The 144,179-nt window shown below is 37.6% G+C and overlaps 4 protein-coding genes across 6 annotated transcripts; 3 read left to right on the top strand and 1 right to left on the bottom strand.

The window, feature by feature from the left end:
- Positions 1 to 38,553: 38,553 nt before the first annotated feature.
- Positions 38,554 to 44,035, top strand: galcb (galactosylceramidase b). The gene is made up of 17 exons (XM_039670984.2): positions 38,554 to 38,759; positions 38,862 to 38,930; positions 39,024 to 39,087; positions 39,185 to 39,298; positions 39,427 to 39,566; positions 39,660 to 39,698; positions 40,426 to 40,556; positions 40,716 to 40,871; positions 40,979 to 41,103; positions 41,230 to 41,357; positions 41,879 to 41,968; positions 42,061 to 42,150; positions 42,321 to 42,465; positions 42,573 to 42,756; positions 43,039 to 43,202; positions 43,294 to 43,370; positions 43,530 to 44,035. The coding sequence occupies exons 1-17, from the start codon at positions 38,619 to 38,621 to the stop codon at positions 43,674 to 43,676; spliced, it is 2,004 nt and encodes a 667-aa protein (XP_039526918.2). The 5' UTR covers positions 38,554 to 38,618; the 3' UTR covers positions 43,677 to 44,035.
- A 551-nt stretch (positions 44,036 to 44,586) lies between these two features.
- Positions 44,587 to 54,378, top strand: ak7b (adenylate kinase 7b). Of its 3 annotated transcripts, none has more exons than XM_039670963.2 (18): positions 44,597 to 44,729; positions 44,897 to 45,088; positions 45,203 to 45,311; positions 45,400 to 45,494; positions 45,596 to 45,706; positions 45,868 to 45,951; positions 46,037 to 46,125; positions 46,216 to 46,306; positions 46,399 to 46,476; positions 46,582 to 46,731; positions 46,843 to 46,971; positions 47,133 to 47,226; positions 47,301 to 47,429; positions 47,537 to 47,590; positions 48,247 to 48,444; positions 50,478 to 50,698; positions 53,068 to 53,226; positions 53,338 to 54,376. In XM_039670963.2, the coding sequence occupies exons 1-18, from the start codon at positions 44,640 to 44,642 to the stop codon at positions 53,371 to 53,373; spliced, it is 2,109 nt and encodes a 702-aa protein (XP_039526897.2). In that variant the 5' UTR covers positions 44,597 to 44,639; the 3' UTR covers positions 53,374 to 54,376. The 3 variants fall into 3 exon arrangements, with proteins under 3 accessions (XP_039526888.2, XP_039526897.2, XP_039526905.2); XM_039670971.2 differs by having other exon boundaries at positions 44,598 to 44,729; positions 44,897 to 45,073; positions 53,338 to 54,375; XM_039670954.2 differs by having other exon boundaries at positions 44,587 to 44,729; positions 44,897 to 45,311; positions 53,338 to 54,378.
- A 3,490-nt stretch (positions 54,379 to 57,868) lies between these two features.
- Positions 57,869 to 95,927, bottom strand: LOC120478837 (protein phosphatase 1 regulatory subunit 37). Its single transcript, XM_089120274.1, has 11 exons — positions 95,676 to 95,927; positions 94,791 to 94,888; positions 91,548 to 91,593; positions 89,380 to 89,480; positions 88,260 to 88,379; positions 87,103 to 87,250; positions 84,248 to 84,403; positions 84,013 to 84,125; positions 81,339 to 81,480; positions 81,043 to 81,209; positions 57,869 to 58,741 (listed from the first exon to the last, which is right to left on the bottom strand). The coding sequence occupies exons 1-11, from the start codon at positions 95,803 to 95,805 to the stop codon at positions 58,589 to 58,591; spliced, it is 1,374 nt and encodes a 457-aa protein (XP_088976400.1). The 5' UTR covers positions 95,806 to 95,927; the 3' UTR covers positions 57,869 to 58,588.
- An 865-nt stretch (positions 95,928 to 96,792) lies between these two features.
- vrk1 (VRK serine/threonine kinase 1) lies at positions 96,793 to 109,818 on the top strand. The gene is made up of 13 exons (XM_039671007.2): positions 96,793 to 96,896; positions 98,513 to 98,682; positions 98,769 to 98,824; positions 99,304 to 99,373; positions 99,938 to 100,025; positions 100,194 to 100,302; positions 100,733 to 100,825; positions 103,868 to 104,000; positions 104,883 to 105,003; positions 105,246 to 105,304; positions 107,400 to 107,572; positions 109,330 to 109,423; positions 109,541 to 109,818. Exons 2-13 carry the CDS (start codon positions 98,517 to 98,519, stop codon positions 109,657 to 109,659), a joined length of 1,281 nt encoding a protein of 426 aa, XP_039526941.2. The 5' UTR covers positions 96,793 to 96,896; positions 98,513 to 98,516; the 3' UTR covers positions 109,660 to 109,818.
- Positions 109,819 to 144,179: the final 34,361 nt, after the last annotated feature.

The raw sequence follows: 144,179 nt of genomic DNA, 5'->3' as shown, positions 1-144,179 counted from the left end.
CTTGCACACTGCCCCTGAAATTTTCGCCCGTCATAAAAAAAATTCAATCGGGTTCGATTTTCTACGTTTTTCGCATCCGTAGCAAGCAGTTTGAATGGTGTTTATATATACAGTCAGAGACTGCAACTGCTAGTGATGGGAAACCAAGGCTTTCTCAAACATTTGAGACTTTCATCAAGTTGTGTCGAGGGTAAATACTCGAAGCTTTTAACACAATGCACATTAGTGACATCTTTTGGTCAGACTCTCCACCATATCTAACAAATCACAACAGAACAGAAAAAGCATGTAACCAAACAAAGCTTTGGAAATCCATGAAATACAAGTGTGGAATCAATAATGTTATATCTAATCTAAATTAATTTTACCAGTCTGGCATCTCTCACGGAGGAGCGGAAGCATGAAACAAGGAGCGAAGACGGCAGATCGAGAAAGAAACAGGCCTGATTTTATGTTGTGTTTTGTTTCTGTTGTCAATGATGGGCTGCTGGCTTATACTTTTGTATTTGTTCATTTAACTATTAAAATGTTTAAATGTTCACCAGTTCCACCTCCTCCTTCCCAAAACAACGAACTCTGTTAACATTACATTGACAAACTCATTAGTGAATTACTCCTCATTTGTATTTCTTTCTATATGGTGTATTACTGCATGATACCGGGATGTTCAGTCAGGCGAAACTAGGATGGTTCACATCACAACACAAATGTCTGTGTGCTCGTCTGATTCAGAGATTTCGTCCTGGGGAAATTGCCATCGTTGAAATTATCTGCAGCAGACGAACTCTATCTGTGTTCGTAGTTCACAGCGAGAGCACATGCACCAGCAGTCCGCCCAGCTCAAGCCAGTCCAGGCTCCTCGACCGCGACAGGCAGCCGCCTCCTGTTCCTCCATCAGCCTCAGCTGCTCTTCACTATACTGCGGCTTGTAAAAATAGACACGTACATCAGATTCGAGCAGTAGAATTTCAAAATCCTCTCCCTCCATATCATGTTTAGTTTCTTCCATCATTGTTAGCTTAGCTTCCAAACAAGATGGCTGATATTGATTTCAGTTTCTGCAAGTGAAGTCCCACCCACTGATCTGTAATAGTTCTGTAGCGTGAGTGGGTCCCACACCCTTGCATAATGACGAGCTAAGTTTGTAGTCTCTACACTTTCCAATGAAATGTGACTTCATGCTTATTATGACGGAAAATTATGATTTTTACATCATAATAAGCAGGAAGTAAAAAACTTAAATCCTTATTTCTCCCATCTCAGGGGAAAATAATGGAATAAACCATGACCATTCAAAAATATAACTGGGTTTCTAAAAATACAAAGCTTAATGCAAATGGGTGAAGTGTCCCTTAAAACAAATCAGACACACCCCAAAATAAAGAGAAAAAAAAATCTACCAAATACACTAAAAAAAATCTATGCTGTAGATAGCTCCACGTTTGTATTTCAAATTATCGATTACTATATTACAATTAATTATACTATTATCATCAAAATCAGTGGTAAATTGATGTGTTTGGTATGAAAGGGTCTTAAGATATTTTTCATTATTGTCTAAAAGTTAAATATACGCTCTGGTTTTACTTGAGATAACCAAGGCTATGGCGATGAATATAAGATGATCAATAACTAAATGAGTTCAAGCTCTGGAGAAACCCAAGAGACCCGGACATCCTTCAAGAGGCAATAAGAAATCTTAGCTCCTCATCTCTCCCTTCTACCCTAATAAAATGAGCTCTGACATACATTCGAGTTGTTTTCGCTTTTTTTTTTTAAGGAACAAATGACTTCTATGCCTATTCAAGCATGCAAGTTCAATTATATGCCCATGCTCTATTAAAAATGTGATTTGCTCTTGTAATTGCCAAAAAGATTGAAAACCATGAGCAGTGTCTATAAAATATGTTACAAAGCAGTACATTTGATGACATATACAAGAGCTCAATTCAAGGCATGCTCTATGAAATAATTTTGAACCCTCTTAATGTTTTTTCATATTTCGTGAGGTCTCGGAGGATGAGGAGGCTTTCTCACACAAAGCAAGAAGAAACTACTGTTTCACCTTCACCCACACACTTGTTTGTATGCACAGACAAACACACTGCAGAAGGAAAGCTGAGTGGTAGGATTAGGCAGATTAAATCCAGTGCCCATGCCTCAGGTCTCACTTTTTTTAGGAATACGAAATCTGAATAGAAAGATGGTTGCATGTTAAGCCTGTTATGATTCAGTGCCACATGTCTGCAAAAATGCAAAACATATATATCCCAAGGGACTCCTCTGGAAACCCCCCCCCCCCCCCCAAAAAAAAAAACAATAAAAAAAACATAGTCCTGAGTCCTGAGGGAGGTTGTCATGAGTTAAATAAAATTAAAATACTATAGAGTAGGGACATCGGACATCATAAAAAAAAATCAACAATACATGCATACAAACAAAACCATTTGTGTGTTTTTGTTTTTACATGAGCCTTGTTATGAAAGGTTCAATTTATATATTTTTGGAAGTTCCATTAAAATACACTTAGCTTGAATTTATATACACATACACACATACAGTAGTGTGCAAAAACAAAATAACACCAAACGTACACGGTTACTAACGTAAACTCGGTTCCCTCTAGAAGAGGGAAAATGCATTGCGGCAGCATGCAGACATATGCAAGACGGCTCGCGTGCCTATTGGCTGTCCTGCGGCAACTGCAGCAGCCTATCGAGAGAGGCCCTTTGGGCCAACTGCGTCACCTTCCCGCTGAAGTGGGCGTGGCCTAGCCCTATAAATATAGCTCAATGGGCTGATATCACTGGTTTTTCATCACCGAAGCGAAACAGAGCGTGTTGCAGGCACGGTAAGATATGTAGTACTCGTTCCCTCTTCAAGAGAGAACCGAGGTTACGTTAGTAACCGAGTGTTCTCTTATGAGAGGTTCTCTCGTACTGTGTAATATCTTACGCTAAAGAGGAACATAGTGTAAAACGCCATGCGTGCTGGGATCCAACACCAAATTCCCAAGGGCAGGTTCCCGGGGCTCATATAGTGCACAATCACCAAGGACTTACAGAGAATCTGAGAAGAGAGACTAGAAAAGGCATTCCCAATAAGTCAGAATCCCAAATGTGCTTATCACTGTCACAGTGTTTCACACAGTCAGGGTGAAAACATTGGGCCTGAACTGTGTAACAGTATGGGTCTTACTTTTGTCGAGGGTCAGTGGCGATGGCTGTCGTGTCGAGGAGGCCGGCACTCAAGGATGAGTCGGGATGGGTCCAGGCGCAGGTCCACCGGGATAAAGGGGTCCCTCGGAATAAACAGGTAAACTAATATTAGCGTAGACGCCATCCTTCTTATGATGTACTAAGTACATCAGGATTTATGGGACGTGTTCCTGGTTCCGGCTGATCTAAACTATGCAGCCTTAATTTTGAATTAAGGAAGTCTATAGTGTGTTATGTGTATGCTAGGCCAAAGAGATGTGTTTTTAGTCTAGATTTTAACTGACAGAGTGTGTTCCAGAGTTTTGGTGCTAAATAGGAAAAGGATCTCCCGCCTGCAGTTGATTTCAATATTCTAGGTATTATCAACTGGCCGAAATTCCGAGATTGCAATAGACGTGAAGGACTATAATGTGTTAAAAGCTCGCTCAAGTACTGTGGAGTTAAACTATTTAATGCTTTGTAAGTAATCAGCAATATTTTAAAAAATGTATACAATGTTTAATAGGCAGCCAATGCAGGGTTGACAGAACTAGGCTAATATGGTGTTACTTCCTGGCTCTGGTTAGAACTCGAGCTACTGCGTTTTGAACAAGCTGAAGTTTTTTGTTTCTTAAGCGTGCAGGGCACCCACCCAGTAGAGCATTACAATAATATAGCCTTGATGTCATGAACGCATTAACTAATTGTTCCGCATTTTTCAATGAGAGCATATGGCATAATTTAGATATATTTTTAAGATGGAAAAATGTGGTTTTACAGATACTAGACACATGACTTTCAAATGAGAGATTGGTATCAAAGAGCACACCCAGGTTCCTATCCGACAACGAAGACTTAATCAATCAATCAATCAATCAACTTTTATTTATAAAGCACAATAAAAACAACAGTAGTTGAACATTGTGCTGTACAAAAGAAATAAAATATCGTAAAAAAAAGCAAGACTGACCGCAAAACTAATGTGAAAAGGAGGGGGGGGGGGTGTTTACATCGAAACCACCAATTTGACCATTCAACATTCAATCAAGGACACTTGTAGGCCAGTGAAAACAGGTAGGTTTTTAACTTAGATTTAAAAACAGACTCAGTGGATATTAATCTTAAAGATACAGGAAGACTATTCCATAGTTTTGGACCAACAACAGAAAAAGCACGGTCCCCTCTCGTCTTCAGCCTTGATCTTGGAACCATCAACAATCTTTGTTGAGATGACCTCAGTGATCTAGTACAGTCATTTAGTTTCAAGAGATCAGACAGATAGCTTGGAGCTAAATTGTTCATGGCTTTAAAAACAAAAAGCAAAATTTTAAATTCTATTCTATGACAAACTGGTAGCCAGTGCAACGAACGCAGTATTGGGGTGACATGATCAAACTTCCTTGTGCCAGTCAAAAGTCTGGCTGCTGCATTTTGGACCATCTGAAGACGACTAATATTGGACTGGCTCATTCCAATATAAAGAGAATTACAATAGTCAAGTCTAGATGAAATGAACAAATGAATCACTCTCTCAAACTCTGCAAATGTCAAAAAGCTCTTTGCCTTAGATAATAGTCTTAGTTGAAAGAAACTAGATTTAACTACGGCACTTATCTGTTTGTCAAATTTAAGAGCAGAATCAAAAATAAGACCCAAGTTTGTCACTGAGGGTTTAACATAGGGGACCAAAACTCCCAGGTCAGCATTTGGACCAATAGAGACTCCTGGGGTACTAAAAATGATAGCTTCAGTTTTGCTTTCGTTCAAGTGCAAAAAATTTGAGGAAAACCAGGATTTCACATCAGACACACACGCTGATAATAAGCTTAATCCCTTTTTATCGTTTTTCTTTAGAGGCAGATAAATCTGGGTGTCATCAGCATAAAAATGAAATGACACCCCATGTTTAGAGAAGATAGTCCCCAAAGGAAGCAGATACAACGAGAACAAAGCTGGAGACAGAATGGAGCCCTGAGGGACTCCATATTTCAAAACAGAAACAGAAGAAGAAAACCCATCCAAACTAACAGAAAAAGTTCTGGCATCTAAATAGGACTTGAACCAATCCAGGGTGCTGCCTTCAATCCCCACACATTGTTCAAGCCGTGAGATAAGAATTGTGTGGTCCACAGTATCAAAGGCAGCACTTAGATCGAATAGTAGGAGAATCACTGAATCCCCTGAGTCAACAGACAATAAAATATCATTAAAAACTTTTAATAAAGCGGACTCAGTACTGTGGTATTTTCTAAACCCAGATTGAAATTTTTCAAAAACACTATTTAACTCCAAATGACTCTGTAGTTGTTCCAAAACAACTTTCTCTAAGATTTTTGAAATGAAGGATAGATTTGAAATTGATTAATTTTGTGAATTGGTTGGTTTGTTTGGTTTTGAATAAATATACAGCTGAGTAGCATTAGTATAACAGTGAAAGCTAATTCCATGTTTCCTAATGAAATCTCCTAATGGTAGCATGTACAGAGTGAATAGCAGCGGTCCTAGTACTGAGCCTTGTGGTACGCCATACTGAACTTGTGATCGATAAGACATCTCTTCATTTACTGCTACAAACTGATAACGGTCAGATAAGTATGATTTAAACCATGCTAATGCAATTCCACAAATGCCAACATAGTTTTCTGGTCTATATTTAAATGAATGTTGTGGTCAGTCGTGTCAAATGCAGCACTAAGATCGAGTAACACTAATAGAGAGATGCAACCACGATCGGATGATAAGAGCAAATCATTTGTGACTCTAATGAGAGCTGTCTCGGTATTATGATGTGGTCTAAATCCTGACTTAAAATCCTTGCAGATATAATGTCTTTCAAGAAAGGAACACAGTTTTGAGGATAGTGCTTTTTCCAGTATCTATGCACGTAATTATCACATATTAACAGATAGGCTATATATGTCTGTGGTGAGCAGGACGGCCGAGGGACGTGAGAGAAAGTCGTGAGGCCGGTGGTGTGATTGCAAATGAGCAGCACCTGTGAAGCACACCGGTCTCGCATCTCTCACGAAGGAGCGGAGCAAAGGGGGAGCGACGGAGTGGATGATCGAGAGAGGAACAGGCCTGCTTTTATTTGTATTTTATATTTTATTTGGTAAGCCAGCAGTCGTCCGTGAGGGGCTGCTGGCCGGTATTTATGTTTTATTTTGGGTAGCCAGCAGTCGTCCACGAGGGGCTGCTGGCAGGTAATTTGTTTTTTTTTTTTTATTTAAATAAAGTTTTATTTTATTATTATTATCCGGTTCCTGCCTCCTTCTTCCCTGAACTTTGTTACAATGTCCATTCAACATAACTCAAGATAATAACTACTAAAAGTTTCTTATTTAGATATTCTTTTGACGGTGAGAGAGACATGTCGCGGTTTATGAATTGGCTTCTCCTTTCTCGTTTTGTGTGTGTGCGTGTGTGGTTGCTGATCATTGCCGCATCAGCGAACCTTTTTTTTGTGTCACTGTTGTCGCCTAGTCTTTGTCAGAGACCGTTGTGGATGTTTCCTGCGAGTTTGTTCCCTGCCTGTATCCTTTTTTCCGTGTGTCATCCATCCGTTTTCAGCACTCCATGGTTTTACACGCAGCGTCCCTGTGCTGTCAAGGGCTTTCCCGGACATTGCACACCTTAACTCTCCCAGCATCTGAGCTCTCAATAAACATATCTGTCATTTTGCAATTGAATCTTCTGATTGTTTTCTAGCAGACAAAGGTCAACCACGGGAAATGTAAAGAATACCGCAAAATTCAGTGCAGTCATTATGACCGTCTATGGTCGAAATAGGTATGTTAATATATATTTTTTATTTATTTATTTATTTATTTTTTTTGCTTTATGTGTAATTTATATATAAAAAATGTTTGAATAAAAGGAAAAGTCAGGTACCAGCAGGATTTTATTTATTTTTTCAAAAAAGTTATTGCAGATATAAAATTCAAAACGGTCAAAATGACTGCCATGGCCACTATAGTGATAAAACGTGAAGGGTGGTCAGATTTAGTCTATTTATGACATTATTTTTGAAAGCATGGGGATGGGGGGGGGGGGGGGTGGGTCATTGGGAGTTGCTTTCAAAATCCACTTAGCTAAAAAAAAACTCAAATCTTTTGCTAATGAGAGAACATAAACACTCCACACATGCAATTAATGATGAATGATGAGTAAGTGGTCAATGTAATGGACAAGAATGGCTAATAAGACATTTAATTGGGTAAAGTCAGGAAAAATGTTGCTGCCATTTTGCAGAATTATATAATCATTACGGCCCAAACATTCACCCACAAAGTTTCCTTCACAGTTCATCAAATATCTGAAAAGCAATTTCCAACCTCTCATTTCTCAAGGTGATTTGTGAACAACAGGAACTGGCATCTCTCTTCGACAAGGGTTTGCTGCTAACTATTTTTATCTCTCTCTCTCTCTCTCTCTCTCTCTCTCTCTCTCTCTCTCTCTCTTCATAAGTGACTCATCTATGACGGGCTCCAGCGTCGTCTTTCCCCTGGCATCATTCTTGTGGCCTGCTCTCCCTCTGCTTTCCACATTGAGAGAAGTGTTTTATGGTTGGGAAGGTGAGACATGGCTCTGCCTGTGCAGGAACATCAGAGCTATTTTATTGCAGCAAGGTTTTGCTTATTTATCTGCTGCAAATTCCCCATCTTAACCTCTGTCATATCGCCAAGCCAAACAGAACTTCCTGTATGGCACCAGCTGTGACAACGCATTCTCACCCCAAGGCGTCACCTTTGACCATGCTTCAATATTTGCAGCCCATTCTCACTCCCAAGGCATCACCTAACTGACACCTTGGGAAGCATTTGGACATGCTTCAATATCTGACGCTTTAGGCGCCCTTTAGCGTCAGTTAGATGACGCCGTAGGATCGCGTGTACCCTACCCCCACCCCACACCTAAACCTAACCGCGTCCTCTAACAGACGCTTTCCTTTAGCGTCAGTTAGATGACGCCGTAGGATGGCGTCATGTAAGTGACGCTAAAGGGCGCCTAAAACGTCAAATATTGAAGCATGGTCAAAGGTGACGCCTTGGGGTGAGAATGCGTTGATATTTGACGTTTTAGGCGCCCTTTAGCGTCACTTACATGACGCGATCCTACGGCGTCATCTAACTGACGCTAAAGGAAAGCGTCAGTTAGAGGACAAGGTTAGGTTTAGGTGTGGGGTGGGGGTAGGGTACACGCGATCCTAGGGCGTCATCTACCTGACGCTAAAGGGCGCCTAAAGCGTCAGATATTGAAGCATGTCCAAATGTCAGTTAAGTGACGCCTTGGGGGTGAGAATGGGCTGGCTGTGATGCAGAGTCAGTTTATTATAGACCGTTCTCTCCCAAACACAACCTATATAATGTTAATCTCATATATACACACAAAGTAAATGTAATATTACAACTCACATCTGCCAAAAGCGCAAGCACAAGTGATCTCAATTTGTGTGCTAATCAGAACATGTACAGTAAATCACACACTCACAACACAATAAAACAGACAGTGAATAAATATAAATAATTCACAATATGTCATGAGAATATACATTTAATCCAATGTTATTTTAGAAGATTTTTTTTTCAAATTTATTTTTCGAAGGTTTTCACATTAAAAATATAAAAACAATAATATGTCAAAATATATAAATATTCTGAAATTAGATTATTTCTTGTAAAATAAAATGTTATATTGGCCAGGTCAATATAATTTGATGCCATGGTAGTCAGTGTAAAAGTGACTAAAGTTGATCACTATGACATAACAAAAATACAGATTTTTGTGTAAAACAAGTCAAATATATATATAAACGAGCGGTTTGTGTGAGAAAACGAAGAGTATCGTTTTTACCTCTTGTTACCATTGCCACAAATCTATATAAATACTAAAAACTATATAAATACTGTTCGTTTTCTCACACAAACCGCTAGTTTCATGTCTTAGGCCATCAATGTGTACTTACATTTACAAGTCATTAAATCATGTTTAATTTGGACTTCTATGTGCATGCTCTTTGCGGTGGTGACCATAGACCTCCATTAAATGACTAATGTGGTGACAAAGACACCTACATCTTGGATGTCCTTGAGGTAAGCTAAAACATACCAAAAATTAATTTCAAAGTGAACTATCCTATCCCTTTAACGTACAAGCCACTTGATAAGAAATGTTTTATGTGTCTGTTTGGTTTTATGAAGAGAAGTGAGCCGTTGCCTTTGAGGACATAGCAAAGTTTTGTCAGTAAATTCAGCAAACCTTTTTATTTTTGTTTCTTTTTCTGTCGAGATGCAGTTGTTTCCAGCTTCAGTTTCAGTTGAAGTTTTAGACTAATTCCACTTGTGACTTAATTACACATATGCACAAAGTTTAAAGTTTTCAATCCTGAAGAACTGCGGCACAAAACAAAGAAGTTTTAGGGTGAAGTGTCTTGAAACAATACCTAGCAGTTCTGTGGTTCATCTGTATGTCCAACTACTTTCTCAACATCAATATCCCCTGGTTTGGGTCATTACACTGGCTCACTGTCGGCTTAAAGCCATCCCCAAAATGAATAATGGCTTCAAATGTGCAAACATCCAATCGCCCTGGAGAATCAAACAAAGAGAGGAGACTTCATGGAAATAATGCATACTGCTGGCATTTCCTGTAAACACCAGTTGTGATGCTACAATATTGTAACCTCTTACTTTTAAATAGAAAATAAATAATCAAAGCAACCTTCATGCTTATAGCCTATTTCAGAAAGGAATCCACATATAGAAGGACATAATTAATATGGTTGTTGACTTGTTGGCACTAGCACATGAGTCAAATCAAATAAAGTAACTTTAATAAATTAAGTTAGATTGCTAACTTATTTGACTGATTCATTAAAAAGAATGGACTCAATAGGGCAATTCATTCGTAGTCTCATCCCAAGACATCATATAACAACATATAACTTTTGACCATACGTCAACATCCGCCTTTTTAGGGTACCCTAAAACGTTGGTTGGTCAACTTCAAATTGGGAACACAATGTGGTTAGACATATGGCTTTTTCAAAATAATTGTGTAAAATATATATTTTTTTATAAAATACAATCCGTTCAGTAGGTTTGTTTTTATAGTAAATGTAAACTTCTATCCCATTTTTTCACTTTCATTTTTTTTAAGTGCACTTCAGCAATAATATGCTGAGTGTCTTCTTGGGTCTGTATTCTAAAGCATACATGAGATAAGTTCAGATCTCTGCTCAAAGGGTGACAGTTAACAGGAATCAAAATACTCTGTGTTGGCAGTTTTAATTAACCAATTGTGTGATATCTGATGGATAGAATGGAAAGGTAGACGTTCCTTCACTAAATTCAGCTTCATCTTGCTGGAAAATATAACAACATGTAAAGCAAAAGCTATGAGCAAAAGAGAATTGACTTCCTCAGAACCTCACTTTGCTAACCGTCTATGAGATGTTTCTTGCATTATTACTTATTATCTTGCATATGTACTCTAAGTTGTATCAGATTCATTCTGCTTTACATTGTTGTGATTCTAATACATCTGATGATATGAAGTCAGTCAGCAAATGGGACATTAACTCTACATTCACGTTGAGTGAATGGAAAACAGCCAGCGAATAACTTCGGTATTTGAGCATCAACCCATGCATAGCAGCAGTGCTAAACCTCTCTAGCTCTTTCCCCGCCAGCGTTTTAAAAAAAAGTTGCCAGCCACCGCCAGGGTTTTTGACGATTTTCGCTAAATTTGAATGCCCCCGCTGAATATTTTCTTCCATGAATATATGAAGATGATATATATAAAAATAAAGATCTGAGCCTCTGCTTTTAGGCAAAAAAAACGTTTTTATTTTATCTTCATCTGTTCTTTTTTTATTGCCTCTTGAACAGAGGTAGGTTTTGTCAAAAATACAACATTTTGGACAAAAAACTGAGAAAAAGGTGTTTTTATCAAACAAGTGCATTTAAAAGCAGAATACATTCAGATGTTGTTTCCTTCATATATAAAACTTTCCAAAATAAATTAAAAACATAAAATAAATGTAAAATATATCAAATTTCCCAGGATGTAAGGGAAATGTAACTTTTGCAATAAAACTTCTGGCTCTGCCTCTCTGTGTTCTACCTGTGAATAATGAATAATTGGAATTACAATAAACAGGCCTAGACACACACACACACACACACACACACACACACACACAAATACATATTACAATTTGGTAAATGTGCACAAAGAGAGAAATAATTTGACAATTACACCTTCCTATTTAGACAGCCACACATAAATGCCTGCACACACACATACATATTATAGTGTCATAATATTATACGATCTATCTGCGGCACGTCCATGGCTAGCATAAACATGTGCATCTCTCTCACTGACTACTTCGTCCCGATCAGATTCAGAATGATCAAATAAAGAGTGATCGGACTCCGAGTCCATTAACCTCCAGTACTTCAGCCATATACCTCTGCATTGTCTGTCTGATACATTCTCACTACTCCACTGTTTGAGACGATTGCAATCTGTTTCTCTAAACAAAGAGTTGCGCAATCATTCAGGACATGCGCGCGGGTCTTCCTTACCGTATACCACCTAAAACACGGATACCCGGAAAATTCCGTGTTTGGCGCAGATGCGTTTTTTCATTAAACACGGAAAATTCCGTGTTTGGCGGGGAAAGAGCTAGAGAGTGACATTTTTTTACAGCAACATCTCATCGTTGTAAAGCCTCTGGTGCATTATGTTTTCAGCTTGTCAATAACGCACTAACTCACTTATTCATGTGGATTGCACATGGTGAAGATCCAAAACATCAAACCATATATATGGAGATGTTAGTAATTCTGTTGATAACGGTATATCTGATTCCCTTGCTTTGGACTGCATCACATTAAACTTTCACCCAGGGATTCGCCTGAAGCCCTGAGCCTCAAATGTAAAACTCCCACAATCTCAAACATGATATTAAAATTAATATCTATAAATAAGTTTGGAATCATGATGCAACATACATTTCTTTGATGTGCACTGAGGGAGATACACTGTGGCTGGCAAAATAGTGGCTCAGTAAAGGGCAGAGGAAATGTCAGGAAAAAAAAGAAAATAATTAATGTGCATGAGGCAATATGAGATCCTACCAGCACAATATTGCATCCAAACATTCATAAAATTGACTATTCATTTAAAAACAGCAAACATAGCTCAATACGAGTTCTCGAAACATCTGTAAGCTTTCTCATTCTGACTGAAGTTAGTCAAATCATATTTCCCACAACATCTTGTTATTTATCCTAGAGGCTCTGTTTATGGTCAACTATAGCAATAATATTGCTAGCAATTTTGCAGATTGAATGTAATACTTTACAAGCTCAACCAGAACACAATCTTCATGAGAAATATAGATCATAATGCTACAATTGGCTATTTATTATATTATGGACAATGTCGATTTAGCCTAAATGCTGTTGCGTTGTCCCTCAAGGCCAGCATGTTAAAGCTGCAGTCCAGCATTTTTCCTATTTGTCGCCATCTCTGTTCAAAATCTGCAATTGCAGTCATTCGCGGAATTATCAACTTTACGTGAGTTTACTTCGGCACCCTGGAGACGGCACAGCGCGGATGAACACAATGTTTGAGGAGACTGTGAGGCTTTTGGAAATATGACCAACAAGAATTTTCACGGGAAAATGTCATCTGAACTACTATTGACTATACAAATAGTCATTTATAATATATATATATTACATTTTTTATTTCAAAATATTTGTTTTAATGGGAACTCTAACTTTTACTCTTTTGAGGATCATGGGCAATTCTTTGAAGGAAATTCATCTATTAAAATTAGTTAAAAATGTAACTGAAATAACACCTTTCCATAAGAACATAAAAGCCTATTCACACTGCATCAATAGACACCGACAGATGGCAACAAGCACATAGAGGGGTTTTGTCGGACCATTGTGTTACACTGTTGGTGTCCATCGGAGCTGAACATTCTCAATCGCCGCGTGTCAGGTCAGTTGTCAGAGTCTGTCAGTTGAGAGTGAATTAGCCTTAAAGGGGTCCTATTATAATTTTTCACTTTTTCAACTTTAGTTGTGTTATGTTGCTACTCAAACATAAAATGATCTGCAAGGTTACAAAGCTCAAATCCCCTTTCCAAGAACTACAGGGATCAGCTTGTTTGGCCAACAATGTGTTTTTTTTTTTTTTTTTTTTTTCGAGGCTTTGTAAAGTCATAATTTTACTCATTTAAATAATCCCCACCCAAGGCATATGTAAAAAAAAAAAAAGGTCCAAGGAGCTGCATTAAAGACTGTTGTCACTATGTCAAAGAGATGCTGTCCACCCCATTTCCAAAATTCATTTGTCTGACCTTCCTAAGGCTGACGAGAGTGATTAAAATTGATTTTATCCACTGTTGCTGAACATTATAACCCCAATGTTTATCTCTGTGCTGCATATTTTATGGAGGAAAGCTTCCAGAAATGAAGAGAATACAATGCATGCTACGCACAAAAGCTTATCCTGAAATGGAGCAGTTCCCACTTTGTTGGGACAATCTGTTGTTAGTGGATCACAACTTGTACTTGGAACTGTTAATAAAAACAAAACTAGAAATAATAAGACATACTTAAAAGTTTTATGTAGTTGCCAGTGTTGAGCAAGCTACTTGGAAAATGTAGCGAGCTAAACTAGCAGATACTCTACATTAAATGTAGTGTCACTACACTGAAGCTATCACCCTGGGAAAACTATATACAACTATATAGTGTCAAGAGAGTGTGTGCATCTTTTTCCACTTGTTTCCATCATTTCTCACGTGTCAGCCCAAGGATTGAGATTGGTACATCATCTCACCATCCGGAACAGAAGGTGGTGCACCAAAAAGATGGTTTTTGATCCCTATTTTATTTACTTTTCATCCTAGATCTGACAAATTCCATGAAATTCCACATTATAACCTACAGTCTAAATTCCATCTTTGTTGTCAAACTGCAACAGAGTTTCACCTCTTTGGATGCGTTCGAGGCAGATATGGGAGAGAGGTGCGGTAATAATGTAAAATATGTGAAAAATAATAGTGTTTTTTGAACAATCAAGCATGAAAGCATATTCTAGTACACCCCAAAAATAAATAAAAAAACAAGACTTTGTAAAAGGGCATTTTAGGACCACAATGTGACCCCAACTGTTGCTTTCTACAGACACTTTGAGAGACTCAAAACATGCAAGAGCAAGTGTGAAACTGGAACCAATGATTGATACACATCAGAAGCAGTGAATTTTAAGAAAGCTATAAATCAACAGTTCAATACCATTTAACTTGATCACAATTCATTGTTTGCAAAGGTAATTACAAGGTTTCTTAACATAAGTCTTTGCCATAACCTTGTCTTGTCTGATGGACTGTGGCACTTGGCCAGTTATTGAACTCGATCTCATGCAAATGGCAATGATGATGATACTCTTGTTTGCTCTTTCTCTCTCGAACACCATTATGACTTTACGGAAATTAGACTTTTTTAGAGTCAGTGACCGTGGCATATTGTGTTTGTGTATTGAGGCAATTTTGTTAAAATTGATTTGAAGGTAATATGTGCATTCAGATGGCTTACAAAGGCAAATGAGAAGAACAGACAGAAATCATAAAATCAACAATGTTTCTTGAGACCTACAAAGGGTTAATATAATTTAACAATACGATATTTCAGATTTAAGGCCTTTTTGATAGAAATCAATAGTTTTTATTCTGCAAGGATACATTAAATTGATCAAAAAAGAAAGTAAATGCATAACGTGACAAATGATTTCTATTAAATTGAATAGGTAATATGTTACTATTCTCATTTCTTGGGAAAAAAAAATGGCACAATATCCCTAAACACTGCAGAAAAACAAACCTTACAATAACACACCAAGAACTCGGAGTTTCAACAAGAAAAGGTCAAAGGTGATAAAAACAGCAGGGGGAACTGATGCGAGTCACAACTCTTAACTTGTAACAGTCATGCAAAAGTCCCCACCTGTCCAGTTACACTCTTCAGCATGGCCTTCCAGAGGTGAACACGGAAGGGAAGATAGACACAGGCCTGTACATTTTATAAGGGCTTAGAGGAGAGATGATATCTTTTAATTAAAGTTTCGGGTGGAAATAAATAAACAGGTTAAGGCTCACCCAAATTCATAGTATTTTATCTTGAAGAATTTCACGGCCAGGAAAACCAACTGCATATAAACCGCCTTGCACTTCAACTTGCACTAAATCCGCGAAGACTGTGGTGCAGTTGGGCTACATAATGGTTACTAATGGTGCGTACTGCAGATCAGATATACTTCTTGATAGTGCAAGTTTGTTCAGCTGTAGGAGATCATTCAGGAGACTCCAGGAAGTGTGGTTTGGAATCACCGTGCAGTGAGATGCACACTATAGGGTTTATTCTTTCACATAATAAAACAACAAAAGCTTGACTGACATGAGGCTTTCAGGCACAGACAGAAGGGCTGGAGGAGGGCTGTTGCGTTTAGCTCCCATTGGCAGCTCCCAGCCTTTGGAGTAACCTCAGTTTTTTCTGAACAACAAGACAGGCCTTGTCAAAGCCAGCTATATTCATAGATGATTAGGAGGAAGTGCTGAAACACTTGCATCATCTAGCCAACAATCATCTGGACTTGCTTTACTATAACACAACATAATGTAGTGTTACAAATTTAGCAAAATGTTTAATTTGGATTTCCAATCCTATAGTATATAAACTGAGGAAGTTTATTAGTGTGAATTTTGTAACTACGGTAAATGTCACAAACCTGCCTGTTCCTGTGTGTCCTGATTTTTCTATTGCAAGTTAAATTGACACCAACACCTGTTGTTTGTGAGTTCCCGTCTCAGCACGAGAAGTCCTGCCTGTTCTGTTCTCGTGTCTCATCGTTTGAAGAGTCATGCTCAGCAAGTTCCAAAACCTGTCAGAGTGTCTCCCCACTTGATGTAAATCCCTCCCCCTAAAATGTGTATAACATTGTAATGTAAAGTTCCCTTAGTCAGACTTCACAATGACTGCAGCTTCCCACCACAGCTTGTGTTTCTCAATAAAGAATCCTGCTGAAGATACAACCAAGTGTCATGGTCTTCGCTTCTGAGTTCCTGAACTTTAGAAGAAATAAGTTCACAATAATGTAATGTCATACACTACATTTCTGCAAAACTACAAAAACTTACCAATACAGTAAATTTCACTGCTCTAGGCAAATTATTGATTAAAAAACAGACTTATTTTCACATAGTTATTTTACAATATATATTATGACCTCAATAGTCATTATTTACAAACGAAAACATTTTGATGTTTGCATCACATAACCAGCTCAGTATATATGGCATTTCTGATGTAGTAAACTTGTGCAATTGCTCACCTAGTGCATTGCAATAGAAAGGGCTTAGTAACGAGTTCTGTGAAACACAAGTCATAATAAAACTGATCAAAGACTTTGCTCACATTGCATGTAAAACCTAGCAGATGTCTAACAAATGATAGAAAATGAGCCACGACTGAGGAAACACTCATGACTCAATGAGGCTGTCTGATGGAAATGCAGGTGGTAATTTCTGACCTGAACCACCAATCTTTTCTCAGGACAGAGTTTCAATCTGCAGAGCCACACAACATTATTTTTCTTTAGCTTCTTATGCATTTCACATTTAAATCCTAGAGTTCTGACACAGTCGTCCAAGCACTTTAGGGCTTGACTGTACTGCGGAGACTGAGCAACTCAACTTTACCTTTCGAATGCTGCCTTCCCGTTGATGTATTTTAACACTTTTTCCTCACCGAATTTCACATGGTCTATGTTAAGGCTCAGAGGGAACATTTTTTAGACATGTGTTTGAGAGAGATATCAGAGGAGAGAAAGATGGAGGTGTGTAGGCGCAACCATAGCTTGTTCTGCTGGCCTTCATTGCAAAACTCAACAGGTTTACAAACATGATAGGTAAAACTTCTGATAAAACATGCTGATAAAGAGCTGCTACAGTATGTCCAGGCACTTATTGCAGTGGCATGCATAGAATTTTTCAATTAGGATATATATATATAATATAATATAATAATATAATGTTTTAAATGAAGTCTCTTCTGCTCACCAAGGCTGATTTATTTGATGAAAAAAAAAATACAGACAGTAATATTGTGAAATATTATGACAATTTAAAATGACTGTTTTCTATTTTAATATATATCAAAATGTAATTTGAAAGCTGAATTTTCAACATCATTACTGTTGCTGATTACACATCAGTTTTCAGTGTCACATGATCCTTCAGAATTCATTCTAATATGTTGATTTTAAGCTCAAAAAACATAAATTGTTATTTACAATGTTGAAAACAGTCGCGTACCATCCCCCCCCCCCCCCCCACACAAATTCTATGATGAATAGAAAGTTCAAAAGAACAGCATTTATTTAAAATATAATCTTTTCTAACATTATAAATGTCTTTACTGTAACTTTTGATCAATTTAACTCATCATTGATGAATATTGATGAATAATAGCCATCTTATCGAGTGAACTGTCTTTACAACGTATCTTCTTATTAAACGGTCTGTACACTTACAAAGTTCTCAATGCTTCGTTTTGCATGTACGGACCCTCATTACAGTATGTCACCATGTCAGTGTGTTGCTATTTTAAGCCATGTTAGTGGTGTTAACTACTGATTTCTTTTTCTTTAGTAAATGCCCCCATAATAGCATTGTACACTAAACAGTTTTTAGAGATAAAACACTTTACATTTGACTATCATGGAGACAAATCTCAGAGAACGGTTGACTACCAATGTTTTATTAGACCAAAGGTTCATTTTGCGCCAGAGTTCTCCTTTAAGTAAGATTAAAGATTAAAGTTGCTGTATATGTACCATGCAGGGTTTTTTTTTTTTTTTTTTTTTTTTTCATGTGGGACAGGCTTAGTATCGGGCAACAAATGCAATACAGATTAAGAGCAAACAGCCTTTTGTCTAGAATTGTCTGCCTTCTGTCCCTAAAAGATGACTGTCTGTGGGAAATTTGTGATGACCTATGAAAGTCTTTGGTGCATTTATATCGCTTTGTCTGCTGTAAATGGATACTGTTGTCATTACCAAAACAATACAAATTATTCACAAATGTATCCTCAGTAAGAATTGCGCTGTTGTTAGAAACAGTATCTCTGAATTGCAGGGTTGCATATTAGAGTTTCAATGCAAATGCACACACATCATTCTTATGCAAGTAAAAATAACCTTTCATTGGTGTGGGGAGGGGCTCTTCATTGATGATTCATCATGGTATAACGAGGTGCCCTTTTTCTGCCATCTTAAAAATGGGGCCATATGCCAAATCATGCAAAACATATGGAATTTTCATTAATACAGCTAACCTTTTCAGCTACAGCCCTCAAGATATTCATCAAAGAAAGGCACAAAGAAGGCTCTTAAACTAGTTTGGTTTGTGATGTGAGGCCAACACAGTAGTTGGGGACAGTGTTTCAGTGTACAGACCAAGGTCAACTTATAGTGCATCAGAACTCCAGAAGGCCAGAACTCTAGATACCAATCTTCCCATGGGAGACTGACAAAAACCACTAATACTGACTGAATGGTTGCTTCTAACTTGAGAGCACATGTTTACCCCTTTGTCCTTCACATCCTATATGTGGCCAATTTACTAATCACAGTCAGACAAATGAGAATCAATGCACTCTAAACAAACAAACAAATAAAATACCCCACTTCTATAATAATACTAAATATAATATTAATAAAAAGGACAGGATGCATGCTATTGGTCTGTGACCTCATCTGAAATATACTGTAATTAAACATGCTCTTCAAACAGAGGTAAGTCAATGGATAATGCATTACAATTAAAATGCAAGGCGTGAAATGCTCTGGCACAAAAGGACCTTTGAGAAACAGCCTCACTGTAATTTTCGCTTAATTAGTCGAACATGTCCCGGAGTCAGAAACCAAGACGACAAAACATTGAAAAGTGCCTCTTGATGAAGTTTTTCTGGTATGCAAAAATCTGCCATGTTAATTCTTTCCACCCTAGGGACATAAACGGGGTCATGCCCAGTATCGGTTATTAGCAGTCATGATGCAGATGCTCAAAGACATCTCAAGACTGGATGCTCAAAAACGAAAAGAAAGATGCGCACATGCACACACACACACACGCAAATGTGTGGCTAAATTTCTCATTAACAGATTAATTACAGAAGTTAAAGCCTTTGGCTCTGTTGTCAGGCTGTTATAAAACAGGAGAAGACTGAGGAACTTTTGCAAGATGAAGAGCTGGTGACTGCGAAATATCCACAGGAGGTGATATTACGCATCTTGGCAGCGGATCAATACGCCCCTGCCTGGTAGACCCTGGCCATTGAGTTTTCAGCATAGCATTCGCCCAGCAAAAGCCACTGTAATGAGCTGAGCCATCTATTGGGCTCCTCCAAATTACCCCGCTGAGGTTCGTCTAGGGAATTAAACAGGAGAAGGAAGATGCCCCAAGGCAGAATTATGCTTGTTGGAGCTCTCAATCACCACACATTACCATCTAATAACGCAAGCCCTGGTCTCCTGAGAGCCCAGAATGTGCCATTGCTCAGCAATTAAAATCGAAGTTGTATACTGTTGACATACCTCTTTTATTTTTTCCCCCAATTTTGCCACCTCATTCCCAAGTTCACCCTTTTCCCTCTGCTCCATGTCAAGACCTCAAGGTAGACTCTGAACGTGACGTCTTATACCATTCTATCCCCCATTAAAAAAAAATTGCCCTTCTGACTCTCCACTTTTCTTGAATTATTCTCCAGCCTGCTGAGAAAGCATCAAGTTAGTTTGTAATATAGTGGAGCCTTTGAAGCCATAGTTTGCCCAGGAGGTTGGTTTAATATCGCTAAGACAACAGCGTCCCAAATATCATTGTTTTTTTTTTTTTTTATCAAACCATCATACCTAAGCAAAAAAAATAAAAAAATAACTAATTTTCCCCCAAAATAATCCTCCAATCATTCACTTAAGAACTCATATAGCTGCATAAAGAAACACAGGGGACTGTGGAGTACGTCTGCATTACATTTGATGATTCTGCATTAGGCCATTAGGCCTTTAGTTTCCGTCGAAGAAGATGTAAGGAAATGGTATTAAGCATATAACACAAGATTTAACCTTATGACCCATGGTCAATTGCACAAGACCTTTTGATTGTCTAATGCTCTGAGGGATTTCATGTATGTTTATTTGTCATATGTGCTTGCACGATCTAATGTTAATAGTGGGCTTTACATTAGATCCATTCTCTCCTCCTTCACTCCACTACCCGAGGAAGAAGTATCTAAGCTTCTCCTCTCCAGTCATCCTACCACCTGCCCTCTAGACCCCATCCCCTCATACCTTCTCCAAGAAATCTTTCCTACACTTCTTCCAACTCTCACACACATCATCAACTCTTCCCTCCACACTGGCATTTTCCCTACAGCATTTAAGCAGGCTCAGGTGACTTAAAAAAATCGACGCCAAACACGTCACTCTTAGTGAACTACAGACCTGTCTCTCTTCTACCATTCATTGCAAAAACACTAAAACAAGTTGCTTTCAACCAAGTATCATCTTTCCTGTCTCTGAACAACCAGCTGGATGTCAATCAATCAGGCTTCAAGAAAGGGCAGTCAACCGAGACTGCATTGCTGTCGGTCACCGAAGCCCTGCGGATCGCAAAAGCTGCTTCCAAATCATCAGTTCTCATCCTCCTGGATCTGTCTGCTGCATTCGACACTGTCAATCATCAGATCCTTCTGTCCACCCTCTCATCACTGGGCATCACAGGTACTCCTCTCCACAGGTTTGAATCCAATCTCACAGGTAGGTCCTTCAAGGTCACATGGAGAGGTGAGGTATTCAAAGCACATCAACTGACCACAGGGGTTCCCCAGGGTTCAGTGCTTGGAACCCTCCTCTTCTCTATTTACACCACATCACTGGGACCCATCATACAGGCACGTGGTTTCTCTAACCATTGCTATGCTGGTAACATCCAGCTCTACCTATGATCCCACAGTAGCTGCACAAATCTCAAGCTGTCTAGCGGACATCTCGGCATGGATGAAGGAACATCACCTGCAGCTCAACCTGGCTAAGACTGAGATTCTCATCCTCCCTGTCTATCCGTCTCAAGAGCACAGCTTCACTAACCAGCTAGATTCTTCCTCAATCACCCCATCAAAGTCAGTCAGAAATATTGGAGTAATCTTTGATGATCAGCTGACCTTCAGATCAAGGGCTAGATCATGCAGGTTTGCTATGCACAACATCAGGGAGACCTGGCCTTTCCTAACTGAGCATGCAACACAAATTCTCGTCCAGGCCCTTGTCATTTCTAGGCTTGATTACTGCAATGCTCTTCTGGCTGGACTTCCATCATGTGCAAATGATCCAGAATGATTCAACGAGCCCAAAAGGGCCTGCGTCACTCCTCTGTTCATCTCTCTGCACTGGCTACCACTCGCTGCTCGCATCAAGTTCAAGGCATTGACACTTGCTTACAGATTGACCACAGGATCAGCTCCCTCCTACTTCCACTCATTACTACAAGTCTACATCCCTACCAGAAGCCTACGATCAGTCAATGAGATCACAGAGAGCCTCAAAATCCCGAGGGTTATATGAAGCAGGTCACGATTGCTAAAGAGACAGATATCACACGCGAGTCCCGCGGATATAAAGGAATAAGGACATTTAATTCTTCCAAACTCCCTGTACTGGATTACTCACACAGGTCAGTTTATTAGACGCATTAAACTTGTGAGGTAACGCAGCGCACTTGGTCTTCCATTACACTATCACACTAAATAACATTTAAATGTGTGTTGAAAGTTATACTGTTATACTACGTGTTAGTTGGTTTGCTATACGAAACTAGCAGTAAGCTAGATCAACATTAGGACAACATACTGACCATATTCTAACATTTCATCATGTTAACGTTATATAACATTGATTTGTTATGTACATTTGCTCACCAGTCAAATAAATCTGTCAAGTCGTGACTCATGAAGCTCTGTCAAGTCCAAGTTAGTTGCGGACGTGGAGCCTGATTATGATCTTCATTTTCGTTCTCCTTTTTTGTCTGCTTGCCATGGTCTATGTTTGAAAGAAACAAGAACTGCGTTCCACTAAACGCTACGCACTACGCAGTTGTGCACATCTGTCGCCATGGTTACATCATGGCTATGGCCGTATAAACGTAACCGAGGATAGGGCGGATATTGCGTCATTGAGAGTCACAATTTTTTTTCTGGGTCGGCCACTTATTTAAAATTTGAATTTCTCTGAAATAAAAAAAATCTTTGGAGACTTTTGAGATATTGTAAGTACACAACTGCAGGAAATACTGTATATCACACTGTGCAAGTGATTTTTGGATATTTTATTATTCAATTCTTACATATTATACCTTTAATGTGCCAGACACCTTTGTTATCATAGCTCTGAGATACGCTGTACATTAAAAAAAGGTTACAGTTGTTTTTATAAATCTGAAAATAGACTCACATACAGTAAATAAATAAATAAAGATTATATATGAAGAGTTCAGATGCAAAAGCCTCTAAATGCCATTTGAAATTTTCTTCTTTAATGATGATTTTTATCAAACTTGTATATTTAAGTTCAGTAATTTCACTTAAATAACAATTAATAGGTAATTACCATTGCCATTTAGGTGAAATTACTGAACTTAAATATACAAGTTTGATAAAAATCATCATTAAAGAAGAAAATTTCAAATGGCATTTAGAGGCTTTTGCATCTGAACTCTTCATATATATACATATATATATATATATATATATATATATATATATATATAGCTTGTGCTGACAATTTCTAGCCTACAAACAGTAGGAGGAAAAATAAACAAAACAAATATTTTATTTATGATTTAGATAGAGCTGACAATGTTGAACAGTTGCAGCCATTCTTTTTGCCATTCTTTATGTCTCGATGGAATATTGTGCTTTTTAAACCCTCGGGCAATCCTCCAGTATGTTGACCTCATCCATATCTGTTACTTTTGTAGTGAAGCTGGGTGCAGGACGCTAGTCAGAGATAAGAGTTTCATTCTGCCTCACTCGATCACACTTCTGACGCTGCTATTTTGATTTATGCTTTCTTACATCACTGAATTTATTTAAGGATATTTTTTTTAAGTATTCACAAAGCTGTAGTGTTGTTGCTCACATATTGATTGTCCAAGATGCCCTGGGGCGCCTTTAGAGAATTTAAAGCAGGAAAATCGCTCAGGTGAAAAAAAAAAAAAAAAGTTTCTCCTAGAAAGTGTACCAGCCTGAATTTGCACACACTGAAATTCTGCTTCACTGCATATGCCAAAAACAGCAAGTGTAAAATGAAAAGTAAAGCAAAACAGTTGCTTTTTACAAAAAAGCTTGGTGATGCACATAAACAATAATTAAACTACATCAACTACAATTAAATCAACTACATCCATCTTTTCAATTAAATAATTAAATAAACTCTTCTTAATTATTTATTCTAGACATTAACACAGTGAACTAATTTTGTTTGAGAAAAAGCATGTCGTCTCACACGTCTTAGCTAGTTTCAAAAGAGATCTTAAAGCTGCAGTCCATAACTTTTTTGGGGTTAAAAATGATCCAATTTATATATATATTTTTTTTAGCAACTACATATCCAGCCAGTGTTAAAAACTCTCTGCTCGCCTCAGCTCGATTCAAAGCAATACTTTCCGGTACAAATTGTTATGTTAGTCATACTTCCAAAAAGTATAATCTGTGATCTGATTTCGAACAGAGATGGCGACAAAGAGGAAAGCTGTGTAGAGTTCTGAAACCCTTGTTATTAGCGACACCGGTGGACGTTAAGTGAACTGCAGCCAACTTGCTGCTCATGCTTGCACTCGCGCACATGTAACATACAATAGAGTGACACCGTGTGTACACCGGACACAATTCAATGCCCCAATATACTCATGGCAAAGTTATTTTTCGTTCTTCGCTTACATCTACACCGGAAGTGACTGCAACAGGTAGAAGCGGGCTACACTGGACACGACAAAGCAACACATTGACATTATAGTACAGAGTAGCTCTTTCGGCATTATCCTGAACATTGTTTCATGTTTCATTCCTTTTATGTGTCACAGAAAGGAAGAGAGGCTTTCAGGAGTGCATGCAAACGTTGCATCCTTTTTATTTTCCTGGCAAAAAAAAAAAAAAAAAAAAAACTACCCCAGTCCTACACATATAAATCAGTCAACAGGCATTGAGCCATTTCCCAGCGTTTCTATCTTTGATATCAGATGTGAGAGCTACTGTACAGTTCTTTTTCTTAATGACACGTACCCTTATCAAAATTCATTCTTTACACACAATTAAAACACTGGTCCTCTCTTCCTTATTAAGATCTTAATTTGTTCACCATATCGAACATCTCTATTCTCTCTCGTAAAATCTAGCCTCATTACTCAAAGAAGTCAGAACGTTAAGTGTCTACAGCTATGCAACACATTAACAATCAGTCGTGAACCATGACTGCTTTATAATGGTAATAAAATGCGCGCACATTTACAAAACAGAGTGCACACCAGAGAAATTTATGATCCAGTTTATGTCATGTGGTCTTGCATTATCCATATTAATTACACATTAATGTGTATCCCTGCTTCAGTTACCTGTAAAATGTAATAATAATAATAAAAGCTTATTACTAATAAAATCACTTGCCAAAAAAGCTAGCCAAATTTTCGCATATTTAGCAGCCTAATATAATATTTGCCACAGTGTTTATTCATCGTACTTTTAATGAAATCAACATTTTCATCATGTTGTTTACTTTTGTACATTAAACAGCTTTGATAAGTCGAGAAGCACTGAGTATATATGTGTAATATTTAATTAAATCGTTTGCACCGCATAATCTATGGTTTTGCATGTATAAGAAATGGCTTTTCATATTGCATATTGTATTTTTCACTACAAATTACAGTAATATGTTTATGGCACACAAGTAATTTGCACACATAACAGAGAGGATGCAGTGAAGATTAATACCCCACTTTATTTTAAGCGAAAAATGCTTATTACCACCGAGACTGCCTGGGGAGAAAGAGATACTCATCTTTCATTAAAACATTCACTGCTAAATGCACACGGCCTGCAGCTTTGCACAACATCCATGGACCTGAAAACACACCGACTGTTGCTTTGAATGCGATCAATGTGGTTATCCAGTTCAATGCGATAACCAACAAGAGCTGGCCTGCATAATGCCAGATCTGCTCAGACCAGTTCTAAGACTTGATACCTTAAAGAATTATTCGAGACAATTCCAAATAAATATTCCAAATAAAATTAAGCACAATACTATAATTTGGATCAGTATCTTACTGACTAAAATGCATCATTACATTTTATTCCAAGTCCATTTATGCATGCATGCATCTATGAAGCCAAAAAACATGGACTTCATAGTCTGAATAAGCCTGTTAGTGTCACAGTAATCAACATGCATTTAAATGCCACATGGAGCACAAAAACTGTTATTCTGTAAAACATGAGGTTGAGGTGAGTCAAACGAGTCAGAGCTTTCAGTGTACAGTCAAAAAATACCACTGTCCCATTTGAGAAAAGCACTGTTTTAATCACTCAAATGACCTTTGATTATAAATGCTGACAGTCTCACATTTTGCCTTACATAAATCCTCTCAAGTGCAACAAGTCATACTGAGATCTCTCTTCTGGCAGTCAAAATGTTCAGTTTTAATTAGTAACAGATATCACCCTCACAAATATCCAGCATTTCAATTTTCCACAAGAGTGTTTCTCTATCAGCAAAAAACGGCCGTGCAGACAGAAAGAGCTGCTGAGTCCAATGAAGATTGCTCATTTATGTGTATCAGAACATCGGCTCTCGGGACTAAAAAATGGGTCATGCCAAGAAAGAGAAACCATTTTAACACATAAAGGCTAGATTGCTTAATTTGTAAACAGGTGATGATGCCAATAAAGCAGACTAATGTGATCTATAGACGTTAAATGTTTATGTGTACAGCGCTCTGATGGCTATATTCCTTCTGATTGGTTTGATTATGGTATTGGCAATAAAAAACAGTCATCAGTTCTGAGCTAAATCTGCCTTTTAGGTTTGTGCTGAATTTCAAAAGGAAGAAAAAAACATTTACTTTTATTTGCACTCGCTAGATCTGTCGTATACACTTTTTTTTGGATTATCAAGTTAGAATGAAGTACAGGAATAAAATGAACAACTGTTGCATGCAAATGAGCTAAATATGCTAAAAAGGCTGCTGTACTTTGTCATTTTTCCTCAAGTCATTTGTAGCGCATGAGGGCTGCTAATGTTTATTCAATATAAAAATACTCCAAAATCCCAAGTTCATTCTTTAAAATGTTAAAATTATACTGCAACAGAAATAGGAACATATAAACCCTTAAATCAAATTAGTCTATTGGCCAGTTTCACAACCTAGCCCCAGACTAAGGCCACGTTTACACAAAGCCGGGTATTTAGCGAAACAAATATTCCCCCCTCTCCGTTTTCAAAAATAACAACGTTCACACACCCGCATAAATACGCCGTCAAGCGCCATCATAACTATGCCAAACCTATTGGCGGCAGTGTAGGGAGAAGGATAAAGCCATGCAAGCCAATCAGAATCGACAAGAGAGAGCCTAAAACGCTGTTTCTCCCAGTTCACACGACGACACATAACCGGCGTTTTCAGAAATCTCCACTTTGGCCGGAGTTTTTAGAAATAATACTTTTCTGTGATAAAAACGGGATTTTTGTGTAAACGAGAGACCAATCCGCAGGGAAATATCTGCGTTTTCCCTTCGTGTAAACGTCCACAATACTGTGTTTTCGTTTAAAAACGGAGAATTAATACGAATACCATCACCGTCCACACCAGCGTTTTATCTGCGAATTAGAATTGATCTCCATCCAAATTAAAACGACTGAAAATGCGGATCACGTGACCATTCACCAACACTGCATGCGCGTACCGGTGTAAACAGGAAACGGATTGACTATGTCGAAGACCAGAGATTTCTTTTCATGGACCGACGACAAGGTTGTTTTTGTATGTTTTCTTACGGGGACGGGTCATGTGATGGGTGGCTGACGAATCAGGGAAGGACACGTCATGACTGATGACACCCAATCATAGAGCCGAGCTTGAGCCTCTGCGTCATCGTTTCTAAAGTCCTCCGGTTTGTCTCGTCTTCACTAAGGCCCTGTTTACACAAGAACGCTCGACGGCATTTTTGGGGCTTAAAAATGTAAAAAGTGAAACCACCCTCCAGAGTGAAAATCTTAAAAACGCTCCACCGCCACGTTCCCGTGTAAAGGGTAAAAACGCAAAAGTCTGCTTGACAGTGAATGTTGTACGCGAAGCACGGACTTGGTGTTGTTGTGTGGCAGTGCTCCCCATTGCCACCTAGCCGCCTGGAGTGCATACTACATTGCATTTCACACACTTTTGCGTCACCATGTGCTCTCGGATTTCCCACCCAAAATGCTCGTATAAACGAAGAATAAAAAAGTGATAACGCAACGCCACTTTTGCGTTTTCTCTTCAGAATCGTTTCCGTGTAAAGATAGCCTAAAACGCCTTCCGTAGATTCAAAACGAAAAATGGAGCAGCAGCATTTCTAAACTTCTCAATTTTAGGTCTTCGTTTTTTTCCGTTTTAGTCTGGACGGGAGGTGCAAACGCAGCAAAAGGTCTAGTGTGGACGGGGCTTAAAATGCATCAAGCTGTCTTAAATTAAAAGCAACTTGCACTGACAAATCTTAAAATATATCAGTGCCATTGATTTGTCTCAAGATGCACATCAGTGATGTTTTGTCTAAGGCACATCTATAAAAGCTCCTTAAAATTGAACTAAGGCGTAATTCTGTCTTAACCTAAGATCTGTCTGTGAAACCAGGCCCACGTGTGTTAGATTTGAGGTTATCTAGTGTTCTCTCTTAAAACATTTACTCCATGTACTTCATACAATTAAAATATAACATTAATATCTATAAAAATGTAGTCATTCTCTTCCAGAAAAAAAGACTGAGGATTGAAGACACTTCTTGCACGATCTGTGTCCATCAAAAGCTCTCTAGAGTGAGAACAGAGATGAGATAGTGATTTGCAAGTAGCAAATTGCGTTTTGTGTCTGATGTTACTATTAAAATGAAATGGCTTGCAAAGTCATTTCATGCTCTCTCAACTGTATTCCTTCATCTTCAATTACTGCCATTTAAAAACACTGTTCGTCAGTTTGTTTGCATGTTTTGTTTTGTTTTTCTGATTGCATGCAGATGAGAAAAGCCCATCCAACAGCCAATACTTTCAGCAAGATAAATGACAGTAGCTTTAAAATCCCCAAACAAGCCAATATGATTATATTGTTTTGATGCCGGCATCAATTCATCAGCCAGCGTCTCACATTGATCCATAATGGAATTTATAGAAAGCGGCTCTGATTATTTGACCTCATCAACAGCTCTACTCATTTGAGGGGGCAAATTTGGACAGTTTTACAGATTTAAAGAGGACCTATAATGCTTTTTTCTTTTTTTTTAACGTTCTTTAGTGTGTAATGCTGCTTGAAAAGGGTTTAAAAAATACGTTAAAATATGTTCTTCTTAATATTCTTGATCACATTATTGATAATGATAAAAAAAAAAATAAGACTACACAGTAAAAAATATCTACTCCTTATTTCTTTTTTGCATGGGGTTTTACTTCACAAAAGTTGAGATAACTTATTTTAGTTTGTCAGTTCAAATGCATTGAACAATTCCACTGATAAACACAGTAAATTACATTTAGTTTAGTTCATAAAAATAAAAATAAAGACATTTTATTTTGAGACTTTTTTCTCTTCACTTACAATCTCTGGACTGTTACACCACAATGGAAATTTTGACTTTAAAACCCGCAAAATAGTCAAAATGATTGATTTAAAATATTTTACGCAAAATTTTACATTATAATTATGAATATGTTCACAGGTGAGTCATGACTCTTGTCACCATTGTGTGTATTTTCCAGGCGCATTTGTATAAACATCTACTCTCAAATCTTATTCTTTCTGCACAGCATGTGCCGTCCCATTGTTTTCTTTTGTTATTTTCAATTATTGCGGATGAATGAAACATCCGTGTAAACTGCCAATCATATGTCAGTCGTAATCGTCCTTGTCATAAGCGAGGTTCAGCAATGTCAATCAAATTCACATTTCCTGGAGTAACCGTGACAAATTGTGTGTATGACTGAGGTCTGATCCTCAGCAGACTCCAACGGTAGGAAACCACTTCTAACCTGATATCCACATAGACACGCTTCTGTCCCCTTCAACACTTGACAGATAATATCTCATCATTTTTCTAGATACAGACCCGGAGAGTGGCGAGACCATATGTCCTGGGGCACATTGTGTGTTTACACCCCTGGGTTGAGGTTGAATGGTGTCTGCACTGCTTCGCCACTGGCCATATGTACACTTTTAGATGGTGGTGCCCCTGAGGCATCATCTGCCTTGTATCCTGAAGCACTTTACAACAAAAATAAGAGGAAATCGAATGGCAGTTTCGTGTTTTTGGCTGCCTCCTGTGGTGCTGTGCCACTAGTTATAAATCATAGCTGACAAAATATCCTCGTCAAGAAGCAATCATAAGAATCCTATGATGTAAAGGTTAAGAAACGCCAGGCGAGCTTGTCTATGCACTGAGCTGATATATTTATTAATGCTTGACCAAGACATCATAAAAAATAAAAATAAATAAAAACTTTAAAAAAATTGAAATTTACATTAAAAACTGGCAGCTGTGGTTTCTAGAACTTTACCATTAAAAATTTAAGTTTACAAATTTAAAATGGACCTTACATTTTCAACTTTCTTGAGTGTATAATGTTGATGATGTTTGACAACACATTCTCATCCTAGGGCGTCATCTAACTGACACTTTTGGCCATGCGTCTAAATTCGACGTACATGGCAACTTCAGCGTCAGTTAGATGAAGCGGGTAGGGTTAGGGTTAGACCACTAGGAGGCGTGTCTCATATTGACGCTAAAGGGTGCCATGTGCGTCGGATGTTGACGCATGGTCAAAAGTGACAGTTAGATGATGCCTCGAGATGAGAATGGTCTGTGAAAAGTTGATCATGCAAAAGGCCTGCAAAGTTGCAAAACTCAAAAAGCCCACCATTCAGTGCTATATCAGTGAGCAACAACTTTTGAAAGTACAATTAAAACTAAAAAAACAAAATGTTTTTTTTTTTTTTTTACAGAGAAGGAACTTTTCGTTAACCAACGTTCACAATAGCATTTTCACAGTCTTTTAACATTAAAAATACTTTTTTTATATATATTTTAGCAAAAAACGAACTATACTGCTGGAAAGGGAGGGAGGGAGAGAGCGAGAGAGATGATTAACAGCTTGTATTCCTCCTTTCAGCACAGGTCAATACACCTCTTTTGGATTCACAACATGCTAAGGTCATGAGGGAGCACAAATAAGCATATAGATTATTGCTAAATAGGAAATGTCAATACAAGCCATGCCTAGCCTTGGCTGTTTTCTTTTAATGATCCTTTCAGAGATTCTAAAGGGCCGATAAATGACTGGTGATGGGTGGTTAATCCTGTCTATAGCAAACACTCCGGCTTAGCAGGTCCTATACTCATCTCTCTTTATCCAGGTTTCATAATTTATTGATAGAAAAACTTGCATCCGTTCTCCATAAGCCTTCTGTAAATTGGAAGTCTGCCTCTCATAAAATGATCGGTTGATACAAGTATCTATTGCATTCTGTAGTGCGCATTCAAGCGTTACATGAGGGAGTTTTACTCCCTAAACTTATTCTGAAATACTGATGTACTCATGATTAGTCTGTATAGCATATGAATATCAACAAAACCCATACAAACTATACAAGTTTTAGAGCAGGTAAAGTCTGTTTAAACCCAAAAGTGTTTTAGGGCCCTTCCAGACTTTCTGACTTTATAGTTTGGTCCGAATCAAAATTACAGGTGTGAAACCTCCCCCGGACCACGGTCCGAACCAAACAGTTGAAATTTAGTATGTATGAAAACCTGTATGTATCAAATGTATCAAAACCTGAACTTTGGTTTGGACTTTCGGGTGTGAAAACGCCCTTAAAGTGCATAATCTCATACTTTCCTCTTAAGCCATCCTGATTACATTAATTCAGATTCTTCTATATGTATTCATAGCACGTTTATATAATAGCACTGGGTAGTAAAATTACTTACGTAATCATGATCAATGAGGGATATTCTGATAGAACATCCCTCTTGGCAGAAGGATGAAGGTTGAATAAGTTCAAAACCATCACAGATTATATCTTTGGAGAAGCAAAATTATGCAATGCTATCCAAACAGCCTAGAGCACAATTACACACTTAAAAAAAGAATTGAAACACCATTAGAAAAAGATATACACTGTTGTTCAAAAGTGACAATGCTACATAATATTATTTTTTCAAATAAATTCTGTTCTTTTAAACTTTTTATATTTATCAAAGAATCTTAAAAAAGGATCATGTGATAATGAACATAAATACATAATACATTTTTTTTTTTGATTAAATGATTGCAGTGAGTTTAGAGACTTCTTTCAAAAACATTAAAAAATCTTACCGACCCCAAATGTTGAATGGTAGTGTTAAAAAATAGGGGAATATGTCATAAATGTCTAATGTCAGGGGTATGTGTTACATTTTTATTGGGGAAGTTGCATTTGATATTTTGCAATTTTATACAATTTTATTTCACACAATTCCAAAACAATGAATTTAATACTTTCTCCAATTTATGCTTTTCTGTGTGAACTGCTTTGAGTTTCATAATTGTTTAAATGTTAAATGATTCAACTTTGCTAAATATCCAATATTTTGTCTGTTTAATGGTGGTTTCCATTGTGAGAATTAGGCCATGTCAACACTAATACGTTTTCGTTTAAAAAAACTTATATTTTTCTCTCCATTTTGGCCTTCCGTCCTCACTGAGAAGGCATTTTAAGTCAACGAAAACGTATCTTTTGGAAAACGTTCTCGAAAGCGGATAAATTTAAAAACACATTTTCGCGTTGTTGTGTGGACTGTGAAGCTGGAGGTATTTGAAAACGAAGACGTAAGTTTAGTCATGTGATCCATGTTGTACCAATAGATATTCATGTTTACCGGGATTGTGCCTGTTATGTGCTATTAACTTTTAGACTGTTACTAAAATAAGTTACTTTTGTGATGGAGACATTCAGATGGTAGAGTCAGACTTTGGCGTAAACAGATTGAGAACATGGATCTATCATGCCTTGTTACCACTGTGCAGGCTGGTGGTGGTGTAATGGTGTAATGGTGTGGGGAATGTTTTCTTGGCACACTTTAGTCCCCTAGTGCCAATTGGGCATCGTTTAAATGCCACGGTCTACCTGAGCATTGTTTCTGACCATGTCCATCCCTTTATGGCCACCATGTACCCATCCCCAATGGCTCCTTCCAGCAGGATAATGCACCATATCACAAAGCTCAAATAATTTCAAATTGGTTTACACTGTGCTAAAATGGCCCCCACAGTAAACAGATCTCAACCCAATAGAGCATGTTTGGGGTGTGGTGGAATGGGAGCTTTGTTCCCTGGATGTGCATCCCACAAATCTCCATCAACTGCAAGATGCTATCCTATCAATATGGGCCAACATTTCTAAAGAATGCTTTCAGCACCTTGTTGAATCAATGCCACGTAGAATTAAGGTGCTCTGAAGAAAGGGGGTCAAACTCAGTATTAGTATTGTGTTCCATAAAAAAACTTTTAGGTGAGTGGATACACACGACACGCACACACAAACACACACAGTCAGTCAGTCACATGATTCCCTGTTTGTCATGTGATCCTGCCATATGTCTTGATTTTTGTTAATTGTTTCCTCAGTGTCCACGGTGTTCCTAATAATCCTTTAGGAGAGTGTAACTTACAACATATACTTTGACAACATGTCCCACTGTTATCTTGTTTACTGGGCCATAACTGTTGAAATCAAATATATCTTTTTTTTGTTGTTGTTGTTTTTTCAAAAATCTATACAGAGTCATAAACACTCAAGGTTGTCGGCCTTACAAAGAGATGAATGCGCTCAGGTCCACTTCACTAATGAAAGAAGTCATGACTATTCTTGAATGAAATATATAAACACACACACAACAGCTGCACACATGTACACACCCAAACACAAAAACTCACATAAACACTAGAAGCTATCAAATTAATTTCTGAAGCAGTGCAGTTTAAATCTGAATCCCTTCTGCAGCCCTGACCTGGTGCCAATGTATATTTAATCAAGAAGAATGACCTTTTTTGCAGTCTTTGTGTTTTCTGCAGCCCGACCAATATACATGGCCTTCGCTTTAAGTGATTGCTTCTGGGAGGCAATGGAGCGGATTCATTCATTTCAGGACATTGAAATGTTTTCACAAACATGGATTCACTGTCGTGGTAAGAAGATTATCGCTGCAACCATTTGAACCAATAATGTAAAGAAGGTTGGAATATGTCTGAGGAATCGCATATTTCCGACTCCCCATTCTGCTTATAAGCTTTAAGGCATAAACATGAAACAGAAAAACATCCGAATATAGCCGGGTGTTAATGCATGCTATTACATGTTTGGATAAATGTAGCGTATTCCTCTGCTACCCTGTCAGGGTTTATTTAATGAAAATGAAAGGAAGACATTTTGTTATCCAGCTTATTACATGACTTCTTCTCAAAAAATAAATAAATACATGGACATGAAATACTGATTTGAGAGGAAATTATTTTATAGTCTGACCTGTACTGATTATTATACAGAGTCCTGAAAGTAGAGCCCGTTTCAGTTACCTGATTAACTGGTGGGTTAAAGATCGATTTACGAGTTGAAAACACAAAGTTGAAATACTGAGTGGGGCAATCTGAACTTTCTTTAAGGCCTATTTTCAGAGTTAGGGGTGTGTTAGTAAGAAAATATGGTGCACACATGCAGCATTTTTTTTTTTTTTTTTTGGTTAACAGTAAAACAGAACTGTACTATTACAATAGAATAACCTTTATAAATTGTACAAAAACATAAAAATGCAACAAAATAGGCATATTCATCATTATGTAGAAGTTAAAAAATGTTTTGCTGAAGGTACGTTGCCATCTTGCTCCATTCAAAGTGACTTGAACAGGCATGAAATCATAATTACGACTACCCAAATCATAAATATCAACTTTCCATTAGGAATTGAACGCACCATGATTCTTCCAAATTATTTTGCAACGGCGAAAGTAATCTATTTTTTGTACAGGCATGAGACTTCCAATTCATTACTAGCTAAATAAAGAAGAATAACAAAGTGCAGTAAATTGTAAAACTATTTACGCTACAAACCAGTGGGTTTCTAATTACAACAATACGTTAAAATAAGAAATACCAGTTTGAAATATCAAGCAGCATAACAAGCTGTAAACAGCTAAAAAGAACTGAAGGTGAATGGAAGCCAGACACATTCGATTTACCAAATGGCCACGTTCACACATTAAAAATGAGGTGGACGCAGTGTTGTCATGGGAGACAGTAAATATCTTACCTCTGAATACCACTGACCAATCAAGATCAAGTATTCCAGTGCTTAAATAATCCAGGAGGCAAATATCTTACCTCTTGCAATTCTCTATGCATTTAGTAATCCATTCTTAATTCCAGTCACATCCTATGCTATAGGGGAAACAAGAGATACATGACCAGATCTCTGAACCAACTCATAGGCTCTTGTGTGGACACCTATGCACTTCCTGTTATCTCTCAAGGCTCAATATAGTGCAATTTCACACCATGCCAGATAGATTACACATGCGCATATGATAAAAATATGGGAAGGTATTTCTATTAAAGTCCTTTTGCTATAATTGTCCACATTCAATTGAGCTCCACACAGTCAAAAAGGAGATAAGGGTCAGTCTTTCAAAGTATTCATGTAGGTGTACAGAAAGGTGATGACCCAAAGGGGAAAATGTGCCAAGAATTGTTTCTCTTTCACTTGTCTTCTGTTTTTATTCAGAGTCTTGTAACGAAATCTAAGCAGAGAATAATAATTATAAAAAAAGACAAATAGGCATAAGTGCGTAAGTATGATCACAGAAAAGATGTCAGGCTGACATTAAAACATTTATTTATATTTCAAGTAGAAACTGCTTCTCTCTCGCGCGCGCGCATAACCGCATTACTTGCAGGGTCAGGCAATAAATTGTTGACCAACTATAACGCATCAATGTCTGACTTGAAATGCTCAAAGAGATCAAGTCGATTCTCTCTGGAATAAAGAATAACCTGCTTTCTTCTGCAACCCTGTTGCCATTAACATTTGAAAAGGGCACGGAGAAAGAATGAAACACACACAAAAAAAGAGAGGTGAAGAACGAATGTAAGCGAGGTCACGGCAGTGATTTAAGAGCCATGTACACCTTCATGCTGCTAAAATTACTCGGCAGAGGCTTTTTATTTTTGCACCATGATGTCTAATAGATGGGACATAAACAGACGCCCCATTCAACCTCCTCACCAAGACATACTGAAGTTATAGTCATCTTACAACCAACAAATCTGAGGTTCAGTGTTGTCCTGGGAAATTACCACAAGTAAATAAACAGCAAAAATGTATGTATTTCACTGTTTAGGTAAGCCAAGTGCAAAAGGCATACTTCTAATGCTTTTTTCCCCCCAATACAATTTATTTCTGTTCTGCTGGTATTTATTTATTTTGCTCGAAATCCGTACTGATGTGAATATCAATTGATTTTATCTAATGTAATGGCATTTACACTTTTAGGTGTCCAGATATGTTGGAGTCACATTAAAAAAGTCATTTAGAACCTAAAATGTCTTTGAAAAAAATCCATTGCAATTATTCCTGATATCTGAAGTGTATTAATTTGGCCTTGTGTCACAGCACCTGTTCTCTAACTGTTGATAAAAGTCATTGTAAGTACTTCCCAACTCATCACTGTATAATTATGCCCCCCCTTTTGCTTATGCAACAAAAGTTTTTGTCCTCTTCCTTCAGATATTCCCAGCAGGATAACATTGTCTGAGCAATTAAATGAACCCCTGGTGTAATTAGGGAGCTTGACGCCAATCCTTGATCATAAAAATGAAGACACAGGTTGGAGGAAGCCCATGGCACTGTCTGTGTAATCTCAGTTACATTGCTTGTAATTGTAAATGGCCTACTAAAAAAGAAAAAAAAAAAAAAGAAAAAGAAAAAAAAAGAAAGAAAAGAAAAAAAAAAATCTAATGTGAGTAACTTCAAAATGAATTGTGAGTCACTTCTGCCCCCTTGTGGTTAGACCTTGCATTGGATTTATTAACTTGATAGATGATACATGCTTTAAGACTTCAACAGCAAAATCCAATTGATATTGTAATTTTGCTACCTAAAAAAGATAAAATGTATTTAAGAATAAATATACCAGCATAGATGGAGATCTAAGAGAAAAAAAAAGGCATTTTCACACAACTGAAGGCACCGTAAACAGTATTTCAATTTTGAACTATATAAATATATATAATCAACTAGGCCTACATGCTTTAAGACAACAACAACAAAATCCAATTGCTGTTGTCATTTTGCTACCTAAAAAAGATAAAATGGTTAATCTCAAGAAATTAAACTTGTGCAGCTATTTTTCCCTCCCTACATTTTTATCAGATAGAAGCTCATATTTCTAAGATATCAAACCATCAATCAATACACCAAAATGCTATCTCTGATGACCTTGCTATTCCTTCCTCCCCAGAGAAGACTGATAAATGAGGTACAGATTGTAGGAGTTTAAAAATCAAATATAAGTAATCAATGTATGCTTCCAATTGTATTATAAGCCTCCACAAGAGAATGCTGTAAATGAAGTAGTCTGTAAAGCTGACTTGGCAGCTCCACAAATCTGAGAAAATTCATACCATAGATGAGAAATCCTTTCGCATCTCTCTCGCAGTGAAAACGTAGAATGAAAAATGAAATGGTTTATGAAGGATGACATGTCCTGTTTGGATACTATGAAAGAAAAAAAACTGAATATTAAATTTAAACCATGCTCTTCTCTCCATTGAAATTGTTTCCAAAAAAAAAAACTGAGGTATGACCACATCACAAATAAGCTATCGCTCCATCACAATGCTAGAGATAATGATGCCTTTACCAATGGCTTACAATGATACAGGAAAAAAAATATTTATGCAGACACCATGTCACAAGGAAGTCCAAAGTTGAATCTTCAACCTGCGTGTAGCCTACAAATATTTTTCATCAAAATCGACCACAGTTTTGCAGAATTTCAATATTCAGTTAAGCCATCATCTGACATCAAGCATTATTGTATAGGCTACATTTTCTGTTACTCTGCTTTCATTTTCTGCTATCGACTTTGATGAAAAAAGTGTGAACCCAGGGCTAGGAAGCATTCACCATGAAACAGCATGACTTTACTGGCATCCTCATGTCTTTGTAACCACAAAGCAACAGACCCTCAAAATATTCAATCTTCCTCTTTTTACAGTGACAGAACAACTAATACCACAAAACATCACCCATGCATCGCTAATACTTAAAGTACAGATGCTGATTTTTTTCAATTTTTTTTATTGAATATAGTATCAAATAACAAGCAGGTACAGTATAAAGCACAGAACATAGCTTCTACATGAATCAAATTATATCAAGTATATATGAAGCTTCACATATATATATATAGAAAAAAAATAATTAACAAATTTTGTCCAGAAAACGGTTTTATGGTTAAAATGCAAAAGCGAAGAAACCTGGATTATATCCTAATAATTGACAGTTTGTCATCTTAAAAATTTGCAGACAACCAGGAAACATAACATCACAAACGTTTCTTCAAACAAAATCAGGCATATTTAAGATGAACCCAAATTAATTTGCACTAAAAGTTGCACTATTGAGTTCAAAAACTACAATCTTTTTTATCTAAAAAAATAATGAGTATTATATTGTTATCTAATATGCCTAACGTATGTATGATGGAGACATGAAAATGTACAAACAGCTGCAATTACTTATTTCTAAAAGCAGATCTAACAAATATTAAAATTTCCTTTTGTTTTCCCCGCGACAAGCGACGCCCTGTATATGACGCACAGCCACTGTGACCAATGATGCTTGAGAGGGGCGTGGTTATGGGCGTGGTTCGGCTCATCACAGCACCGCCTATCACGGAACATGCAAGTCAGCTGATTGATTATGTTGCAGGAACGCACGAGATAGAATGAACGTAGAGAAGAAGTTTTTGGTGTTTTGTAGTATTTTTCTCTGTATTAGTATTTGTTTAGGCGAGGACTACGATTTAGATGATAAAGCTGGGTTAGGACGATCGTTTGATGGCATTGGTGGTTTAAGCGGTGGTGGGGTGAGTGCTTTATTTACGTGCGCTTCCTTTCTCAGAGCTTAAAGTGCTTAACGTAGTTAGTGAACTCTAACGTCTGTGAAAACCGATGTGTTTAACTTACAGGCAACCTCTCGTTTACTTGTCAATTATGCTGAACCATATCGAAGTCAGATACTAGACTACCTATTCAAGGTGTGTTTGCTTAGAAATGAAGGAATCAAATCAGGCTACATTTGATGTAATGTGTCTATTTACGTTAAAGACATGTCAATGTGTATTTAACAGCCTAAATTTGGAGCCTCATTACAAATACTGAAGGTTGAAATTGGAGGCGATGCTCAGACTACAGGTGACGTTACATACAGAGTAGTTTCAGTTTTAAAACCTCTAATAGTGAAGGTGTGTTTGCAATATCCAGGTTACCTATTTAAAGTAATGATTTACAGATGGAACCGAGCCCTCACACATGCACTATGAAGACGATGAGAATTATTTTAGAGGATATGAATGGTGGCTTATGAGGGAAGCTAAGAAGAGGAATCCAAACATCACACTCATTGGTAAAAAACAAACAAACAAACAAACAAAAAACAATACTAAATGTAGTTCAACCAGGGAAACCATGCACAAATACTTTGAGTGATGCACATTCAATCCCAAATTGTATTTTGTTTTGTTTTTACAACAGGTCTGCCATGGGCCTTTCCAGGATGGGTTGGAAATGGTGAAAACTGGCCTTATGATTTCCCTGATATCACTGCCTGGTATGTGGTGTCATGGATTCGTGGGGCCAAGCAGTACCATGACTTGGATATTGATTATGTCGGGGTAAATGCATCTCATATATACCATTACATTTAATTTATTTTTATTTTTTTCTGTGCCCATGTTCCTAATCTGATTTTTTTTTTTTTTGTACAGATATGGAATGAAAGACATTTTAACAGTAAGTACATAAAGGTAAGTACTGTCAACAATTTCAGAGTCATAATAAACTATTTTCATTAAAAAGAAAGTTTATTTATTTATTTATTACATATTATTTTTAGGTGCCTGCATTGTGGCTTCCTAAGTTCCTATTCTGTTACTCACCTCAGAATGACATGGTTAAGCAATAGCTCATTTATGCTAATATAATATAATCATGTCTGCAGATTTGAACAAGGTTTGCTGTTCTTGTTCTGTGGGAACGTTTTATATGTAGTTCATCTGAATATAACGCTTGTAGACTCAAACCTACATTCCAATATTACAACAAATGTTATGTCCTATTCATCAAAGAATCATAGAATTATCTGAATTATATTAAGCACCACCACTGTTTTCAGCATTGATAATAATAAGAAATGTGTCTTAAGCCCCAAATCAGCATATTAAAATGATTTCTGAAGGATCATGTGACACTGAAGACTGGAATACTAACTGCTGAAAAATCAGTTTTAATAAATAAAAAATAAATAAACAAATTTTAAATAGTTGTAATAATATTTCACAATATTACTGTTTTGCTGCATTTTATTAAAAAAAAATGCAGCCTTGGTGAGCAGAAGAGACTCTGACAAACCCTAAACTTTTGAAAGGTGGAATCATGTCTGTTTTATTATTATCTGTTAACATTGGTATATTGCAAATGACATTTAAATGACATTTAAAAGTCAGAAATGTCTTTCTCTGTTTTGTTTACTAGCTTTTACGATATACACTGGATAAAAGTGGTTTGGAGAGAGTTAAAATCATTGCCAGTGATAACCTCTGGGAGCCGATCGCCTCTGTTATGATTGCTGACAGAGAACTACAAGATGCAGTTGAAGTCTTGGGGTATGATACATTTTTAAATGAATGATTACTTATTAAAATATACACAACACTTTTTTTTTAAAGATGAATGAATGGAAATAAAATACACTAGCATGACATGTCAATAAATGTGAAGAATGGTGATGTAAGATCTTGCTGTTGGAATTGTTTGACTGACAGGGTTCATTACCCTGGAACCAACACTGTGCCCAATGCCCTGAAGACTGGGAAAAAACTGTGGTCCTCGGAAGATTACAGTACCTTTAATGACAACGTTGGCGGAGGCTGCTGGGCCCGAATTCTCAACCAGAACTACGTCAATGGCAAAATGACAGCGTATGACAACTCTGATAAAGACATTTAGCATTTCCCTTTTTATCATACATTCATTTCACAGAGTACATTTGACAATTGGAAAAGAAATAGTTTGTGTTCTCTTGTAGGACCATATCTTGGAACCTCCTTGCTAGTTATTATGAGGACCTTCCCTTTGGAAGGGATGGACTAATGACTGCAACAGCGCCATGGAGTGGAAATTATGTTGTTGAGTCCCCTATTTGGATAACAGGTATTATCCAAACACCTGAGTATTTTTATGCACTCTATATATGCATTAATTTTATATGCATCATGTAAGATCTTATAGAACATGTGTGATGCAACTAACAAAGTATCATTCATAAAATCCTATAAGCCCACACTACCCAGTTTTCTGAGCCTGGCTGGACATACCTGCAGACGGTGGGACACTTCACACATGGTGGGAGTTATGTTGCACTGACTGATGAGAGAGGAAATCTAACAATAATCACTGAAACTATGGTGAGACTTTTAAAAATTTACCTTATAATAAATTAGCATAAAATGCACTATACTGTTCAAATGTCCGTTAAGAATTTTTTTAAAGAGTCTCTTTTGCTTTCCAGGGTTGCATCTGTTTGATTAGAAATACAGTAAAAAAAAATTTATTGTGATATATTATATGTTTAAGTTAAAGGGATAGTTCATCCAAAAAATAACCCTTTAACTATTTTAAATTTTAATATATTTTAAAATGTAATGTATTCCTGTGGTGGTGTTTTTTTCCAGTCATGATGTGTTAAAATAGAAATTATTTTAATATGTTGATTGGTCGCTCAAGAAACATTTCTTCTTATTATCAATATATATTCATATTTTTTGTATGAATAGAAAGGCTATAACAATATAAATGTTTTTGTCCCTTTTGAATAAAAAATAAATCCTTCTGACCCCAAACTTGTGAACAGTAGTGCACATTCTGTCTCTTTAATGGTCTTGTATGTAAACATATTACTCTTTTTCTGGCTTTTATTTTTTTTTAGACCCATGACCACTCTGTGTGTATAAGGCCTCCTCTTCTTCCCTATAATGTCACGGTCCAGAATGTAACATTCCATCTGAAAGGGACTTTTGTAAGTGCTGTTTGATATGGTTTAAATGAGTTTATAATGGACAAATTGAATTGATGGGAATATATGGAATAACAATTTTTTTTTTTTAACAGGCTTCGATCAGTGAGCTGCAAGTGTGGCATTCAAAGTTTGATTTCAAGACAAACAAGACAGTCCTCTTCCAAAATCTCAAGCCAATTAAAGTAAGTACATACACAATGTAAAGAAAATGATGGAATTGTCTCATGATATATCCTCTTTAAAAAATACAAGGTTCAGGTAGTTGTTTTTTCTAATAATTATTTACAGATGTGTGTTTCACAAAATGAAATCTACTGTGTGTATCATTCTGTGTGAATTGTGAATACTGTAGGTAATCGAGGGGACTTTCAGCATTGAGCTTGATGTTGACGAAGTATACACATTTACTACTGTCACAAACGGTCAGAGAGGGAGTTACCCAGATCCTCCACCCATCTCTCCATTTCCTAAAAAATACAAAGATGATTTTGATGTCCGTAAGTAGCTTTCTTGTAACCCCCACCCCCTTTTTAGTGTTTGCATACTTTTCAAACAACAGTCTGTGTAACTCTAACAACTCCAACTTTGGCTTCCTACCTCTCAGCTGGAAATCCATATTTCTCAGAGGCTCCAAACTTTGCAGATCAGACTGGGGTCTTCGAATACTTCACGAACCTGACGGATCCTGGACCTCATATTTTCACTCTGCGACAGGTGGTCACTCAGCGCCCGGTGACCTGGGTTGCAGATGCTGATCAGACAATAAGTGTTATTGGTGATTATAAATGGTGAGACCAGCAATGTAACATCAACAACATAATTGTCTCAGGCCTGGTCCTTTCTTGTCTTCCACTCTCGTCACTTCCTAATTTTAATTTATCCTTCCCGAGCTTCTCTGTGAGGATCATTAACACTTGCGCCACCGGCCTCACTTCTTTTCCATGGCTCTCTGCCTCTCCCTGCTTGCCACACACCGTAAAGCTTCTATGAAACTATTTACTGTATAAAGCTATATAAATTGAGGCGACTTGACTTATTAACTTCTCCATGTATTTTTTGATTATCACTAGGCATGACCTAATGGTCTCATGCGACGTGTACATGGAGGCTGTGCACACTGGTGGAGTCTACATTGCTGTCAGAGTGGACAAAGGTGGAGGAGTCACCCGAAGTACAAAGGGAATCTTTTTCTGGGTGTATGCAGATGGCACCTACAAAGTCACCAATGACCTCAGTAAGCATTTGAAAAATACACGTTTCTTTCTTCCTCCACTGCTGTAAGTTTGACTAGGCCAGGTCATGTATCCGAAACCTTTGTTTGACAGGTGGAATGACAGTTCTTGCTGAGGGACTGTCTGGAACTAGAGCGCGTGTATGGTATACACTGACCCTTACAGTCAAGGTTTGTTATATTATATAGAAATGTTCCTACACATATTGATATTATTGATTTCCTTTTATTTAAGTCTTACCTGTAGTGACTTGAATCTCATTTCACCGCACTGTCGGATTTGCACTTTTTCATAAATAAATGCAGCTGATTTACTATCTCTGTTTTTAGGGAAACTATGCATCAGCAGACCTCAATGGCTATGCGCTGTGGAAGAATGCAGTGCTATGGGAGCCACAGCATGGATGGGCGGCCATAGGCACTCATTCTTTTGAACTTGCACAGTTTGATAATTTTGCTATAGACGCTTTAGCCTGATCTTTTTTGTTTTGCCATTATTGTGACACTGTAAACAAGCAGACTGGAAACACACATGTTCTTGTATCTGACTGTGATAATGAAGAGATTTAATGAGTTTTTCATATTTTAAGGTTTCAGTTGTGCAGCCATACCCAATGTGTCTTAATAATAATAATAATAATTTATATTATATAATTTAAACCATTTGTGTGATTCAGAATTTCTGTGAATTTCCATCTGTGGATAAATCAGATGATTCATCATTTAGCTTGACCTGATAATGACCACAAATGACCAGCATGATCAATCATGCCCAATACCAGTGCTTCATTGTGAATAAACCAAAAAATTAAAAATAACTAGAGCATTTCAACATACCAACAATCTGTTTGTATTCTTCTGTGATCTGCTTAATGTTTTCAACCATGCCATATTCTGACACCCACTGGATGTTAAAATTCTTCAATATGATGGTTGACAAGCAAAGAATCAAGTTTGCTGAATAAAGGAAAATCATAGTCGATACAAAGCCACAAATATAAAATATTGATAATCTTCCCTGTAGAATATCAGAACAATTCACATTGATTCTACTGTCAGTACTGTCCCATATGAGATAAATCTCCTCTTCTGAAAGTTTTTCCTGGTCCAATAACAATGACTTGAGGAGATTTCCTTGCATGTTGCAGAACCATTCACTTTCAAAACAGAGAAACAAACAAAATAAATAATTATAATCTAATATGGACAGCAAATGACAATCAATGCAAGATCTTTTTTTACAGCTCAGACATATTTATATCAAAAATAAAGGGCATCGATTTTAAATACTTTTCAAACATATTTTATAAACATGTGTGTGTGTGTGTGTGATATTATATTTATAGAGGCTTTTAAGCGCCTACACAATGTGATAGTTTTATATTTTATGAACACAGTGCGAATGCATCCGTTTCTAAGCAACAGGCCAACAACACCACAATGGCGGACAAGACTGAGGAGAGACCGCAAAAATCCATACGGGTTTTTATCAACAATGTTGATAATTACACAACGAAACATATTGCAAAGGTAAGTTATTTCTATTGCATAACTTAATTGCACCGTAGTTGAAGCGGTACAAATGTATTCTTAAACCCCTAACAGTGGAATTAGAAAGATTGGTTTGATAGCTTCAGATTAACACTGTCACATTAAATCATGGCTATTATGTCCATACTATATAATCCTGTATTTAGTTTTTAGACTCGTGTGTAGTTGGTGCATCTCTTGTGGACTTTGAGGCTGATGTGGAGGAGGAAGAAGACAGGCTGCAGGATGACAAGCAAACAAAAATCAAAGATGCAACCTTCCAAATTGTGGGAACAGTTTCCAGCCAAACAGAGAAGTGCAGTTTTATCTCTGAAGAGTACAGCGTAAATAAATCAACTGTAACGTTACTACAGCATTATGCAGAATATGCTATGTCTTTCATGAGTTGTAACTTACTGACACTCTGCCAGCCACTTTACTTTTTTAATAACATCCCGTTTCATCTCTACCAGCACTTGAAGCACGAAGAGCTTCTCCGTCATCTGATGAAGTGTGATGTGATCATTTTTGATATCAATCAGCATGCTGATCAGATAGCTGAAGCACAGTGGGCTGTCTCAGGTATCAACTTTTTTATTGAATCAATGTGCTACTTTCTATGAAACTTTTTTCTTGAGCAGATGCTAGTTAAATTCTCATTCAATCACAGCTCTTCATAAAGAAATGGACACTTTTTCTGGGCACAAGATATTTATCCTGGTGTCAACCATCATGACGTGGGCTATGTCTAAACCAGCTAATAAAGTAGGAATGAGAACACTCAATTATCAAGTAGGCTGCTTTATTGAACAGCATGTTAACATGATTAAAAGGTTGTATTGATGAATATTTTAACTCCACAATAGGATGACCCAGAGATTCCTTTTACAGACGAGCACTACAGGAAAAGAAAAGCACACCCCAACTTCCGTGATCATATCGAATTGGAGAAACTTGTGGTGAAATTAGGCAAAACTGTAAGCAAGAAATATTGTGGGATAATAATTTTTCAACTTTAGTTGAAAATCCATGTAATATTAAACAATTGTAAACACTAGTTATGGAAAGATATTCAACAATTCACGTGAGCATGACTTTAAAATTGTGAAGTTCATATTTATTTATGAATGATTTTCAGAAAAGCTCCCTGTTCTCTACATATGTTGTTGCATCAGGGCTACAATATGGAATGGGAGAACACATGTTTCACTTGTTTTTTAAGGTAGTGGACAGACATTTAAAAAATATTACTTTTGTAAATACTTTTTACTAATCAAAATATTGAAGTTAAAAAGTTTGTTGTGTAGATGTCATGGCTGGGTGAAGTCTCTGAGGTGCCCATCTTTGGTGATGGCTCCAATATTATCCCCACTATTCACATCAATGATCTGGCAGGGTTAGTATAATTGTGGAGCTTTTTATGACATCAGCCATGCAAAAGCTAAAGTACCAGGCATTTATATCCGTTTGATTCATATTCATTAAGGATCATCCAAAATGTCATTGACCACAAGCCAAAGTCACAATATATTGTTGCTGTTGATGACTCCAAAAACACAATGGAGGATATCATAAAGGTGAGATTCTACACATTCAATGTATACAGTATATGTATATGTAATGTAAGTTAAGTTAATGGTTGTCATGCAAGGAAATCTTCTTCCTCAAGGCAATAACACTCGTGCTTGGACCAGGAAAAACTCGGAATGTTTCAAAAGAGGAGATTTATCTCATACGGGAGTTGACAGTAAGAATCAATGTCAATATTGCTCTGACATTCTACAGAGAAGATTATCAATATTGTACATTTTTTGGTTTTGTATCAACTATGAAATCTTTTTACTTTCTTCAGCAAACAGATATTGATTCTTTGTTTGTCAACCTTCGTATTGAAGCACTGTATCTGAAAGAGAATTTTAACATCCAGTGGGTGTCAGAATATGGCATGGTTGAAAACATTGAGCAGATCACTGAAGAATACAAGCAGACCAGGCGATTGTTGGTACGTTGAAATTCCCTAGTTGTATGTTTGTTTTTGGTACTTCTTTTATGTTGGGCTTTTTGGCTCAATCTAAAGTTTCACTGTACAAGCACCTGCGTTTGTGTGTCCCAGCCCCTTCGTATCTGCATCCTGGGACCACCTGCTGTAGGGAAGAGCACTATAGCAGAGAGGATATGCAAACATTACAAACTTCATCACGTTAAACTTAAGGAGACGATCACTGAAACATTAAACAACCTGGTGAGTGTTATACATCACCCAGAATGTATTCAGAACCAGCAAAGTATGTTCAAATAATTAAAAAAAAAAAGTCAATATAAACAGCTCCCTGCAGTAACATTTTCTGTTTTTCTACATTGAAAAATATACATTTTATACTGATGCTTAGTTGAATTAATCAGGAGTCATGTATTCAAACGGAGGACATGGAAAATGATGAGGGTGAAACTCAGGAGTTTCTGGACACTCTGAAGGAAAACATGAATGAGAATGGAGGTTGTATGTTTGTAATTTTTACTGGTGCTTTATATTGAAATGACATATATTAAGTTTCTGTTGTTGTTTTTTAGGACGACTGGATGACCAATATGTGATTCGTATAATGAGGGACAAACTCAGGACTAAACCCTGTTTGAACCAGGGCTTCGTTTTGGACGGTTTCCCTAAGACATATGAGCTGGCGAAGCAGTTATTTACTGGTGAGAAATATGCCTTTTTTAGATGATATATGAACAAATTAAATCATGATTCTGATTAATAATACATGAGTTTTGATTTGCTGCATGATTATTTAAATATTCAACAGGTGATGAAGAGCCTGAAGACTTGCAATCTAAACATGAGAAAAAGATCATCCCAGGTGTGTAATTTATTAATATAATGTATAATGCAGATTAGAAATGCCTTTTTCCCCCAGACTTCTCCATCATAATTATTAGCCTTAAGATTTTGAGTCTTGCATGACTGATTTGAACTCATTTACCTACAGTACTGTTCAAAAGTTTAATGTTTTTGAAATAAATCTCATGCTCGCAAATTAAGGCTGAATACAGTAAAACAGCAAAAATACAGTAAAATCAGTAAAATTGTGAAATATTATATAGTTTTAAATAACTATTTTTCTATTTTATTATATTTTCAAATGTAATTTATTCCTGAGGGCATGATTCTTAAGAAATTGTTCTAATAGTTATTTGAAACTTTTCTTATTATAAATGTTGAAAACGGTTTTGCTGCTTTTTTTGTGAAAACTGTGATACATATGTTTTCAGGGGTCTTTAGAAAGTTTAAAAGAATAGCATTTATTTGAAACAAAGTATTTTGTAACATGATAAATGTCTTTACTAACACATGAATTGAATGTATCTTTGCTTAAAACAAACCTTACTTTTTTCACATAGTGGTAACTTTTGTGAACACGTTCAATAGCAGAATACCCACTACTCATTTAAAAGAAATACTGTAACAAGTGACTTTGAAATTCACTAGAGAAACAATCATTTGTCTGTTCTCCAGAGTTTGTGTTCTCTGTTGACGCTACTGATGATTTCCTGAAAAACCGCGTTCTGAATCTACCCGAGACTGTTGTAGAGGGAACGTCCTACACCCCTGAACAGTTCCCACGCCACTTGGCCCGTTTCAGAGAGAGAAACGTAGAGGATCAGACAGTGCTGAACTTCTTTGAGGACCTAGAGATTGATCTTGAGCATTTAGGTAACATTGAAGGAGTGAACCAAATACTGTTTTAATGAAGTGCAGTAATACTGCATCTGTTGAGCTAGCTAATACACACCAAACATAAAGGTAAGGTCACATTTACAGCTGTTCTGTGAAAATCCAGTCCAATAAGAATCCACGTGAATTTAACTTGATTGCAAATGGTTTCCACACACAGATTTTGCAATGGGTTCAAGACAAAGCTGCTTGGTTTGGAAGTGACTTGTGTGTGAGACACACTCATAGGATGTGTTCACACTTTGGTTTGATTAGAATTAACTCTGGTGCAATTGCTCTGTAAGTGCGGTTCATTTGAATAGAATAAGTGTGAATGCTGCCATCCAATCCTTGGTGTGAACCAAAAAAGCAGGCCGAGATCTGAGACCAAAATTCCCACCATGTGTACACACAAACAACAAGCTCAATACACAGCATTGTTTAGGCAAAATAATACACAATCAAGATTTCTCTCTTCTGCTGAACACAAAGGAAAATATTTTGAAGAATGTCGTTAAACAGATGGACCCCATTGATTTCAATGGTAAGAAAAAAAAAGTCTATGGAAGTTAAAGGATTAGTTCACTTTAAAAAAAAAACAAAAAAAACTTTTGCTGATAATTTACTCACCCCCATATCATCCAAGATATCCATGTCTTTCTTCAGTCGAAAAGAAATGAAGGTTTTTAATGAAAACATTACATGATTTTTCTCCATATAATAGACTTCAATGGACCCACCCATTTCAAGGTCCAAATGACAGTTTCAGTGCAGCTTCAGAGGGCTTTAAACGTTACCAGACGATGAACAAGGGTCTTATCTAGCGAAACGATCGCTCATTTTAAAAATAAATTTAAATAGTTTAAGTTTTAGAAGCAAAAATGCTCGCCCTGCTCTGTTCTGTTCTGTGATGCGCGTTTGTGACTCTCCTGTTCGAACTCCTGTTCATTCAACGAACAAAATGAACGAAATGACTCGAAAAAAAGATTCATTCATTTTGATAAACGAGTTTGAACATGAGAGTCACGAACGTGCATCACAGAACAGAGCAAGGTGAGCATTTGTGCTTATAAAACTTAAACTTTTTTATTTATTTTTGAAATGACTGATCGTTTCATAAGACCCTAGATAAGACCCCTTTTCATCGTCTGGTGTCGTTTAAAGCCCTTTGAAGCTTTACTGAAACTGTCATTTCGATCTTGAAACTGTTGGAGTCAATTGAAGTCCATAATATGGAGAAAAAATCCTGTAATATTTTCATCAAAAACATGATTTTTTTTTCAACTGAAGTAAGAGAGACATGGACATCTTGGATGACAGAGGGTGAGTAAATTATCAGCATTTTTTTTTTTTTTTTTAAATGAACTATTCTTTTAATGGGGTCTATCAACTGTTTGGTTAACGATATTCTTCAAAATATATTCCTTTGTGTTCAGCAGACGAGAGAAATTCATACAAGTAACTTGAGGGCGAGTAAATAATGATAAAATTAAAAAAAATATATATGTGAACTATTCCTTTAACTATTCCTATTCCTTGAACTATTGTCACTTCTGTCAGCAAGGAACATCAAAATTGAGGTTACACTTTGCACAAGCTCACTAAAATTGGACAATAGAAGATTGGGAAAAAAACATTGCCTGGTACCTGACGAGTACTTCCAGCAGGATAACGTGCCATATCACAAAACTCAAATCATCTCAAACTGGTTTCGTGAACATGACAATGAGTTTACTTTACTCAAATGGCCTCCACACTGTGAATACTAAACAAACCAGGACTTGATGCATCATCTTCTTCCTTTGGTCCGAACCAAAAAATCCAAGACAACCGAACTACAAGTGTGAACACACCCGTACACCGCTACACTATTGACAATAAAAATTGACCTTTTTGCCAACAAAATTTCATTAATGTGACCTTATCTTTAAGAGTGGTATTGTGACGTTTCAACAGTTTGGACTGGCATATCACATCTATTAATTAATTAAAAGTGTATCCTAACAGTCTAAATTTATTTACTTTTATTGCAGAGATTACAAGCAATGATGACAATGAGTACTTGCTGGTCACTGAGAAGATTTGCAAAAAAGTGGGCAAACCGAAGAACTACAGGCCGATCTCAGAGGAGGTGGAGGAAGAAGAACGACGGCAAGCTGAACAGCAGCTAAAGAAACAGGCGACACAAAAGGCCGAGGCAGAGCGCCAGGAGGAAGAGGAAGCCCAACAGAGAGATCAGCGTTGGGGGGAGTGGGTAAGCACATGACATTATATTTTTACGTTTTTATTTTCAACGCCAGCGCAAACCCTGTTTTGGCATTAAAAACTACTCTCAGGATTTATTAAAGACACACAGTGAAAACAAATCCCTATAGGAATACGATGCCCATCATATAAGCTCCTTCAGTATCATCAGCAGCTATCGTGTTTCTCAGGATCTTATTACCCTCCTCCATCCCCAGCTTCTCTCTTCAGTCAGGATTTGGCATTCTGATTCCCCTTGAATCAGAATAAATTCTCAAATTATGTTGTATTTTAGAATCTTGAATAAATGATATCTGCAATACATTCATGTTGGTTCTGTTCTGTTTACCCTAAGGGGGTTAATGCTGCTCTCCATGCTCTTATCCATGCTAGACTGGATGGATATGCGCAGAGAGTTCTTGCCCAAAACGGAACCATACCACAAATCCAAACTGTATGCTAACTGTCAATAGTATTTGACGACAATGGTCCCAACAGAAGTTTTATGATGAACTTTTAGCAAGAAAACCAAAGTTTCAATTATTAAAAGTGTGTGCGGCGACATTTTGTGACAAAGGTCAGAACTCCTGTGTAACGATTCTAGCTCAAATAAAGGGAATATAATTTGAATAACTGATCATGAATATGATCAGGTATCACATACAAACATTAAAATTACCCGTAAAGGGGATACGTTGCCAATGTATCTGCATGGACAGCTAAATACAACGGATTATAATCAATTATCCATACAGGCGGCAAAAATGTATCAATTTTATAAATCAATAATCAATCACAACGAATTAGAATTAAATATCAATATGTCAATTGTCTGGAATAGATAGATTCCAAGGGTAACCCTTATGGGATTAATTTGTTAATCGAATAATCTGTTCACCCAGCAAACTGATCGTACAATCTTTCATCAACCCTCAAGAGAAACTACGTATACCGGTATGTATATGTACAACAAAATAAAGCAACAAACAATAAAAGAAAATGAGAATAAGAGAGTGATAGGAAAAGGGAGACAATGCTCAATCAGTTATGGCAAAATTACAGACAAAAGGAACATTGAGAGAGATACCAAGATATGAAATCACCCTAAATGGGGTAAACAAATCTTAAACGCACTGAAAGCTTGATAAACGAATACTTGCATGTATAGTTCTCGTGTTGCTGAGTAAAGAAGGTTCTCTCGATTCTTCCGGAGTGAGCGTAGTTACAGGAAGTTCAAATGTCCATTGAAAGTAAAGTTTGCCAGCTAATTTAGGCTGAGAAATGAGCAAAGAAGAATACGATAAGGGAAAACAAAAACTAAAGAAGACGAAGGATAATTGACAACACAAACAAAATAAAACTAAACTAAAACGAGGAAGACTGAAGAGAAGAGATCGAGGAAACCGCTGGTCCTGACTTTTTAAAGGGAGTCTGGGTTCACACCTTCCATTACCTTATTACTATTCCTACATAGTTTAAAGGAGCTGTATGCAAAAAAAAAAAAAAAAAAAAAAATTCAATTAATCATACATTTTCCCTGATATGTCATTAAGAAATCTATTGTTGTATCACTAACAACAATAGTCCCGCCAAGATATTGTCATTTAAAAAGTGAAGTTGCAGCCCTCAACTGGTGTTGATGTTGTCATGTTGTGTTTTGTTCTGATGCTCCACCCTCCACCGATCTACCAATCACGGAGTCCGTTGTGTTGCGGCATTCGGGTTGCCAGCTCTTCTCTAGTTACCACAGCTGCAGATACAAACGTGTTGGAATTGGATTTTAAAAAAAAGTCTAACGTTGCGAAACCAAAAAAAAAAAAAAAACCTTGATATGAATCCGAGATATTTGTGACAATATCCGAAATATATCAAGATACACTGCTCTACAGTAATTTGAAAGTGATTGCAGTACCAGTTTTGGCCACAATCTTCTTGCATATGGCTCCTTTAACGAACAGTGCTAAAATATAGTTTGTCATGATTAGATTAGGATTTAATTTTAATACAGTGAAGTAAATTTAGGTGTCCCACTAGCGGGATGGTGACATGCAACGTGATTTATTAAGGCAACTTAGTGGTATTTGTGCCATTATTTACCGCCCAAAAACGGCACGTCTTAACCGTTTTTGTGCCTGATATGACATTGAATCTGCACATTGTCAGTAAATCACACGCAGAACTTTAATCTCCCATCTGTCTTTTTATTAGATTTGCCCTCTTTAAAAGATCTGGTCTTTAATTTTTTAAATCTTTGACTTGCACTAATTTTTGCCTTTTAAAATTAGTTTGTTCGTTTTTTTTTCTTTGCCATTTAATGTTTTGCTATTGCAGAAAAATAAACTAGCAGCTCATCAATGAGATTTGGATGTGTGTTTTAAGAATCAGAGTCTTCAGGAGGTGAGGAGAGAAGAACATGACTTGTTGGAATCTCAGTCAGTGCCTTTAAGGAACTACCTGATGAGGGATGTGATGCCCACTCTCACCCAAGGCCTCATCCAATGCTGTACAATACGTCCTGATGACCCCATAGATTTCCTGGTAGGTTGGTCCTCCTAATAACAGCTGCACCTTATTAGCTTAATTGAAGGTATTTTCTTCAACAAAAAAAATTGTTGTAAATTTCCCTCCGTTTGTCATTGTATATTTCAGGCTGAGTACCTTCTCAAAAATAATCCTGAAGCGTAATAAACGTGGACATTTGTGTGCCCTGGGTTTCATCAGCAAGTATAACTTCTGTTGGTTTGTTTTGTTCTAGAGAGTTTTATTTCAGTCTTAATGTTAATTTAAAATCTGAATCTTTAATATACAGTCCATGATTATGCATAATAAATATGCAGTAATGCTACACTTAATAAAGTCAATGCAAATCAAATGGAAAAACTAATTTCTTCCACCGTTTATCTAGTTGTGCATTTAACATGCGAAAAACATCATAATAAAATAAAAGCTTGGTAGAATGAAGCTGTTAATTGGAAGTTCATTTGTGCAAAGTATGTCCATCATGTCATGATTGCTCTGATTGGTCCTCTGCTTTCAAAGAGTAATGTTACAAATGGTAGATGATTAACAGACCCTTTTACATAGCACATAATTCATTTCATAAGTAAAATAAACAAAATACTGCACTTTAGTTGCTTTAATATGCTAATAAATTAACAGACTCCTTAGCTCTAGTTTCTACTTTCTCGATCAGAATAATATAATTCTAAATAATATAATGATGAAAATCAGAAGTTCCACAAAAGAGTCCAGTTTACAATAGGCCATTTTCTTTTTTCAATTAAATAATAATATGATAATCGGCATAATCTCCGATGATAATCGGAATAATATGAAAATTGAACATAACCTTCTCTGACCTTAAATGTAAATATTGCATTACAAAAAAATAATCATATGTAATATGCAGTAGATTAAAATTGAACATAACATTCTCTGACCTTAAATGTAAATATTGCATTACAAAAAAATAAATAAATAAATAATAATAATAATAATCTTATATAATATGCAGTATAGATTACATTGTTCATGGCATGTTTCAAGGCCAAAGTGAATTGTACATTATATTTATGACAACATTTTATTGTATATTGGCTTAGTTTACCTAAAATGGTTACTTTAATATACACTATATTTAAAAAAAAGTTTAGTGTCTGTATTTTTTTATGTGAAATGTTTTTGAAATAAGTCACCAAAGCAGCATTTATTTTATTTAAAAAAAATACAATAAAAACAACAGTATTGTGAAATTATTGCAATTTAAAGTAACTGTTTTGTATTTTAATATATTTTATAATAATATTTATTCCTGTAATGGGAAAGCAGTCTTCAGTGTCACGTGATCCTTCATAAAAAATACTAATATGTTAATTTCTAACAATTGTCAACATTTAAATCTGTTGTGGTTTTATTTTTGTGAAAACCATGATACTTTTTGACCATGAAATTTCCAAATAATTATTATTTTGTAGTAATGTGATTCTTTACTGATCCTTTTGATTAATTTAATGCATCCTTGCTGAATAAATGTACATTTCTAAGAATTTTTTTTTTATATATATATATATAAAATCTTACTGACCCCAAATTTTTGACCAGTAGTGTATACTTTTTAAAGCCACAATGTGTTCAATACTGGCAGCAGGTTACTGAATGCATCACTAGATGGCACTCCTACCCAAGCAATATAAGACATTTACAGTCTTTTCCTTCAAGAACCACTCCACAACCACTGAAATTGAGACAACTGAATTGACCACATTCTGTACAGAGATTTATGTACAGTATGTTGAACAGTTAGACCTAAATAATATACTATATATATATATAAATATCAACATGCATTTTAAATCCAATTTTTTTTTTATTATTATTATTTTTTGTGCAGTGTTTAATTATATTTGCACCTTTGGATCAATAAAGCATGCCTATTAATAATATAATTAAATAATAAATTCAACAGCATGTATGAATTGCTCTGTTTTCTGGACATGTTTATTTCAGTCTTAAAATATAATTAAAATATAAACCTCTGTCTAGGATTAGGATTATACAGCAATGCCACAATGAATAAAACAATGCAAATTAAATGCATTTTCTTACTTAGCATAATGCAATTATGTTTACATTGCTTTTTTGTATTTTTTATATGTATATAATTACTTGGGGAAAGTTACTTTTAAAAGTAATGGATTACAATAATACCTAAAAAGTAAAGTTGCTTTTCATGGAACGTAGTGCTATGTTACTTTTGCATTACTTTTTCTTGTGTGTTTTACTAATATACAGTATCCCTTTCACACTAAAAGTGAAATGTTCCTTCCTATGCACACAACAACTTGTGTTACTAATTTAAAAAAAGAAAGTAAATTTAAGAAGTAATGCATTACTTTATCTCATTACATAACGCGTTTTACTTGCCTAATGAGTTACCCCCAACATTGCTTATAGTATAACTATCAGGAGCTAAATGTGTCAATTTAAGTACATAGGTTGTACAGTTGTGTTTACCCTCATCACTACATTGGAGGTCTGAATATTTGTGGCTGTCATGTCTGCATTTGGAGGGGGGGGGGGGTGTTTTGTTGCTTAGGAACAGTTGTGTCTGCATCGCAGTGGGGGTCTTCTTGTGAATATCATTATGTTCCCTTCAATCGACAAAAATGACACATTTTTCTTGTCTGCCAATATTTATCATTGGCTGCACTCACTTGCGGGCCTGAAAAAATTTATTTTTATTGATTACAGGGCAGAGTCTGGGATTATAACTAACTTTGTATCAAAATAATATTCTATATATCTTCAATGAAAGATATTTTCATTATGAGACAAACTATGAGACCAGAAGAAAAAGTTAAATGCATATAATGCTTATGGTTGTTTTGTTCAATATTCCTTGTTTTTGCCCGTAAAAAGCCTGGCAAGTCAACAAAGTAGCTTTACTGTGTGAACTACTTATAACTCTCACTCTCAAAAAACAAGATTGATCCATTTTCCTCGCAACAATACAGGAGTGATAGGAATCAAAGATCATTTTGAATTTGTGAGAATTGTAAATGTTCTGTTGCTCGCTAATAAAACAGACGGAGCAGGTGAGGCCAGAGGACGTGGCGAGGAGCGGAAAGGTACCCGGCGAGTGTGTGCTCTGCGACTGATTGTGCGCAGGATCATGTTGACAGGAGGAAGGAGGAGATGCAGCCACACATACAGCAGGGATGCTGGGTGCCTAGGCCGGAAATTCATCAAAATGGGGGAACACCTCCAAGAAATGTGCGTCAGACGGTGTGTGCTCCTTTCGCATCGTCCCTTTGGAAAGTCAGTGAAATTTTCCAGTGATTGATGATGGCTTGGAAGGGGGTCAGTAAGAACAATGTGCATTTATTAATGAAGTTGGACTGAAAGTCAAGATACGACAATTATAAATGTACCAAACATTTGAACATATCTTTATCTTTTAACAAAACTAATTAGTAATATATATATATATATATATAATATATATTTAGCCAAGTTGTAACAAACCAAATTGAAACAAAATAATACTCTTTTTTTTCTTTTACATTTTTGCATTTTTTATAAATTTTATATATATATATATATATATATATATATAAACATATATACAGTACACACACACATTTGGGATAGGTTGTTTTTTTTTTTTTTTTTTTTTTTTACGATTTCAGTTTTTGATTGATAAAGATTTTTCTGTTTGTTCCTGTGCAGAAATTGACATTCAAAAACCTACACAGAAATATTCACTGAAGTCGAAAAAGTGTAACAACTAGCCCCAGTCTCCCTCTAAATAAAACTATATATATATATATATATATACACACAGTATTGGTGGCTTCTCTTATATTACATTATATCATCATAGAAGCCACCAATATTCTCCTTTGAATTACAAGCAGTTGCTCAATAACAACAACTGCCCAATTTCTTGGGCTCAAACTGAAAAATGTTTGACATTTTATCTTTGAGGACAGCCGTACACGCCGCATCATTCCCAGCGTCTGTGCATCTGTTCCCAACATCCTTGCGATCAGGTTTCAAAGTCTGTTTGTTCCAGAGCCGGGGTGGGTTGAAACTGGTTGGGCGATGTTCGGCAGCAGAAATGGTGAGATGGAAGCCTTTGTTAAAAACATCAGGTAGAGCGTGGGGGGGCTGTTGGCACAGCGGCGCTTGCCCCCATGCTGTTCTGTCAATCTGCCCCTGCCCCGTGCCGAGAGGAGGAGGGGGGCAGACACCAGGGGGGCCAATCCTCCATGAGACCCAAATCACACCAGACGAGGAAAGATGGTCCCTGGCTAAATACAGTTATCCCCCCTTATCTGTCAATCAAGAAATCTTTTGAGTAATTTGGGATTTGCCAAGAAAAGCATTCAAATCTCTGAGTGAGAATACTGTAGCTTTTGATATGCAATGTGTTATATCTCAGACTTTCTTATTTTAGAAAGGCCTATCTTTTATTTATTTATTTTTTTTATAAAAAATATCTTGTTGCATTTTTTTACAGTTTGAAGTTTTTTTCTTTTGAAGAATTAATAGGTAAACGGCATTAATTGGAAATAAACGAAAGGCATGTGCTGGAGAAATTAAATCTAATGGATTACACGCACAAAAAAAGTCTATTTTTAAACACTGTAATTACATACTGTGGAAATGTTAAATTCAAATCAAATTTACAAACTCAATCTCACCGTTCAAACTCTCATTTATTGCATTTCACAAAGGTTGTTTTTCATTTGCCAAACATATTCTTAATTACTTTGAATTTCAAGACACGGCAGATGGTATTCAGCGCGACTTCTACAAAAGCCGCCTATATTTTCAGATATAACACCTTACATGTGCATCCGCAACGTAAACCGTACAAAGCGGCGATTCGTCCTTTGTTGTCGAGTGGTGCATGTAAACTAAGACCCACGCCGAGGTAAATCCCAGCTTCTTAAATTTAACATATGTTCTCCTTCCCACACATTGTGAGGAGCTCGCCGATGTCGTCTTGTCATCCAGGCGACGATACGCTACATTAGCAGATGCGGGCAGGGAAGGGGCCTCATACACGGGTGTGAATATTAGGAGAGATGGAACCCGAGCAAACAGGATTTAGAGCACACCTCTGTATCAACACAGATTTAGTCAGCGTCACCCTCCGGGGACACGAGGAGAGATGGAGGGAGAGGCTTCTCTTCGTTTCGAGATGATTCACGTTGGGAGTGGGCTTGCAAAATTGCTTTATGGAAAGTGGAGGAAGCCTCGGCGGGAACATTAGGCAGGAAACAGCAGGAGGGCCACTGTTTCATTAGGGAGAGAGGCTTCGGCTTTATTACAGGGATTTGGAGTTTTATGGTTATCGTTATTTGCCATAGAATTATTGTGCTTATATGTCTTTCTACTCAGCTGTTTGGGTGGGGAGTGAATAAGTGGTCTCTGCGCACTCGGCCGGGTCTGGAGGAGCGAGCAGCTTGGCGGCCGTCGCGTTCCCCACGCACAGATCGGAGATCCTGCTCAGCAGAGTCTTCTGCGTTTCCACCAGGAAGACCTCCTATGAGCAACAGAAAGGGATAGAGCTGTAGCTTATTCATATTTAATGTGATACGGCCCTGTTTCTTCATCAATGCTACATCTGACATGACTTTGCCATTAGCTTGTGTGGAATTGACATGCGAACGATGAGCGAGAGTGGAAAAACAATCCCTACTCTCGTTGGCATGTTCAATTTGGTGGTGACGAGCTACTAAAAAAAGGGGAAGTTGGCTTGTGAGGCTTCAAATTCAACTCGGCGAAGATTCACGGGAAAAATCCAGTCTTTGCAATAGGAATTTGAGCAATTGGGAGATTATTGTATGGGCAAAACAGTTTGCCACACAGAATGTGTTAATATTTAAGAATCATGTGACACTTTAGACTGGAGTTCAGCTTTGGAAAATTCAGCTTTGCATTCATAGGAATAAGTTACATTTTTAAATATAGAGAAATGATATGCACCCCCACTCACCCAACACGTTCAGTTTGGTGGTGATGGGCTAAAAAAAAGTTTGGGAAGCAAATCACAGTTGGCTTATGAGGTACGGCTGTCACATTTACCGCTGCTCGTCAAAATTCCACAGGAGAAATCCAGTCATGGCAATGGGAATTTGCAAAATCTGGAGTTTCGTGTTAGGGTGAAAATGTTGGCCACTCAGATTTCGCTAGTTCAAGTTGGTCATGCAAATTCACCATTCTGACCAACAAAAAGCTTCTTGGTTCGAAAAAGCCAGTGCTTTATACATGTCTACTACACTATCGACAAATGGACCTTTTTTGCACATGAAATTTCATTAATGTGACTGCACTTTTCCTCTTCATAAATTAGCACTGGGGACGATTGGGCCACATCAGTGTGATTCCTAAAGGCAACGAAGATGGGCCCTGCCTGGAAGCGACGGTGTCTTGCGGTGCCAACCTTTCCGACCCCAGCGGAGTGCGGTGCAGCGGTGTACCGTGCAGGATGCCCACCCTCCCTACCGGGCAGGCCGTCTGCAGCAGAGCAGTTAATAAAGAGATTGATTATCAGCCTGTCAGGAAGTGACAGTTGGACAGAGCCACTCCCCATGAATGACAGAGGGCACGCACCGCTCGCAGCAGCTAAGAGCGCCAGAACCAGCACCGCGCCACCAGCACCTCCGCACCGTGCCAACCTTGCTACGGGGAGGAAGAGCCCCGCCGCGAACACAGCCATCGCCTTCTGGAGCAGCAGCTACACGGCTGCTGACTTCACTTCCTGTGCCAGAGTCAGAGTTCACCGCCGCTGCCTGCAGCATAATGACTGCTGGGCTACAAACACCGCACGTGAACATTCATAGTAGAGTAAAAGAAAAAAAAAAAAGGCTACACTTTATTTTAAGGTGACAGTTACATTGTACTTGCATGTACTTTCTATAGAGCTATGGTTAGGGGTTGGTTTAGGGTTAGTTACTTGGAATCTGGCATAATTTACTGTTATTACTACAACAATGTTACCAAACGTTTAAAATTAAAGTCACATCAAAGCTGCTTCGGGAATCTTTCAGTGCCTCCCTTGTTTATTTATTTATAACTTTTCAAATTTATTTTATATACTGATTATATTGATTCCAGTTTATTTTATTTTTTTTACCAAATTGATGTAAAAGAGTTTCTGATAAGATTATTAAAGGTGCCCTAGAATGTGAAATTGAATTTATTTTGGCATATAATAACAATAGTTCAGTACATGGACATACAGGGAGTTTCAAACACCAATGTTTTCTCCTTCTTACTTAAATCTCGTTTTTGAAAAACACCCCTGAAAAACAGGCGAATCTCCACATAATATTGACTGTGACGCAACAGTCGCGATCATTAATACGACCCCAAACATTTGCATATGTCAGCCCATGTTCAGTGATAGGCGGAATGGGCTCTATGCACAGCGTTATTTCCGGTGAAGGTGTAAGGATGCTCGATAACTTCCGCCGATCATAGAGTCCAATGCAATAGCGAGAATTTATATTGAATTTTATACTCCATGGTTATACTAATGAAACGTTAGTCACAAAAACAGATAAAACAGACACCCCTCGTTATGTTTATGCTTCTTTTTAAAATTATATCAAATAAACATAACTGTATATAAAATTACATCTAAACGTATGTACGTTTCATTTCAAAGACTGGAGGACAGTAAATATTGAAGACTCTGCCATAATCCCGTTTTCTCCGGTTTTCCTCAGCTTTAATCTACACAACCGGAAATAGACGAGCATCCTTGCGTCAAATGCGGAACTTATGCGTGCATAGCCCATGCGCAGTCGAAGCAAGCATGGCAGTCGATCAGTGGTCGGATGTACACATGAACACAGAAGTATTTTTTAGTTCCTTCATCCGAGCCTCTGAAGAAACAATGGGTTAATTTTATTTTCTCTGGAAATTTTCAAACATTTCACCGACGACTGTTTCCTCCTCAACTTGTCAAGAGCTGGCCTAGGATCGAGCTGATGTGATGTGTTGTTCAAGTTCAGACAGGTAACGTTAATCTTTCACTCAATATTTGCATCAGTAAGTCAAGCCAGTGACTAAAATATCAACTTCACATCGTTTCTTTTTGTAGGATGAAGAAAAATAATAATAGTTGTGGATAAATTATATATAGAAAGCGATCAACGAACAATCTTTCCACACAGCGCGAGTTTATCTGGACACTTGCCAAACTCGTTATGAATTCAATGACGCACGTTACACTGCACAACGAAGCTCTGTATTTACATGATCGTGTCTGCATTGGTGAAAGCATTAGACTATTAGAGAACAGAAACTGCATTGCAATGATAATATCTTCATCCTCGCGATCGAGTCGACAGACTGTCCTCTGCTTGCTCAATGCTCATCAGCAACATTGTATGTGATGGGAATAGATCTAAATACTTCAAAAACATCTCACGATTCGTTAATTTCGATGGCTGTAATAGTAAAAACGTATAATAGCTGTTAAAAAATTATTCGAGAGAGTTTTACATGTAATAGCTATTTCATATGCAAGCATGTCAGCCAATCAGCAGAGGCCGGTTACACACAATAGACACGCCCCTTCAAACAGAGCGTTCAAAGCAGAGGCTAAAAGCAGGCTGGGAAAAATGGCTTTTATTTCTAAATTATGACTATTTTTGATCTAAAAAACATACTAACACTATAAGGGCAACCCAGGAAACATTATAAAATAATTTAAAAAAACAATTCTAGGGCACCTTTAATGCTTTTCACTGCCACCTAGGTTTATTTAATAAAAATAATCATAATAATGTATTTTTTAAAAATCCATTATAGCTATGTTTCCATTCAAAGTTAAGTTTTGCGCAAATGGGAATATCACATAAAACATTTGCAAATAAAGCACATTTTCCATCCAGTGAGCCGAAGAGGACTCCTGACAAACTGCCGCTAAATATCACTTTGAAAAGTAGGAGAAGCCCTCTATATAATAATTTCCATACGTAATACATTTATGACACTGAAGAGTAATGAGAAAAATGTTTAAATATATAAAAATAAAGGTGTAATTCATATTCCACAATATTACAGTTATTTTGGATCAAATAAATGCAACCTTAGTGAGACATTTTTCAAAAACATAAAAAAATCTTACCAACCCCAAATCTTTTAACTGCTGTAGTGAACATAATAGACTGCATTCCTACCACCAACAATTTAAAAAGAGCAGCTAAAATCTGTAGTGGGGGAGACACTTTTGCATGCATAATGAATTGATGTCTGAATAAATGTACCCATGCCAATAGGTGTCAGTCCAAGAAGATTGTCATGTCACTTTTTTCACATGGAATTCTAATTGATATGTGGTATAGTGACAGTGCTAATAAAGTCGCTTCGGATAAAGTAACACATTCAATAAGAATAAATAAAGGATGGGGGATCTTAAACATATTCTCATTTAATTATCTCTACAGTTCTGTTTGTTCTTTTTTTAGATAATTATCTGAATGCATCAATGTATGGTGACCTCCACCAGTAAACAACTGTTGACCCACTCAGCCTGTTGGACTAGCTCGAACACGGGACCATATGTTTCAATGTTCATGGATTAGCAACAGTGCATTAGAGAGGGAGAAGTGGCTTCCTTCTAATTAATGATTTAGCACCTCACAGGTACACACACACACATTCACACAGTTGTACGCCTCATCCGGCCCTGCTTTGTCAGTCCCCCCGAATGAAGGGCTGTCTGCGCGCTGTGGCAATCTCTCGCCTGACTTTGTTTGAAGTCACTCTTGTCTGTCTCTTCACCGGTGCGCCTGTCTGTTGGCCGCGTCCCCCTTTTTTAATGAAACAGAAGCGTTAATAGAATCACTGGGAAAAGCAGGTGATAAAAGTCGATCCGTCGAGCGCGCCTGTATCCTGAGTTGCGAGCACACTGTTCAAACAGAGCATTGTTCAAAGACAATGCATGCAAAAGACACACGCGCTGCCGAAGGAATAAAAAAAAAAGAGAGAGGGAGAGAAAGGGAAATGGGAAAAAAGCTGCTCCCTGTCTTCAGCGAGATCAAAACAACTCCAAGGTAAAATATACAATGAAGGGCCCCCTGATCTGACCAGCATCTCAGATGAGAGGAGGATGCAGTCTTTCTGACATGTTACAGAGGGAGAGAGAGGCGGGAAGCAAAATAAAAGGCCTCGCAAAAAGTTTGAGATGTTCAGGCCTTATGAATGCATTCATGGAACATTGTACATGCATTACAAATGTCAAATTAACGCCCGCTTGAGCCGGAATGATATTCCGAGCATATGAAATGACCCTCAAAGAGATGAAAAACATCCGAAATGGGAGGTAAACGCGCTCGACTCGGTTCATTTCAGCCCTAATAAAGATATCGCATCCCGGCCTGACAATACGAATGACTTTCGGTCACATTCTGAGACACGTTTCTTGAAACGTCACCCCGGGATATTTGCGATCGAGTGCTTTTTTCATACGTCGACGGAGCGAGCTGTCATTTTCTCATTGCGGGAAAAAACAGAAGTCTCTTTCACACTTCATTGGCCATCGCGGAGATCAATACAGGCGCCGGTAAGAGGAATATCAGCCAGGGATGGTGCAGAAGTATCTGTAGAAACGGCACCAGGGAGAACAAAACAAAAAAGAGGAGGAGTGGAGCTGCGTTAGAAGGCGACACAGATGGACAAGAGCCTTTATGGTGGCGGCTCCGGCTGGCATGGTGCCACCAGCCCCAGACTCCCTTTGTTTGCCAGGCTACTAAACTAATAGAGATAAAAGCAGGTTCCCGCTGGCCAGGAATTATAAAGTCATTAACGAATACAAATAAGGCTGAGAATGAAGGGGCAAGGAGAGGAGGCTTTCTCTGACCAGCTGAGTCTGAGAGGAAGGACGCGGTTTGGGGAATCTGTCCGAGGTTGGACGTCTCTGAGTGTGTAAACAACCCTGATTCCCTCTTCTGCTATTCGCTTGTCTCTAAAAACATGGGTTTGTCCTGGGGAGTGACATGATACACCTAAGTTCAAACAGCATTTTTGCTGATTATTGTACATGTATGAATCAATTGTTTTTACAGTGAACCATATGAATACTGCTAACCTATATATATATATATATATACTGTAAAAATATTGTTGGTTTAACTTAAAAAGTAAGTAACCTGCTTGCCTTAAAATTTTAAGTTGATTGAACTGGAAAAAATAAGTTAATACAATGAAGGAGATAGATTTAATCATCAGAAACTCAAAATAATAAGTTATCTGAACTAAATAAATTATTTAAGTTGATTTGACAAAAGAAAAAAAGAAGAAAAAAAAAGAAAAAAAATTGTTATAAATATTGAAAACATTTTTACAGTATATATATATATATATATATATATATATATATATATATATATATATATACACACACACACACACAATTTGTTGATTAAAAAATAAAGTTACATAAAATGGTCTTGTCAGATTACCATACACTTATGCAAAATGTAAACAAAAAGGATCTAAAAAGTCATTATACTGTATACGTGTGGGTGTGTGGGTGTGTGTAAATGTGTGAGTGTGTATGTAATGAATCATGAGATTGTATAAAATAGTTTATATTATATTTATAAATACTATATTTATATTTTATATATATATATATATATATATATATATATATATATATATATATATATATATTTTAAATAAAAACACAAATCTCATGGACATTCCTATATACATTTAAGCAAAATGTAAAAAAAAAAAAAAAAAAAAAAGATTTAGTAGCAAACATAGCAATTTCTGGTTTATATCAGACAGATTAGTATATATCAGCATATCATTTATAGCCAGTCTCTTGCTTCATTGTCTGGTCACACAGGCATTCATTCCTATTTTTTTTTCTCCTAAAATCTTTTAATTTCCTTTTTCCTTTTATCTGCACAATAGATCCTCAGCATGTCTTCCCTTCCCTTGTGTAATCTCAATATTATTTAAGGTAGCCGTTGCACAATGGCTGTGAAAATGGGAGTCATTTAAGCCCTTCTCCCCAAGCAGTGGTCTTGGCAACTAAACTAGCTCATTTGTTCACTCTGCATTCCCTTGGACAGCCTTATAAATGGAGGCACTATCCAATTATTACAGGGGATAAAACTAGAGCTCCAGCAAACCATAGCAGAATCTATTACCAGTGAGAGTTTGTGTATGTGTGTGTGTGTGTGTGTGAAAGAGGTAAGGCTGTGCTCATATGCCTCAAAAACTACCTCACACAGGACAGGTGACACATCACCGATGATTCTCTTATGATGTATTGCAATAAATCATTATGACGCTTAATCTTTAGTTTACCTTAAACGTTGTTGTTTATTTAGGCTTATATTAAGTTCATGAAAACTGGTTTAAAATTATAAAGTATTTGACATGTACACAGTCTAAAAGTTGCCTTAGTGTGCGCAGTACGCAGTGTGCACACATATGAAGGGACGTTTTGTGATTGGATATGAAATCAATGCATATTTGAAGCTGGCTTTAAGTTGATATTCGATGATGAAAAAAGGGTTACTTTGAAAACTCTCTGATAATTGGCTTCTTAAAAGCATCTCATTTTTAACAATGTCACTGTGGCTGGTGGATGACAATTAATCTGTTTTCCAGTGTTTTCTTGGCATCTGTGCCAATTACTTTATATGCTAATATATGTAAATTACTCAGCATTTGAGATGCCAGTAAAAACTATGCTTGTATTGTATATTATTTTTAATTCATGCAATACAATTGAAGTCTATTTTCAAAGGTACCATTTTAAATCTTAAATAAATCGTTTTTGAAAATATATTTTAGGATGGGAAAGTAACACTTAAATGTATTAGTAAAACTACTATAGCTGCAACTAAGCTCTTAAAAATAGTTTAATACTTTTCAAATAATCATTTCAGACAACACAATCTGCTAATGCTCTTCAACAGAAAACAATCTTTGAAACAATCGGACTTGCTTGCATCATTTCTTTGTTTACCACTATGACAATGAAAATTAGTCACTCCACGTATGCGTATGAACACAGTTCCAAACACATATTTCTCACTCGAACAGTCAAACTGCATTTTCACACTCACCATCCAATTTAAGTGCATTCTAGATTTTGTATTTGTCATTGTGTCGGCACATTCATATTTCTTTTCTGTTTCTTTTCTTTTTTTTTCCCTCTCGGTTAGTGGGAAAGAGGATAATGACTTCACCGCTAAGTAAATGTTAATGAATGCACTTCGCCATCTGACTAGGTCTTTTCTCTTAACATAAATAGCTATAATTACCAACATATTCTCTCTCTCTCTCGCTCTCTCTCTCCCTCACACACACACAATGACCTGCATCAAAAGTACGTTCTCCACTGTCCTGCGTTAAGTAAATCTACTTCTCATCTCTGAAGGTAGATGTCACTCTTGCACACTAAATGGATCGGTAAACTTCAGCCTGAGAGATGATGGCTGTTTAATGTTGGGTAAATTAGTAGGAGATCAAACAAAAACAACAAAATACAATTGTGATCGCAGAAATATAGAAGAAAGATGGACAGGACCACATGTTTGCTAATGTGAGCAATATCTTAAAATAAACTATTTAAATAAATAATTTAATAAAGTTCATTTTTATATTTTAAATTCATAAAAAAATTGACACAGGGGTTTTCTATAGCCTAATATTGCCCTTGCAAATTAAGGTTAAAATTTCACTATTAATTTATTTAAATCAGTCTTCTCTTTTCTAGTTAATTATCTGCAAATCATCATTAATTAAATACATCTTTAAAAAATTAGAAAAGCTCAAAAATAGACTTGCTTATTAATATCTTCCACAAATCAAGTCCTTTTAGAAAAAAAAAATAATAATTAAAAAAAAAAACAAGAAACCATTCACCGTCAGTCATAAGGCACAAGTTGGTTTTCTTGTAGACTTTTAAAATAACACTTTTCATAAATCCTGATGTGCTGTCCCAAAACCTACTGCTGCAATAATAAAAACTAAAATCATAAATATTTTGCTCTGTGCGAGACTGATTGAAATTATCGTTCTTGTTTTACATTTGTGTGAAACTGCAAAAATAATTATTCTATTTAGCTTAACAACACATTTTCATAATCACCACATATTACTCATTAAAATGATCAGATTGCACATTCATCATAAGTACACTCATATAGGAGACAAAAGTAACAATGTGTCAAATTAAAGTTGCAGCACTAAAGCAAGTAGCTCAGTCCTGAACATCATCATAAACATATTCAAACACACACACACACACACACACGAAGTGAATAATAATGAATATATATCGCCTGTGTCAGTTCCGTGAAGGATGGCAGCCAGCTTTGCGATCCGCAGCTTTCCCGGCTGATTCAAAAATGTATCTTTCAAGCGTTTATTATCAATTTGACTTTATCTTCTCTTTACCAGAGGTGTGAAATCTCAACCTCATACGTGTAATTAAGGTGGGCCGCGGTGCTTAAGAGTGGCTTGATTTGAAGCGATTACCAGAGGCGAGAGCTGAAAAGTACACCGCTGTGACCTCAGGGGCAGTCTGGAGAACTGCTGGCTGAAGCCACAGCTAATTTAATTGATCTTCTCAGCTTTACATTTAAATATCATCACAGTGGCGATGAGCTCCAGATAGGCTTTGTTCTCGCGTGTGGCTGAAGAGAGATTATTCGCCGAGCAGATCTGACCCGATGGCTTCACTCCTCTGTTTGTTCAGCCTAAGAGCGCGCGAGACATCGATCCGCCTGCTTGGAAAAGATGCAGCTCGGGTGATGGTAGTTTCAACTGTTGTTGCTACACGAATATGATTGTTGCTCTAGGGATTGCGGATAGAGAACAAGTAAAGTCATGTTTATTTAAATAGAGCTTTACATCAATAAACAAGAAAATATCAGTATCAATGATGCAAACTTCATCAAATATGAGACTAATTTACATTCTGATGTAAAAGCAGCTCTAAAAAGACAATAGTGTGATTATTCAGCTCAAGTCAGTCCAGTGTTGATTTAGTTCAGTTCAATAACAGTTCAATTATGAAACCAGTTCAGTGCAGATGTAACACCAACAACCATTTCTGAGAACGTTTTGCTAACGTTCCCATTAAGTTTTTGACTTCGAATTCGAAACAATTTTACCTTTGTTATGCAAACGTTAAGGAAACGTTCCATTACTGTATATCATTCTGCAAACATTACGTAGTAACAGTACAAATAAGTAGTAACATTTAAAAAATGTTACTGGTTGTAACAGCAAAACAAAACTAAAAACACTCCGTGAGTAATGTATAAATAACATTTTTAAGATAACGTTTTGATAATTGAACATTACTGGAAGAATGTTCATTCATAACTTTGAGAGAACCTTGGCAGAACATTAGCTAAAGTTCTGAGATCGTTCCCTATTAGCTGTAACAGTGTCTACTCGAGTCAATGTGGGTTCAATAACAGTGTCTATATTGCAAAATTCCTCAATTATGAAACAAATTCAGCTTCAGTATAAGCTGAATTTACAGCTCATTCTCAGAATATACAGCTCTACAGCAAGGGGGTTGTACAGTAAGCAACTTCTGCATTTTGTAAAGCAGGTTGCATCGGGTTTTCGCCTTTTTCAAGATTTTTTTTTTTGGCCTTTTGTGCTTCATTAAATATAAAGCTGTTTTACTTAACATGCCTTCAAAGGTTGCCAAAGCATTACCGATGTCCATCGCATATGCTGATTGATATATATATATATATATATATATTCTTCTTCTCACTATATTTGAATATTAAAATTGAATGAGACGCCAACAATAAAAATAACTAGCTATGTTAGCAAATTACTGTAAAAATCCATAGACATGGCCGCCAGCTCATACTGCCGTTAACCCTTTCTCCGACAAGCAGATGCGGCGAGACTTTCTCTGTTTGTTCATGTGATGTTCGACATAAGCCTATATCCAGCTCAATTCAGTTCAAGTTTTGTTCTCATCCCTCTGTCAGTGTAGACAAAACTATGGTTTTTAGTGTCTTTTAGACCCTAAGTAAGTCGAAGGCGACAGTGGCAGAGAACCCACACTTCATCAGGTGAACTGCATAAAAGTGAAGCCGTGCTGCCGCATTTAAACATAAAAACAGAAATGAAACACTGCCTCTAATTCAAAACACATTTCCCTCTGCTCAACTATGACAATAACAGCCAATCAATCAAAAGGGGAAGCATTGAAATTCCACGTTAGAAGAAAGAGAGAGAATTTAACAAAAGGACCAAGACATAGAAGAGGAGGACGGTGTGAGGAAAACAGACACCGCACTATTGCTGGGCGTCCTCTCTGCCGGTCTTGCCTGTGCTGATTTTAATGAGTCATTTCGATGCACGCTATGAAGATTAGGTGCCGGTGACGGTACTGCGCCATCTGTAAGGTAGCCGAGCGGTCACAGTAATCCATCTCACACTCTCTGTCGAAAACAGAGAGACGGCGGGACAAGGTCACCACAGGTGGAACCGTTAACGCAGTGACAGAACGTGGACCGGAAACCTTTTCCGAGAAGCCGCTTCTCAAAACCTCCAAGAGATTTGTTTTTATTTACCGCAAGGTGACTCCGTTTGATATCAAAGACGAACTTTTTACGATCATTGTGCATCAATTTAGGCTCTGGGTGACCGGTTAAGATGAGATGTTATGAAAAGCTACAGCTCAAAATCTGTTCAAAGCGCTAAACTAAGCCTCAAATGTATATATGGAGTGTTTTTCAGTTGCTAAGTGGTGTCAAGGATCTTTGAGCAAGCTGTAAATCAAGGGTGCACCTTGGCTATTTACAGCAAATTATACAGCATGAATGATTCAGTGATTAGAAACATTCTGGCATTCATTACTTTCGCAAGGTCTGAAGGACTTAAACACTGCTAGCTCTTCACACTGTACAAATGCCCAAAACCTTGAGAGAGAGAGACGGAGTGAATCACGGGAACAAATTTATTTAAAATATGTGAAGGGTTATTAATAACACTCGATGTTTCAGATCATCCTTATTAGAAAGCGCTCAAGTTTTTGTTAGTAAGACGGTTGCTAAGCGTGCTTTTAGACTGGATGCTGCTTAATGTGGATGTGTCAAAGAAAAAGTCACTTTTACCCGCATGTGTGTGTGTGCACTCCAAGTGGAAGGTTATTATTATTATTTTTTTGTACAGATGTGATTAAAAACATGAGGAAGAAGGTAAGACAACAGCGGTAAGAGACGGAACCCTGACTGTCTGTGTAAATGCATACAAATTGCTGCTGATGAGGTCTTTACTGGGACAGTGTTTATCTCGTAATACCTCTAGTTTCAAAACAGCACACTGTCCCCGCTCTTCAGGTGTTCATTTGAATAGACCGAGCTGAATGAGTCTTTCTGTAATTGATCCCTGGGGGACGGGAATGTCTAGGCCCACCGAATCCGCATTTCCCCCAATTACGGATACCATCGCGCTCCAAAAACAGAATCGGAGCGCACATCACAGACAGAACCCCTGTGCTACTCACACAACCTCACAAACACTAGCTAGCTTTGCAGGGTCCCTACGCAGTGTTCACTTTATATTTCGTTATAAAAAAGTTATGAGTACATGCTTATATGCATATAATACATGCATTGATTTAATATATCAAATATGAAACAATTTTATTGTATTATTAATATTATATATAAATATGAATTATGCTTATATAAATTTCTTACAAATGAAACTGTATGACAATTCCACAAATACCAATTTATTTAATGAAAAATGCAGTAAATATTATTACAATTTAAAATAAATGTAATTTAATCCTTTGTGGAAGTTGTGATTCAGGATTCTTTGACGAAAAGAAAGTTCAAAAGTACATATTTAAAAAAAAATAATAATAATTTAAAAGTTGCTACTGTCCTTTTTGATCAATTTAATGATTCCATGGTGAATAAAAATATAAATTTCTTTAAAAAATGTTCTGACCCCTGACCTTTTTAACAAATATTAGGCCTATAAATTACTTCAAAATTATCATATGCCATTAGTATTATTCAGTATATAATAATAATATTAAATTAGCATTATAATAGTTTGAAATTAAGTCTTCAGTCATAATTTAAATGTATTGTCATTATTGTCTGCAGTGCCATATGGACAAAACACATACACTCCCTATATTTTGAATTGGCTTAATATGGCCAAATACACTGTGAGGACTTCTAAGGGCACTATTGTGCCATCTCCATCTGCCAGTGTTTAAATGACAGCTAACTGCACGCTCACTGAATGGATATGTATGGGCTTGCACTGGTTCAACAGGAAAATGGAAAACAGCATGCATGGATTGCTGACTGGAGGTCAGTCAGACAGTGGCAGGACTTCCAGGTATAAATCGAATTCACCTTGCCGTTCCACTGTAGCCACTGAACAGCTCTTCAATGAAGTCAGAACAGAGACGATCTTTCAAAAGTCCCTTCAAAAAAGTTCTTACACAGGTGGAAAAGGATTTTTTTCCCCCCTCCAAGACTGGCTTTAAAAATAAGACCAGAAGCCCTTGCTGACACTCTTTCCAGAGTTTTGCAAATAGACTCCCAATAAAACAAAAAAAAAAGCTAAACATATTCAAACAACTGATAGTATATACAAAAAAAAAAATAAACAACGTGATATCGTCGGAGCGTGTGCAAGGAGTGTTTGGAGGGCATTAATGCCTGTAGGACATGGCAGGGGTACTCGGTTCAGACCCAAAGCTGTGGTGATGGAGTAGTTGTGAGTTAATTACTGATTACCTCTGGGGCCGTTCACCTGTGAGCCTATCATTACCTCACACTCACGCCAAGCAGGTGCCATCCCTGGTTGTCCGCCACGCTTGTCTGCTGTGGCATGATTCCCTGGCCTGGGCCTAAAACCCTTACGCAGGAACCGCAGGGGAACATGGCACAACTCAAACCTTAACATCTAGCGCTATCCGGCCAGAGGTCAACTTCTCCTTCCCCCTCCACCCCCTCTCCATTGGATCTGGAGCTCTTTCTTTGGCCTGGCCTGAAGTCACGGGCAGGGAAACAGCTGGCCAACGCCTGCCCGCTTGGACATGGCAGTTCTAGAGCATCGATAGTGGTGCCCACCACACCAGCTGATCCTCTCCCAGGGTCCCTGTCACGATGATGTCTTCATCGCTAACCGGAGCAGACGCCCGCTCCTGGCAGCAACTGGAGGTGACAACAAATCCAATTATCTCCCCTCCATGGAGCCCAGGCAGCCCATGCCGGTGTGACAGAGATGAGGACGGGGACAGGCAGTGCCCTGCCCACCTCATCCCACCCCTCCCCCTGATTTTAGTGGCCAAACACACAGACTACTGCCCCGTCACTCCAGTCACAGGGACAAGAGGACAAACAGAGGGCTCCTGTGGTCTACACAAAACACAGAGAGAGATTTTCCTTCATTTTTTCACTCATAGTTTTATCATTGTAATGAAAAAACAACATACATTCTTTAGACTTTTTGTCTTCTTTTGAACAGAAGTAAGTTCTACTAGTTGAGAACAACATGAAGAACTACATGTAAATGAAGACAGAATTTTAGTTTTGCGTGAACTACTATAATTGAATTTAATAATAAGTAAAGAATTTCATTTCATTATTATATTATTTTGAGCACAGCATGATAAATTGGTTGACCATAATCCTGTTGTAATCCTGCTGTCAGTCATGGTGGCTTGTCATTGACACAAATGTCCCACCACATGGAGATATATAATAAAGACATTAGCCAGAAAACTTGATTTGTGATAAGTGTTTTTGTGACGAGTTCACCTCTATAAACCATTTAAATATCCATATACAAATTGAGCTTTACTGAAAGCATTAGAGGTGTGTTAAATGCATATTAAAGAAAAAAATATTGATTTTTTTTTTTTTAATCAGTGTTTATAGGTCATCTTCACCTCTAATGATTATCCAGAGAGGGTACGATGTATGCAGAGCTGGCTGCACAGTAAAGCTATAGCAAAACTGATTATTTTTTTCTTGATACGGTAATATTATTATTATTTTTGATAATCACAATTGGCATTAAAATGCTTTTTTATTACATTGTACATTGGTGAGTAATGGGTATTTTTCAGTGATGCAACATCATTACAACTGTAGGTGGAAACAATCATCCACACTATGAGGCTGTTAACACAACACCATTTTCAACTACATAAAACTTTCTGCGTTTTGGCCGTTCATTTACATGGCAACGGCGTTTTGGGTGCCTGGTTTTTGAAAACGATCTCCATGTAAACAACAAAAACGCGAATCTCTGAAGATGATGATGTCATGCACATGCGTAATTATGTGTTCAGTCTAGTGTTTCATCGTCATTTAATGGTCTGGTAGCAGAAAACAGCATTTTTTGTCGTTTTCTCGAATCCGTGTGAATGGCGCTTTGACAATTGTGTCGTCTGTACGCGGAAAACTGAAAGGAAAAACTTCTTCTTTTTAAGCATATCGTTGTTGTGTAAACGTACCCTAGAAGTGAATCATCAACCAATTCGTTGAAAAAACATTGATTCGGTTTAGGAAAAAAAAAATAAAAATCATCCTGATCATCCTTAGATGATTGAATCAATTACTCAACTGATTTACAACACAGATGCATTCTGAAATGAAACACTTTTATGTGTTACTTAGAGATATATCTGAGATTGTTCTGGCTTAGGTGAATCATGATTCATTGAAAAGACTGATTCATATGAATTAAACACCATTAATATGTCTTCCCTTTAGACATGCAACGGCTGGTCGTGCTTTGGAGAGTTATTAAACCATTCATTAAATCATTCGTTCTAAAACACGGATTCATTCATGAACTAAACAATACAAATGTGTTTTGCTTGTAGACTTAAAAAGGCTGGTCGTGAGTCATGAACCGTTCATTCAAACAATTTGTTAAAAAAAAAAACAACAACACTGATTCATTCACTAAATGCGTGCTGTGTGTTGCTGTGTTTCGCTGAGGCTCGATTGATACTATTTTCATTTGTGAAGCAAAAATAGACAAAGTGCATACTTAGTTACTCAATATTGTAATACGTTGCTCAATATTACATTAATGGTAATTATTATTCTGTTGTTTAAATGGCAATATCAGTCAGACCACTTGACTTTATACAATACATCACTACAAGACAAAACTGTTAACCTTACCTTGTTAACCTTTAATCTCTCATTATTTAGGACTGGTTGTCAATAGTTTAAAAGCTTCATTTATGTGCAAAATAAAAAAAAGTCTGTGAATGGTTACAACACTCAACCGTTAAAGCTGTAAACAGAAAATAGAAAGAGCGGAGTGCTACACACCAATAAACCACTAATTGATCATCCATGTTCATATGCAGGCTATGGCACTGCTGAAGAAGATTCTCCAGGCCAAAGCCCGTCTGATAAAGGCAGTGACTCACGGGTTTCATGATATTCAGATGAGCCTTCAGTGTGGGTGACTGGTGACACAGGGCGCTTGAGCATGGAGTTGGTGGACATGCCCAGAGGGAGATTCTGAAATTCTGATGGATCAACTCATCCAATGGGCCATTTCTAGTGGAGTATGGGGAAAAGATAGCATCCAGTCCTATCAAAATATGAGCCAATGTGTTCCAGACAAAAGCTTCTGAGACAGCTCAACAAAGAACCACTGAAGCAAGGGCTTCTCAAACTTTACTGTACTTTTACCTACCTGTCTGGACACAGTGGTCACCTTATACATTAGTATAGGGATTCAAACGGATAGTTCACCCTAAAATTAACGTTTTCCTCTCCAAAAGAGCTCTAAAAATTGTATTTGGTTCAGACTTATGGGTTTGAAACAACATTAAGGTGAATAATTGATAACATCATTTTTAGTAGCCTATTTATGTCAAGGGTCAACAATAAAGATGCTTTGACATTCAGGCCAGTAGTTCTGATATTTACTGGCATAATTTTCACTGGAACCACTACAAAAATAACTTTTATTTTTACCTGTGTATTTTTATTTTTTTACATTTCAAATTTTACATTTTTATTTTTACCTGTGTATTTTTATAGCATTTGATAATGTGTAATGCCGCCACAAACTGCCACCGTAACTTTAAAATAGGCCTTTGCATCTCATCAGTTTGTTTTTCATATGCTCTGTATACCCCCCCCCCCCCATCCCTTTCACCCTCACATGGAAAAGTGGATGAAAAAAAACAACAACAACCTCTACTTCCTGTGAAACTGTTGGTCGCACCTCTGACTGCAGTGACGGGGGAGAGTAAAGCCATTAAAATGACACAGAGACAGATCATGTGTGACACTTCAAAGGGTCTGGAAAAAGCTGGAAAACTGAGCAGCGCAACCTCCTCATCCACCCTCCGGCATGGAAGAGAGGGAAAAAAAACACAAAGCCGACAAGCACGCACCGCATGGTCAACACAAGCACCCAGAGACTCCCGCGCTCTCCTCTCGGCCTCCCCCCAGACCCAAACACAGACTCGTCCCCCGCGACTACACGTCCAATGATTACACTATTCCCTTTCTCGCTCAGAGGAGCTAATTAATGCTTTAATATGCAAATGAGTGCCACAGTAAATTACACAGCTGGCAAATATGCCTGTTTTGCCCCCAAAACTACATCAGGAAATGAGCAAGACTGCGTGTGGATTGTGAATGCAAAGAGACCGAAGGTTTATTTCCAAACCATGAAGATGATTTCACCTCAAAGTTTGGATGGCAAAAGGCTAAAAGTTTATCTGCAAATTCTGAACAAGTTTTAACAGCAGACGGGATCTTGGACAGCAATAATTGAGGACAGTTGAATGGCCACTTTGAATGCTACATCAATTACATGGCATTTTTAATTTAACACAAATGAAAACAAGTGTGCGAGGGAAGCAGATATAGTCTGTTTAGCACGTCATAGCTACATCTGACAAAAAAAAAAAACTCACTAAACATTATTAACAGCTAAAGATTAGATGTGACATATGTGACACTCGCAAAAATAGGTTTTGTTTAGATTATTATCTTTTGTGTTCTTTCCTTTTATTACCTTTCCTTTTATTATAAGTTAAATACTATTGAGAGAATTCACAAAGCGCACAATGACATGCTGTTTCAAATAACAGACACTAGGTGGCAGTACCTTTCAGACGCGTCACTCTGGGATCCTTAGCGAGGCGCGGAAGAAGACGAGTTCATATTCCGGTTGAATGGAAAAAGAGCAACTGTTGTCCCGTGTCTCTTCTAACCGAGTCATCTATTCAATATTTCCAGGTTAGTTTCACAACTTTTATATGACTACAAAGGGTTATAATCTAATTTGAATCCCCAGTGATGTGTGTTTGACAAGCGAAAGGTATTTTAATTGTGTAAATTGTAAAGTCTAAAGAAAACTGTGTGACGATGACGGATGAGGAAATGGCGGCCGATGCCCGCACTAATGTTTCCTTTTATATATTACTAACTGCTCGGGAGATTTCTGAGTTATTACAGTGGATGTGTAAAGTAACTGTGTGTTAGACTATACGTTACACGTAATAAATAAAATGCTAATGTACAGAGTAAACGCAGTTTACAGATGTAGTTTTGTTTGGGTGAAACGCACGTGGTAGCATTGAATGCATACATGTGGTAACATTAGACTGTAAAACAGTTTCAGTTCATAGAAATCTAGAGTAAAGGAGACAAATGTTTACTATTGAAGTTTGGTTTTGTTTAATGTAATTTAATTGAACTTGACCTAACTGTAAATGGGATTTATTCTGTTATATTAAGTGAACATTTAAATGTATAATGTAAAATGTATAATGAATACAGAAATACTCGTTTAATGAGAGATAACAGAGAATGTGGTTTAGGGAGAAAATGTGAAGGTTGAGGAAATATGTGAAGATACATTTTTGTGGAAAAATGTACGTTTTATGGAATATGTAATTTCGTGTTATCCAATTGTGGATATTTCCTGTGTTTCAGTACAGAGCAACCAAAAATAACAGTAATAATTCTTTATTGCAGAGTAAAGGTTGAAATGTTGTAAATAAAATGATACATTCCGGTTGAATGGAAAAAGAGCAACTGTTGTCCCATGTCTCTTCTAACTGAGTCATATATTCAATATTTCCAGAGCACTTCGACCAGGAGTATCAATATATATCTGCTAGCGGACCCCTGGCTGGGACCCGTTACACGTACAATACGACCAGGTTTGCACACAATAATGCAACATACTGCATGCTTCACAACCTTATTTTTGTTCACATCAAGTTATAGTGAGTACATAGTCTAGTTTCTAAGCAGACTTACTTCTACAACAAGATATTGGTGACAACAAGTGCTATTTTTTTCCATGGTAGTGAGAGCAGATGCAAAGAAACAGAGATGTGAGGGTGTGATTTGGTTTAGCTTTGATAAACATATGACGCTTTTTTATACGACTGTTATTTTCATGCCCTACAACCATGTGAAGTTGATGGGAGAAGGTACTGTGAAAGTATCACTAAAATATGGAACATGCTACAATACTCACAAACTCAAATTCTCTAATTAAATTTCAGGCCACAAATAACTAATAAGGTTTTTTTTTTTTTTTTTTTTTTTGATGCCACTGAATCTGGAAGGCAATAGAGAGGTAAAAGCAGAAATAAATATGAAGCTGTGGAGCAGAGGTAGCACCAACATATAGAAGCTTTGAGTATTATTTAAAAAAAAAAAGACATACTGTAGGAGCAGAAGAAAGCAATAATGAGACAAGCATTTGTTTTATGTCCTGTGACTGACTCTTAGGCCCTGTTTAAACCTGGCAGAGGAGTTTTTTTCAAATGGATCACAAGTAGACGAGGGAGACACATCCACAGAAATCCACTTTTCTCTGGATGTAATTTTTTTGTCAAGTAATTTGAAAGTTGCATTCAAAAGGGGAGGGCTAAGATAATACACTCAGCTGAAAATTGCATTTTTAAGTTCACTTATCTGTTCTAAAAATCCATTCAAAACTGTGATGACGTCACACAATAGCAGAATGCTAGCGTGTTCCGGCCAACAATGGCCTAACCTGTAAGAAATCGAAAGGACATAAGTACTCGTTCATTCAACTTTTGGCCTATAATCTATATTGAACTTGCGGTATCAACAATAAAATCTATGTTGATTCTACGACAAGCAGGAGAAAGAGACACATTTAGCCGTTTAGCTCCGTAGACTCCCATTCATTCTGTACTCGCCTGCCATCACCTCCAGTGGAATTCTAATGGAACTGCAACCAAGATGATACACAATAGGGCTGATAGGAAGTGCCAAGGCTCTCTGTTAGAAGGGCTCTGGTGATGCACAGAATCGTTGGGTGAAATGTCATAGCCATGTTTTATTTTGGATCAGAATCAAGGACGGGAACTAACTGTTTTCTAACTGAAATCGAAAATAATTTGAAGAGTTTCTGACTTTACTTTGTGGGAAACTTCAAAAGAAATAGAAAAAAAAAAAAATGGAAAACAGCATTTTAGCACCAGAATACTGTATTTACAAAAGTTTAAAAACTGAGCTGCAATGCCACACGTGTGTGTGTGTGTGTAGCTCATCATAAGCAGCTCATCAGAGGTCCCATGAGCAGGACCTGCTCTCTGTCTGCTCACTCACTCAACTCCAGCCATCATAGAGTCAGACACCATTACCGACCACAAACACTAACCAAGTCTTAGTTCCACTTGGAGTCTGTCCCACAAGACCACCTGCCCCTCTACAGCCCTACCTGCATCTCTAATGATCCTTAATGAGTGACATCGCTGCAACCTGAGTCTGCCATGCACAACAACAGTGACTTTAGGAAAACAAAAGAAAATAATATGATGCCATTGTTGTACATCATTGTCTTAAAGAGACAGTTCACCCCAAAATAAATGAATGTCAGTGTTGTCCGATGTTGTTTTGGACCATATTGGCTTTCATTGTATTTACAAAATGTCATTGTACAAAAACAGTTCTTCAAGATATCCTGTTTTATGTTCCATAAGTTTTAGTAAATGATGATGGAATTTACATTTTTAAGTAAACTGTATAAGAGCTGTAAGTATTTTAAGAATTTTTTTTTTCTTCTTGAAATTCCTTATGAATATAATAATTGTTGGCATATAATAAGCGTATATAATAAATAGAATAAGCAAAATAATTGTTGTTGGCACATAATGTATACAGATTAGGTCTTGTAGTAATTTGTTAAGAAAGCTTGAATGTGTAAAGTATGACCTTAACTAAGGTAAATAACTAAGCACTTTGAAAAAGAGATGGATAACATGGTCCCAACTTTCAGAATTTCCTAAGACTACCACAATTCATATTTTAGATCAGCAAATAATCAAAAATAAGCACCAAATAAGCCAATAATCAAATGGATTTGAGCTTCTTCAACAGACACGCCAAATCAGATGTTATAAACAAAGACCCTAGGACCTACATTCCCTCCCTACCACCTTCCTCTCTTTAAGTATGCGCATGTAAAATTGTGCCACACACACACACGCTTTTCTTTTGAAGAATGAAATTTTCGCTTTTCTCAGTCCCAGGGAATTTTACGAAACTGAATCAGAACACTTGATCTGACCACCCACTGATTTCTGATGGAAAGATTTGCTTTTTAATACAATCGTCAGTCGTTCTGCCACGTGCCTGGCCCAGACAAATCCCAGCAGTGTGTCTTCTTGTACTGCCACAGTGAAATGTCTCATTCTCCATCGGTTAAATACCACTCTGCTGTAATCTATCATGGTGGAAATGTTAATAACATAGTCCTCTGTTTCAGCTGAGCTTAAATATGACACATTTATACACATTTAAGACAGATGACATGTTTTCAGGCCGTGTATCGATGAAAATATATTTCGAGGTGTAACTGATTGACAAGATAAAAACATCAGAATCCAAACTAATGACTGATATAAAAAATAATCAACTTCTGTTTCAAGCTATAGAATCTGTTTTAAAGAGAGCATTCTGTCCTTTCATGATTTTAATTAACACTTTAATATGCAAATAAGATAGAGGAGATAAAATCATGACAAACAGATGGCAAGTGAACTTTTTCTTTTCTGCCATGTTCTTAAGTTGCAATATCCTTTTTTTTCCTTTTGCAACGATGTGTGAAGCAGCAGCTCTAAGTGATCAGCAACAACTTATCTTTGCCTAACTTCGATGGTAACTTCTGTCTTTTCAGTTAAACTTCATTGATACAGAAACACGGAATGGCAAAAATTTAAAAATTGAGTTTGTTTGAACATCTTTACAGTAATAATTGTGATTGTAAAATCCACAGTATCCCCCTATTCCAATGGATTTTCATCATTAAACTAGGGTTGGGTAGAAGCTTATTTTTTTTTTGATGGGTTAAGAAAGTACAGAAAGTTTGACTTTTGTTTTTAGGTCATCAATAGATCATACAGAGGTATACAAAATGAATTGCCAATACTCTTTTACAGCCCTAAACAACTTTGTGACCAGTGAACCAATGAATGATTTCATCATTGTAATCATTCATTGCTTACAGGATTTACTGGGCAGATTTTAATTTTGTTAGATACAAATCTTTTGAATTAATTTAACATCTATAGTTATTAGTGTAAATTGATATTAGTTAATAGTTAAATGTCTCCAATAAAACCCTAAAATATATACACACTATACATTTTTTCATGATTGTTACACAAGTTTTTTTTTTTTCATGATACTCCAGTCCTAAAATCTACAATTTCAAAAAGTCTCTTTTATTTTCAATTTGGACCCAAGAACCATCTGTATTCAAAATTACTTTACTACACACTGAGATAGTCAGGATTATTATTAGACACCTCACCTTTTCCTCTTTCACGTGTTGGTCCAAATCCAGTCTGATGAGTGAACGGTTGATCTTTAAGGCCAATGAGAAAGCCATGAGGCCCCCAGCAAGCACATGATTCTGTCGTACGTCCAACCGCTGGATATGTCGACTTTCTGCAAGGATCTCAGCCAAAGTCACAGCACCTGGCACCATGGAAAATACAGGCTTAGTTATAAGGTGAAACAGAAATAAACTCCAGAAAAAAGGAAATCTATAAAGAGAGAATGTGCCAAAGAGGTAGAAATTTAGAAAAGCAATATTACGAACCCTACCCTCGCATGTTATTCCTGTGGCAGCTAGGCCAAGTTGCAATAAAGAGCGATTGATCATGAGGGACTCCTTTAGCGTGTGAATGCCTCTGTTCTCAAGGTTGTTTTTTCCAAGGTTTAATGTTTCGAGGGTTTTTAAGTGGGGCTGAAAAAAAAAAGACAAAACAGGATGTTTAAGAAAACATGCACTGATGAGCTTGTTTTTAAATCACTTTTTAGAATTCAAGTGTCCTTTTTTCTGTGCATTTGAATCCAATTATGGATGGTGAATTTGTGTCACTTTGAGAGCTTTAAGTGTCACACACCGTGGCGTGGCAATAGATTGACTCTCAAGAGCATATTAGCCGCGTCATTTATGAGGCACGATTAGCAGCCATATAAAGCAGGAGATAGCGGAGCACATGAGGGAAAAGCCATGTTGCGTAACAGAACATACACTAGGCCAGCTCGCTACACTCATTATTCTCACTTAGTCTCCAGCTTTAAATGAAAAAAAAAAAAAAAAACCAAGCTCACAGATCAACTAACAGTTCATTTGCGTCACTGTTACAATACTCAAGCATGTAAACACCCACACATAGACATATACAGTAAATGTATACAGACACAACCAACAAGCCCAATCAAATATTAAGAGAAAGAAAAACTAAAGAAAATGACATTTCAAATGTAAAACACATAAAATTTCAAAATAATTTAGTCAAGTATTGTTTTTTGTTATCGGTATATTTCTTTAGCTATAAATACAATACAACTTTACGGGATAGTTCACTCCCGTCGTTCCAAATCCGACTCTTTTTATTCTTCTGTGAAAGTTAAAAGAAGACATTTTAAGAAATGTTGCAGTGGTTTATTTCCATTGCAAGGTCAATGGGTTTCAAAACTGGTTACCAAGATTCTTCAAAATATTGTATTTTGTGTTGTGCAGAAAAAAAGAAAGTCAATCAGGCTTAAAAAGAGATGAAGACGAATTTTTGTGAGAACAATATATCTGTAATTATATATCAAACTATATAGTTTAGTTATTTAAAGTCCAATTAACTACAAATACGCAAATTATTGTTAACATAATAAACGTTTCAAGTTAACTGAAGTAGCGTCATTCTAACAGCCTATGGTTGAAAACTTCAGTCAACCGATCTCCAATTGGTCAGACAAGGATCCACTGTAAAATGTGGATAACATTGTGATTTAATTATGTTATGCTGACATCAGAGAGTTCTGTGTCTGCCCAAATAACCCATTTATTCGCTCTCTCTTCTTCTGCCTTTAAAGAAACCCCAGGGGAAAAAAAGAAAGAAAGGTTAATAACAACCCTTCCTGTGTCATATTCGACACGACCAGCCATCGGACTAATTATATTCATTATGGCCGCATGGATGTCTACTTATCCTTCTTAATGACAGACCACATGAAAAAGCCCTCTAAACACATATCTATTATTTAATCAAACTGTTCCCATTTGGTACAGGCAAAATAGAATGAGCAGGCTTTATTTTTGGCCTGAATGAATTCTCTGTGAACACGCCAAAGGCCGAGAGAAGAGAGAGCAGGCCTTTAATTTGTAGCTTTTGATTTAAATCGCCATTCAGATGACAGAAAGGTACAGTTTATTCTGACAATCAGAGCTGCTGAAGAGGAATAGATATTATTAAGGATTAGAGATGAGCTTTCTAGTGAGGATGAGACAAGCCATTTCCTTTTGTTCTCTCTGTGTGTCAAACTCCGCAATAGTAGACCACACACACACAAAAAAAAGATCCAGTAGCTGTCATGTTGACGGTTTGGGTACTTCCTCTCCAAAGCCCAGCAGAGGCCACATGCAGTGTTACTTTTCGTCTTTAACCAAAGCCACACTCGGATAAAACAGGAATGAATTAATAGCTGAAAATCATTGTATTTAGTATTATGCGCAACCCGTAGTTTATTCTATATAGACCCACTCAAAAATGAAACTTCCCTGGACATCTCACTCTTTTCCATGTAATGAAAGTAAATCCGAAATGGGGCTGTTGAGATTTCCAAAGCCCCATGATGGCTTTTTTGTAAGGAACAGATTTAAATTGAATCATTAAACAGTGAAATCTTGACATTTGTCCATGAATGAATCATTCTTTTAAGTCAGATCTTTCCAATGATTCAACTGATCCAGTTCACACACCCAGTGTGAATGAATCCGACTGATTTGGTTCACTGGCTCAGTGACCTGCCACACAAAATTATGAGTGAATAATAATTTCAGTTTTTAAGTCACAAATAGCTACTGTATGGCTTCAAATGACAACAAAACTTGTCAATAAACTATATTTTAATGCTATCATGGTGCTTTTGCATCTTTTTTTTTTTATCTTGACACTTTCAGACCCCATTCATATACTTAAATAGAAATGAGTGGATTTTAGATTTCTTCCAAATTTCTCTTTTTCTGTTCCATACAGGTTTGGGAGCGTGTAAATGATGGCAGAACTTTCATTCTTGGGGAACCTTTTTTCTTTAAATAAAACTGTGAAAAGAATTTGTGAAAACGCTACTTCCTGATCCACAATCTACCAGATGTGATACTTCTTTTTTTTTTACTCCTCTGCTTTTTTTAATCACACTTCGTAAGTCTAGAAGTGCTGTTGTAATGATTAAAATTGCACATATCTCTATTATCTTGCCCGAGAGAAAATCTCACCAGAACATTCTGTAAATGGCTCATGCCACGATGAGTGATGTGATTGTTACTCAGTATCAGCGTTCTCAAACCAGTCTTCTGAAACCTCAAAGCATCACAAATCTCCTCCAAACCTGTGGAACAAAGAGAAATGACTACACAAGAGCTGAAACCAATTGTATAGTTGAACCACAAAAATGGTTTTCAACCGTGCTATTGGAAGAGCACAACACAACCTCAAACAAAATGTGTGTACCTGAGTCAGACGTGGTATTGTTGCTTAGGTCCAAGGCTCTAAGAGTGTTGTTGTATTTAAGGAGGTCTGCAAGTTGCATGGAGTCCTGGTAGCCGTTAAGCTTGTTTTCAGAGAGATAAAGCTCCTGCAAAGCGCTGTTCCTTTTCAGAGCACCGACTAGGGCAAGAATTGAGAAAAATCTTCGATAAGCATGGTGCTTTGTCCTTCTCTGAGATATGTGTGCCAAACAAACTCTGCCACAGTGCAACAACAAAAAGATGTCATGTAAGACAATCTGGAAGAAGAAAAGAACGAAGAACGAAATTCTAAGAATGCCCACAGCGGTTCACCCAAATGACAACAAAGGCTTATTGAAAACTTTGAGGTTGTATAGGACTAACTCCATTATCATTTTTATTTACATCGCTGTGATTATCACGGTCATCATTTTAATCGTCAACATCATTATGTGTCCCTTTTAGGGCCAGAGAAGCTTTCATGGGCTTTTGTCTGTGGCCTCACAGAGCTGTCTGTCCAAATCAATGCGGCAGATTTGATCAGACCCTTTCGGTTGCATGCGGAATGCCAACATCGTCATCTTACACAGTAGGAACCAAACAGGGGGATCGTTGAATTGATCGGAGGGACTCCACTGTGCGAGTCAGCAAGTCCCGCAATCAGGGCCCCACCGATCAATAGCAATGATCAGAAGCTGGGCGTCCCGCTGGGAAGAATGAGAGGGGCGGCCGAGCAGCCCCAAAATATCAAATGGATCCACTTGCCGCTTAAAGACATAGAGCCATGAAGACATAGGATGTGCCACTCCACTCCTCTGTCTCATTTAAGGTCATTTCACTTGGGTTATGTTAATGGCCTATGTTTACAACATCACTTTCTTTATCTTTCTTTTATCAAAGTCATTTTCGGGGGAAGTCATTTCCATTCAGACATTAGCGTGATGTGCAGTGACAGCACACTGTTTCTATGCATAGTCTGATGACCAAATATAAGTTGCTTATATACTGCATATAATACTGTATCCCCATTTTCAAGTGGAATTACCATGGTACAGTGAATAAATTTAGCCACGTTTTTTTTTTTTTCATTCTAGAAAATAAATAGCTGTTTAATTTGTGTATTATGTTAATGTTTAATTGAAGAATTGCAGTAACTTAAAAACAATACATTTAAAAAAATATATAAATGAAAATATAATATATGCACGTTTTGATGTTTTATCAAAATATCTCAATCAAAAAAAAACTCAATCAAAATGTATCTCTAACAACTTTAATTTGTTTAATTGGGAAAAACTAATGAACAATTAAAAGATATAGTTCTTAAGAGTAATTTGTTCATGAATCAGACTACACTGAATGTTTCTGCATGCCATTCATGAGGAAAACTCAAGAAATATGTTTCGTTGCAATATGTTGCTGTGTAGTCTTTTTATCTCTTCAAATTCAATTCAGATTGTAAACTCATTCAGAACTGAAGTAAATATGATTTGTTTGCCCTGGCGATTGAGCAATGTTGAAGCAATGCAGAAAACAGTGTTCTGCACAGAATTCAAGTTGTAAGCAAGTACATTACATAGCAATAGCTTATTATTAAATTATAAAATTATTTTAATGGAATGTATTCAAGTTTAACCAGAATGCATGGCTTGCAGGTGTTTTTTTTTTCCCCCCAGACTATACCTCGGTCACACACCACTTGCAATGTAGACACCTCCATGATCTAGCTATGTTATTTAGCGCCATTGCTAGTCACACACAATGCATAGGCCTATGTGGACATCTTCATGGAAGTCAGTTTCTGCCTCATCAGTAAAAAAAAAAAAAATAATATTTTGACCTACAAAATACAATTTCACGATCTTAAGGAAATGCGGGGTAAAGTCAAATTTATACATATGAGATATTCACAACTGTAATCAAACAAATTTTTAGATCGCAAATACCTTTCTTAATTTAATTTACATGTTTTAATGACAGTGTCCTTCACAAGCTTGAAAGGCCGCCACATGTCTGTAAAAGCTGTGTCTATAGTCCTGTGTCCTTTTAGGAGACAATCTCTATAGTGCTGTGGGAAAGACTCCATCTCACAGTGAGCTGGCCAAAGTGTCCTGAATGGATCGGTGCAGCAATGTGTAAAGTGACAGGAAGAAGATTACGACATCTAATCCAAGCCCAGTCTAGCTGTTAGGGTCACTGGGCCAAAATCTGCCACTCCTCCCCTTGTCCTGCTTCATCTGTTCCTGCTGGCCAGGGACATGGAGAACGCTCATTCAAACACTTGCTATCTGTACTTTCGTATAGGGTGACCATAGTATAGGGTGAAATAATGTCTCTTCTGTATTAGTAACAAAATATATTTATATCTTTAGTTTTCTTCCTTTTTATCCTGTTTTTCTTCCTCATCCTCCTTGGTTGCCCATCTATATTTTGCTGTTGGGCTGATCTTTCCCAGCAGTTTTTTTTTTGAAAACCAGGGCATTTTCATTATTTTATAAAAAAAACAGCCAGGATGGGAAGGACAGGACATTGCACCTACTTTATGTGCAAGCACTTTGGGTGTGAGCACAAAATCTGCAGGAATGAGTCAAATTAAGTGTAATTTGCTGGTGTTAATATCAAGCCCTGGTCACAAAAGAGAAGAAAATACTATTGCAACTTCCATTCCATGCCAAGTTCAATTGAGAGCAAAAACATAAAGAGTCCAATTATGTAGTTAACCCCATAACCCACAATGCACCTGTTAGCATAATCTGCATTTCACAGCACAGGGTCAATATTCTCAGGCACCAAGCACCCAAACTTTCTTCCATTGTTAGCTCTCATACACTTCAATTGAATGGTGTGTGCTGGGCATACCAAGTGTGAAGAGAGGTTTGCCGCTCAGGCAGGTGTTTTCAAGGTGCAGCACTGTCAGCCTGCTGGTGAGAAGGGCTTTTGACAAGGCCTGTGCGGCGTAGTCCACCATAGGCATGTTGCAGGCATCCAGCCTCCACAGGCATCCACTCTGAAGAGACCAGACAGCAAACCATCAGAGAGAGAGAGACAGAGAGACTCCGAGGCCTGGTTTTGCCCTCGCTGCGGACTGGCCTCTCTCTCTCACCCTCTCTCATCAGAAGCAGAAACGTCAAAACCAGAAAACAATTCTGACGGGAGGTTCCCAAAGATCTGCAGGCCATTCCGGAGTTTCATCCTATAGTCCACCACTTCAAAAGTGTCCAGATTTTTTTTTCTTCTTTCCCTTTCTTGGGAGATTTTGATTGATCTCAAATAATACTGCCTGAGAGCGTGCCTTTGGTTTTTACCATTGAAGTCCTCATCACCATAAGGTGATGCTGTCTTTCATCTAAGAGCCGTTCCTAAATGAACACATATTGTCAGGAGCTTTATGAGGACTGTAATGATGTCCATTAAAATCAAAGTGTGAATTAAGCTTTATTCAGCAGTGCGAACATTTTCATCTTTGATGCATGCAATTCATTGCTTCCAATTCAATCTGAATACCACTGTGAGGTATTGGTTCACATAAGGTATGACACTTAATGACACTTTTAAAACACAAGGTGTGTTTCTGAACTTGAAAAAAAGGCAACGTTTACATAGCGTTTTTTGTTATTATTATTGATTAATTAATTAACCTTTAAAATAAAATGGCAAGTTGCCATAACGTATTATCTGGATTTAAGATTCAATAAATGTAATGTTTAAAACAATATATATATATATATATATATATATATACATTTTATTATTATTATTATTATTTTAAAGGAGTTAAAAATTAAAATCGTTATATTACATGGTTTAAATTCTTCGGTTTATTTTGTTTATGAACCAATAAGTCTCTTTTCAAGTATTAAACATTCACAGCTTGCACTGAATTATTTAATTAAATAATCATTTTAAGTAGCCTACTAATAAAACGTTAAAACGTTTTAGCAGAACATATTATAACAATTACATATTTCACAACCCATTGGGCAGTAGGATTAGATCAGATGTGCAGTAAATCTTACCTGTCGGAGGAGGTGTGACAGTGAAAGCCAACCTGAGTATCCCATTCCTGAGTTTGAGGACATGTTGAGGTGCGTAGCTGATTCGTAGTACAAAAACATATCCAGCAAAGATGATGCTCCCTTACATAAGAGAAAATAATAAAAATTAATATCAACAAGTAAAAATAATCCTGACATAAAAAATGTACATTTTGGACGTTTTTCCCGCGGACTGAAAATCTGGCATCTGAGTACGTTCGTCGGCGACGCCAATTCTGCAGGGCACATCGCTTCATCCCGACCACTGATAAATACACAGCGCCACGTCAAAAGTCATATTTTACCAGAGTGTCAAATCCTAATTTAATGTAAGGATATAAAATCATTGGCTTCAATATCTCATGGAAAAGAGGTTTTCCCCTAGCGTAAGATATTACGCAGTACTTGTTCCCTCTTCTAGAGAGAATCGAGGTTAGTAACCCAGTAGGCCTATGTTATCAATATCATCTATACCAAAGCAAAGTCTCAGTAATTCTTTAGATGGGTAAATGTACTTTAAAGTGTGTTTCTTTCACTTTGGGAGCTATAAGAAGTGTTGACTCAAGAAGATATATTGGAATCATCAAATCAAGTTATTTCTTTCAACGATAAATCGTAAATATATGTTAAAGTTTTATTATTGCTCCTGCATTCCTTTTTAGCAAAACTTGAATATGGGTATGTTTAATAGGGAAAAAAAACAAACATTTTGAGCAAAAAGCTGAGAAAATCACGTTTTTTATCAAAGAGCAGATCGGATTCAGAACGATGATCAAAACATAGATGGAGCAGGCTAGATTGAGTCCATCAACATGCCCAAAGCTTCACAGTCCAACACTCCTGGGTCGACATTAAGAAGTTTTGATAGGTGCAGTTTAATATTGATGATCACGTTATTTTACATATGTTTCTGCTTCTTTTTCACCTGTGTTTTGATCAGGAGATTCTCTTTCAGAAGATGTATAGCGCCCCCTACGATATGTGTGAAAACTCAGAAAGCTGGAAATTTCCGTCAATGATCGGGAAAGCATTGTCTCACAAATGACGGAAATTCCCATCTAAGGCCGACAAAAGAGTTAAAAGCAATTGTTCATATACTTACATTTTCCTCCAGCTCGGCCCCCTGCAGGCTGATAAAATCAAATTGCACTGATTTCAGGATCTCTTCAAGAGATTCACAGGAGCAATAATCTAACCGTTCACCTGGAAAAGCAATCAGAATGGAGATACCACTTTTTACATATACGTAAAAAGGGGTGTCACCCTGGCCTGGACAAAGTGTCAAGGGCATTTGCTGTGACAAATTATATTCAGCATTGGATAAACTAACATACACCTAGAGAACAAAATATCTGCCCCTTCAAATAGTGAGACATATTAGACACTAACACATAACACGATCACGTCTGATCCCCTCCCTTTAGTGGAGGAGACAATCAAAGAGCTTCTGATTATGCAGGAACAGATGACTTTTAAACAAAGCCCTGAGAAATACTTTGATGGCCACAGCAGTCCGTCTATATTAGACACGCGTTGCAAAGGCCCCCTTCCCCTCATAAACTCTTATCTTCCTGGTCGGGGAGAAGCCAGATCGCTCAGAGCTGCATGTTGGGGATATAATAATTTATTCATCATTAGCATAATCATTTGTAATTTTTTTAACAACAATCACTTAACTGTACCACAGGAAGGGGGGGGGGGGGGATCAGAAATCCCATTTTTCTAATCCCCTCTGCCATGTGCAGATAATGACACTGAGACTTAGAGTTAGATGCCATCAGTGTGCGACTAGGGCGCAGGAAGCCAGAACATGCTGACCCGCACATCAAGCTCACATCTACTGGTATCAATAACCGCTGTTTCAGTCATCAAAGGGACAGCACATTTTAATCCCAAACTGCCCTTCAGCGTCAGCATGTACATTTCAATTAACAGGCTCGTCAAAGTTCTGATCTTATCAAGTGTGGTAGCTAAAAAGTAGTTGCTGTTCACTTAAACCACACTTCAGGGATAATGGGAATAGGCTATCTTTACAGCTAAGCAACTTAAAACACACATACAAAATACATAGTTTAAAATACACATGCTGCAAATATATAAAACAGAGACGGAACATACATTTTGTTTAGGTTGTCAATATGACAAGAGCTTTCTGAAATACTATTTCCGTTTAGTCAATTGTGGCATTCAGTGGAAAAAAAAAAATATTTCCTAATAATCATCGCTGTCCATGGCTATTTATAATTCTATATTTCAGACCGCTGAAACTCAAGAAACTCTAATGGACATTTTGGTGAATTGTTGGATAATCCGTATGAAAATTTCATTCGTACGTTTTTATGCAATCCGCGTATGCCCCACTGACAGTTATTTTAAAGGTGGATCTTACTGCTTTTTTTTTGTTTGTTTTTTTTTTTCTTCGCATGTGTCCGTACAAATCACATTGTACATCTTAAAATCACTACCTCATACGTTTTCTCATCAGATTGGGTTGAACATTTTTTTTATTATTATGCATATACTTTTTATTAGAGGAAGCTTAATTTAGCTCAGTCAGTCAGCATTTCATTTCTGAACTACTTTTACATATTATTTAGTGTCAACCAATGGCATGGGTTTGGGGCGCACTATTATTCGGACTTTGCAGTCCCGCCTCAAACTTACGTCATAGGTTTGAGACAATGTTGTCAGGATGCTCATTTATGCTATATACCTTGTTTCGTCTTAGATCAAAAGTGAAGGGTTTTTGGGCCAGTGTTTTACTGATTCATTGTGTTTACAATTCTGAAAGAAAAAAAGCAGTTATGGCTACATATTCTAATGGCCCCATAGTTTCCATAGATTCCCAGAACAAATAGACTTATAAGCTTCCCTATTTTAGTGAAGCACAAAAGGGCAAATTACCTGAGTTTTACAACTGAAGAGAAGATAAACAAAACATCTGATTGCTAAAATGCATGTTTGAACCTTCCATTATGTTGTCACGGTTGGTGTGCATCTCCTCCCAGAGTTGTGTCTATGAATTTGAAAGATTCTCTGTTTGTTTTAGGATCGCGGTAGAGCGTTTACAGCGGGTCAGACTAGTGATTCAAAATCGTGCTGATGGAAAGAAGAATAAAGCTGGAATACCTGGATGGATGAAGGGATGAAAATCTCAGGTGAAATGATAACACTGGGGGGATTTTTCTGGCGGTGTTTATAGCTTTCAGAAAACAATAATGCTGTTCAAGAGCAATAGCAAAATAATAAATAGTGAATTATCGAACTTACCTGACAGGTCAAAACACCTGGCTCTGTCGGTAACACAAGTAATTTGCTGCATGAAAAAGAGACAGACGGATCAAAATCAAGAGATTTCTGTACTCGGAAAAGATTTTCAGGGTTTCAGTTTTTGCCATTAATGAATATTTCAAAATGTAAAGCAAGAATTATGAATGTCACTGTAAAATGTTTGGGTTTAACTTAAAATATGATTCGTACTGTATCATCTAAATAAAATTGATAAAATAAAATAAAATATTTATTATATAACAAAACTGTATCAACCTGACCAAAAGTCAAATTTAGAAAGAACATAAAAAAAAAATAATAATAAAAAAAAGACTTTTCCTGTAGGCCTATGTGGGGGGAGCAGGTCCCAATTGTTATTGTGTATTTGTGTGATACAGCAGGCTACCAATGAGCTAATGCTAAAGTATTTTGTGAAGCTCAGCTATACAGACACCATAATATACCTCAAACAAAATGTAATCATCAACATTTGAAAGTGACATGGCACAGTTTATGTAAATTTCTAGTACGTCACACAGCACAGATCATTTTAGCTCAATCTGGCAATCTAGCCGCTAGACTGTAGCTAGCAGATGGCAGTTAGCATCTATCAGGCAACGGACTGATGAAGTCCCTCAGTCAACCTGCTGTAAACATGAACAGGACGTCATATGGGATTTTGCGTTTAGAGCAAAACAAATTAAGCATCGCAACGTGCGAACGAACACTCTCCCGGTTGAATGTCATTCCGAAAGAAAAGTCTCAACAAGGATGACTTAAGGCCATGGATTTGTACCTCTCTTTCTTTGTTTGATGTTTTCCATCTTAATAAATGTGGAAACTTCTGAAGCCCATTGCTGCTAAGCAAGGTTCTGTGCTGTGTATTGAGGAAAATGAAATGACAAAGTACAAAATGCATTGATGTGTCAGGAGGGAGAGGACAAAATGAAGTGATAAAAAGAGCTCTGCTTCCTCCAGGCAGAACGGGACACAGCTTATAAACTTGACTTCCACAGACGCATCTCAAGTGCATTTCCAATTCTTCACTCAGACTCCAGGAGACCCACTCCAGCGCTCGGCAGTCTGGGTGGCTTTGTATCAGCAACTGTTTGAGAGCATATATTTCTCCCTTTTTTTTTTCTTCATTTAATTAGTTGAAAAAATGAGTTCGAAACATTTTATACAGTAAAAGCTCTCAGGGATTAAAATCAGCCGCACATTTTCCTTTCAGCATCTTTTCTGCAATAAAGGATAAATTATTTAAAATAACACAACCTTTTATCTCACACCCTTTGAAGGCAGCAAATTAAAAATGTAAATTGGGATCTAATTAATATGCAAATATATTCATTCCCAGTTAACAATTAGCAATTAAACCTGCAGTGTCTAGAAAGAGCATAGACCAAATTAATAACTTAATTTATCATTAACAAAATTAAAATGTACACATTTTTTTTATTAAAAAAAAAAAAAATGTTACGCTGTCTCCATGGCTCTTCATCAGCAGCAGTGCCGGGAAAAAACACATTTAATAGAACAATTTGGTGCTTGTCATAGAAAATGATAAATAACTAGCCTAAAAAACAACATCATTGGCTACATGGACGGTGACTGCACAGCGTTGCATCTTCACACAACTGGGAAGGAAGTAAACATGCCCATTTCATGCGGTAAAGAAAGAAATCATTGCGAATCCTCAGTCTAGAGAGTGCAATGGACATTAAAGATTAAAAGTGTGAAAGTTATTTATTCTCTACGGTGTTTAGATGTGAGAAATGTGAAATTCTACTCCGTACTGCGGGGAGGGAGGGCAGTTATTTCACTTCAGACACTCTGTGGCTTTCTGATGAATGTTCATCGCTCAGAGCTAAGCAGCTCGACAGAGTTAGGCTGGGAGCAAGGATGTTTTTGGGGAGCTCTGCAGCACTGCATTCGCTCTAATGGGAGGACGGTTCAGTCTGAAATACAAACTTTTCACAAAATCTACGCCTTATCCTGCAGGGAGATGTGAAATGCTGAATCGTTTGATGATGCTTCCTCGGCTTCTGAGGCGAGCACTCATACTGTATGGGGCGCTTCTGTAAGTCTTTTCTCTTTGTTATTTTCTGTTACTACAATTGCCACCACCTCCGACAGGATTTGCACTTCAGTGGCGGTGACACTTCAAGAAACGTTACTCATTTACAAGCCCCTGGGATAGTAACTGATATCAAGAAGTTTCTGTGTGTTCTGAGACGGAGTGGACACGGAAAACTTCGAATGAGAAACTTCAAGACACTAGCTTATGACGCTAAACAAAGAAAACGGGGTATATATGAGGGTGAGAGTGAAAAAAAGTATTAAGCATTTAAGCTTGTTGAACTAAGGGGGCCTGGGGTCCTTCACACAGGCCTTTTGTTTGTTTACCTCTTCTATGAAGACGTAACCAAAAGCAATACTGTTTTACCCACCAAAAAAAAAATCAAAAAAAAAAAATAAAAGAATAGAGAAAGCCCACGGGTACAATAACAGCTTTAAATAGATTTCAGCAGCCATCCTCTTGGGATGATCCTGCCTGGAAAAAAAACCCCACCTAATTTGATAAATATGCTCTTTAAGCAGCAAATTTCATTTAGCATTCTCTTATTAGAAATTCACACGCAGTTCTCAACTAAATATCCTTCCTTTTAGCTTCTGCTTAAGCATACATATTTCAGCCTTTTAGGGGGACCACCTACATTCCTTTCAAATTCAGTGGGGTTCATTAGCGGCGTGGAGATAATGCCGAGAGTGTGTTAAATGTAAGCACTGCTAAGTCCCTCATTTTCCACAAATAATTCTCCTTGATCTAATCGTAAATTTATGCAGAAGAGAAAACTGATGCTCTTAACGTTGCTGGTCAATGTAAAATAAGTGCGGAGCTTGAATTATGCATGCATGCATGCATGCTTGTGTGTGTGTGTGTGTGTGTGTGTGTGTGTGTGCGTGCGCTTCTCATTTCCTTTCGTTTACCTGTTTGTTATTGTCTTGCTTTTTTAGTTCAATGAAACGTGGTTGGCTAATTAACCTGCTCCCTAAGAGGGATTAAATGTGTTTATTTTTCTTTTCATCCTCTTTCTTTCATTTCAAAGTTATTTTCACCAAATAATGTTCATTACACATAGCTATTTCAAACCAAATCATCTGCAAAAAATAAACTAATATTAGCAGGGAATGAAAGCGTGAGAAGTGCTGTGTGTTTTAATGCGCATTATTCCACTGTACCTTTAATTGATCAAGAGCCTTTGTGTTTGGTTTCACCTGGTGCTTTTCACAGCTCTGCTTGTAGGCCAGAATTATATCTGTCAGACTGAGACTGTCAGCTAAAACAGAACAAATGTATTAGAGCCACAACAAGAATATTTCATTTTTAATCCTAAAAAAATGAAATGAATCAGCTCCATGAGCTATAGGAATTAGAAAATGCAACATTCATTTTTTTTTCTTGTACATTAATTTATTTTCTTTTTCTTTACCTTATGACTCGGGATAAAAAGTCCTCACTTTAAAAAAAAAATATATTGTTGGTTTAACTTAAAAAAAACGAAGTAACCTGGTTGCTTAAAAATTTTAAGTTCATTGAACAATTGAGTTATTACAATGAAGGAGTTTGATTTAAGTGTCAGAAACTCAAAATATTATGTTATCTGAACTACATAAATTATTTAAGTTGATTTAACAAAAGAAAAAAGATTACATAACTTTTATTCATAAATAATTGATAAATTGGAACAGTAAATTGTTAAAAAGTGACCATATAACTTTGAGCATTCTTTTCATCAAAGCATCCTGAAAAAAATCATGTTTTAACCAAAACTATTGAGCAGCACAACTGTTTTCAACATTGATAATAGTAAGAAATGATTATAAATATTTCTTGAACACCAAATCAGAATATTAGAATGAATACTAAATGATCATGTGACACAGGGTCAGATAATTCAGCTTTGCCATCATCACATGAAGAGATTTCTTTCAAAAACATTAAAAAAAACCTAACATATTATAACTATGTTGCTTTTGTGTCAAATGTATGATGTTTCATGAACAAAGAAAAGCACAACTGCTCTGAACGAAGAGGCCGTCAGCATAACATCAATGCCATCTCACCCTCTTGAAGTTGAACCCTGTTCTCCACAAAGTCAGACACCATCTCCTCGTCTGGGGGAAATGATACACGTTTTTCTCTGCCCTCCTTCATGGACATAGATGTTGTTTCTTCCTCTGAGTGCCCTGTCATTCTTCTGGATTGAGCGATGTCTCATGAATTTGACTAACCAAAAGTTCCATCAATATGTAGCTCTGATGTCATGTACTTCTATGTCAGACATCCCATTAGCTCAGACGTCAGTCCTTTGAACTGTAAAATCCATCATATAAGAAAACATCCCCGGACACATCATGTTTCCGTTCTTGCTGCAGAAACCAAACCATTAAATGTCCTCCAAAATCTGCTTCTGTCAAATTGCTGTGTCGTTATTCTGTGGCCTAATAGTCACTACGCAAAAGAAAACCTAAACTCGCAGCATAGCACTTGTACAAAACAGTTACAGGATACCACATTACATGCTTAATTATTCATGAATTGTGTGCCTCTCAAAGCTAGTTGAACTATATAAGTCAACATCAAATATGCACAGGGGGAAACAGAGCCTAATATATTTTTTGAGGATTACTTGAGGTTGTAAATAGTACTGTAGATTAAATGTGTAGCCTAACAGTATGAGTATGACAAACTCAAAGTTTACAGTACACAAATTGGACTAAAATATGAAAAGTGCTCTATAAAATGTTTTAATAAACTAAAATATATACAAATAATTGTGAATACCCAGTAAATGCCTTAAAATTATCAATTTAAAATTGTATCAAGTTGACAAACTGTTGTATTTTCTCTACTCACCAGTAATGTTAGTTTTACAAATTTAATGAGAAATAATTTCTGTTAAATTTATTTATGTTCATATAACAGATTTTGGAGTGCCATCCCCTCCAAAACATAACCAATTACATTATCATGCAGTAATTCGGTACAGAAACACTGCAATACATTTACTAATCTTTAAATGTTCTGCAAAATGAAAAAAAAAAAAAAAGTTTGGCAGCATTTTTTTTTTTCAAATTAGCCTGTTTATTATGATAACAAAACATCGTAGTTTGGCTAAGTGTTTGTGGAAAAATACATATCCCATAAGGCATTGCAAAACCAGGAAACACGCAGCCCTCTTTCTAACCAATCGCGATCGCTGAGCTTCACTCTGAAGAGCCGTTTTGCGGGAACTTTGGAGAGGAAGAGCTGTTACTTGCAACCTGCCACTTACGCTCGTAAAGGTTGGTAGAATATTCTCGATCTGCTTTGATAAAGTGTCATGTCCAAATATGTTTACTAGCGGATTATGAGTACACATTATCGGCTCTATTGTGATACAAAGCCGGCATAAGGCAGCTAACTCTGCTAGCATAGCGAGTTGAAATAACCTAGTTGATACGCAGTTTCCACCCAAATACAATATAAATAACTCAGCGTCACTTTCATTGATAATATTATGTGACATTATCCGCATGTTTATCTCTCCTAAATACTTGTGTCATTCCCAAACAAAGTAAAGCCATGCAAATCTATTAATGTCTGTTTTTTTCTTTAAAATATAAAAGTGAAACAAACGGCATCATTGTCAGGACTGCAAATTGAAACCATAACTATCCCTAACGCAAGTGTCATCGTCACTGACCTTGTCATTAATTGTAACTTAGTGCTTATACGAGTACATGTCTCATGTTGAAAGTCTGGCTATTCAATATATCTACGTCTATAATTATGACAGAGACACTCACCTCACATGTCTGTCACACCCTAGTCTTGTTTGCACAGGTAAGTTAGTGTAAAGTAGGCCTGTATCTCTGAAAAAGCTCATGTGTTCATTATAGGTAAAGTTATGTCCATAATCAGATATGTGAATACACTACATCTGATGGTCAGGCCTTCCAGAATGAAAATTATTTTAATTCGACCTTGTTTATTTATTTCCATTAGTATTATTATTATTATTATTTTAAAAAATAAATAAAATATAATTGTAGGACACCAACCAAATTTAAGCAAATATTTAGAAAAATATTCCACAAAACAGTTTATAATAAAAATGTATTTAGACATGTTGAATGTAAGTAACGTTTTCAATGAAACTATTCACTCTCTATATATAATGTAATCAAAAACATGTTGTATATAACTAGAAATAATGGAAAATAAAACTATTATCCTTAGGAGGGCTGGGCAATATGGACAACAATCTATTTTTTGTGTGTGTGTCTTAAGTGCTGATATACAGTGCATATCTCTGTATTTTCTACTTTTTTCTATTTAAATAACAAAATTATCTTTTGTTTGTTTTACTGTTATTTCACATCCTGCCCAATGTTGTCCTCATATTAAAGGCTATGAAAATAGTGATTGTAACCATGTAGGCTGATGCAATGTGTAAGATGGCGCTTGTTCCCTGAAGTCTGAGAAATTTAGCAGAGACTTGCTAAGGATTGTCCACTCCTGTCCTGACAGCAAAATGGTAATATATTTACAGACAGAAAATATACCTGTGGAAAGTAAGTTATACACTAGGACAGACACCTAATAGCAAATGCATTAAACAGCTCAAGTATCTGTCAGAGCAAGTCACTTTATACGTGTTACGAATTATTTTGAAGCCCTTAATGTATAGCATCATGCTTAGGACAAATTGGATTATCCACTTTCCCCACATCAGCTCACTCAGGGTCGATGCGCTCGTAATATCAGACTACTGTATATTGCCTCATATCATCCTAAATCATTTATAAGAATATATAGATATAACACACAAACTCCATACAATGCCTAGTCCTAAACCCTAGTGGTCCCAAATTCAGTTGTAATGATGATTGGGTTTGTCTTGTTTGATACATTTAAGAAAAATGCCACCTAAGTCCAAGGCAGGTGGGGTGAAGAAAGCGAGAGCTCCACCCAAGAGGAAACTAGCTGAAGAATTCCCACCTGGAGAAGTCCTTACAGATAATGCAAAGAAAAAATGGAAGCTTGGATCTGCTGTTGGGCAGGGAGGTTTTGGCCTGCTGTATCTCGGTAAGATTTGTTTTAAAAGTATGAAGTTCTAATGTTTTATTTAGATTTATTTAACATTTGTTCAAATTTGTCATATTTCATTTTAGCTAATGAAGACTCATCAGGATCTGTTGGCACTGATGCACCTTATGTCATTAAAGTGGTAAGGGACAGTGTGTATCTTTTTATTGTTGCTAATGGTAGGTATGTGTCCAGAGTTTGAATTTCTTCGAATGCCTGTTATGTTTGGGTGGTCAGAATTCGTTTTTAATGTAATTTATCAGTTGAAGAATTTCTGTGGCCTTAACTAGAAAAAAAAATAAAAATAGAATACAACAGAAAATAATTAAATAAAAATGCAATTTTTGATAATCATTGCATTTATTATTAAATAAACAAAAAAAGTGCCAGAGACTTTTGCATGAGCATTTACCAATCACATTTCCTTGAATGAACACATGTTTACATTTTACAAGCATTTCAAATAAAATTTTGTGCTTTGTTAAAATGGTATGGATATGTGAAAATATAAGTATACTTTCCCTCTACAGGTTTTTTTTTTATATGTATGGTTAATTTTTATCTTCTTTTTTTTTTTCTTAATGTCATTTATTTTTGGTACTTATTTTTACTGTGTTGCAGGAGCCAAGTGATAATGGACCTCTCTTCTCTGAACTGAAGTTCTACATGCGAGCTGCCAAACCTGATCTAAGTATGCCCTTCTGACTGCAGACACACTCTCATATGCATGAGGAGCCAGGCTGAAAAAAAGTCGAAGAGCAACTCTTTTAATTAAAAAAAGTTCTGAGCTCACCATTGAGGGCCTTATGGAGGCAGACAAACCACAACTCTCTGCTTTTGGTGGCTCTTATGGCTGCCCCAAGGCCACAATCTTGCGCTTTATTTAATAACAATCCAAATGTCAGTCTCCCTTGACAATTAAATGCTATATTACTAAGGGATGCTCATGTTTTATTCATTGGAATATTGTAATGTTGGTAAATATTTGTCCCACCAGCAGATTACCTTGCGGCACACTCACAGTTTGGTCCCTGGGGAATACTCTTATATTACTTTGAGCACCAACAAGTTTAAATAATAAGTTTTCAATTTGTTTTTCTTTATGAATTGATCATGTGATTGGTTTTAACTGTTAGTGTGATTGTCTTAGTTCAGTATCAGGTCTCACTGTAGTGTTTCTTCTTTTCACTGGGAAGTGAAATGGTAATGTGTTGTGATTTGGGTTTGTGACAGAATGTTTTATATTTTGATTCAGTTGGGGCTTGGATGAAGTCAAGGAAAATCGACTATTTGGGAGTTCCAAAATATTGGGGCTCAGGTTTTCATGAGAAAGGTGGTAAGAGGTAGGAAAAATCATAATTTTCAAAAGTAGTGCATAATGAATATTTTTTTTTTTTTTTTTTTCATTTTTCTTTTTCCTATAAATAAAATGTTTAGGAAACATCTTTGCGCATTTGAACGCACAAGAATGCTGCTTAAATGTAATGATTTCACATTAATCTTCATGACAGGTACAGATTTATGGTCATGGATCGATTTGGAACAGATCTACAGAAGAAATTTGAGGCAAATGATAAGAAATTTCCAAGGAAACTGGTTCTTCAACTGGGTCTCAGACTTGTAGGTTTCTTCTAAGTGGACGTCTATCAGAATAAGTAAACTGTTGAAAGTTTAATCGTGCATCAAGTTATGTTTTGTTTGTTTCGCTGACAGTTATGATATCTTCAAATTGACATCTTGACAAAGCAAATATTTCATGTCATTGAAATACCCTTCACATGTCACTCGTGATTAATTTATTTCACAACCAAAATTTCCAATAATAGGTGGGGTTACTAAAATAAAATGAGCAATGAGGGAGGCCACTCTTCTATAGAATAATATACAAATAATTATTGAACATTTATAACTAATAAACTTTGTCAAAAACCTCTTAAAATGCACAGAAATCTTCAATGTGAGTGTTTGTGGCATTGCATGCAGTGAGAGAGAATCTTACATTCCAGTGTTATTATAAAATCTCATATTCTAACAAATCTTTCATCTCTAGCTTGACATTCTGGAGTACATCCATGACCATGAATATGTGCATGCAGACATCAAAGCATCCAACCTTCTTCTGTCCTACACCAACCCCAATCAGGTTTGTTTCAAGCCTTCCACATGTTTAACAGATCTCTGTTGCCATGGCTGTACAGCTCTAACTGTAGAGACATAGACAGGGTGTGCAAACTGTAGGACTATACAGAGCTCCTACTTCTTTTAATTGGAGTACCAGTGATTTGCAATGTAAGAAACTACTTGTCTTATTTTTTTTTCCATCTGTTAATGAGATTTGGGTGGGAAAAAAGCAAAACAATTTAAGCCTTTAATGCGGCTCATAAACTGGAGAGATTAGAGACAGTATTGAAGCTGTCTCTAGCAAATAAGGTTGGGGGGCCTGGGCAGGGGCAAATATTTAATTTGAAGATTAATAATGTATCAGTGGTGTATTATTAAGATGCTATTTTTAAAGTCACAATTTAAAACTCGGCCTCTTGGGATTAGTCACTGCTTACTTGGTGAGTCTGAGCATCCTTTTTTTTAATTACTTGGGTCTTTGCTTCTGAATATATGTATTTCTGTGTTTTATAAATGTGTGTTAAGTACACAGACACTGAAATGCACCGGTTGTAAACTAAATAAGACAAATGCCTAGTTATTTTTTCATTTCAATCAGATATAGGAATGATTTGAAGTGTCATTCTATGAGAAGAACATAAGAATGCTCTTTAATACTAACAGCAAAAACTGAATTCTGAACTGAATGTAAGTTACTCTTATGAACTGGATCTTATAACAAATGATTCCAAAAGACTCAAACTCATGAGTTAAAGATAAAATCAGTCAGGCAAAGCTTTTACTAAATTAACATCTGAAAGTAATGTTAACATACATTTTAGTAAGGTGATCAATCAGTAACCACTTGAATGGATTTGAAATTCTTTTACAAAGCAAACTTGTAATTAGAGACACATTTGCAGCACTTTTTTTTTAATAAATGTTATTTCGTAAATTTATTATGTATACACTTTATAAGTGAAGGATGGACAAGGGTGGAAAAACAGAACTCCTTGTCCAGAATATGAAAAGATCAATCAAATGCAGATCTAGATTAGGCTGGAAATAAAAAGGTTTGACTCATCCTAGTATAGAGCTGCATGATTCTGGTTAAAATGAGATTTTTTTGTTTGTTTGTTTGTTTTGTTTCAATATTACCATGATTTGGTACATGCAACTAAAAATAATTTACTAGAGTTTCTGACAAAATGTTAATGGCTGCAGTCTGTTTAAAACATTTAATTAATCTGAATCATTCATTCAAACTGTATATATATATATATATATATATATATATATATATATATATATATATATATATATATATATATATATATATATAATGACTAAATTATAAATACTTCACTTGTTCCATTACTGGATGTGTCAGCATTTTTTTTTCCAAGTCTCTTGAATGAATGATTCAATGACAAATATATTTTTTAACAGTCACCAGGTGCCCATTGTAACAATGTAACAATGTAATCGATACAATCGTTATTTGAAGCTCCAAGTTTCTTTCATAAGGTAATTTGCTCTATTTTGATCACTACCGTAGACATCAGTGACTGTTTACATGTTCACCAATAATGTGATTATTTCTGATAATCAAGGTCAATCGCAGTAAGACACAAACAGAACTCTTTACTCCAGTTAAAGCAACACCAAGTAACTTTTCCTCTGCGGTCGCCCTACAGGTTGGAAGCGGAATTGTCCGTTACTGCTGTCGTAAATAATTTAGCCTACCGCATCCTACTGTCGCACACGCACACGGCCGTTTTCTTATGTCTCATTTGGCAATCTTACATAGTGTGGATATATCAGATAAAGGATAATCCATGAGTGCATTTCACCATGTCACGACTTGATGAACCACTGAAACGATTTTGGAAACATTATTTTTAGGTAAAAAATCGTACTTTGTGTTGATTTAACATGCAATTTTCATTATTCTTATTATCTGCTATAAGTATGGTTATATCACACTCAGATAGGCATACAGTATGCATGTTTCTGGCCATTGTTTAAAATCTACTAGCATCAAATTCAAAATACATTTATATGGATGTACTGGATATTATTCGGCTCTGTGATGAACATCGCAATGCCGGGTTTGCATACTCTGCAAGTTGTTGACCGAGTTTGGTGATTTGGAGAAGAGAAAAATTCAGAATAATGTTATGGAGTTCATTCATGAAGTGTGAACAACACACGATATTCGTGTAAATCTATGCACATTCACATGCGCACTTTGGTCAGAGCGGTAATAATGTGATTACGGTGTTATCATGCCTGTTTATGCCTGTGTTTTGCTGTTTGTGCAGTATTGGAATATCATTTATGTAAACCTTGTAGCATTCACCTGATTTAGTAAAATGGTGTTATTTTTGTACAACAATTTCCACAAATTTGTAGAAGAACTGACTACTTTGAGATAGATGACCATCCTACAAACTGTTTAATAGTTGGCAAGTGTGGGTTGAAGACATTTTGATCTCTTTGATCTCACATAAACATATCCAGATGTAAAACGCAGGGTAAAAAGTGACTCTTCAGACTATATACATTTTCACTTTGGGAGGACACTTTTGTTCTTGATTATATTTCTGTGCGTTTGTCATGCAGTTTTGTACACCGCATGACAAAGTTAAAGTTTAAGTAGTTTTTCTTAAAAGTTAGTGATGTTTGTCACTGTGGGTGAGCTGTTAATGTTTACTGTTGCAAATTGGTGTATACAGTTATTTTTGAGACACTACCTGAACACATCAAATAATTTTGCACTTTTTTGGGGGGGTAATAGGTGCACCTGCAATTTGTGCAGACTGTTTTAGTATCTTTGGAACCCTGTTAGCTGCTTCCTGTTGCTTTGAAATTGCTTCTATCAATGTGTTAATTGTCCTCTTATATGTGACACTGCTAATTGGCAGTCAGTCTATTTGCAGCTGCATATGTGATTTTATTTGTAGTAACCTTATTTCATTTACAAGTCTTTTTAATTTTCTGTAATTAATTTAGAAGTGATTTACATTGTTGTTGCACAGGAAAAAATTGCTTATGATTTTATTTATTTTTTTGTTTAACCCAGGTATATTTAGTGGATTATGGATTGGCCTATAGATACTCTCCTGAAGGTGTGCCAAAGGAATACAAAGAAGACCCAAAGAGGTGTCATGACGGGACCATTGAGTTCACTAGTATTGATGCGCACAAAGGAGTTGGTAAGAAATTGCAACAATCTGGTCTATTTTCACTTTTAAGTTTAGACTAGGTGAATATGACCTGAAAACTAGATTTATTTATTTTTTTTTATATAGTTATTTAGTAATATACGTATATATAGTTGAATAAAATGCATTGCACTTTTTTTCTGGTTTCACCTCACCCCAATCTAAACTAAATGATTATTTTGCCTAAGTTTCTACATTGTCATTTAAATAAGCTGAAAAAAAAACTGTAGTTTATTAAGGTTAAATCTTGCTAACCATTCGTACTAAATAAAATTGAGTAAGCACACTTAGATTATAATTTTATTAGGTATTCTGAGTAAATGATTTGTTTGTAACGCTTAACTAATGTTAAAATCAAACCGTATTGTAAATGTTTTAGGCTAACTAACATGAACTAACCATGAGTAATTGTTACTGTATTTATTAATCTTTGTTAATTTTAGTCAATAAAAAATACAGTTGTTCATTGTTTGTTCTTGTTACTTAACAGTGCATTAATTAATGTTAACAAATACAACTGTTGTAGGCTACTGGTAAATGGTGAAATTAACATTAACAAGATTAATAAATGCTGTAGAAGTTTATTAATAGTAAATGTTAACTAACGTAATTATCTTGAGTTTAATAAATGGAACCTTACTGTAAAGTGTTACCGATTTGTTATACACTGATTCAGACATATCGTGAGTTCAGTGTTGGACAGATGAGTTGTGGCCGCCAAAAAATGTTCAATGTGGGAAAAACCCTGAATAATGTTCTTAAATGTTAATTTATTGATACTTTGCATTAATTACTACAAAAGTGGGCAACCCCTTAAAAATGGCCTCTTAAGTTAATGTTTTATTAAGTGTGGGGGGAAATATTACATTTCAGCCCCTTCAAGAAGAGCAGACCTGGAAATCATGGGTTACTGCATGATCCAGTGGCTTTGTGGCCGTCTGCCATGGGAGGACAAACTTCAGGACCCATTGTATGTCAAAGACTCCAAACTCAGGTGAGTATCTTAAACCTCACTTGTAGCATTTTGGATTTTACTTTTTTTCTGAACCAAGATGTAATCTACCTTATTTTTTTCCATTCGATATTAATGCATGAAAAACGCTATTTGACTAATTCATTTGATTCCTTAATTGCCTTCAAACTAATTTCTGGATAATAATCATGGGTTAGATTTAATACATTATAAGAAATACATTTCAAGATATTGTATGATCCATTTTTTTTTTTTCTCCTCAGGTGTAGAGACAATATTGATGAGTTTTTGAAAAGCTGTTTCACTTCCGAAAATAAACCAGGTGAGAAAAAGAACATAGCATTATTTAAGTTCATAGGAGAAACTTTCATATATTTAAAAAGATGAATGCACTTTGGTTGTAAATGATCTATTATATAGTTTTTATTACAGCAGCTTAATAGTATTGGACCTTAAATGGCACATAACAGTTTCTGCCAATCTCATGTTAATCTTGAGTGACCATAGAGTGGTGTTGCATCCTTCATATCTCCGAAGAGTATTCAGATTTATAAAAGAGAGATACGCTGTACTGTTTTTTTTCCAAAAAACTGTACAGCTCCTGGCGGTGGGCTGAGCTAAAGAGCCACGCACAATACAAAATCTCTTTATCCCTGGATAACTTTTGATTCTCTATACGTTCGTGTTGTTTACAATATATACATTTACGTACCGATTGCCAACAAAACACAGACATTTGACATTACTTACCACCTGCAATTCCGACTCATGACCGGGATCTGGACCATCTTTCAGTTTCAAACGGTCTGCAATTCCAGAATCAAACTGGGCCTTGTTTATAAAACATTTGTCTCCAAAGTGCCGGAAACAAACAAACACACTTGCAACAAACTCTGTGGCTGCCCTGGAAACACTGACTGCATCCACTGTAATGCTGTGTTCTTTGGGAAGCCGAACAAGGTTATCTTTCCCTCACAACCAAAACACACTGATTTCGTGGTCTAAAAACAAAATGACAGCGCTGCCAACGGCTTCCGTAACCCATATTTAGCATGTTGATGGGCATTCGCTTGCTTTCGCTATGATGCGTGCACACGCTCTTCTGAGAGAAATGCCGATACAAGGAATTCCACCTGTTGTGGTGTCATACAGGGCCTACTTGGGGGAAGAAAAAAAAAAAAAAACCCGAAACTTGTACAAACCCTGAGGGAGTCAATTTAGTCATGTGTCCAACTCGTTTTTTGTAACTTTGGCCATGTTAAGCATGAGAATCCCAACTTTTTAACAGTGTAAATTAGTCAGAATGTGAAATAGCATTAGATATCCCCTTTAAGCAGTTTCTCACAACTAAATGGCATTTAAGCATACTCGGTAGCGACCGCAGAAGCACCTGTGAATTCTGCAGTAGTATTTTTTTGTTTGTCTGCCAAGCGGTAATTGAATAGACGCACTTTCGAGCTCTGATCCACAAACAAGAGCACGAGGGCCTCTTCTCGTGGTAATGAGTGTCGACCTGCTGATTTAGCCTTAATTATATCTAATCTATCATATATAGTGCTAATTCTCACAACTTCTCACACTAACTTTAAACTGGAGTGTAATCACTTTCCACTTTTTATACAGATATACATTTTCTGTTGACAAATATTTTAGTGAAATGTTTAGTAAATCTAAAAATTGACAAAAAAGTGCACATAAACATTGTATCAGCTACCCCGCTCGACCACAAAACAGTTTTTAAACAAACTTGTTTTTCACCCTTCTCTGTTCTCGACCTCTGCATTGCCTAGTTTTGCAGTCAGTATGTGGCAGTCTGTACTTTTGCAGAACTTTAGGGCGTTCTTTCTTTGTGTCATTTAAAAATCAAAGATGTCTTTGGCTCCCTTTGCTCAGTCGCTGATGTGATGGCAGTTCTTAAGCCGTGTGACAGCCGCGCGGCAGACGGCGAGATCCCTCCTCAGGCTGTTGTCTTGTGCGTACACGGCGCATCACAACACCGAGGTGATGGGAGGCAGCACTGTTAGCACGGCCATCACGACTAATTCTGTTTGGTGTGACTATTTTAGCAGCCGACAGTAAACAACAGTTTGTGAGCGGAGAAGTAAAAGGAACAAAGTGACAAATGTCAGCCCCTCTCCTCTAAACTTAGCCTGAAGGTTAAAGTGTGAGCGTCTGCTGTGAAGACACTGCCCTATAGGGACTGTTCTGTCAACGCTAAACGCACAAACATACGTGCACTTACAACTTATTAACGTTGGACTTCTTTTGCTTAATCACACACATAAATGCTCTTCGTTTGCTTATTGACCCAGACGTGTCTTTAACATTATGCAGCTGTATCGCTATGTCTGAATGAAAAAAAAATCCATCTGCATTAAGATTTAAATGTTGTGCGTAATGTCTTTTTCAATTTCCAGAGGAAATGGGGAAGTTCATGCAAGAGGTCAAGGCTCTCGGATACACAGACAAGCCAGATTATGCAAAATTGCGAGGTATTTTGCAGCAAGGCCTGAAGACCATCGGGGTGACAGATGACAAAAAGCTGGACTTCACCATGTCAACTAACGGCATGGGCCCGCCCTCTGTCAAGGTGAGAGCCACCTTCAGTAGAACATCAAAAAACGACCTCTGTGGCACTCCCTCATTCCCGGCACATTGAAAATGCTCTGACAGTCCCTTTTTGAAGCCGGCGTAAAAAAAGAAGAAGCCAATTCAACATCCTATAATTTGTTTACCTTCTGAAAGCAGATTCAAATTTGAAAATGCTCACACACGATCCAAGACTAATTGCTCAGGTTAGTAGGAAATGCGGTCGAGCGCATTGATTTTCAAATACAATTAACGTGCAATGCTTTTAACGAACGTTTCTTGAGCTTGTATGGATTTTGCAGCCGACACACAAACATGCTCTTTGCTCACCTCATTTTAACATGTTATGATGTTAATATTTTTATGAATGGTTAAATATCTTAATTTTTAGTATTTATCTCTGCATTTCAAATGGAAGAACGTAATTTGACCTTAGTTTCTTATCCTATATTGCAGTCAACACCCTCAAGGTGTCAGCTGGTATGAGAGCTCTCTCTGAATACTTGCTCTGAAAAAAAGATCTCGTTAATCACTCAATCGTTTTATCTGGATTTCAAGCGATATGATCTTTAGAAGTGAATTCTGCAGCCGTCACGTGTATCGTGTGTAAAACAAACTGTCCGAGCCCGCAAAGATGCCCTTGATGGCATATACTTTGTGAAAATGATAAGACCGTGGCTTCATTCATGGGGTCCGGCACAAAGAACTCTTGGCAACAAAGCCGTCTGCATCTCAGGTTCTCTCCAGCGCCCGGGTGTTTATCCCAGTGGCCCCTCCTCTTCCTCCCACAGACAGGTCCTGAGTGCCTGTGTTTATTCCCTGCTAATGTATCACAAATTTGCTGACACGGTAACCTTGGAGTCGGCGCGGGCCGGCAATCAGCGAGCCGCACTTACAACGGGAGGGGACGGACTCTCCTCACTTCCCACAATGCAGTTTGCATATGGAAGGTGCCACCAGGGAGCTGGCCCATGCCAGCTGAGGGTTACCTGCCCACTGCCGTTATTGTATGTAATTATCGAGCCAATCTGTTCAGCTCAGCAGGGTCTGGATGGTAATCATGAGGCAGCAATTGGCAAAATGGAAGGGAAATGTGAGGGGGTGTGGGGGGGCTAGTAAGGATGATAGTTCAAGTCCGAGAGAGGGGCGAGCATTCATTATGCAGTCTGAGTGAAGAAAAGGGAGAATTTGATTGCTGTCGTTAAGTGCATCTTCTTCATAACCCCTGGTTCGGTTAGCACCATTTCTTTGAATTGAGGACTTGAGCTTCAATGCTAGAGTTTTCATTTGAGGAGGGGACAAAAAAACAAGGATTTTTGATTGATGAAATTGTTAAAATAGTTTAAGCCATAGTAAGTTTTTTTTTTTTTTTTTTTTTGGAGTTCTGTTTGGGTTTGGTAAGTTTTTGAAAGAAGTCTTTTATGCTCGCCTAGGCTGCATATATTTGGTAAAAATACAGTAAATTGTGAAATATTATTACAATTTTTATATTATTACAAATACATTTTCTGTTTTAATATATTTTAATGTATAAAGTATTCCTGTGATGGGACAGCTGAATTTTCAGCACTATTTACTCTAGCCTTCAGTGTCACATGATCTTACAGAAATCATTCTGACATGATGATTTCTTACAGAAATCATCCCTTCTTAGTAGTCGATTTGATCTTCCTCCAAGGTTGCTGTTGGCAAGTGAATTGACCACTGCTCTTCCATCTTTTCCATCCTCATGTTCGTATCTTTATTTTTGACGGGAAGACTTCCAAGCGAAAGAAAGCAGAGGAAAAAGGCCAGTCTGCTGATGAAACCGAAGACGCCCCTGCAAAGAAGAGGCGAGCTCCACAGAAAAAGGGTAAGCCATGTTAATAGACATTAGAGTAATCTCTAGCTTTACCCTTTTGCAATCTTCATCAAATGTAGTAACAATGGGAGTGATAAACACTTTAAAATGATCATGTAACCTGCTTAGACGTGAATGGAGCTAAAAAGGCGGCGACTCCTGCAAAGCGGGCGGCAAAAAAAGAAGCTGAGGCCTCCTCTGATCCTGCGGTGAAGAAAAGCAGAGGAAGGCCCAAGAAGAACTCTTAATCCTCTTCGAACTCTAGTTCAAGTTGTTTCCTTTTTCTATCTTTTAAATTGTCTGGTCTGTGTTTGTTCCCTGTGGTTTCATTTTCTTAAACTTTAGCAGGGTGTTGGGCACACTCTCTCGCAACTGAAATGATAATAAATAAGAGGTAAAAAAAAAAACGACAGTGGCTTTGAGTTGTGAGTTATTTTCATTCCTTTGTAATGCCTTGAATAATCAAGCCTATGCGGATGAGGTCCAGAGGGGATTGCTTTGCCCCCGATAAGGAAATCCCTGAAGGAGCTCAGAGTCCCGACTCTTCCCCCGCCACATTTTCCCCTTGTTGTTGTGCTATGAAAGCCGCCATGCGGCTGGCACTTCGACATCTGTGGGAGAGGCGAGCTGGTCTTTGATACCTGCATCGAGGCAGGCGAACGTGTGGCAGACGCCACTGAGCCCGGTACGTGCTTTTGGAGAAGGGGGCTCTGCGCCTTTCTGCTCGGCTGCCATTTGATCAGGTGGAGACAAAAGACTAGCACTTGGGTCCTACTTTCCATGTCACTCTCACTTGAGTCTTTCTTAACTTCCTGTTCTCCGCTAGGAAATGGCTTCAAAGAGCTATCATTAAAAGTTAGTTGTGGCTGCACCACTTGTTATGCATTGTAACTTTATCGCTGGTTTTGATAAAGCACGGCAGCATTCGCAGGTGTATTTTTAGGTCCAAGTGTCATCTTGAATTGTTTGCTTTGTAATCGCAGTAAATTTGATATGACATTGAGGGGACAGGAATAATTTGATGAGGACAGGTTAGAATACATGAATAATAGATATGGCATGTATACAGGGTCGTGACTGGAAGAGCAGAGTTATGTTTTCCAGGAGTTTGAGGAAATGCACTTGTATTAAAACCAAACTCAGGCATGTATTCTTTTGGGGCACAAGAATGTTGCTGCCACAATCTAAGAAGGAATCAAAACAGATCTGCTGATTCAATTCTGATTCACAGGGTCTGATTTATATTTGATATGGATTTGATTTTCAAATTCTGATTTATTTGGTTGCCTGCATACAAATAGAAATTATCATTCTGTTAATGCTGTAATATGCCATTTCAGACTGATTCAAACAAGTAACTTTTGTTTTGAACTATTATTTTAAATAACAGGGTCACGTGAGCCATTTGTTTTTGAGTTGGATTACATTAGTCACGTTGCGGTTTTTTTTTTTTTTTTTGTGTGTTAATGAAAATAGGAATTAATCAAAAGATATACCCTTTTAAATAAGAGGTGATGTTATTTTGGTATGAAGATCACAATTAATTAGAAATGAAGTGTAAAATGTATTGTTAATTGAAAAAAAAAAAAAGGATAGTTTTACCCAGCCCTAGATGAATCTGAAATTTTGAATTTGATTTCTCAATGCTTCAGCGTGTTCTGTGAATTTAGACGTGTAAAGTCTGAACACAAAGTATTCAAAACCTGGGTAAGGCACGGTAAATTGATGCACTTAAGTGTCCAAACCATTGCAACTAGTTCCCAAAAACCCTGACTTGTGTTTTCTTTCAACACTAAACTGATTGCAGTTGTCCATCATCATCTGCCCTAGGGCAGATTTAGCGATTATCTCTCATGTACACAAAAACCATTGTTGGTGCTGTTATACCCAATTTGCCCATTTCATAGCTCCTCTGAGGCCAATCTCCCACCTTTCGCCCTCTCTGGTTTCCTTGCTGAGGGGGGACCACGGCCTTGGTTGCCTTGTTAACTCTAGTTAGACTCAGTTGGCCCAGCAAGAACAGTGAAGGGGGAAGATGTTTCTCTTAATGTTTGTTTTCAGAGCGGAACCGCGTGAGCCCTGAGCTGATGCTGGCATCGATTGTTCCAACAGTGAGGACTAAAGTGCACCCCTGTGCGCTCTCTTCCCCTTCCTCACCACTGACCTTCAGGGCGCACAGCCATTGCTCCTCAGTAGGGGGCAGTAGTACATAATGATTGCACAGCTGGGGGGAGGAGGGTGGGTGAGGCAAACCTTAAACACAACATTACCACCTGTACCTCACCGGAGGACATGCTGCTCTGATGGTCCTGACTGTGGCCATTGATTGACCTGTGTTTATATCCACTCTCTTAGTTTTTAAGAGTCTGTCTTGGGCTGTTGGGGTTTGCTGGAGGGCTGCATGCTGGAAAATAATTTCTCCTTACAGAGGTTTCACAGGCTCTCTGCTTTCCTCAATGTTTCGGAAGGGGGTTGGTTGTTATTAACGGTAACCAGTGTTCTTGTTTCGAAACTTTGGCTTTTATCGACTTGCTGCGCTCATGGAACTTTGTGAATTAGGGAATGGCAAGATGGTTCTCCATTTTTTTTACCCTAAAACAGGGAAAAGAGGGAAATTATTTGAATTTATTATTAGGGCTTCACTACTGTTCAAAAGTTTGTGGTCATTAAGATATGTATTTGTATTTTTTAAAAGTTTTATTCAGCAAGGTGGCATTCACTTTATAAAAATTAGTTTATAATGTTATAAAAGATGTATTAAAAAAAGTTGTTTTAACTTTTTTTAATAAAAGGATACAAAAAAAAATATCAGTTTCCACAAAAAATATTAAGCAGCACAAGTGATAGTAAATAGATAGTAGTATAGTATGCACACCATTAATAATAAGAAATGTTTCTTGAACAAACAATTATCATTTTAAAACGAGGATCATGTCGACTAGAGTAAATGACTACTGAAAATTCAGCTTTTCAATTAGAGAAAAAATATATCCATTAAAAAAAAATAAACTATACAAATAATGTTTTTCAAATATTTCACAATATTAATGTTTTAACTGGATAAAAAAATAATAATAAATAAAAAATAAAAAGCAAAGAAGCCTTGGTGAGCATAAGATACTTTAAAAATTGCCGACTCCAAACTATTTATTGGGAGTGTTTTAGTGTTTTTACAGAAGCATGTAAATTATTCTGCTGACAGGATATTTTATGAGCTTTTGACTGCGTGTTGGAATAAAAACTACATTCATGCTTATTTGATATTTCTAGGAACATTGGCATTTTCTGTCCTACAATTCCTACATTCAAAGCCACAGGTTTGTATCAGAATAAGGGGAGGGGGTAGTTGGCAGTGATAGAATGTAAAAATGAAAGGTCTTCAATGATGGTTCCAAGCTAATTATAATCACATACTTCATTCTTTTTACTTTGTTGTGGTCATTTCTTGTCTGTTAGGGCATCTGATAAATTTCTCCATCTCGTATCTTCATTTGTGTTTTGGGGGCATAAAAGAATAGATTCTTATGTGTGATTTATCAACACAACCACTTTTTTTTTCATCTTTCTCTCCTCCTTAAGGTAAAATAAATTTCACTGTTATTGTGTTTTGTATTTATTCCCGTCCCCATGTGCCCCCATTCCAAAATACCCACACATGGAAAAAAAGAAATATACTGATTTTACATGGCAGAGAGAGATAGAGCTCTTTCATTGCAGTTATGGTACATTTGCTATTCTAGTTGTGTGTAAATATTAGAAAACAGCAGGTTCTCACATTCACCGAGGAAAGGCATAGCAATGGGGCTAAGACGCGCGTTCTTATCGGTATTGTATTCACACTACACCGTCCTCCTGCTGTTTCTAATCTGCCGCCGCCGCTGTGAGCAAAACTGGACAGGCATTTATTGTCCCAGCAGGGGTATGCTTGACAAGAGAATGTTAAACACTCCACTACCTGCAATTTTCAAAGGTGATACTACACATGATAAAATGTAGATACACGCTTAATTTTTGTTTTTGAGGAAACAGGAGAGAAACTAAAAGAAAACTGAACAGATTTTTCTCTTTCTTTTCCATATATGACCTGGATTTAGCCAGTGTAGTGTGTGCTTTTACTCTTTGTAAGTTGAAAAGGCTGTGCCTCATAAGCCGTTGATCCTCCAGGCGAAAGACTTGTCCAAAACGAAAGTGCCAAGTCCAAGTCTGCGGGCCAAATTGCAATCTTTAATTCGATTTACCCTTGGCAGCGGCGTTGAGTGGGTTTAGTGGTCATCAAAAAGACATGTTCATCAGCGTGAGGCGAGCTCTCTTACTCCGAACTGTCCGTGCTGTTCAACAGGGCTCTCCTCCCTCAACCTCTTCATGTCTCAGACAAGTGACGAGTGCCAAGCTCAGGCCCAATAAATGCTGGTGACATCGGCGAGAAAATAGAAGAGGCAGGAGACTTAATTAATGTGACATGGACACGTATCTCATGCCCACTGAAAGATTTCTAATGAAGTGCTGGTAGATGTTCTAATGAACTCTGAAGGGGTCCTAAAGAGGATGTTCAAACTTGCGTTCCACCCCGTTAGCCTGTGATCGCCGTCTCTCAGCGATATCAAAATCGCACTGCTTAAAAAAAAAATACGCCTGGATGCTTGCTTGTGAGCTACGGGTCTTCGATTAAGTCTCACAATCTAATGGTCTTCACGCTGGGTGTGTCGTTTAAAGAAAACACATTTATCTAAGCAATTTATGGGACACTGAACATAACTGTATTAAGAGGGAGTCAATTATCTTTCTTGATAGATGGCTGCACTGATGGAAATGTTTGCTATGATACTATCAATGCTTTAAAGATCAGTGATAGGGTTTGGTTGCCCAGGTGCAATTCATGTGCTCAGTCCACCTTAGTAGTTTTGTCCTGGACTATCAGTGTTGCTACAGTAACTGTAGGCAACGTTCAGCAGGGAGTTGAGATCTTTCCTTGAACACAAGGCCCATGGGATGCCTGGGGCAAGGTATTGCATGTGGCTTATGGAACATGCTGTGCCTATTTAGGGTCCATCGTACACCACTATTGTGGTCATTTTGTGGCTGGATTTGTCATGGCATTTTAGGAACTCTCTTGAATGAATTGTACCCCCTTATCAAGAGTGCCATTTCAGTTGTTAAAATAAGAAAAAGGCTGCCTTAAAATTAAAAAAAGCAGCAATAATTATTTTAATTATTATTTTTTTTTCTAGGATATGCTATCTATCTTAATACTTATTAGGGCTAGCAATAGATTACATTTTTTCATTGTGGTTGATCGCCTTTTTCATCTTTTGTCGTGAACTTAAACATACACTATTTATCTTGTTTAACATGTTAATTTTGTATTGTATTTTAATGTATTTTAATGCAGTTTGTTGTTGTGGGAAGCAGGAAGCAGGAGCCAGCAAACGTTCACAGATTTGAATACAATAAATTAAACAAATACAAAACAAAACTTACGTAAAAAGTTTTTAACAAAATAAAACACAACATAAAGTCAGGCCTGGCCTCTCTCGTTCTTCACTGTCGTCACTCCTCCTTTTATGCTTCCACTCCTCCGCGAGAGATACGGAGACCGGTGCGTCGCACTGTTGTCGCTCATTAGTAATCTCGCCACCGGCCTTGCACAACTCTCAAGGCCCTCGGCCTCGTCCTGCTCGCCACAGCTCTTTACAACGCATTCTCACCCCAAGGCGTCACCTTTGACCATGCTTCAATATTTGACGTTTTAGGCGCCCTTTAGCGTCACTTACATGACGCGATCCTACGGCGTCATCTAACTGACGCTAAAGGAAAGCGTCAGTTAGAGGACGCGGTTAGGTTTAGGTGTGGGGTGGGGGTAGGGTACACGCGATCCTAGGGCGTCATCTGACTGACGCTAAAGGGCGCCTAAAGCGTCAGATATTGAAGCATGTCCAAATGCTTCCCAAGGCGTCAGTTAGGTGACGCCTTGGGAGTGAGAATGGGCTGCTCTTTAGCAAAGTAAACCATCAGATTTATAAGATGATTCTCACAAAACTGTTTTCTGTAGGTTTCTTTCCAAAAAAGAACATTTGGAGACTCCAAAAGGACACCAGTTAACCAAATGACATAAGGAATCGATAGCATAATTCATACATTTATGCACACCAAAGCACACACGAAAAAAAAAAAAATCGCAGTCCGCCGTGAGTACAGTACAACAGCAAAGAGCTTGTTTACATTTTAGACAAGTCAAGTTGCGACACCGGACACATGGAGATGCCAAAAAAAAACCGAAATCAATCGCCACCCTTGACTTGAATGTACCTAATTCAGTAACCTATATGAAGCCATTCAGAATTACTAAACACAGAAACAACATACACATGACGAATCAAAACATTATCCTGCATGTTGAAATATGAGTATAATTTGCGATCAGAATGAATTCACTTCGGCCTACCGGATCATAGGACTGAAAACTTTCCCTGAGTTTAGCAACTTAAGATGATCTGATAGCGAATAGAGAAGCAAAGTAGATAGAATTTCCACCTACTAGGGTCACAGGTGTTTTGTAGAAGGTGATAAACTCCAGACTTCTAAGATCATCAAACGTTAATGATGCAATTTCACATGCTTCACTCATTTATTTGTGTTAAATTATTTGAACGCGTTAAGGATTTTGAATTAATTGCACACATTAACGCTGACAGCCCTAATATATAGTGCACATGTTGTATAATCTTTTGCAGTTTATAAAATGTATTTTTGCAGCTGCATGATGATGATGATGATGGTGAACCATGAGGTTGCGAGACCCCTCTGAGAGAGTGGTTCCCATAAAATAACGTCATCAGCTCCTCCAGCTCCCAGCAGCAGAGTTAATGGTTGAGGGCTTCAGACAGCCCTGCGGGTTCTATAGTGGTGTCCGGCTTGTGGGGAGGAGAAGAAACGAGCAGCTCAGGTTTCATGAAGCACCACTCCTCCTTGACACAAAAAAGGGCCAACCTTTCTGACCCTCTGCCCTCTCCCACCATTGTGTTCTTTCTCTGTTGCTGTGGCTCCAGCCACCAGATTGGTTTGCTCAGGAATGGGAGAGGATGTGTCTGCCGCTCCATCTGTCAGACCGAGGATCAAATAATAGGATTTTCTGTCCTGGAATTGAAGATAATTGCAGTCTCTATTCCGCTCCCTAACCGTATGATATTAACCTTGCGCTCCTGAGCCCACACTGGGGGCAGAACTTGGGCCAGATGGCACCGTGTTTTGATATCCGATCCAGGCGAGAAGGTCAAGTTGAAGTTCAAGTCCAAAGGACCGCTGTCCCTGCCTCTGCTGATACAATAGAGGTGTCATTCAAATAGGACGTCCTTAACATTACTGGTTCTTTGCTGGGAGGACAAAAAGTGGAAGCAAAAGAGCAGTTATACATATGGTGCGCTGCTGAGGGTGAAGACGTAAACCATTTATACATACCGGGGGCACGGTGGGAGAGGCCGGAGGTCGGAAGAGGCTTGCTTTGGGAACATGAGCAGTGTCAGCGAATAGATTCGGTATCAAAGGTTTGTCCTGTCGTGTGTGGGTCGAGAGTGAGTAAGATAAGCTACAAAGCCATTCATATGTCTCGTCTCATTGCTGTCCATTTGCTATCTGGAGTTTGTGAAGGTATTGTGCAAAAAAAAAAAAAACATAAAGGAAAAATTGCTTTGTGTAATCGACTAATCCCATCACCAAATGTAATGAATGAGCCATTTCGAACACTTTTGATGATAAGACTGCTCGCATGTGGTACGGTGGCCTCCTGTGGTGGCTTTGAGCCGAATACACAGTAATAATGTTCCCCTTCTCCCATGGTGCTCCTGAGCGTGCCCTGGATACTGTCCCCTTGGTAACATGCACACATTTAGAAAACCTTACATACACACTTGCACTCGTGTTGGTTAGAAGCAACTAATTAAGTAATACCAGAAGTTTTGTTCATCAGATAAATGTATACAGAATATTGTGTCATGATATACACATGAATGAATCTCCAGTTCTTGTTTCACACCAATATTAATAAAGGGACCATTAGGGACTGTATTTTTGTCATGCAAGCATTTACTCCCCACTTCCCATTATCACAATGGAAAATCAATCTGATTATTGTAATGTGAAAGATATAATTATTTATTTAGTGTGATATCACTTCTGAGAAAACTTGTTTAAAAAAACAAAAAAAACATTTTGACATTTTTAAGACATAAACTTGCTTCCTTGGAAATGTAAAAAAATATATATGTATTGTTTAAGATTCACCCAAATACTGAACTTCCCAATTTTAGTTTACAAACAGGAACAATTAATGGTAGCCTATTATTTATTTTATAACGCCAAAAGTTTTTTTTTTTTTTTTTTTTGCTCTTTAAAATAGCTGTTTTCCCATTCTTTAATATGTTTTCTTTACATAAGTATCTCCATCTTATATGCTCCTTTTGTGGATGATTGTCATGATTTATGTAGTCATGCTCTTTCTTTCCTCCTCTTGCTCCCTCTCTCTGCACCTTGCATGGGATGGCGTGAAGTTATTGTAATTTAGTGATGATTTGTCACTGTCATCCTCCAGGTTCCCGCTGTATCCTGAGACCAGCACTGGTCCCCTCTCTGGCTGGGCCAGCGGAGACTCCCACGTCATCTATACGGGAGCCCCATTAATAAGGGTTAAATCTGGCTAATTGTAATCCAATTAATAACAGACACAATGATCTAGCATCCGTTTGTTATTTGAGGACCCAGCTGAAACGCTTTTGAGGGTTCATGCCCCCCAGGGTTCGCCCACCATTGTTGGCTCACTCAGCATGCAAGGCTAGTTTTGATTAAATCCGTTGACTAGCGGCCAATGCTAGGCTGGAATGCCAGTGGCCCTCAGTGCGTCTCACTTCTTCAAAGAGGACAACTTAATGGCAACCCTGGTGTTATTATCCTTACCATATTTCTTCCAATTACCCCTGTTATCTCTCTCTTTCTTTACATTCCAATTTAGTACAGTAAATCCTGAGAAGCGGACTTTTATTGTCAATGATATATGTCGTAGAACTGAGTGAGAGAAAAATAGGAGAGTGAACCTATTTGTGTTTATGGCTTTAGAGGAAAGGAGATAAATGACCTGGCTTTTTTATTTAGTTTTAATGAAGAAGGGATTGAGGGACTCCCTGTCCCGGTGGCATTAATGTGATTTCCCCCACCCCCCCCCACCCCCCCAAAGAAGCGCTTGCCTGTCCTCGCATTTGTTTGTGACCTAGTTGTGCTGGTCTCCGGAAAGGACATCCGGCTTTGTTTGTGAAACATCCAGTGTCCTCCTTGCTCATAAACACACTAATGGGTTTTTCACAGCGGCAGCTGGACAGGGGTGGAGAAGGAGCGAGCACTTACAGTAAACGATCAGTGTCCCTCGATATTAAACGTCCCTCCGGCCACCAGGCTAAACGATGGTTCCATTTAGACCCTCCCCAAAGCTCCCTCCTACCCACTTAAAGCCCCCGCCTCCACCGTCTCCTGCTCCGGTACTAGGCAGCACCAAACAATATTAGCCGAGCCACCTTATGCTCTCCACATGAGTCCCCTCAATCGTTCAGCGTTAATTGGTTACTCAGTCCCCAATTAAGTTCTTGGCCCAAAAGGAGAGCATGAAAAAACAAGACAGGTTTAGTTCCCTTCTGTGGGACTTCATTAGACGGCTACTGCTGCAACATCCTTAGGGAGAGAGAGAGGACAGTGTCGTACACACGCACACACTCTCGCATGGTAAACACAATAGCCTGATGACAAAGCTGGAGTGAGGAGGCTGGAGCGTTGGGAAAGTGAGGCTGGAGAGAAGTTAATTATACACACTGTGTGTTTCTCACTCGCCTGAAATATTTGGAATTCATTAGCAAAATCAATATGCATTCAATATCCACGCAGAAACATAGAGTATGTGTTGTTCGACTAAATACAAAAAAATGTAATCGTTTACTTATGCACCCTCATTGCCTTCTAAGGCTTTCTATCCTCTGTGGAACACAAGTAATATGTTTTACTGGATAACTTTTTAAAGCATCAAATTGGACCATAAAACAACATAATAATAGGCAATGATAATAGTGGTTCGCTTAACTCTGCAATGTTGCAACCCATTCTCACTTCGAAGGTGTTGCTATATTGAAAGAACTAGAACTATATATACAGTTTCAATTTGGAATAGTGTTTATGTAGCAATGGGGTATTTTCTGGTGCTTGATCATTTCTAAAGCAGATCATTGTTACATGGAAAAGAGCAAATGGAACGTTAATCAAAATATCTTTGTGTTCCGTAGAAGAAAGTGCGTGCTACAAGTTTGAAACGACATGATGTTGAGTCAACGATGACAGGATTTTCATTTTTAGGTTAACTATCCCTTTAAATGCATGTTGAATTTGCCCTCTGTGGATGGCCTCAAACCAGTGCGCCTGTGTTTAACGCTCATCCCCCTCCATCTCTTTCCACAAGAACAGGGTTGTAGTTTACTCATAAATTCATCAGGCGTAAGGTTTGCACGTAACAATTTGTGACTCGTGTGTCTTTTCATTTTAGGGATAGTAGGACACGGACACCGCCGCAAAACAGCATGCTGTATACTGTAATGAAGTTGATTTTTTAATGTTCCTGCCACACCGGATAAAAGACAGGCTAATCACAAAGACCAGCCCACCCCCCCAATCAGTTGCTATTTATTTTGACTGGAAGCTCTAGCTAAAAGTGATGGCAGTGTGCGTGAAGCGAATCAGAGCTTGCTGGATTTTAATTTTGTGTTTGTGTGTATAGCAATGTTAAATTCCTCACTGAATGGTGGAAAGCCATGTGTGCTATGTTCAGAGAGGTAACCTCCTCTTATTTAGCCTCTTTTATACGGGTATTGAAATGTCCATTAACAGAATGGCTGTTGTTCCCTGTGGTTTTATGTAAACTGACTCCAACCTATACCTGGTTGGCATGAAAATAGTTATCAGGGTAACGTTAACTTTTAATGGACCTATAAATGTACAATTAAATGGGTTCTTAGCTGGGGATAGTGACGTCTTCTCCAGACTGTTTTCCAAAGGATGGTGATAGCATGTTGGTGTTGTCCTGAAGCTTGCCTGAAGACTGCCTTAAGGGGAACTCCTCAGAGGAGGCCATGAGCCTACTGAACCTCCTTCTCTTCACCCGACATCAGCCAATCAGCTTCCAGCAACTACGCAAGCCTGGCTAACCACTTTGGAAGATGTTTCACTGAAATGTAGGTAGAAATACGAGTGGGTGTATTGGCTCAGTTTTAATTTTAATGAAGTGAAAATGCTGGAAAGTAAAAATTGAAAGGATTGTTTTAGTTCAAAACAAGTTAAGCAAAACAGCAACATCGGTGACATGCTGTTGATCACCACAGACGATCATTTTGACTCATCCAGCTGTTTGTAAAATTAGACAATTGCATTAATTAGTTATGCATTTATAGAGAACATTGGAAGTCTATTGGCTGGGTGTTATTGGTTTGTTATTGGCGCAGGTTTGTTATTGTTAACTAAAACTATTTAAAATAATTGTCTTGTTTTGTAATAGCTTAAAATATAGTTGTAAATGAGAATGTGAACTTAAACTTAAATGAAAAGTACTAAATGATGAATTGCTAAAATTTATGAAATAAATAATAAAAGCTTATTTACACTGGACATATTTATATATATATATATGAAGAGTTCAGATGCAAAAGCCTCTAAATGCCATTTGAAATTTTCATCTTTAATGATGATTTTTATCAAACTTGTATATTTAAGTTCAGTTATTTCACTTAAATGGCAATGATAATTACCTATTAATTGTTATTTAAGTGAAATTACTGAACTTAAATATACAAGTTTGATAAAAACATCATTAAAGATGAAAATTTCAAATGGCATTTAGAGGCTTTTGCATCTGAACTCTTCATATATATATATATATATATATATATATATATATAAAAGTCAAATGTATAAACAAAATGACACTTTGCAGCTTGTATTTTTGTAAAGCCTTTTACTCATAAGCCAGTAATTATTTTAATGGTATGGCCAATTACCGATAACATTTAATACAATTTTGTAAGTAAAATGATAGATTCTCATCAACCAATGTATAAGAAAATTTAGGCATCACATTATTATAATATACAATTTGAAAAATGTACATTATTTTTGGTATTTGCTTAAAATTACATGTAAAAGAGTTAAACTAGTTTAATTGCATAGAGCTACGTCACACGTAGGCTCACTATTGGCCGACGCTGGTCATGTGTGTGATGCGTAACGTACAACAACAGATCATACGCTGTTAAACTAGTAACCTGAGTCGAGGCCCAGATAAAAGGAAATTAATATTTGAAATAAAGTAATTATTTTTGCTATTTTTTTGCGCACAAAAAAAGTGTTCTCGTCGATTGATAAACTTAAGATTGAGCCACTGTAGTCACTTGGACTATTTTAACAATGTCTTTAATAACCTTTTGAGGCTGACAAGTTTCAATCCCTCAAGAAGCCTATGGACTTGTATGGAGGAGTGATCAAGCACTCAGATTTCATCAAAAATATCTTAATTCGGTTTCCGAAGATGAACGAAGGTCTTACGGGGTTGGAACAACTTGAGGGTGAGTAAATACTGACAGAATTTTCATTTTTGGGTGAACTATCCATTTAAGCAGACAGTCTACTAATACTCTAATGACAGTTAGTTGACATAGTTGCAAAGTTACTTATAGTCAACAGAATGTTCAAAAGGGACCATCAAAATAAAGTGTTATCAATATTAGTACATAGTTTTTGTTTGTTTTTACAATTTAAGGGATGATTCTCCATCATAATAGAGTAGTGCAGAGATGACGTCAGAACCCGAAAGTCTAATAAATCGGAAAAACCCAGAGGAAAATCTCGAAAGAACCAGTGGTGAATTAGGCTTCCGGGTCGTGACATCATCCCTGCACCCCTCAATTGGTGTGATGACATGCGCAAGCTTAGCATGAAAGAGCTAAATTGTTTTAATTCTGTGAATAATGAGGCAGAAATCAGAATGTTGCCAGCTTCAAATGATATCCAATAGGCTAAGTATTTTGCACTCTTGCTCTTTACTTATAGCCTGCTTAGAACAATCAAACACACCTCTCTCTCTCTCTCTCTCTCTCTCTCTCTCTCTCTCTCTCTCTCTCTCTCTCTCCTCTCTCTCTCTCTCTCTCTCTCTCTCTCTCTCTCTCTCTCTCTCTCTCTCTCTCTCTCTCTCTCTCCCTCTCCCTCTCCCTCTCCCCCCCCCCCTCTCTCTCTCAGGCACACATATAGTACATGAGTTAAGAAACCTCTGCCTCTGTCCCCAGGCTAGAATCAACAGCTCCTCTTGATGACACATATACGTGCGATCTCCCACCTATGTTAATCACCTCTTCACACAAAACCGCTCGCTTCACAGCGCAATCACATCCGTTAACAGCCACCCTCACGCTCTCTGTGCAAATGGAGCACGACTCCAACCCGCAAGAACCCACCCCTGCCTCCTGTGTGTGCCAAAAACATGCCCCTGTGCCCTGCAGTAACTGGCATCGCATCAGACAGTGTCCACTGCACCATGGATATAAATCTTTGCTTTTTAAAAATCAAGAGGGTCATATTTCTGCCAAGACGAGGGATACAAATTTGCATTTCTAACTAAGAACCATGTGTTAGGAATCCCGGTGCTTTGGTTTGGACTGGGTTTCAATTAAAACAAGATACTTCTGGCTTGTGGGACTCAGATCTTTGGTCAAACACATTTACTGCCATCTCTCTGCCAGGACATTTAGAGGGATGTCTTTAGGGCTCCCGAGCTGTTAGAAGGCAGTTCTTTCTGTAAGATGCTGAGGGACAAATGGACATTATTGGCAAGCCCTGGGCAAAAGTAGTGCATTCTGCCGACATTTATTCATACAGCCTCAGAAACGCTTTTAAAGAACTTGTGCAATGGGTAAGTGCTGTACTGCTTTGCACATACCTTTTTGCTGTTTTTAATTAATTAATTCACCCAAAAAAATGTCATCATTTACTTCCCCTCTTTGTTTTAAACGTATATTAATTAAAGGGTTAGTTCAGCCAAACATGAAAATTATGTCATCAGTGGCTCACCCTCATGTCGTTCCAAGCCCGCAAGACCTTCATTCATCTTCGAAACACAGTTTAAGAGATTTTAGATTTAGTCCGAGAGTTTTCTGTCCCTCCATTGAAAATGTATGTACTGTATACTGTCCTTGTCCAGAAAGGATATAAAGACATCATCAAAGTAGTCCATGTGACATCAGTGGGTTAGTTAGAATTTTTTTGAAGCATCGGAAATACATTTTGGTCCAAAAATAACCAAAACTACGACTTCATTCAGCATTGTATTGTCTTCCGGTTCTGTTGTCGAGCCGCGTTCAGTGGCGCTGATGACGTAAGACGCTGCTGACGTGTTATCTGTTGCGCCCGAGCTTCGTTTAAAGTCCGAGGGAGACGCACGCTGTAAACAAAACTGGAAGAGAATACAACGCTGAATAAAGTTGTAGTTTTTGTTACTTTTGGACCAAAATGTATTTTCAATGCTTCAAAAAATTCTAACTAACCCACTGGTGTCACATGGACTACTTTGATGATGTCTTTATTTCCTTTCTGGACAAGGACAGTATACCGTACATTTCAATGGAGGGACAGACAACTCTCGGACTAAATCTAAAATATCTTAAACTGTGTTCCGAAGATGAATGGAGGTCTTATGGGCTTGAAACGACAAGAGAGCGAGTCACTGATGACACAATTTTCATTTTTGGGTGAACTAACCCTTTAATTATCTCATTAAAACACAAAAAAAGTTCTAAATTACTTTTGTTTCGTTTCTCAAACAGAACCATCATATGGTTGAAGAAAACATGAAGTGTTGCACATAATTTGTGTTTTGCCAAGTCCTCCCTAATAGAAGAAAGAAAGCCATACAGGTTTGGAACAACATAAGGGTAAGTAATTGCTCTCAAGTATTGTGCCTTTTTGATTATAGACCAGGATAAAACATGTTGTTCGGTAATCTGTTCCCCGCTAGCTGGTCTTGTACCCTGTCATATATCACGACAGTTATCACCTCATTTTCAGCTCTAATGCAGTTGTTGTTTTTGGGTGCTGGTGTAATCACCAGCTTGCCATGTCCTTGCTTGACCAGATCATGGCATGTTCAACACTTCACCATCTGTTGTCTTTTCTTTTTCCCACTGCGCCTAATTGCATGCATGCTCAACTCATCGTGGACATAAACCCTGCTTGTTGTTGTTTTTTTGGGTGTCGTATTAATGGTGTGTTTGCGTTTAGAGGAAGATGAGCTCTGTTGGTTTGTCCAGAATGTCCTTAGAGATCAGATCCATGCATCTCTCCTGTAATGAAACTCCACAGAGAGCGGTTGAAGGGAAAAGGCCGTGTTGCTCTGGGTTGCCATTCTTCTAATTGGGTCTTAGTGGTCTCTTAATGTTTGAGGTTCCATGACCTCCTGTGGCCACTTTGTAATCAATATACTCTCATTGTTCACAAGGCTCTGCAAAACAAGAGGGATCTCACTGGCTAACTTTTGGTCCTCTGTTGTATTAAAGGTTTTCGTCATTTTAAGGAAGTAGGACTTGACAATTATGTAGTCAAATTGTCCACTGTGCTGATTTCAGAAGGATTTAACAGCACCTATGGAGTGCTTGTTGTTGGTAGAACAGCCTTTGAAGATTAAAACCACTTCTACTCTTTTTCGTCTGCATCCTCCTCTCAATCTCCTGTGAGGAACTGTTGCCTATTAATTTTCATACTCCCTTTTTCCTGAAATGATACTTTTGACAAGTGTCAAAAGGCTTGTTTTCATATTTTTCAGAGGTAATTTATTGGGCATGGCAGGGCTTCCTTAAAGGATATATTTTGCTTTTCATGTCGATCAGGCCAGCTCCAGACAGCGCTGGCTGTGTGGTGAGAGGTGAGTGTTGGGTGGAAGTGTTCCATTGGAGAGGTGCAATGCAGCTTCAAAGCCCCCTGTCAGCTTAAAGCTAGACATCACTGGGATAGATGGTTTTGTTTTGAAACAACAGACAGGAGCTGCCAGTGTGACTGCAGTGTTGCCTAATTGATACAAAAGTATCTGATGTTGACCTACAATTTTTTTTTTCCATATGTATTTATATTTAGATAGGTCTCATGGCATGTAAAAGTTAGTGTATATGTTTTATTTTTCACTATTTATTCTTTTTATTATTTTATTTTTATTATTTTTCTTGTTTTATTTAAATTTATTTTATTTATTTACTTAATTTAATTTCCCTTGGTCACATAATACCTTTCCTATTTTTAGCTTTTTTACGTTTTTTATTTTTTTCTTATTTTTTTATTTTTTTACCTGTTATGTAAAAAAAAAAAAAAAGATAATAATACCATAATATGTTTGCAAAGATTTAGGAAACATTTTTTATTTTTTTTTTTGGCTTGGCTCATGTCCCATTTGATTACACTGAGAGGGCGGAGTTTATGACACTGCAGCCAACTACTAGTGGGGGCAATCAAAATGGTTTGCTTTCACTTTTCAGGATGTGTGTGGCACACTTTATTCACCCATTACTATACTGATAGTATTTTATTGCTTACTTTTTTCTACAAATTTAAATATTAGGGAATTTTTTTTTTTTTTACTTTTAAAAGCAAATTCGTTAATTGATGCGCGAACACCAGAAAATGATGTGTTTCAAATTATAGCTGTCACCTATATTGTTTATTTAAGCATGACTGGTGGACCACTGTGTTGACCAATCATGGTCATAGACCAGAACTATTTGTTTTATAATATATCATGCTGGAAGCAGATCCACAGAGCAAGAATATTTTCACAATCTTCCTATGTCATCCATTGTCTTTTATTAACTCTTCTGTTCTGGGTTTGTCTTGGAGATGGACAATCATCCCACCTGATGCTGCACATGAAGTGCCTCATATATGTCTTTAGAAACATAAAGTAGGTATATATTTCATAGCGAGCAGTCAAATAAATAAATGAAATATTGTTGCCAGACTTGGGCCCTTGATTCATCTTCATTTTGGATTCAGATTTCACTTTTGGGACCAGTGCAGCAGATCAGATGACACCAAGTGAGCCAAGGAGGAGTGTGCCCTTGACTTGTGTTTGTGTCTGTTTCTCTCCATCTCTCTCATCCTCTGTTTATCGTGTGGAGGTTCTGCTTTGTGTGTGTATGTGTACGTCCTGTCTGTCTCAGAGTGGTTGGAAAGGTTGGAAAATTGCTGATTTCCCTGAAGAACAAACGATACCTGCAGGCCCCATTAAAGCCATCTGTAGCGTGCGTCCATGTTTATCTGCTCACCCATCCTCGGGGAAGACCTACCCCCCAAACCTCCCCCCGCCGCTCCACTGGACTCCAGCTTCTTACCAAAGACCTATGGCACGTGTCCCCAAAGTGCCTGGCCCCGATGGCCCCCATAGGTTGGCGCCACGGTGTGCCAACTCCCTTCCTCTGCCAGCAACCTTCAGGTCCATTACCGTTCGCTATCAGTAGGGACCAAGCTGGGGGAGCCGACAAAAATGGCATTTCCAGAGCGCATCAACATACTATCCCTCAAGCGCTTCAGGCCTCATAAAATTGGACTTATGGCTCGGTTGCCAGCATAAATAAGTCCCTTTGATAGTTAGGGGAAGAAGTTATGACACTCTTGGGTACGCGTGAGGGACAGTGGCACTGTCATCTCATTCCTGCTACCCTGGCACCCTGGTGCCTCTGATCTTTCTGCCGATTCAGGGCACGCTCTCTTCATTACCGCCGGCCACCAGGGACTTGTTTTTTCTGCAAGATTAATGAGTGCCGCGGAAATTCTCCAGCGCATCTCGATAATTAAGTCTTTGTTTATCAAAAAACAAGTTATATTAGGAGCAGGAAATTCGCAGTAATTATTCATAATCCTAACAATTCAAGTGTAGCTACCTCATTTGCCTGTGTAATTCTGCTTTTTAATTTCTTGCATACATTTGCATATTAATTTTGCCCGTTGGCTGCTGCGGGCCTCTGACAGTAATTTTTTTTCCCCCCTTTCCGCGTGATGTTTTTCACAGGGTGAGGCTCAGTCGGGTGGCATTTCGGCTGGGTGTAATGATAAATTATGAATTTTTCTAATTTACTGCATAATGAAGTAACCCCTTCCGATCCATTTCCTCTTCCTGCGATGCAGCTTTAGGCCCATCAGATGGTTGTCGGAGCGTGTTTCTTTATCTCTTTGAAATGGCCATGTGGTCATTAGAGATGGCGGTGCCACGCGGGTGTCAAAGGCTGTTTCTCCAGTCGGGGTGAGAGATCGTCAGTTCCCTGGCATCCGCTCCAGCTATGCGCAATGCCTATCCTCATTTCCACTTTGCAAATGGTGTCAACTCCCATTTCCATCGAGCCACTCCAGAAGAAATCAGGACCTGTGTCCAGCACGAGTAGTGTACACTGCGTACGAGCGTTCGTTGACGAGCACATCTCAAAGACGTACTGACGTCCTCAAATGTTTTCCGTGCGGTCTTTAAAGCATTTACTGTTACGCAAAGTCGACTGGGGCTGTCAGAACAGAATGAATATTGATGATCTTAAGCATCATGAAAGCAGGATGTTATGCTTGAAATTCATCAGCCCACTTAAAGCACATCAAAGCCACATCGCACGCTGAGGCACTTTGGAACTTTTATTCTAAAGTTTTAGGGTTCTGTTGTTTGACAGATAATTTTTTAAAATACAGTCTGGGACGAGTGGACATGTTAAACGCTTGAGCCAACACTTAAAGCAATTGATTACCCAAAAATGTTCATGTTGTTCCGAGTCTCTTTTCAGAAGGAAAACTTGTTCACGCATGCTGATTTACAGTGAATTAATCATTATTTTGAATCAGTTCATGTCAATAAAAAGTTGATTTGGTTCACAACAATGGTATGTTCACAACATAAAACTAATACTGTTCTATTTTTGGGTTGCTTCTCACTCAAAACTATTGTATGGCCTCAGAAGACTTATAGAATATAGGGCACAAGTATTATGGGCCACACTATGCAGTCATTTTAGCTTAATTTACCAGCTTCAGAGTTATTGAAAGGGTTATATGACTTCTTTCAGGTTGAATGGTGGGCGTCTCGACACCCCCTGGTGCCTGTGAGCGGAAAAATCTCAGTTGCAGCTTCGGTGCGGCGAGCCGCCGGCCTCAGCATCCGGAAGTATCGCGTGATATCAGCTCTCGCGATGTAACATATTCCTTTACGGCAAAACTGCACATATCCAGGACCAAGGTTGAGAGTGATGGAGTTTGTCACACTATCGTCATGGCTGAGCCGGCATATAAGATACAGAAAGCTAGGAAAGCATTGTCATGGGAAAAGAGAACGAGGAAACAGCAGACTGACCGAGCGAGGAGTCAGACACGAGCATAGGTGCATAGCTGCCAACTCTCACGCATTGGCCGTGAGACACCCGCATTTGATTGGTTTCACACGCTCACACGCCACACCCCCGATTTCTCACGCTGAAGTGTCAACCCTCCCGTTTTTCCGGGTTTCTCACGTATTTTAGCTCTTTTACTGTCTTCCCATGTTAGTATTTCCCGTAAAATATCTCGTATTTTTACACTCTGACGCTGCCTTCACACTGGCAGTTGAAATCAGCTCCGTAATACGCAATACGTTCCCAACGGACGTCGTACTACACAGTGAAAATCGTCGGACGCGGGTAGAACGAAAATGGCGGAGAGATTAAAGTTTGATTCTGTCAGTTCTGTATGATCTCTCTGATTAGGGTTATGCTGCGTGAGGAAAGTTGCTCAGGACGTTGATGTCAGGTCGGCTAAAAAATGTGATATAGTGGTCAATAGTTCAATGTCTACCTTCAATTTAATTGTATTAACTGCCCTTATAAACGTTAGAAAGTCATGAAAATAAAAAATGACATCACAACTTATCGTTATAAAATCAATATTTATTTTATTAAAAGTTAATAATTTGGGTTTGTTTATCAGTACCATAGCAACGGTCAACTTCCGCTGGAATTGTCGGATAGGAACCGTCCGTAGCTTTTCGCAAGAGTTCAAATTTTTGAACGCATCCGGATGACCAACGGACACGATTTTCTTCGCACCGCACTCGGTCGGACCCGTTTCGGACCCATTCGCATGCGGTCTGCGAATCTCCATAGGAAATGAATGACTTCCGGTCGTTTCGCAGCCGCATCGGAGCTGATTTCAACTGCCAGTGTGAAGGCGGCGTGATTGTGTGAGACGTACAAGCTCGGACAGATTCGGCTCGAAGTCGATCATCCTCGGATGCGGTTCCGCGCGCGCTGTAACACAAGCTTTGTACACAGCTCGAAGTGAGGTCTTGCCGGTCTTGCGCACCCAACGCGTCATTTTTACCGCGCTCGTGCAGACGCGTCGAGTATAAACAAGGCTTACTCCATGTCAGCGCGCGCAGAGACCTCAAGGTGCAGAGACCTCTCCCAATCATCTCCAGGCAGCAGAAGCAGCCTCCCCGTTTCCCTCGTAAGCTGATCGTAGTATTTAAACATTCTCTATGGTATTTTTTTAATGACACAGTGCTCTTTCTCACACATATGTGGGCTAGTTCTAAACTCTTTAGACTTTTTGATTAGTGCTTTATTTGTAAAGTTTGTGAGTAAGAATCGTGAGGAAAAAAACACCTTATTTTGGGGATGGTTCCCGGGAAATCTCCCTTTGATGTTGACAGCTATGGGTCGGTCAACTGCCTGAAAGATGAGTTTATCTATTGATCTATCTGTTGTGTTGGGCCACAAGTAATACCGCAAATTAGTTACAAATCTCCCGTGAAAGTACTCCACAGTTACTCTAGGAGTCACTGTTTGACAAAAACAGCATTCCTGCCTGGTGTCCCTTTAATGATAACTTTATGATGCTTTTGTGTCTGTTTTTTAAGCTTTAAAGCTTCTGTCCACATTGAATTTAATTGCATGGGACAGGGTGATGGGAACTGTCTTAAATCATTCTTTAAATATTAAATTGACTGCATTTTTATAGCGCTTTCACAGACCCAATGGCCACCAAAGCGCTTTACATAAATATCTTGTTTTACTCTTATTCTTTTTATAGGGAAAACATTCAGGCTGTTTATAGGACCTAAGCCACCAACATTAGAAACAAAGCTCATAGCTTCACCATTAGCTTTCTGCCTCACCTCCAAGAAGAAATCACACTTTCTATCTTGCTAAACCACCTGTAAAACAGCAAAATTTGTATTCGTGCTGTTTGTTTTCTGTTGGCAATGCAACAGATGTGAGTCACCAAACGATGATATGATGGACGACTTTTCTGATACTTGGTATGTAATAGTATGTGTTCTTTTTGAAGCTTGTTTGAACATATATTTTGTTCCGATTACAAAAAGTGAACATAGTGACCTGCTAAATAAATTTGCATGAATTATACTCTTACAGACAAAACAACACTTACGTTTATTAGATTACATTTTACAGAACAGTATGTCAGCAATTTGACAATGATCCATGGGGCAGAAATCTGTGCCATTTAGGCATTGTCATGTAGTTTGTGCATTTATTCATCAGGACCACCTATGATAATGCTTGCTTTGTACACAGGTTGTGCACGACTGACCTGCTTTTGATTTCCATCCTCTTTCCCGATGTCCGCACATGTAGCTCCTGTTAATGGGGCCATGCCGGTCATTATCGAAATCTAATCTGTTTGGTTGAGGGGACATATGCATAAATAGTGATAAAGAAAGAGGGCAGCTGTCTGTAAAGGTTAGATGGAGATGACTGTAGAGAAAGGCCAATATTGTCTGATAATAGGGCGGTAGCACGGCTCTGTAATTATGAGGTGTCGCCCCATGCAGCTGCTTCCGCCCTGGCTGGCATTGGGTGATGACACCAGAGCGAAATATAGCACGGAGGTCTCTCCAAACAGCCTTAGTGTCAAAGGGGTTGACATTTGAATTCTGATGTGCCCAGAGACATTTACATATTGCTCTCATTACCAGACATTTATCCTTGGCTGTACTTTCAGACAACACACAAAGAGTTCACATTGACTTTTTTTACTGTTGAAATGCAAAACAAATGCAATGTGTGAATCATTTCTTTATTGCTTTTTATTGATAGGATAGTATGGAACAAGAAAGTACTGGGGGAATGGGAACAGGGCATGACACATCTCTTTATTTCCATATCATGTCACCATTATTGTGAAATGATTGAAATTCTTAAACTTAAAATCTCAGGGAGTACTTCAAGTACACTTATGGGGGTCAGCTGACAAAAAGTTTGGGAACCCTTCATTTTTGGTGTCAACATTGTAAGTCAATTAACCTATTTTAAAATGGCTGTTTTTCTATCAATGTTTCCAGAACAGATTGAGCTAGAGCTTTGGTTTACATAACCGGCTATATGCGGGGGCAAGATCACTGGGGTGAAAAGGTCCCTGTGAGAGAAAAGAGAGAAAGGGAGAGTTTGGGTAGGGGGGGCTTGACGTGGAAGTTGAAGCCTGTTCTTTTGTGCAGCCGCTCTTGATCATTTACATCAAGTTGACATTCGGAGAGTTTACTCTGGGGTCTGTAATTGTATTCTTTCTCCAGTTCTGCATTGCCAACCGTGAAAATGGAATCTTATCAACCCTGACCAATTTTTAATGTACAAAATGAATTGGCAGAGGTTCAAAAAAGGGAGCTACAATTCAAATCAGGTGAATGATACATGTATTTTTTCCTCTCCGAAATCCTCCTAGCTGTTAGCCTAACCCCCCCCCCAATCAGCCCCCGCTCACTGCTATCATATTACAATGGATTTATTTTTTCTTTCAGGGGAAGGGCAGGAGCCACAAGGGCTGAGGGAGGGTAATAGGAGGTGTTCTAACTGGAGGAAGAGGTTGAATTGCTCAGATTTATTGTAGTCTTAGCGGTGGATGAACTAATTGAATTGATGACCTAAAACAAGGACGAACAATTTCTATTTTGCTGAGATCACTCTATCAGAAAGATTGAGAGCCATATTTCATTCATCGTACCATAGGTTAGCACAGGGGTTGAGGTAAAACATTGAGTTACTGATCCAAGGATCCCTTCTCTTTTTGATGCCTTACTCAGTGCACCTAATTGCAATAAAATCTAGATTGGGCAAAAATGAACATGACCTTAATGTGGTTTTCAACACGATGATTCAAGTTTCCTGGAGAAAAGGTCACTGCGGTGTTAACGGTCACACCTCAGCTGGTTGTACCTCTATTTTAGGACCCTAACTAGACAAAGTTTTGATGGTATGAGCAGGATCTTGATAGAATGACCACTCTATATTAGTGATTTGAACTTATAGTGATGTCATATTCTTTGCATTTTTTTTCTAAAAAAATGATCTTTGTTCTGCCTTTTTCTACTCCCAGAAAATTGTATAGGTGAAAAAAAAAACAAAGAGAGCGAAACGAAAGTTTTACATATGTTAAAATCACATCGGTGACAGAGATCATAGAAGTGAACAGCATCCTCAGTCACGCTTGTGGTGCTAATCTCTCTTTTTTTAAATCAAAATTAGATTTGGAGCAACGGAACAAACAGGGGGCGAGACTTTGGCGTAATATTTTAATCAAATTGTCATGAATGACTGGATACAATTAGAGAAGCTGTCAATCAGAAGCGCAGGGACCCTTTTGTTGCTCATCTGTCATAGACTCCGGTGCAGACAGGGCATGATGGGCCAGCATCGGAGATGACCTTTTCTGGGACCCACGTATATGAGCTACTTTCTCCTTTTCTGGTCAGTTCCTTTCCACTCCTTAACTTCTTTTTATGCGGAATGGGCGAACAAGTGCTCCACACCCTGTCTGGCTTATCTTTTCAAGGCTGCGATTGGCTGATGCATCATCAGACAGCAGTGAGGGACAAATCTGCTAATCTTTTTAAATGACGTTAGAGCTCATGCAGAGTTGCTCAGGCACGTTTGAGAAGGAACACCATCAGAAAAATGACTGCCATGGATGACATGTTCACCCTTATTAAAAGGAACAGCAGCATGCTCTCCATAACCAACCCCCCCCCCCCCCCCCAATTCCTTTTTTTCCCTTTTATTGTATTTTGCATGAGCACTTTAAAAACTAAACAAGTGTGAAAACGATCACTTATTAGAGCAATTTAGGCTCGAGAGTCCTTGACAGTGTGAATAAACGGCCTGATTTGGCTTAACAGCAGTAATCTTTGAACATTGGGGTGTCTGTGCATGGTGAGATAATCAATTTCTGACACACCTAAAGAAAACAAGCATTTTCTTTCCTTAATTGGGCTATTATAAGCGCATGAGGCATAGACAAACGAGAAAAGCATTTTTTCATCACTGACTTTTGGGAGGAATGTTTGTTTCCCTTCAGTTCCTTTACTTTTTCTACTTCAATAGAAGAAAAAATGTGTTGTTTCTTTTTGGGGTAACAGACCACAACACAATGGCTCCAAAACAAAAGACTGTGTAATCGCATATATATATATATATATATATATATATATATATATATATATATATATATCCCAGTGCACTAATCTATGCTTCATTCCCATGAGTCCAGAAATGTGTGTCATTATCCATGAGTCATGACTGATATGTTAACAGCCTTGACTGTTATCTCCAATAATTATGTAACAGTGAAGTGGATTAATTTGTTAAAAAATTAATGATCGATTTGATATACTGCCTTGTAATATACTGCCTTGGAGACCCTAAAGTGCATTCAATCATGCATACCTATTTAACAAACGGATACATGCTCCTACCTGGTGCAATTATAGTGTTATTACATACACGATAGTCTGCTGCTGGAACCATCCACTTGTGTTATTGACTGATCATGTGACATCAGAGAGAACATTCCTCTCTCGATATCTCATTCAAAGTGTCTGTTAATGTCACTAATGCCAAATCAAAACATCAGCAGTGTTTTACTTTTATTTGATATTCCTGACTCTTTAAATAATAATAATTACAATAACAATTATACTTTTGCTGTATTTAATTGTACGTATATAATTGTATAATGTGTATGTATAAGTGTTTATTCACATCTATCTGTTTGTATTTAGGTGTATTCGGATTTCGGACGGGATTAGTTTTACAAGGGTAGATGGAGTAAAGTAATTTTACCACAGGACGTCGCAATAAGGACGTGGAATAAGATTTCTATAAGTAGCAAAAAAGGGAGGGGTGACTCGATTTACACACCGCCATCACGTCACCTTCCTTTCGTCATGTGCGTATTATGTTTCTTACCATGTGCGCAAACACACATGACCTATATTTTTATATCAAACTGTTAGGTCTGGGCAAACGATGTATTATTTAAATTCAGATTGGATTATATTGCTAATAGGCACAAACGCTAAAGGAAGTGTAGTGTAGGAAATATAAGCTGACTATGCCACCTCATTATTTAAGGCAGGAGTAGCCCACCACAGATCACAATACTTGATTCTAGGCAACAAATGTAGTTTTTTTTAAAAAAAATCAGTTTTATTGTTCCCCAAGCTGATTGATCACTAAAAACCCCCACATCATGTTTTCATGCCATTTCAACTTTGATTTTGACGTGACAAAGTGTTGATATCTGAATGGGTGAGTTGTTTAATTACTTTTTAATTACTCTTCCCATTAACGTCATCATTGCCTTCATTTAGGCCGATTCGAGAACACAATGAAAAAAAGAGGATGGACTTATCGCCCAGACATAATAAATTCACGTTGATCACAACCGATCATATCCAATCATAGAGGCAATGCCTCCTCTCATCTGACTTTCTCATGTGACTTTCCCCTATTCATTCTAAAAAAGAGTGAATTTTACACTTTTTTAATGTCACATTTTGTTATATTTGCGTTGTGTTCTTTTTTCTAAAATCGATTATTTTCTCTTCCAGTTTTTTTTTAAGGAGACACTTAACTGCCTCCCTTGGAAATGGCCCTGATATATACGGATGTCTGTCTTTCTATCCATCATTTGCATTTGGTCTTTTTTATTTTTCTTCTCTCTCAGTCTCATTTATCTACATCAAGGCCTTCTATCAGTTTGAGATTGAACTGCATCCAACCTTTACCACTTAATCAGGGGGTTAATACCACACTCAGTGATGGTGGTGTGTTGGACATATTGAGATGTCAACCCATTTACAAAGTGTGCATAGGAAATTACAGAGGTCCTGTGTCATTTACACTCCATCTGCCCCCTGATGCTATAAAACCAAGAAGGGTGGAATCTAGGAGAAAGAAAAAGGGTGTTCATCAAACCAACAGCCCTCCATTCTTGGAATGGCCAGCACCCCCCCACACACACACACTTCTATCCCCTCTTCTCCGCTCCCCGTCTTCCCCGCTTTATCAGAACACGGAGGCAGCCGATCCTGTGAAATATAACTTGTGGTGTCGGCGGCCTGCGCACGCGCTCCAGCAATATGCTCTCACTCAATCAGATTTGCATAAGTAAGCTCTCAGCAGGCCTGCTCCACTGCCCAGGTGCAGGCCTATTTGCATATAGAACTGTGAGAGGGCTCCCTAGAGTCACTTTAGACTCCAGTGGCTGCTGAGTGAGCTTACGGGCCGCGGCACTGGAGATGAAATTTGAATTAAAAACCTTGGCCGTGCTGTTTTTTTTTTTTTCCTTGTGCAAAGGGGGGAAATGGGGCCAGCGAAGAGGCACGTAGGCATTGAGCTCGGAGACAGATAGATGGTGGGGGTAGATGGATGACTGGACAGAGGAAGCTGGATGGGCCGCTCGGAAAAGCACGGTGAATCTTAACGTGGTGTGATTTTGACTTATGTGTTTGCCATGAGCTCCCTTGTCGGTCATACACCACCCCCCACTTTTATGAAGTCATAATGAGCGCATGTTTTGTAATGTAATTTAAAGTTATCATCTGTGGCATTTCAATATGATATGGGCTGAATTTTGTTTTCTTCACGGAAACTCAAGCGCACATTACAATACCAAATCTTTCACTATTTTAAGAGTCAAAAACCTCAAATTGCAATTGACCGATCTACAGTATGCAAACAGTTGTGAAATGTACTTACCAAAATGTACAGTAAGTTTGTTTTTTGTTTTTTTCAGGGTTTATATATACCTCTGAAAATAGTGGTGTTGGCGAGAACAACGTGTGAACCTTTTTTTCAGGTTGGTCTGCTAAATAGGATATTTTATAAACTCGATTACATTTCCAAATTGTGTATAATGAGTGCATAAAAGGAAGCTGCTTGACTATTCTTGTTTGAAGGAATTTGTATTTCTTACAATTATTCTAATTTATGGTAACACCCCTTGTTTTAAAGACACTGGAAGTGCATAATCTGGAGGTCAACACGTATGACCTTCATACAACTACAGACTGATTGCTGGAACTATATCTGTTTAATGCTAAATCATTCAGAATTTATTCAAAAAGAGGAAGAAATTGTAGATATGAAACATTGATCAATTTCAAAATACAGAACTTATTCAATTTGTGAACAAGAAAAAAAAAAAAAAAAAAGCCTGACCCTTAAATGGATTCTTCGATTTGATTGTGGCATGGTGTCTGCAATCATTTATCAAATTTCATATTCATTTGGCCACTTCATGGGTTTTACACATGTATATTATTTGTATTATAGTTCATTTATTTAATATATTCACACACATACTGTACTAACATTTACATATATTGCATCTTGGATTGACAACCTCTATTCAAGCCTATGCATTTTATGAACAGTATTGATTGGATTCAAACTGAACATGAAATGATAGATGGGAAAAGGTGTATCCACTCCACAAGCTCTTTATTTCGCATGATTGTCATGTACAGTATGAACTATATTCAAACTGAACATGGAAAAAGGTGCATCCACACAGCAAGCTCTTTATTTCGCATACTGTATATCAAAATTGCAAACGTCTGACCAGTTGGCTTATCTGTACGACCAGATACCATCACACAACAGGCCTGTAATGGGCACATGCTCCATTTGATAATCCAAAAGCCTTGTCCTGAGATAGGATTTATATATTTTATTTTTTTCCAAGACCCAGACTGGGCTTATGGTCTGGAGAGAGCAAGTGAATTACCTATACAAAGGAAATGCATTTGGGTCCCTCTGCTCCTCAGACTGGGTTAACATTATGGCTTCCATTCTGCCCCTTGCCTTGTTTTTGATTGATACTTTTCAATTACAGTCTCTTCAACCTTCCCCCTATCCAGCCAACATTCAAAATGCTTTTTCTCCCTCACGTCGGTGATAACTTCAAACATTTAGGGGGTTACAGGAGCACCAGTAACCCTGTTTAGCTGGTGCAGTAAATTGGTTCCATGTTCAACATAATAGCAGTGACAGGGTTTTGCTAGGGAAATCAGTCCAGCAAAGGGACATGCCAACGATAAGACATCCAGCTTTGAAATTCTATTTCTTGGTATCAGAATTAAATCTGGCCGTTATATTCCTTTGCCAGCAAGGCACTCTGTAGTTGCCTCCCGTTGATGCTATTTGATCATTGGTTGACAACTAATACTAGCCCGGCCTGTCCTGTCCCTTCCTTTGGCGGTGGGTTGCGTTATTTTGCAATATTTAATCAAGAATATCTTGATTTTAAAGTTACAAATTGTTTCTTGTATCAAATTTTGTGGAGGTGGAAAGACTTTTGGTGATGTTTTTGAGAAACTCGACTTGAAGGAACTTCTTCACTACATTAACTGGAAATTTCCAGTATATTATATTACAGTATATTGCAATGTAATATCCTTAAACAAGATACTTTTATTAAAGAAAATTTCAAATAAAAATGAAGATACTCCAGTGTAATGAGACAAAATAAATGATTCTATAGTTAAGGAAACTAGGAATGTAATGTCTTATGAAGTGCTGTTTCTTAAATCAATTACTTTAGATATTTTTTTCTAAGTTTTAAAACATAAAAGAAAAAACACATTAATTATTAACACTTAATAAATAAAAGTTATTTTTTGATGTGTTCTTGTTAAATTATATTGATTTGTATTATAACTCTTTCATAGTCACATTGCTTAGTACTGCTTCCAAATAATTTTTTGGAAACAAATCATATTTTACCGTGAAAGCAGTTGCATCCGAGTACCTTGACAGTTCTTATAAGAAAAGAAAAGAAAAAAAAATCACAAAAAAAATTATGATACATCACGAAACTTAGTTTAAAGTGTTCTAATCCTCAGCGGCACCAAACCGTTCTGTGCCCTAATGCCATTAATTATCATTTCCAATTGGATAGTTTCAACTGTATCATCCCCAGCTGTTCCATTAGGCCAACATTTTCTGGGAAAGATTCTCTCTCACTTGGTCTCTGACTATTGGTGCATCCCTCAACAATTCACTCCTCCTAACAAATGCGCCCCATCCACATCAACTCCTCAACTTTTTGCTGGGATTAATATGTGTTAAATATTTAAAGCGTGTCTTCGTGGGCGTTAAAACATATCGTTATGTATCCCCTTGGTCTCACCATATAGGCTAGTCACTAATTTATAGTGCTTGTAATTTAATCTTAACAGTAAAATTTAGTGAGGAAAGCTTAACAAAAACTTCACATACAACGTCTTAACAGTGGTAAACAAGCAACTGGGTTGATGCCTGTGTAATGCTGGATATACGCGAGATGCCCGTGTGCATACTGTACGCAGGGACAGACTGACGGATGTATTTTGAGGGGATTAGGGATTCCAGGCATGTTCGGGGAGAGGTGGAGAGAGAGCTCCTCCTCAGTTCACCCTGACATTGTGAGTGTCAGCATCAGATCACTTTAATCAGGCAAGGGATATGCATGATAAAACGGATAAGGGACTTTAATCAAAAAAATTCGCTGGTCTGGAAACGTGACACACTCCGACAAGCACGCCTCATCCCTGCCGCACCCCCGTGTCACTGCCAGGCGTGGGCTCGTCATGAATATGCATGGCAGGAAGGCAAGGTACCACATTAAAATGTGCTATTGTTTGTTCAGCTGCACGGCCACCAGAAGAAATAACCAACAGACTCGTAGAAGATAAGTTTTCTAAAATCCATCATAAAATCCCGTAAGTGTGTACTTACAAACTCAGATGTACAAACACGAGGGGGGTTCACGTGGTCTGCTTTGTCTGACCTGTTGTGTTTGTAAAATTTGCATATTCAAATATTGTATGTGCGAAGACATTTGAGAATTAATGTCAGAACTTGTGTTGCTTATTACAAGCAACTGGTGAATGTGTGTGTCCAGCCCGTTCTCATCCCAAGGCATCATTTACTGACGCTTTTGCCAATGCGTATACATCCAACGCACATGGCATTAGCGTCAATATGAGACACAGATATATATATATATATATATATATATATATGGGCCAGAAGGTGCCTCCTAGTGGTCTAACCCTAACCCTACCCCAGAACTAAACCTACCCATACTCTGTGCGTGTTATATTGACGCAAAAGTATGCCATGTGCGTTGGATGTATATGCTTTGGCAAAAGTGTCAGTATATGACGCCTTGGGATGGATGAGAATGCGTTGGTGTGTCTTACGTCACCTATATATATGTACAGTATATATACACTCACCTATCCATTATTAGGAACACAATACTAGTGTGTTTGACCCCCTTTTGCCTCCAGAACTGCCTTAATTCTACGTGGCATTGATTCAACAAGGTGCTGAAAACATTCTTAAGAAATGTTGGCCCATATTGATAGGATAGCGTCTTGCAGCATCTATACAGAATAGAAAATTATTTTTTTGGAAGTTGTATTATACATACCACATAAATTACCTTTAAGGTTTTTTCAAATGATATAGGTTGTAAGTTAGATAAACTATTCACATGATGGCTACATTTTCTTTATGATGACCTACATGTATAGAGATGCTAGAAAGATAAACACACTTGTCTTTGATGAAAATCAGTCTAAACAGCCATAAGAGCAGATGTAACCTGACAGCTCAGTGGAATCCATGCACAAACTCACACATCAATGTCAAGCTAATGAAGTATGTTTAAGTGCCATTGATGTGCTAAAACAGTGACATGTGACTGCCTCTTGAGCAGTTGTTAATTAGCTTACATGAGTTCTACGATGCCAGCCATACACGTAACACAGATGGTCTTTTAAAAACAGTGTCTATCTCTTTATATTGTTAAGTAAAATGAGTACAAAATAAATAAGTAAACCTTCATTACAAAAGATTTGCATTACGCTTGCATATCTAACTTATTTAAAGTAGAGCGGTAAAGAAACAAATGTCTCTTTGATTCTGGACTTTATGTGCCTATTTTGTTATGATTTGTCTGTCAGGGTTGACTGGGATTTCACAACAGAGTTTGATTGTTTACTTGAGAAAATGTTAGTTCATTTAAAGGCTTTTTTTGCGGCCGTGTTTGTTTACTTTGGCAGTCTTCTAAGCGATTGAATATGCAAAGCAATTTTTGGTGATTATTTTGTGCTAATTTGAAGGCCTCTGCCTTTTGTGCCTAGCCAGTTATTGGTTCACCCTCCTGAACAAATCCCTTGAATTCAGAGGATCATCATTTGGAGGGAAGGGAGCTTGTTAACCTAATGATTAAGTTTAACCAGGCCTTGAAGAATATATGGATGTGGTTCAGCTGAGCAGAACTGAGTAATGGGTTGTAAATGAGGGGTGTTGGCAAGGGAGGGTTCTTTGAATATGGAGGTGCTGCTCTGTGCAGGTCAAGGAGCTTCCAAAAATGATTCCCGAAATAACTTGAGCGAGAGGGAAAGGGATGAGAAAACCAGAGCGACGAGGAACTGATTACAATCTCAGCAAGAGACGTGAGCTAGTTTCTCTCTATGTTCTGCATTTATCTCACAAAATGAAAAGTGCTATTCAGTTTGTAAAAGTTCAATAATGCATTATAACGCATCATAGCAATAGGAGTTTTGCCTTCAAATTGTTATATTACTATAGTAGCTTATGAAAACATCATTATGTATAAATATATATATATATATATATATATATATATATATATATATTTTAAATAGGTCATTCCTGCCATGCAGAACATTTTAATCTCTATAGTATATATTGGATTTAAATATTGGATAAAAACCATACTAGTTAGTTTTACCACAGTGAAGTGAACTTTTGGGTCCATTTAAATGTATTCATTTATTTATTAATTATAGTTAACAATGTATTATTGTTGTTGTTTGTAATATTAATTTAATTAGTAATCATTTAATTTTTCCTGCATGTCCTCAATATCACTTAATAGTCTTTTTGTAATATTTTGTTTTATTAATTTTTTTCTACAATATATCGGCCACCATATCGATATCGGCCAATTTATGATAATTTTTATGATGTTTTCACTACCGGTCAGAAAAGAAAATTTGGCAAATATATGAAAGCTGATGTATCATTTTCTTCAACTGATACACTTCAGGTGTGCACTGTTCAAGATGATGGTTTTGAATTGCTGGAAATATGATATGTGAATTGAAATATGAATTACTTCAAAAAAAGAAAATACAGTACATGCACAGCACAAGTCTGTCATATAGGCTAAAATAAAATTGAGAACATCAAAATTGTGTGATTTGGGACATGGCTTTTAATGATGAGACTTTTGTTTTTGTAATCAGTCTTTCAAAAATTATATAAAAATTTGGATTTAAATTTATCGGCCGATATATCGGTTATCGGCTTTTAAATATAAAGAATTATCGGTATCGACCAAAATGTTCATATCGGTGCATCCCTGGAATATTGTATATGAACTCATTGTTGAATCAGGGTTGCTTTTGGAAACTTCTGTTCCAGTTACTATACCTGGTCAAATCAGAGGGGACATGACCTGATAAAATCTGCTAAATTTATTTCATAAAGCCCACCAAACATGTGAAAATCTTGGAACGCTCTATTATCTCCTGCAACTTAAGAGAGATTTGTGGTTTATGTTTTGAGCCCGTGCAGGTATAAAGCCAAATGAATGTGGGATGATCTCAGGTGATACACCTCACCGCAACCTGTCAACGAGACACTTTACCCACAATTAAGCAAAATAAAAAGGGAAAACCGGGAACAAAGCAGACACGCGTCCCTAAACAACTGGCGCCTGTGTTGAGCTCAGATGAGCGTGTGGATACAGTCGAGTGCTGCTGTACATTGGGTTCGGAGGGCAAACGCTCTGAGTGAAATTACAGCCGCTGGTCAGACCTGTTGCAGGGAGTTTGTTACAAAAATGGGTCCTACAGTGGAGGGGGGATATTGAACGATGAAGAAAGGGATACAGTGGCAGAGGATGTTTGCTGTAATACCCAGGACAGGTTCCTCCACTCTGAAGTGGACAGATCAGATGCAGACGAGATTAGATTTCCTTTAAAAGCCTTTCCCTCGCGCTAATGGCATGAGGCCTCTCGCTCAGAGGCCAGAGTAAGGTCAGTGGGATGGAATTGAATGCCCCAAGGAAAATCTTGCTTCTCACATCCCAAAGCTAGAAAAGTGACACGGGATTTAAATTGGCAGAAGTGTGCATACATATTGAAATATCAGTGGTGGTAGGTTAAACATGCATATTTTGCTGTTTGGAAAATGCACTCAATATGTTTAGCATCTGTGAATCTTTGCTTTTTGTCTTAATGGGGCAGTGTGTTGTTAAAGAGCAACACACTTAGTTGGTCTTTTAAAGTATCCAGCACTGATCAGTTTTCAAATACCTGTCCTTGAAGCTGTGTTTGAGGTTTTTCTTGATCTTTTGGTTTTCATCCAGGTGAGTGTGGTTGGATATTGTGGCATAGTGGTTAATGCTGCTCAATGACGATTTTGACTTTTCACTGCTAAATATGAGATAGAAACAGAGGGAGATTTTCTTTTCTGCCTTGCAACAGTGTTTTGTAATGCTACATCACTGTTTGTTTGAAACTGTAGCTTGTTACTCCTGAGCCACTGTCATATTGAAGAGACAGACATTTTTTTTTTTTTTCATACAGCAGTTTGTAGTTTGTAATGTTGCTACTTTTAAAGTTACTCCTCCACACTGGTTATGGCCACTATGAATTTGAGTAAGGCACCAAACCTCATTTTGCTCCGGGTTGTTTGTCATCATAATAAGCAGTATTGGGGAAAGTTACTTTTAAAAGTAACGCAAAAGTAGGCTGCATTTACACTGCAGGTCTTGATGCCCAAATCCGATTTTCTGACTATATCCGATTTTTTTGACAACCCGCTTACATCATCTTTTAAAAGTGATCCGTATCCGATTTTTGCATTTACACTATACACTACTGAAACTACCAAATGCAGACGTTCTGACCCGGAAAATTTAGTAAAACAGCACGAAGTGCAATGGATACAGTCTGGCACTGTAACCACGAGCGCTTAAAACCGCGCCTCCCCATATCTCGTGAAATGTCTTCAAATACAGATTTATTTCTGTAACATTAACAACCCTGTATTTTACCTGCACTCTTCGCCCCAAACACTTAAAAGACACGAAACCTCCACATTGCTCCACTGTGTGTATCCTTTGTCTTCCATCGGGCCTATAATAGCGCACTTTTTTAAATGACGTACGACTCGCATTTACTAGTGAATATCCGATTTGTCTGCTTACATGGCACACACAAATGCATGTATCTGATTCATATCCGATTTTATTACCACATATGAGTGAGGCCTGAATCTGATCTGAGAAAAGCAGAATCTATGCATTTTTTTTCCTGCTTACCGTATGTTCA

This window comes from Pimephales promelas, chromosome 15 (assembly GCF_988280905.1).
Source record: "Pimephales promelas chromosome 15, fPimPro1.hap1.1, whole genome shotgun sequence".
Taxonomy (NCBI): domain Eukaryota; kingdom Metazoa; phylum Chordata; class Actinopteri; order Cypriniformes; family Leuciscidae; genus Pimephales; species Pimephales promelas.
Note: the sequence above shows the minus strand (reverse complement) of the source record. Positions and strands in the feature narration are given on the sequence as shown.

What these genes read in the sequence shown, in the direction of transcription:
- galcb (XM_039670984.2), top strand. Translation starts at nt 38,619, where the DNA reads ATGAACGTAGAGAAGAAGTTTTTGGTGTTTTGTAGTATTTTTCTCTGT. An exon ending in TCCAAACATCACACTCATTG is followed by an intron (nt 39,299 to 39,426) that starts GTAAAAAACAAA and finishes TTTTTACAACAG; the next exon opens with GTCTGCCATGGGCCTTTCCA. An exon ending in TTAACAGTAAGTACATAAAG is followed by an intron (nt 39,699 to 40,425) that starts GTAAGTACTGTC and finishes TTTGTTTACTAG; the next exon opens with CTTTTACGATATACACTGGA.
- vrk1 (XM_039671007.2), top strand. Translation starts at nt 98,517, where the DNA reads ATGCCACCTAAGTCCAAGGCAGGTGGGGTGAAGAAAGCGAGAGCTCCA. An exon ending in CACTTCCGAAAATAAACCAG is followed by an intron (nt 105,305 to 107,399) that starts GTGAGAAAAAGA and finishes TTCAATTTCCAG; the next exon opens with AGGAAATGGGGAAGTTCATG. An exon ending in GCGAGCTCCACAGAAAAAGG is followed by an intron (nt 109,424 to 109,540) that starts GTAAGCCATGTT and finishes TAACCTGCTTAG; the next exon opens with ACGTGAATGGAGCTAAAAAG.
- ak7b (XM_039670954.2), top strand. Translation starts at nt 44,640, where the DNA reads ATGGCGGACAAGACTGAGGAGAGACCGCAAAAATCCATACGGGTTTTT. An exon ending in AGCAGACCAGGCGATTGTTG is followed by an intron (nt 46,732 to 46,842) that starts GTACGTTGAAAT and finishes TGTGTGTCCCAG; the next exon opens with CCCCTTCGTATCTGCATCCT. An exon ending in AAACATGAATGAGAATGGAG is followed by an intron (nt 47,227 to 47,300) that starts GTTGTATGTTTG and finishes GTTGTTTTTTAG; the next exon opens with GACGACTGGATGACCAATAT.
- LOC120478837 (XM_089120274.1), bottom strand. Translation starts at nt 95,805, where the DNA reads ATGACAGGGCACTCAGAGGAAGAAACAACATCTATGTCCATGAAGGAG. An exon ending in CAATACCACGTCTGACTCAG is followed by an intron (nt 84,126 to 84,247) that starts GTACACACATTT and finishes TTTGTTCCACAG; the next exon opens with GTTTGGAGGAGATTTGTGAT. An exon ending in GCCATTTACAGAATGTTCTG is followed by an intron (nt 81,481 to 84,012) that starts GTGAGATTTTCT and finishes TTTTTTTTTCAG; the next exon opens with CCCCACTTAAAAACCCTCGA.